Source organism: Panthera tigris, chromosome X, assembly GCF_018350195.1.
Source record: "Panthera tigris isolate Pti1 chromosome X, P.tigris_Pti1_mat1.1, whole genome shotgun sequence".
Lineage (NCBI taxonomy): Eukaryota > Metazoa > Chordata > Mammalia > Carnivora > Felidae > Panthera > Panthera tigris.
In genome coordinates this window covers 98,297,668-98,441,846 of record NC_056677.1, presented here as the reverse complement: position 1 = coordinate 98,441,846, position 144,179 = coordinate 98,297,668, and the positions used below count along the sequence as shown (strand labels likewise).

The 144,179-nt window shown below is 44.4% G+C and overlaps 3 protein-coding genes and 1 long non-coding RNA gene across 4 annotated transcripts; 2 read left to right on the top strand and 2 right to left on the bottom strand.

The window, feature by feature from the left end:
* Positions 1–26,048: 26,048 nt before the first annotated feature.
* Positions 26,049–62,608, top strand: LAMP2 (lysosomal associated membrane protein 2). The gene is given in 10 exon segments (XM_042975229.1): positions 26,049–26,064; positions 26,067–26,291; positions 38,600–38,718; positions 39,361–39,574; positions 43,942–44,100; positions 46,071–46,258; positions 47,294–47,416; positions 50,078–50,141; positions 50,635–50,799; positions 61,181–62,608. Coding segments are annotated over 10 exon segments (1,413 nt in total). The 3' UTR covers positions 61,321–62,608.
* Positions 62,609–74,757: 12,149 nt separating this feature from the next.
* On the bottom strand, positions 74,758–78,114 carry LOC122235527 (testis-expressed protein 13D-like). Its single transcript, XM_042975230.1, has 2 exons — positions 76,753–78,114; positions 74,758–75,860 (listed from the first exon to the last, which is right to left on the bottom strand). Exons 1-2 carry the CDS (start codon positions 77,747–77,749, stop codon positions 75,811–75,813), a joined length of 1,047 nt encoding a protein of 348 aa, XP_042831164.1. The 5' UTR covers positions 77,750–78,114; the 3' UTR covers positions 74,758–75,810.
* Positions 78,115–78,120: 6 nt separating this feature from the next.
* On the top strand, positions 78,121–112,461 carry LOC122235528. Its single transcript, XR_006213585.1, has 4 exons — positions 78,121–78,233; positions 101,659–101,743; positions 104,056–104,141; positions 111,598–112,461. It is a non-coding gene; the product is annotated as an uncharacterized LOC122235528 (long non-coding RNA).
* On the bottom strand, positions 102,074–121,139 carry ATP1B4 (ATPase Na+/K+ transporting family member beta 4). The gene is made up of 8 exons (XM_042975231.1): positions 121,077–121,139; positions 116,111–116,384; positions 111,325–111,453; positions 110,963–111,067; positions 106,906–107,102; positions 106,108–106,164; positions 103,386–103,481; positions 102,074–102,617 (listed from the first exon to the last, which is right to left on the bottom strand). The coding sequence occupies exons 1-8, from the start codon at positions 121,137–121,139 to the stop codon at positions 102,456–102,458; spliced, it is 1,083 nt and encodes a 360-aa protein (XP_042831165.1). The 3' UTR covers positions 102,074–102,455.
* Positions 121,140–144,179: the final 23,040 nt, after the last annotated feature.

Genomic DNA, 144,179 nt, shown 5'->3' with positions numbered 1-144,179 from the left:
AGAGCCTAAATGTCCATCAACTGATGAATGGATAAAGAAATTGTGGTTTATATACACAATGGAATACTACGTGGCAATGAGAAAAAATGAAATATGGCCTTTTGTAGCAACATGGATGGAACTGGAGAGTGTGATGCTAAGTGAAATAAGCCATACAGAGAAAGACAGATACCATATGGTTTCACTCTTATGTGGATCCTGAGAAACATAACAGAAACCCATGGGGGAGGGGAAGGAAAAAAAAAAAAAAAAAAAAAAAAGAGGTTAGAGTGGGAGAGAGCCAGAGCATAAGAGACTGTTAAAAACTGAGAACAAATTGAGGGTTGATGGGGGGTGGGAGGGAGGGCAGGGTGGGAAGGAGGGCAGGGTGGGTGATGGGTATTGAGGAGGGCACCTTTTGGGATGAGCACTGGGTGTTGTATGGAAACCAATTTGACAGTAAATTTCATATATTAAAAAATAAAAAAAATAAAAAAAAACAAAACCCAAGGGGTGTATTCTGAAAAAAAAAAAAAAAAACAGGGAGGGGGACAAAACAGAAGAGACTCTGAAATATAGAGAACAAACAGAGGGTTACTGGAGGGGGTGGGGGTGGGGGATGGGCTAAATGGGTAAGGGGCATTAAGGAATCTACTCCTGAATTCATTGTTGCACTACATGCTAACTAATTTGGACGTAAATTTTAAAAATTTAAAAATTAAATTAAAACATTTTTAATGTTTATTTATTTTGAGGGAGAGAGAGACAGAGTGTGAGCAGGGGAGGGGCAGAGAGAGAGGGAGACACAGAATCTGAAGAAGGCTCCAGGCTCCGACTGTCAGCACAGAGCTCGATGTGGTGCTCGAACTCGCCAGCTGCAAGATTGTGACCTGAGCCGAAGTCGGACACTTAACCGACTGAACCACCCAGACGCCCCTAAAAAATAAATGAAAAAAAAAAAGAAAAGAAAAGCATTATCAGTCAGTAAAATAAATAGTTGTAGATTTATTTTTTAAAAAGTTTGTTTTTGAGAGAGTGTGCTTGCACGCACATGAACGAGGAAGGAGCAGAGAGAAATGATGGCAGAGAATCCCCCAAGCAGGCTCTGCACTATCAGCACGGAGCCCAGCACGGGGCTTGGACTCAAGAACCATGAAATCATGACCTGAGCCGAAATCAAGAGTCGGACGTTAAACCAACTGAGCCACCCAGATGGCCCGATAGTTTTAGATTTATACCATGCATAAATTACATAATCACTGTTGCAAGAATTTTCAGATTGCTCTCTCTACATGCTATATGGCAGAACTGCTTAGCCTCTATTCCCTACACATATTTCACGTACATCTAACCTGTAATTTCCCACATCTCCCATTGACCCTGCTAACTGGTGAGCCAATAGCTTCTGCAACTCACACCTGGAAGTCACAGGCCAAGGAACAACTGACTCAGGCGGTTTGACAGTGTCAAATATTTTCTCCACCACCACCTGAGACCTGAGGTTGTTAGGTGTCCTAACTGCTGTTATCTGGCCACATTTTCTTTCATCGGTGAGCTCCCTGCCTGCTTTCCTGGACGGGGAGGTTAAGAAAGATGGTTAGGAAAGAGATGGTTGTCAATCAGATTTAATCATGTGAGCACCAAAGTAAGAACTCTGTAGAAACTGGAAGTTCAAAGTGGAAATCTATTAAACTCAAGCCAAATTATTTTAGCACAGCTCTTAATTATAATACCCATTTCAAAGATGAAAAATGTGAGACGGGGTGCCTGGGTGGCTCAGTCAGTTGAGCATCCAACTCTTGATTCTGGCTCGGGTCGTGATCCCAGGGTCGTGGGATCGATGGAGCCCCGCGTCAGGTTCCAAGCTGAGCATGGAGTCTGCTTAGGATTCTCTACTCTCTCCCTCTGACCCTCCCCCCGCTCCTCTTTCAAAAACTAAAGGTTAAAAAAAAATGTGAGACAAACCTCACAGCAGTCAGAATGGCTAGAATAAAAAAGACAAGAAATAGCAAGTGTTGGCGAGGATGTGGAGAAAAGGAAAAGGTCGTGCACTGTTGGTGGGAATGTAAACTGATGCAGCCACCATGGAAGACAGTTTGGAGGTTCTTTGGAAACTTAAAAATAGAAACGCCATCTGATCCAGTAACTCCACTTCTGGGTATTTACCTGGAGAAAATGAAAACACTAATTCAAAAAGATGTATGCACCCCCAAGATTTTGTTTCTGTTTTTTTAAGATTTTATTTTTAATTAATCTCTACACTCAACATGGGGCTCAAACCCACAGCCCCAAGATCAAAAGTCACATGCTCCACCAACTGAGCCAGCCAGGCGCCCCTACACCCCTATGTTGATTGCAGCGTTATTTACAATAGCCAAGATATGGAAGCAACCTAGGCGTCCATCAATAGATGCATGGATAAAGAAGATATAAGGTACACACACACACACACACACACACACACACACTGGACTATTAGCCATAAAAAGAATGAAATCTTGCTATTCTCGACAACATGGATGGACCTAGAGGGTATTATGCTAAGTGAAATAAATCAGACAAAGACAAATACCATATTATTTCTCTTATATGTGGAAACCGGCAAACAAAACAAATTAACAAACAAAAAACCAGAAACGGGCTCATATAAATAGAGAATAAACTGGAGGTTGCCAGAGGGGATGGGGGTAGGGGTGGATGAGAAAATAGGTAAAGGGGATTAAGAGGTACAAACGTCCAGTTATAAAACAAGTCACAAGGATGAAAAGTACAGCATAGGGAATATAATCAGTAATATTGTAGTAACTTTGTATGGTGACCAGGTAACTACATTTATCATGATGAGCATTTTGTAATGTATGAATTGTCAAATCACTATGCTGTATACCTGAAGCTAATATAATATTGTGTATCAACTATACTTCAATTTAAAATAAAAAATATTTAGGGGCACTTGGGTGACTCTGTCAGTTAAGCGTCTGACTCTTGATTTCAGCTCAGGTGGTGATCTCATGGTTTGTGAGTTCAAGCCCCGCATCGGGTGGCATTGGGCTCTGCACTGACAGGGCAGAGCCTGCTTGGGATTCTCTCTTCCTCTCTCTGCCTCTCCCCCACTTGCTTGCACATGCTCTCTCTCTCAAAATAAGTAAAAACTAAAAACAAATAATAATAAAAAATAAAATAAAATAATTTTAAAATGTTTATTTTTTTAGAGAGAGAGAGAGAGCACAGGCAGGGGAGGGGCAGAGAGAGAGGGACAAAGGATCCAAAGCGGGCTCTGCGCCGACAGCAGTGAGCCTGATGTGGGGCTCGAACTCACAAACCTTGATATCATGACCTGAGCTGAAGTCAGACGCTCAACCAACTGAGCCACCCAGGAGCCCCTTAAAATAAAAAAAAAAAAAAAAATTTAAAGTATAAGACAAATGCTAAATTGGATGAGAGGCAGGACAATGGGTATAAACTAAGACTGTCCCAGACAAACCAAGAATGCATGCTCATCCTGGGTACACGATTTTTCTCCAGATTATCATTTATTAAATTGGGTCCCCTTTAACAACTCCACATGGCCTTAATCAATGTCCTAGAGTAATAACATGATGATGACGATGATGATGTTGATGATGAGGAACTTTGATTCCATTGGAACTTTGATGACTCCATTGATTACACTATCCTTAAAATGTCCTTCTCTCCCATGGCTTTTGGGGAGTTTTATCTGAACTCTGATGTTCCTTTTCCTTTACCCAAGTTCTAAATGTTAAAGGGTGTTAGGGCTCAGTTGAGGGCTTGCCTCTCTTCCTAGGGGACCTTCATCTAGGTCCATGGCTTTAAAAACCAATTCTAGGGTCATCTGGGTGGCTCACCCGGTTAAGCATCTGACTTCGGCTCAGGTCATGATCTCACAGCTCGCGGGTTTGAGGCCCGCGTTGGGCTCTGTGCTGACAGCTCAGAGCCTGGACTCTGCTTCAAATTCTGTGTCTCCCTCTCTCTCTGCCCCTTCCCCACTCATGCTCTATCTCTCTCTCTTTCAAAAATAAATAAACATTTAAAAAATTGTTTTTAATTATAAAAAGTAAACAAACCAATTCTATGTTGATGGCTCCTGAATCTATATCTGCAGCTTGGGCTTTTCCTTTATACCCAGACTCATATCCCTGCTTTCCTATCCAACATATCTACCTGGTTGTTTTAGAGGAATTTCAAAATTAACATGTCTAAAAAAGGAACTGTTGCCTGGGTTTGAACCTTGGTTATGTAATATTGGCCCTTTTTATGTGCATTAATTTCCTTATCTCTAAAATGAGAATATTAAGCCTATGGGGACCTTGAGAGTTGTGTTAGTCAGTGTAAAGCTTAGAACAGTATTTGGCACATATTAAACATTCCACTCAATAACTGTTGGCTATTATTATCTCTATCCCCTGTTTTTTTTCATAAAGCAATAAAACTTGAAATTATTTTGTCTGTTTACTTGATTCTCACTTGTCTCCCCTACTAGAATGTAAACTTCTTGAGGAAAGAGACAATATTTATCTTATTCATCACTGTGTCCTCAGGACCCACCAGAGTTCCTGGCTCATAAGAGGTGTTTGATAAATATTTGTTGGAATGAATAAATGAACGAATGAATGAATGCAACAACGGCATTACCCAATGTCAAGGTCTTGAAGCAGAGTTCCCTGTCTCTCCTTTCTTTTTTTTTTTTTTAAGTTTATTTATTTATTTTGAGAGAGACAGAGGGAGAGTGAGCAAGAACGTGAGCAGGGGAGTGGCAGAGAGAGAGGGAGAGAGAATCCCAAGCAGGCTGTCAGCGCAGAGCCCCACGTGGGGCTTGATCTTATGAACCATGCGGTCATGACCTAAGCCAAGATCGAGAGTCAGATGCTTAACTGACTGAGCCGCCCAGGTGCCCCTCTCCTTTCTAATGTGTCTTATTTGGCAAATAATGGGGGAAATGTTGGGAGTAGTTGTGTTGTATGGGGTTGGCGGATGGTTTGTGTATAAATTACCTAATGTAAGTGACCACTAGCTACATAGACTTTTCTACTACCAGACTTCTTAACGTCTTTTGTGCCATGCACCTCTTTAAGAATTTGATGAAGCTTATGGACCCTGACATAGAATAGTCATTTTCTGGGGTTTGTTTTCTGTTTTTTGTTCTTTGGGGGGTGGAGCAAAGGGAGAGAGAGAGAGAGAGAGAGAGAGAGAGAGAGAGAGAGAGAGAATCTGAAGCAGGCTCCATGCTCAGCACAGGGCCAGACATGGAGCTCGATCTTACAACCCTAGAATCATGATCTGAGCTGAAATCAAGAGTCAAACACTCAACCAACTGAGTCACCCAGGCGCCCCTAGAATAGTGTTTTGGTTTTTTTTTAAGTTTATTTATTGTTTTGAGAGAGAGAGAGAGAGCACGAGCACATGTGCGCAAACAGGGGAGGGGCAGAGAGAGAGGGAGAGAGAATCCTCACTCAGACTCCACACTCAACATGGGGCCTGACTTGGGGATCAAACCCAGGAACTGTGAGATCATGACCTGAGCTGAAGTCAAGAGTCAGACGCCCAAGTGACTGAGCCACCGAGGCACACCCCAGAATAGTCTCTTAAATACCAATTATACCATAATACAATTGTTGAAATATTTAACAAGAAATATGTGGTGTAATAATATATGCACCTCTCTATTAACACATTAAATATCAAGATCTAGAGATGTAAAAAGCAACAGTGTTGAAGTACTGATGAACATAAGCCACGTGTCAAGATACCTACAATAATAGTAATGTGATATAAAACATATCCATGGTTTCTATTGGTGACCAAATATAGGTATTGCTAATTCTACTGTGGGTTGTTGCCTATATCCATGATTTAAGGAAATCCTGAATTTCAGTAAATGGCTGGTTCCGATAAAGATGCTATGTTTTTTCCCATCCCAGTTCACGGGCCCCTCTGAACTCTATCTACAGACCCTAGGCTTAGAGTCGGGGAGTTCAGGACACTGACTAGGAGGGAAACCACACCGTTTATTTCCGTAACTTAGGAACCCATTCAGATTGCCCTTTCTCTTTTTATGTTTATTTATTTTTAAGAGAGGGAGAAAGAGACAGAGCATGAGCAGGGGAGGGACAGAGAGAGAGGGAGACACAGAATCCAAAGCAGGATCCAGGCTCTGAGCTGTCAGCACAGCACAGCCATGAGATCATGACCTGAGCCGAAGTCGGACACTTGACCAACTGAGTCACCCAGGCACCCCGTAGATTGCCCATTCTTTACATCTTGGTATGTGTTACAACATTGTTGGTTTACCCCCAGTTTGGTAGAGACAGACAACACGCCATCCTGATTGCCATTCGAGGAGGCCCCTGCTGCCCAGCTGTGGAATGTATGCTCAGACACCAGCCTTCAGCCACTTCAGGGTCTGCCTCCACTTTGGGTCATGAGGTTGCGCTCTTTCTGGGGCAGCCCACACCCCGTGATCGAAAGAGAGGGAGGTATAAAGGCCCGGTCTTGTCGGCCTGTTGTGGGACACTCTGATGGGCAATACTTGTTCCAGACCTCCCTGTGAAGTTGACCAAGACTTCGTTAGGCTGGCATCCCTGCTCAGCTTTTCCCTCTGCCCAAAACTGCCTCCCACCCATTTCTTTCCCAGATATTGATCTCTAAACATCTTGCACCCAAAATTCCACCTCAGCATCTGCTTCTGGAAAACCCAATCTGTGATACCCCACTTCCTGCCCTTATAGCAACCACAACTAAAGTACACAAAGTTCAGGGCGACACTTCAGCGCAAACTGAAATGCTGGCAATGACCTCAGTGGCCAACCCGGGTTTCCCACACTAGGCGTCCCCAAGATGCAGTACTTTGGCATGCAGGTTATTCTGAGCTGAAAACAAGACGCAAAGACTCAAGAAGAAACTTTTTCTGGGGGGGGGGAGGGACAAACAGAGAGGGAGAGAAGGAATCCCAAGCAGGCTCTGCACAGAGCCTGATGCAGGGCTCGATTCCATGACTGTGAGATCATGACCCCAGCTGAAATCAAGAGATGCTCAACCAAGAGTTGGACGCTCAACCAACTGAGCCACCCGGGGGCCCCTCAAGAAGAAACTTCGACCTCCTTCCCTAACTGCCAAAAAGAGTTTGGATAGAGGACCTGCTCCAGGAAGACAGCGATCACCATAGACAACTACTTCATATGATATTAGGGATTAGGGTGACAGACAGAAAAGAATTTAGTCAAGTCTGTTTGTTAAGATTCCTCTCTGGGTCCCGTTGTTTCTAGATGACCCAGCGAACACTTGTTTACCAAACATTTACTTTTTCAGCTTCCTGTGAATTGTTCTCCTTCCCTTTGAGGTTCCAGAACCCTACCCCCTTCTCCTCAGTTGAGGATGACACACACCTCATTTTGCCTGTCTTTGGAATCTCACGTTTGTGTGGATTCCCCACACTTGCATAAATCTTATTTTCTCCTGTTAATCTGTCTCATGTTGACTTAACTCTCAGACCAGCCAGAAGAGCTCTGAGGGGTAGAGGAAAGTCCACCCCACAATGCCTATATCCTGCCCCAGGGCCACAGGAAGGGCCACAGGTGTTGAGCTGGGGGACATGAAGCAGGGAAAGCCTCAGAGAGTAGTCTGAATTTGAGGTGAACAGTTCAAAGGAGAGATGAGCAGGGAGAGAACTAATACCCACTAAGTTTACCTCTTATGTCTCAGGCTATCTGCTAGGAACTTTACTTGTATATTATTCAGTTAATGCTCTGCTCACAATGATATTATGGGGTTAGCGGTTCCACCGCCAACAATAACAAAATAAAAATAAGTCCATCGATGGAGTACAGTACTCACTATCTATTGGGCACTGTTCTGAGCCTTCACATTCATTGTTATCTCACTTATGCCTCAGACATCCTCGAGGCCTGGGAAGCTTTCAGATTCTGGAGACATTCACCAACCTCCACCCTCTAGTTAGTACCAGGGTTCCATGGATTTCACTTAGGATTAACTTTTTTTAAAAGTTTATTTATTTATTTTAAGAGAGAAAGAGAGAGACAAAGAACATAAGTGGGGGAGGGGGTGAGAGAGAGAAAGAGAGAGGGAATCCCAAGCAGGATCCACACTCAGCTTGGAGCCCAACGCGGGGCTTGACCTCACGAACCAAGGGATCATGATCCGAGGTGAAATCAAGAGTCTGACGCTTCACTGACTGAGCCACCCGGGCGCCCCAGGATTAACTTTTGTGTTAACCATCCTACTAGCAATTCCACATAGTTTACTACCATGCAGCCCCCCAGATTTGAGTTCCCGCTAGACCAGAGAGCCTGTAACCAAATGATCCCTCTAGAACGGCCCCCTCCGCTGACCCTGATTCACTCAAGACTCTGTGAGGAAGCTGACGCTCGGAGACAATAGGGAGCTTCCTTCTGCTCCCACAGCTGGATGACAAGAGTTTCGGTTCAGACCTTGGCCAGCCTGACTCCTTAGCCTGGTTCCTGACTCTGGTGCTGTGTTACCCCTTACCGGGCAGTGATGTATCTTTTCTGTTTTGAGGCCTGATGATTTTGTGTCTTCTTAGGTGTCACAGCCGTAGTAAATAAAGTACTAATGAAGTGTCCTCATTTAGGAAAATCTTTGCATTTAAAACCATGTGTCTATATTCACAGAAATTTAAGGCTTTAAAATAAGTAACAGTTAACTCACCAAGAAAAGGCAGGAATGATTTTTTTTCACTACTCAGTGACACAGATAAAAGAAATATACTTTGTATTTTATCAGTTCCTTAATTCTGATTACCATTTATTATTTAATTCTCTGAATTGTGCTCCTTTCTTAACATTTTAAAAATATTTACTTATTTTTGAGAGAGGGGGGCGGCAGGGGCAGGGAGAGAGGGGGGCAGAGGATCTGAAGCGGGCTCTGGGCTGACAGCAGAGAGCCCGATGGGGGGCTTGAATTCACAATCTGTGAGATCATGACTTGAGCCGAAGTTGGGAACCTAACGACTGACCCACACAGGTGCCCCTGAATGTGTTCTTTTTTAAAAGATTTGTTCAGGTATTATTGACATTCAATACACTATACATACTTCAAGTGTACAATGTGATGAGTTTTGCCATATGTATACGCATGACACGACTGGGGTGTCTCTTAGTTTGGAAGTTGACCATAGCCAACCCAGGAGAGCACTGGGCTTCGGTGCAGGTTCTTGCACTCACAAAGAATACTAGGTGAGTAATACACTGGGTAAAGACTTCAAAGCACCTACTGCCATTGAACTCAGAAGCACCAACTTTGGACATGAAGGCACTTTATTGTTCTTTCCACCAAGAGGCCATAATTAACTGGTAAGGACTGCATTCTACTCTTGGCGCCAAAGCCAAGAATAAAACAGCATCACGCGGCAAAAAACAAACTGCATTTAGAGGCTAGGCCTCCAGGGGGAGAAAGCTCCTGGAGAAATGCCTACAAAGCGGCAAAGCCTCCGGAGTCACTAGCTGAAAGTACAATAGTCGCTTTGCCGAGCAAGGTCTCCTTGACCGCTGGCAGCGAGCGCAGCCTCCCGCCGCTGCAGCCGGCCCTCCAAAGTTACCCAACGCAGGAGACACAAAAAGCCAATGTCTCGTCCAGATCGATGCGCTGCTGTAGCCGAAACGCTGACCCACAAGTGCAAGGGCGCGCCTGCCGGCCCAGATCCCCCTCCTTCCACCACCCGTCTCGCTCCGGCCGGCTCCCGGTGAGCCCAGTGGAGGAGCCTAAGGCTTGACTAAACCGACGCTCCCCGCGCCGGTAACAATACCAAGAGGGGGTGGGGAGGGGAGGGCTGGCTCACCACTACTGGTTAAGTTTCGTTTTTATTAAAAACTTCACGTGATTGCCCGACTCTTGACTCAGCGATTTCTCCAAACAGCCTTCTTTAATTTATTGGTTTGTCATCACCGCCTTCACCTTTTCTTTTACAGTCCTACCTACCGATTTTGAACATTGAAGCGGAATTCTTCCACTCGATACAAAGAGCGAATAAATTAGCTGTTAAATTCACTTAACCAATTCGTTTCGAGCCCGCAAAATGAGAAGATAGGGGTGGTGGATTAAATAATCACGTAAGTGATTCCTTCATTCCCCACGGAAGCCACTGCCACACGTTTCATTAAAAAAATCATCAGGGTCTTGTTTTTCACTCTTTTACCAGTTCTGGATTATTACAGATCCATTTTTAAGTAGATGGGAGAATTAGATAGACTTAACAAACAATTGTCCTGGGACTTTTTCTCCCTTCCCCATAGATACATACGAATAATGACAATTCTGAAAAATTTTGTGCAAATTAAATTTTTAGAATACAAACCCTGAATTTTGTTTTTAAAAGTCTATTTTAATCTTTATGACGAAAATAATTAGCACTCATTGTAGAAAATGTGGACAATCAGACAATTCAAAAGACAAAAAGGATATTATTTACAATCTCAACACTTGGGAACAATTCCTGTTAATAATTTGGTGTCTTTCTATCCTCTTTATTATGGAATTTTGAAAACCATTTTAATTGTTGGAAAGAAAAATTTTTCTCGACCATTCAAAGATCTTTTTTTGGTCTAAGAATTTTTTAAATTACAAAATTACAAAATTTAAATGGACAAAAGGCAGATTAACCCGAAAAACGTGAGACAGGTTAACAGGGGGATCCATAAGAATACGAGACCCCTAGGCAGTTAGGCAATTGAGGTTCCTATGCCTTCTAGAGATAAGAAGAAGAGTTTAGGGTTCTTTGATCTTCAAAGGGAAGAAAGACAATTCATAGGAAGATGAAAAAGTGTAAATGTTTGGTAAACAAATGTTCGCTGGGTCATACAGAAACAATGGGACATAGAGAGGAATTTTGACAAACAGATTTTGCTAACATCGTGTCTAACACCGCTACTTCTTATTATAATGTAGGTATCTAAGGTGACCTCTCCCTTCCTGGAGCAGGTCCCCTATCTAAATTCTTTTAGGCAGTGAGAGGGGAGGCAGAAAAGAAAAGCTTTGTGAGTCTTCTATTTCTTTTAAATGTTTATTTATTTTTGAGAGAGAGAGAGAGAGAGAGAGACAGAGACAATGCAAGTTTGAGCTGGGGAGCGCAGAGAGAGACAGAGAGAGAGAGAGAAACAGAGAATCTGAAGCAGGCTCCTCGCTATCAGCACAGAGCCTGATGCAGGGCTCGAACTCACAAACCATGTGATCATGACCTGAGCCGAAGTCAGATGCTTCACTGAGTCACCCAGGTGCACCTTGAGTCTTCCATTTCTTAAAAAGAATCAGCTTAAAATAATCCACATGCCAAAGAGACACATTTTGGGGTGGCAAATATTCCTCTCCTACATAATTATACATTTTCCATTCCAACTTTCCCCCCTCATTACAGTGTTAGCATCTTCCTATCATATTAAAAACATAACTTTTGGGGCGTCTCTGTGGCTCAGTCGGTTAAGCGTCTGACTTCAGCTCAGGTCATGATCTCAGGGTTCCTGAGTTTGAGCCCCGAGTCACGCTGTGTGGACAGCTTGGGGGCTGCTTCAGATTCTGTGTCTCCCTCTCTCTCTGCCCTCCCCCGCTCGTGCTCTGCCTCTCTCTCTCTCTCTCTCTCTCTCAAAAGTACATAAACATTAAAAGAAAGAACATAACTTTTCTGTTTTTAGCAGTCCACTGCATTAATGTAACATGCATCATCTAATCTTCCATTTGGGGACATTCAGGTTCAATATTTTCAGCTGAGCAAACTGTTTAAAATAACCTTTCTGTGGAGTGAAGCCTCTTTTGAAATGCAAATAGCCATTCTCAGACCCAATCTATTTTTAAACGTGTAGGAATGAAAAACTTTTCTCTTTTTTCCTTCTATGATCCTTAGGCCGGCCTAAGAATCACATTGACAGAAGACAGATTAACATTAACAGGAGAAAAACAAACAAAATTATGAGACTCCCAGGCAGTCAGGTACTAGAAGGTCTATGTCAACCTTGGCTGCAGGGAAAGGGGTAGCTAGCGGTCTGGGGCTTCAAAGGAGAGGAAGACAATTCACATGGAGATGAGAAGAACAAATATTTGCCAGCCATGGAGAGAAATCTTTCTGATAGAAAATGTTATCTCTGGTAATAGTTCTCTTCCCAATGCAGGCATCTTATCTAAATTCTTTTTGTTGGGGCGCCTGGGTGGCTTGGTGGGTTAAGCGTTGGACTTCGGCTCAGGTCACGATCTCACGGTCCGTGGGTTCGAGCCCCGCGTCGGGCTCTGCGCTGACGGCTCAGAGCCTGGAGCCTGTTTCGGATTCTGTGTCTCCCTCTCTCTGTCCCTCCCCCGTTCATGCTCTGTCTCTCTCTGTCTCAAAAATAAATAAACTTTAAAAAAAATAAATTCTTTTTCTTTAAAAATTTTTGATGTTTATTTATTTTTGAGGGGGGTGGGGAAGAATGAGCAGGAGAGGGGCAGAGAGGGAGGAAGACACAGAATCCGAAGCAGGCTCCAGGCTCTGTGCTGACAGTTCAGAGGCTGACAGCCTCTGATGCGGGGCTCGAACCCACGAGCCACTGGATCATGACCTGAGCTGAAGTCAGATGCTTAACCAACCGACTGAGCCACCCAGGTGCCCCTATCCTATCTAAATTCTTTCAAGCAGTCGAGGGGGCAGAAAAGAGCTTTCCCTGAGTTTGCTGGGTTTTAATTGCCTTTCAGCTCCAAACATCCCGCATGCCAAAATGACACAATTCTACCCCAAGTATTGTATTCTGCTGCCGGCCATAAGTTTCTTGAGTTCTCATTTATTGGGTTTACGTAAGGTAAAGCACACCTGGACTCTTTTTTTTTATTTGCTTATTTATTTTGAGAGAGACAGAGACAGTGTGTGGGGGGGAGGGGCAGAGAGAGAGGGAGAGAGAATCCCAAGCAGGCTCTGCACCATCAGTTTAGAGCCTGATATGGGGCTGGAACTCATGAAAATGTGAGATCATGACCTGAGCCAAGATCAAGAGTGAGACACTTAACTGACTGAGCCACCCAGGTGCCCCTGGACTTTTTGTTTTTTTAAGTTTGGGAGTGGTTTGAGGTTTTCCTATAAATGTATGTTTGCCAGCCCCCCAAAACTCTTATTCTAAATACCTTTTGTGTTTTTCCCAATGTGTTTCAATACATCCATAAGCACCTCGACCAGTGGAAGGAGTGATTTAGCTCCCTTCCCACCCAGTCCTTTCCACTGAGAAGAGGAGAGAAATGTGGAGAGAATGGGCAACCCCGGAAGCACAATTAGCGTGGAGGAGGGGAGAAGGGCCGAGCGCCAGGGGACCAGCTGGAAGTGAGAGAGCAGCCGTGTCCCCAGCTGTTTACAGCCCAGCCAGTCAAAGGGAAAGCAAACCACCCCAGGATCTGGCCTAGCACGAGGGCAGAGAAGAGAATAAATTCATTCACTCAACAATAGTTAGAGTATCTACTGTGTACCAGGAGCTGTTCTTGGTGCTTAGGCTGTGTAAGGCAACATAAAAGACATAAAAGCATTTTAATGGGGGGAAGATGGACCCTAAACAATAAATATTATAATAAATAGATTATAGTTTATATTCGGAGGAGACAAGTGCTGTGAAAAAAAATGGGCAGGCAAAGGGAGTTTGAAAGTGTGTGTGTGTGTGTGTGTGTGTGTGTGTGTGTGTGTCTATTAACTAGGGTAGTCAGAATAGGCTTCATTAAGAAAGTGGCAGGAGGGGCACCTGGGTGGCTCAGTTGGTTAAGCGTCCAACTCTTGATGTCGGCTCAGGTCATGACCTCACAGTTCATGAGATTGAGCCCCCATGTTGGGCTCTGTGCTGACGGCGTAGAGCCTACTTGGAATTCTCTCTCTCTCTCTCTCTCTCTCTCTGCCCCCCCTCAAAATAAATAAACTAAAAAAAAAGGGGGATGCCTAGGTGGCTCAGTCGGTTAAGTGTCCAACTTCAGCTTGGGTCATGATCTCGCGGTTCGTGAGTTTGAGCCCCACACCCGGCTCTGTGCTGACAGTGCAGAACCTGCTTCGGATCTTCTGACTCTCTGCCCCTGCCCTGCTCACTTTCTCTCTCTCAAAAACAAATAAATTAAAAAAAATTCTCTTTATTAAAAAAAAAAGAAAGTGGGAAGTAAGACTTGGAGGAAACGAGAGAGTTCATCATCTAGGTATCCGAAGAAAGAACATTCTGGAGAACATTCCAGAGAAAACAGCCAGCATAAAGCCCTGGAGTGAGACTGTACCTGAAGAATGGCAAGGCGGTTAACATGCACGGAAGGGAGCAAGTGAGTAAATGGCTAGATTACAAAGGAGGGTGTTAGCAGGTATGAAAACACCACCCACACTGCAGACGGAAGGTATGAGGGCCGGGGAAGCTGCTGAGTTGGAAAGAAGGGATCAGATGGAGGTTCTGGGCAGGCTTCCTTGAACTTGAGTGGTGGAAGGTGGGGGAGGGCGGCCAGGGTGGATAAAACGGAGCCACGGCCTCGAGTTGCCCTACAATCATTGTCAAGACTTTCAGGTTCTAGAGGGCTAGATGAGAGATCTGTCTCAAGCCCACCGAGAACTGGCCTGTGCTCTTATTCTGGGGCTTTTAAGCAGCAAAGGAAGCAAATAAACCACCGCAAACCCCAAAATAACAATTACATTTTCCGCCAGAATCTTATAAATGCCAACTTCAGGGGCAGAGTACTCAGGGACCCACCTCTCCTTCCCTAAAATCTGCTAGTCTTTCATACAAGGGTGGTTTTCTTAGTGTTCTATTGCTGCTTTGGCAGATCACCACAAACTTGGTGGCTTAAAATCGCAAATATTTATTATCTTATAGTTCCATAGGCCAGAAGTCCCCAAATCAAAGTGTCAGCAGGATTACGTTCGCTCTGGAGGCTCTAGGGGAGAATCTGTTTTCTTGCCTTTCCTACTTTGTATCGGCTGCCCACGTTCCTTATCTTGTAGTCCCTTTCCTTTTATGATGTCGTTGTGCTTTGTATTTTCGTTCATTGTAAATTCCCTCCTTGAACAACTACTGAGGCACAAGGAATTTCCAAAAGCTGTGGGATCCAAGTTGATAGAGCACTTAGAGGTCATCTTATCTCATTTTTCTTTCAGTTCTGAAACTCATTCTGCATTTTCTGGACAACTGCTCATTTAGCTTCTCTTTTAAACACTTGCAGTGACTCAAAACAAGTCATTATGAGTTAGTACTTATTAAGGTTGAAAAGTCTTCCTACTGAATCGAATCCTGGCTGGCTCCTTGTAACTTTAACTTTTTGTTTGTTTGTTTGTTTGTTTAGAAAGAGAGAGAGCATGCGAGGTGGGGGGGGGCAGGGAAGAAGCGGGGCGGCGGGGGGGGGGGGGGGAGAGAGAGAGAGAGAGAGAGAGAGAGATTCTCAAGCAGGCTCCTGCGCAGCATGGAGCTGGATGCAGGGCTTGAACTCACGAACTGTGAGATCGTGACCTGAGCCAAAATCAAGAATTGGACGCTTAAGCGACTGAGCCACCCAGGCGCCCCTGGCTATTTTCTAAAAATGCAGACCCCTGGGGTGCCTGGCTGGCTCATGTAGCATGCAAGTCTTGATCTCAAGTTTGTGAGCTCAGGTACCACGTTGGGTGTGGAGATTACTTAAAAAAATTTTTTTAAATAAGATAAAAATAAAAGTGCAGACCCCTGGGCCCAAGTCAGACTCAGATTCTCCAGTAGTGAGGCCCAGAAATTATCATTTGACATTAAACCACAGGTTATTCTTATGGACACTGGAGTTTAAGAACCCTGCTTTAGGACTTCAACACAGTGATCTACAGCAGTGGGCCTTAACTTTTAAAACCTCTCATGTCAAGACCACACCTCCTATTAACTCAGAATTTCTGGGGGTGGGACCCTAGTATCTGTGTGCCGAAGAAAGTTCCCCAGAGGATTCTCATGTGTAGCCATTACTGAGAAACACTGATTTATATGTTCTACAGTATAGATCTGAGGGTCAAATAATCTTTAACAGCTTGTCAAATCTCAAGAAAAGCCTTTGAGCTCATAAAATGTCACCTGATTACTTTGGACTTTGAGTTAGTTGTCCTAGAGTAAAAACGAACTTATTGTGAGGAGAGACACGAGGTGCCTCTTATTCAGCACTAAAAATCCCAACAGTAATTGCCATTATTATTATTCAGATAGGAGGGGTTGATGACTACGGAATGTGCAGCGCGGGGTTCGGCACTGCTGGGAAGGCTGGGGATAAATAAGTTAGTAGAAGGCATGTTCGTCAAGGACCTTAGTCTAGTTGGACAGTCAAAGTGAACGTGGGGGAATCTAGAGTGAAAAGTTCTATAAAACCTCATCATACTGAAATATCGAATGATAGAGCACACAGTAAACACTGGTTCAGAACCTTAAGAGGGAAGGATGTTGGTAAAGTCTACAGGTAGCGTCTGAGCTGCGTCTTGAAAACATTTCAAGATTGGAATTGATGGTGAAACAGATGGACGGTTTCCCAGACGAAGGATATGACTTCAGGTGACTTCAAGTCAAGCAATAAAGTTCCCCAACTAACAATGACTTAAGTTTATTATTTATTTTATTTTTTAGATTTCCTTTTTTTAATGTTTATTTTTAAGAGAGAGGGAGAGAGAGAAACAGAGTGTAAGTGGGAGAGGGGCAGAGAGAGAGAGGGAGACACAGAATCTGAAGCAGGATCCAGGCTCTAAGCTGTCAGCACAGAGCCTGACGCGGGGCTTGAACCCATGGACCACGAGATCACGACTTGAGCTGAAGTCAGATGCTTAATTGACTGAGCCACCCAGGTGCCCTGACTTAAGTTTACACGGACATTTGTTATCCCACTTAACAAGAAGTTGGGAGGTGGACAGTCCCAGAGAGGATTATGTAGCAACTCAACGATATTAAAAATATTTTTGTCAGGGTGGCTCAGTCGGTTACGCGTCTGACTTTAGCTCAGGTCATGATCTCATGGTTCATGAGTTCGAGCCCCATGTTGGGCTCTGTGCTGACAGCTCAGAGCCTGGAGCCTGCTTTTGAATTCTGTGTCTCCTTCTCTCTCTGCCCCTCCCCTGCTTGCGCTCTGTGTCTGTGTCTCAAAAAGTGAATAAGCATTTAAAAAATATATTTTTGCCTTTTCGCTCCGACATCCTCAGCACGATGAAGTCTTCCCTCATGGTTCCAATATGGCTGCCACAGCACCATACATTGCACCCTATCTCTCAAGCAATAGGTCGATGGAGGCCTTTCCCAAGTTCATCTCTTTTTCAGAGAAGAAAAATCTCTTTCAGCTGCTCCTTCAGGGTCCTCTTCATGTCTCATTAGCCAGAACTAAGTCACTTGGTCACCTTTATATCCGTTATTAGCACAGGCTTGCATGGCTGGCTTAAAGCAACTGTGATTCATCTCTTGGAGCTGAACACACTGTCACCTGTAACATAAGGTTCTGTCACTAAGGAAGTAGGAGGAATGACTCTTTGGTTAGGCAACAAGCTATGGCTGCTACAGATGTAATGAACATTTGCCATAAATGAATGAAAACTTATGATAACTCATTACAGCAATTCAAACTGACAGAGATGTGCAAGTTATGTCACCTTTCTGGGCTTCAGTTTCCTCCTGTGTAAAACAAAGGTAACAATGCCTGCTTTATACGGTTGTGAGAATTACATCAGATAGTGCATATGAAGGGCCTACCACAGACCCTGGCTTATAGGACATGCTTGCTGTTATTGCTTTTTGGGTGTCACCAGATTACAGATGATTCTAGAGGACTGCCACAGACATGCTCTTTGAGTGTTCTTGTTTGAACTTCTATTTTTAGAACAAAATCCACCAGAATCTTTCATCATCAGACAGGCCCATCTTGGAAACTCAGAAAGAACCTAGAATTTTAGACTATTACAGCTGAAAGTGAACATGGCGATTTCCTAGTCCAATGTTTCTGGTAATTTTTTTTAGCCACAGAGCCGCAAAAACTCATGCTCTAAAACAAAGAAAACTGGAGCCATTCTCTTCCCTACTCGCTGTGAGATACCTCCCCTGAACCCGAGGACTCCATGGAACACACTTGGAGAAACACTGGTGTAGTTCAAACACTTAGACAGTATAGTGTGATTAAGTGGCCAACGATATTAAGCGGCCTGAATAAGCCACAGAGTGAGAAGTGGACAAACTGGGATCGGAAACCAGCTTTCCTAGCTTTATGCTGAGGAGGGTGAGCGAATGTTTGATGTGAGCGGGGGCTTGATGTGGTATCATGGTGGAACTTCAGTAGGGCCCTGCGAAGCCCATCCCTTAGGTTTTGTCTGGAGGGCTGGTGTCTTCATCCCGCTTTACAGGCCTTCAGGCGGATGTGTCTACCTCTGGAAGCCACCCCGGCTCCCAGAAATCACTGTGTCTGGGGAGAAAAGATGGAGAAGTGTGGCTGGAAAGAAAGGGATGGAATCAAGTGATGTGCACTTATTTTTCTCGACTTCTGTCACATCCCTAATGAAGGGATTGGCTGGCTGGACGGTCTTCCTTCAAGCCCACTGTAAAGCCAGAAAGTGCTTACGTGAACAGTCTGCTGGAGAAGGGGATAAATAACATCTGGAAGAGCGAGGTTGTCGGGAAACTCGCACGCTTGAGTTCGGCAGAGTGCTCGGCTTTCCAGCCGATGAATTCGGTACCAGAACGGAACACAGCCCTCATTGTTTTCCCGGCCTTTCTCACTGGCATGGAACTTTTAATGAATGGGGCCTTTTCGATTACGGAGTTTGAGCTAACCAAGAGTAGAGCACTAGATAAGAAATACAGAGGTGAGAGTTCTAGTCCCGTTTCGGCTGCCTACTTGGGCAAGTAACTTGAGGTCTGTGGGCAAAATGAAAAGGTTGACGCAGACAAGGGCCCTTGCGATTTTAAAATGTCCATTATTCCATGGGGCGCCCGGGGGCTCAGTCGGTTAAGCGTCCAACTTCGGCTCAGGTCATGATCTCGCGATTCGTGAGTTCGAGCGCCGCGTTGAGCTCTGTGCTGACAGCTCGGACGGAGCCCGGAGCCTGCGTCGGATTCTGTGTCTCCTCCTCTCTCTGCCCCTCCCCCACTTGTGCTCTGTCTCTCAAAAACAAATAAATGTTAAAAAAAAGCAATAAAAAGTGTCCATTATTCCATATCTCACACCAGAGAGCTGGCCGGGGCCTTCTCAGTAAAAATCTGCAGAGCCAAGTTATTGTCATCACCAATACGGTCCCAGGGAGGGCGGGGGAGTAAGGATTTCTGAATCTTAACACTGTCCTCCAAACTCCTACTGCAAAGGAAGGGAAATGTGACATTATTTCCTAAGCGATACATCATTTCACAGTTTTGTGGGTCATAATGTCCTGGGATCACTCTCCTATATAATCTATCGTGTTGAAAGAGAATGTGGAGATCACAGGGGAGATATAAGTAAGGTAGGCTTGCAAGTGTGTGTATGTGTGTGTGTGTGAGAGAGAGAGAGAGAGAGAGAGAGAGAGAGAGAGAGTCTGAGACTTAGAAAGACAGAGACAAGGAGAAAGTGGTCAAAGTCAGAAGTTTGTCAATGGTCAGCTGGCCAGTCCAGTGGAAAGAAGGCATATAGCCAGCCACTTTCCCTCGTGTGACTCAGACGGAAAAAGCTTGGGAAATATTCTGCTGGGGAGACCATTCCTCCAGCTCGACACTGACGTCATGTAGTCTCCAAAAGCCAGGACCTATTCTTAGATCTGTCATTCATTCATTAATTCAAGAAAACATTTCCTAAGCACTTATGGCAAGAGATTGGTGAAAAAATGGCCGCGTTTTCCACCCTAAAGAAGCTCCCAGGCTACTATGGGGTCTCGGCCAGTGAACAGACGATAACAGCATGACAGATGCCATGATGATGGAAGTCCAGGATATTAGAGGAGCACGTTGATGAAACCCCCCCCATTTCAGCCTTGGCTGGTTAAAGAAGGTTTGTTAGGAGAAAGCCATGTTATTTGAAGGAGAAGCAGAATCCAGCCTCGTGTTGGAGGAGGTGGGAAGAGAAGGAATGTTGTAGGCAGAAATAGGACTACAGGTTATTTTAATTTTTCTCTTTGTGCTTAGCAGTGTTTTACAAATATTCTTCACTGGACATGGATTACATTTATATAGAAAGAATTTTAGAATTTGCAGGATAGCAACAGCCCTCCCTTAATCAGTGAGCACCAACGAGAACTTAGGTCTGTGACACACTGGCAGGGAGAGAGGGGGACACGACAATGACCACTCTAATCACAGTATTAGAAAGGTTTGTTGAGTCCTTTCTATATGTCAGCATTTTCCATGTTCCTCACTTAATCCTTACCATAATCCTACGTGATAGATACCATTGTTATCATCTCCATTTTATGGCTGGGGAAACTGAGGCCCAGAAGTCACACAATTAGTAAGTGGAAGAAGCAGGAATCAAATAGAGCCAGAGCCCTGGCTCTCGACTACTAGGCTAGACTGCCCCTCTTTAAGAGAGTAAAGCCAAGCAATACACACAGGAGACGAACTAGCGTTTTAAACTTCGCCCTCTTCTAAGAAGCAACTTCTTGCCATCATCTGACTATGTTTCTGTGTCCTCCACGTCAAGGTAAGGGGAACAGGGGCGAGTCTTCATTTGGGCGTGGGCACGGATATCAGATGCACGATGCGTGAAGTGATTTTCCGAAGATTGCATGATAATCTGATGGCTGAATGGGTTCCAAAAACCCACTTCAGTATCACAGCTGCTGGACCCCACGTTGCTCTGGCCACATCAGCAATGCTTATCTTGTGGTAAGTTTCCAATTTTCAAAACTGCGACTTCAGTCAAATGGTTTATTAAAACTCCCATATATTGATGTTGCTCTATGATGCAATTCCTATGTTAACCACAAGGTGATGCTGCAGACAGATGCAGGGATTTGTTTGGAAAGGAGAGGTTTAAGCATATTTGTATTTTGATAAATTATGATATAGCTACACAATGAAATATTAAGCAGCCATTTGAAATAATGAGGTAAAGCTATATGATTTCTAGGAAACATCTTTAAGATATGCCAATAACTGAGAAAAACCAGTCAGTAACAAAATGTAGAGCATGCGCATATTTTTCTAATTAAAAAAAAGAATATAAATACGTATGCAGGTACATGCATCATTTTTTCCTGAGAGTATTAAAAATAGTGCTAACAGTTATTACTTTGAGGAGTGGGATTGGGGTCTGAGGGAGGGGAAAGGATGCTTCTCCTTGATTTTATCCCTTTTTAAGTTATTTGATGTTTTAAATGATTTGCACTCATTAATTTAAAAATCATTATCACAAAAACAATCCAATTGCTGTAAAAATTTAAATACTGCAGAAGTTAATCAAAGTCCCTCTCCCGTCACCTCTTAATACCATTCCCCAGAGGACAGGTAACCACAGAAATGAGTTTGGGACCTCACTACTCAGGAAACTCAGGTTTCCAGAACAGCAGCATCAGGAACATCTGAGAAGCTGCTAGAAAAGCAGATTCTTGTGTCTCACCCCAGATCTGCTCAAACTCCATAGTGGGGCCCAGTAACTGGTGTTTTCAGAAGTCCTTTTGGACTTCTGGGGGGGGGGGTGTGTCGAGAAAAATCCTGTGAGAAAACTAATAACTCAAAACGGCATGTCTCCATTCACCCAGAGAGCTCTAGCTCAGAGGTTGACAGCCTCTTGAGGCCACTGTGACCTCTCTGCTGGAGTTGAGTGATGACATATTGCCACGGTTTGGAAGCATTATCCAGAAAGGGGGACCTGCTAGAGTGAGAAACTTAAGGGAGGAGGAGTAGGGAAAGGAAAGATGGTGCACAGAGGATGCAAATAAAACCACCACATGATGGCAAAGAGATGACACCAATACCTCAGGGCCACTCAATCATTTATTTCATAAGCTTTTTGTTCCCCAAAAAACGTATTTCTTTTTACATTGAGGTATCGTTGAGACACGATGTCACATTCATTTCAGGTGTACAACATAGTGATCGGACAAATCTATACGCAATGCTGTGCTCGCCACCGTCTGTCACCATACAACGCCATGACAATGCCATCGCCTGTATTTCCTATGTTTCATAAACATTTATCACTTTCCCATTCTATATCTCTGTATCATTATGTCCGTTTCCTTGCTCTGACCCACACATTTCATTGTCCGTCATTTACCAAATCTGATAGGGTCATTATTTCTCACACCATTCGGTGTGTTCACATTCAGGGATGTGTTTGCCAGTGATTCCCTGCTCCTTGGCCAAAAAGTCATGAACTCTCAAAGCTGCTCAAAAGAGGAGCGCCAGGGGTGACTCGGTCGGTTGGGCGTCCGACTTCGGCTCAGGTCATGATCTCACGGTTTGTGGGCTCGAGCCCCACTTCGGGCTCTGTGCTGACAGCTCGGAGCCTGGAGCCTGGAGCCTGGAGCCTGCTTCGGATTCTGTGTCTCCCTCTCTCTCTGCCCCTCCACCACTCGCACTCTGTCTCTCAAAAATAAATAAATGTTTAAAAAATTAAAAAAAAATCAAAGCTGCTCAAAAGAGTCATAAACAGGGGTGCCTGGCTGGCTCAGTCGGAGGAGCAAAACCCCTCTTGATTGGGGGTTGGGAGTTTGAGCCCCACGTTGGGGGTAGAGATAACTTAAATGAATGAATAAATAAAAATTTTAAAAGAGTCATAAACTCCCTCTGGGGCTAGAGGGTACGGAGGGGGTGTGCTGAGGAATTTTGCACAGTGGGGAGGGTTGAGGTACGGTAGGAGAGGACGTGTACGTAAGCGCACTCGGGATATAGCAGTTTCAACAATGAAGCCACCCCATCTGAAGCTCAGAAGAGAGGGGATCTCACAGGGTTCCCCAACACAGATGCTGGTCCCCATGCACCGATCTGCCTCCGCCACAGAAGAGCTTGGGGCCAGAGCCTTCAACTGGGGGGCAGGGGTCATGGGAGGCTGCCTGCAAACGGGAGTCGTTCTCAGTGTTTCACATGAGAAGACTGGGAATGTGGAAGCTCAGACCAGCCTAAGGCTCGGGAATGTTTATTGATTCTACCAAGATGCCCCCCATTTACTAACCACTTCAAACACATCGTTGTGTCTCATGAGGTACCTGTTCCATTTACTCACCACTTCAAAGACTTTGTTCTGTCTCCTGACGGACTGCACCCGGTTCCCAGTCGGGGAACGAGCGTTTGTTTTCTGGAAGGGGAAAAGGTTATAAGGGGTGGGAGTTAGCTTATAAGGCTGTTCGTATCTCGCTGTGTTCCGTTTTTGTAATTTGATGGCACCTGCAGAATGTTAAGGGCAACCATTTATTAAACTGGACATTTGACTAATCGTGACACTGTTTCCTTCTATTTTATTTTATTTTGCTTTATTTTATCTTATTCTATTTTATTGAAGTTTATTTATTTATTTTGAGAGGGAGAAAGAGAATGAGTGGGCTGGGGCAGGGAGAAAGGGGGGCCAAGGATCCAAGGCAGACTCTGTGCTGACAGCAGAGAGCCCGACGCAGGGCTTGAACTCACGAATGGTGAGATCACGATCTGAGCCAAAGTCAGACGCTTAACCGACTGGGCCACCCAGGCGTTCCCCCTCCTTCTATTTTAAATAAATGAGCATTTACTCTTATAGAGTCTTAGCTGGGGCCACCTTCGAGATGGTCTCTGGGCCATTAATATTTTCTTGGGGAGTCTTGAGAAAAATACAATGCCCACGCCACACTGCATACCCACCGAATCAGAATCTCAAGGGGTGGGACCAAGGTGCAAGGCTAGTTTTAAAGTCCTACAAGTTATTCCAACGCAGCCAGGACTGAGAAACTGCTCTAGTCTCACTATTTTGTTTTATGGATAAAAATACAGAAGTTAAAGAGATGAAGTGATTTGCCCAAGGTCAAGCTGCCAGTAAGTAGATCTCATCCCTAACTTTTCTGACTGCCCATTCACTGTTCCTTCCACTGTGCTCTCTCGTCTCTTCTAGAGCTTAGAGTTTTGCTGAACATTGCAGTTAGGTGATTTTTTTTCTTTCAAGATTTTACTAATTTAACTAATTTAAACTCAAGTTAGTGAACATATAGTGTAGTATTGGTTTCAGGAGTAGAATTTAGTGATTCATCCCTTACATTAATACACAGTGCTCATCACAAGTGCCCTCCTTAATGCCCATCACCCATTTAGCCTCTCCCCTCACCCACCTCCCCTGCAGCAACCCTCAGTTCATACTCTGTATTTGAGCCTCTTATGGTTCACCTCCCTCTCTGTTTTTATCTTATTTTTCTTTCCCTTTCCCTATGTTCATCTGTTGTGTTTTTCAAATTCCATATATGAGTGGAATCATATGGTATTCGTCTTTCTCTGACTGATTTATTTCACTTAGCATAATACACTCTAGTTCCACGCACGTCATTGCAAATGGCAAGATTTCATTCTTTTAGATGGCTGAGTAATACTCCATTGTGTTTGTGTGTGTGTGTGTGTGTGTGTGTGTGTGTATACACTTATATAGCACATCTTTATCCATTCATCAGTTGGTGGACATTTGGGCTCTTTCCATAATTTGGCCATTGTTGATGGTGCAGTTCGGTGATTTACAGTTGAGGGAGAAGGGACAGAGTCCATCAGTTAAAGATGGGTGGGGAAACGTCTAAGGACTCAACTCAATCAGGGGTTCTCCAGGACATGGCTCCTGTCTAGTCTTATTGGTGGTGGGACAGTCGAATGAACTTTCATTGCTAAAAGCAGTACCTAATACTATAGTATATGTTAGCTCCTCATAGAGCAAGTCAGTTGCTCCTGACTGAGTTTCACCCATGAAAGAATACATTCATGAATAAGTGTTCTCACGTTCAGGAATTAATCATGCTAAAGCAAATGATAGGGTATATCAGTGATTGTTCATATTTGAGCAGGGGTGGGTGTTAGGGTGAGGACTCACAGGTTCCATTTGGGAATTTGTAAAAGCTATAACATGCTCCCTCTCCCTGAAAAATCCACATACATAAATGTTGCATGTAATTTCTGGAGATTCACAGACCGTCCCCCCCCCCCGCCACCCCCCCGGCAAGTTCATCCATGGTCACCAGATTAAGATCTCCTGGACTAGAAGCTTTTGAAGCTCTATTTTTTTTTTTTTTTTAGTGTTTCTTAAAGTGTAGTTCAGGAACCACAGAAATCAGAATCACTTGGGGGTGCTTGTTTAAAAAAACGGATTCCAAGGACAGCCACAGAACTACTGTTTCAGAATCTCTTACGCATGAGGTATGGGAGTTTGTATGATAGTAAGCTCCCTAGATGATTCTTTGGGACACTAACATTTGAGAATTAGTGCTTTATCCCAACGTGAGATTTTTACAGTTTTTGAATGCTTTCATTTGTTTGCTATTTTAGGTTTCATCTATTCAACTGTCAAGATACCAAATAGTATGCTTAGTCTGAATTCATTAAAGAATAGTCACATGTGGATATGCATAGGAAAAATAGCTGGAAGGGTAGATCAATAACCATCTCTCTCTGGGTCTTTATTTTTCCCCTTTACCCTTCTATTTTATTTTTTTATTTCCTATTATCTTTCTTTCTGTATTCAAAAAAGGTTTTTTCTCTTTCTGAGTTTAACTCCTCCATTTGAAAAACAGGGTGTTATAACTAGGGCGAACTTCGAGGCCACGTCTTGCTCTGGCTGTCCGTGACACCATACTACCCTCAGCGCCCTTGTGCATTTAATAACACGAACTGCAGAGCTAACAACAGTGTTTGGAGTAATAACTGGGTACTATTTTTATATATATTATGTTGTGATGCCTAGCAACTGTTTCACTCCAGTAAAATTACTCTCTTCTTCCTCAAGGAGTTGGAACTGAAATAAACTCTACTATCTGTACCCCCCAAAAGTTAATTCTCTCTTTTAAGCCTTAGAAAAAGCCGTCCGCGCATATCTCTTAGGCGCATAAGAATGATTGTGAACCAAAAAGCCAGGGCGTGGTCGCCCCGCCCACCGGCTCCTACGTCACCACCCTTCTCGCGGCTTTCAAGCGTGGAGATTGGCTAAAGGCAAGAAAGAGCCCCGCCCCTAGTCTTATGACCCGCGCTGAAGCGCCTGTCCTGGCGTTTGCAGCACTTGTGGTCGGTGGTCCGCGCTCCTCTTGCCCGGGTTCCAGCAAGCTTTTCCCCTGGTGTTGCTGCTGTTGTTGCCACCGCCACCGCCACCGCCACCGCCACTGCCGCCGCGCCGCCGCCGCCGCCTCCTTTGCGGAATCATGGTGTGCTTCCGCTTCTCCCCGGTTCCGGGCTCGGGGCTCGTTCTGCTCTGCCTAGTCCTGGGTGAGTTGTCGGGCCCTCCTGCTTAGTCCCTCAGCCTGGGCCCGGGGCGCCCAGTTCAAAGGCCACAACCTGCAAGACTGGTCCGGGGGGGTGGGGGTGAGAACCTGAAAGGCTGACACTGGGCGGTGGCGCTTGGCCCAGGGAAGCGAGCCGTGACCTAGAGAAGGCCTGACCGAGGGATGGCGGGGAAGAAGGGCCCGTGAGAGTAAGAAGGGGCAAGTAAGGGGGGGTGGGCGCCGAGGGAGTAGGTGGGGAAGAGGGAGGAGTGGAGCACATCCGGGTAGAAGGAGTAACTTGGGGAAGATACTGAGGAGTGAGCGTAGGTACGTGCGATTCTGGGGTGGCAGAGACAATCAGGGGAGCCCTGGTTTCTTAGGATCTTAGGGGCGAGAGCAAAAATTGGGGAGGGAAGAGACTATTGCCTGCGTGGAGAAACTTGGGGGAAGGGGGGAGGGTAGGGGCAGATATGACAGTAGAGTCTGAGGGGGCAGTGAGAGGGCTGGGGGCGGTTTGTGGGCAGGAATTTGAGGCTGTGGAGGAAGGGTGATTAAAGAGACGAGGAATGATGCTGTATTTGAGTTTGGTAGCTCGAGTTTGGAGGGGTAGTGACCTCGGGTGGCCCGGGGCAATTTCCAGGCAAGAAAGCACGGAGGTAAGGTCTGGAAACGAAGGGGATGAGGGGGGACTTTGGTGGGGAGTGAAGATCTGACTTGGAACTGTTGAAGATGTCGATTTTCTACCAGTCGGCTATTTCCTCCCAGCCAGATCCTGATTTAAACAAACAAACCAAAAAAGAAAAACCTTAAAAATCCTTTAAAAAAATCTCCAGCTCTTTCAGCTGGGAGGGTCTCCTAGATGTGAGGTTTTGAAGTCTTCGTATACTGCCTCTTTGCCTTCAGAAGGTTGTGTTCGTAGCCACACAACGGGCCTTTCGCTTCATTTTCGGAGGAGGACCATAGGTAACTTGCTCAAGATTGGGGTGTTACCAAGTCCTAAGAATGGCTGGATGAATGTTGGCTGATTGAGTTCTACCACCCTCCCCCAGTGATTGCTGAGTCCCTGAGGGCTTTAATGCCTGAAAGGTGAACCTTGACCAGAAGGTCTCTTCCTGACCTGATTCATCCTGTGCTTGCTGCTATCCACCGACTCTTGCTGTTTGTGACCAAATAAATGAACAGAAGGAACAGACCCAGATGGGAGTGGGGAGGAAATAGACATAATAGGGGTCTGAGAAGGCACTGAGAGGTACACATTCTAACTCCCATTTCAGTGGAATAAAATCAGCACCTGAAAATAGTGGATTTTCAAACAGTGGACATTTGGCAACATCTGGAGACGTTTTTGGTTGTCAAACAGATGTTTTGGTTGTCAATCTGGGATTGCTTTTGGTATCTAGTGGGTAGAGGCTGGGATGCTGCTGAACATCCTGTAATGCACAGGACAGTGCCCCCAACAAAGACTCATCCACCTCAAAATGTCACTAGTGCCAAAGTTGACAAGTCTGGCTCCAGAGTGATAGTATTGGAAGGGTTCTTGATGATCTAGTCTAGTGATTCTCAAGGATCTTTTTGAGGAGGCGTATGTCAGATACAAACTTATTTCTAAAGTAATACTAGGAAGTTACTTGTCTTTTTCACTCAACACTCTTCACCAGTGTACAGTGGAGTTTTCCAGAGGCTACATAATGTGTGGTGACATCACTGCTCTGATGGCTCTGATGTTGTGTTGTATTCACTTCTCATTTTTGATTTCAAATATGGCCAACGCCAGTAGCCATAACTCATGTAAACCAAAGCTGTTTCAAGTTCTCAGTGGATAAGAGAGTAAGGGGTCCTGACACCAAATGGTTCAGACTCCCTGCCCCTAGTGCAGCTGTCCACACAGGGCAGGAGACGCCTCCATAGCCCTTGTGAAAGGGGGCCGTGGAGGCTTCGCTCAAACACAATTCAAAGCTGTCACGTTGGAGTGAAGCGCTTACTGAGGGGCCAGTGACCCTAAGAGAGGATTGTTTACAACGAAAACACCTTATCAGTGATGGAACACATCTGACCAAGGCATCTGTTAATCAGTAGTTCACTGCCAATTGAATCTGCACAAACACAATGCTGTTATTGTTTAGAGAAAGTGAAAAAAAATAATAGTTGTCTTACTTGTTGGCTTTTGTGTCATTAGATTTCTTTTTTACTGAAAGCTTTTTTGTCTTGTTTTTACAAAAGCAATGCTTGCTCAATGCAGAAAATAAACAGGCAAAAAGAAGCACATAAAAGAACCCATCAGCTCATCTGCTAGTTTGCCATTTATTGATTGGGACTAACTAGATTCATCTTCTTGGAAGATTTCCAAGATCGATTTCCTCCACCTCCAGGTTTAGAACAGGATTTGGAGAAGTAAACGTTCATAATGTACCTAGATTAGATTTTTAGAAGGTATCAGGATGAAATGGGAAGCATTTCTTGTATACAGCTGCTTTTTCTGACAGCTGTTGGTTCAGTGTGGGGCTCAGACTCCTTCATGTGGCTTTCGGTCTAAGAACTGAGCAGATCTTGAGTTGCTTCATGGGTTTGGCACATTGCCTTTTTTTTTTTTTTTTTTTTGAGCGAGAGAGAGTCAGTCAGTCAAGTGGGGGAAGGGCAGAGAGAGAGGGAGAGAGAATCCCAAGCCAGCCCCAGCTGTCAGCATCAGTGCAGAGCCCGGCGAGGGGCTCTGACTCGCTAGCTGACCAGTGAGACCGTGACCTGAGCCAAAACCAAGAGTCCGACACGCAGCTGCTGAGCCACTTGGGCGACCCCGTGTACATTACTTTTATATATCAGAGTGGATACCAAAAATTTTTCAAGCAGTCGATAAATACTCATAAAAGACCTGTTGTGAATCTTGTGCTGCTCCTGGGTTCGAACGGAGGGGAGGTTCTGTCCTGAGTTTATAGTCTCATTAGCTTGAGCACTCAAGCTGTGCCAGTTTCACTCTGTAACTATCCTGGCTCCAGAGGGTAACTCTTTAAAAAACAAAACAAAACAAAACAGCTGCTTTACAGCAAGCGTAGAAAAGAGTTTGAAGGGTTTATGCGTTGGTCCTTTTCACAGAGATTACATTGTGCTGTTTATTTGAGTGAATTCTAACTGACTAGGGAACTTTCTGAAGAAAACCTATATGATTTTTCTGAAGAAAAGCTGTGTAGATGCATTATAAAGAGAGTAGTAGGTGAAACTCATTTCCGAGCATCATTGTCTTAAGGGTCTTTTCTTTGAGACCTCAGAGATTTCAGAATTCTTCTGTGGTTATTGATTTTTGTAACTAGTTTGACTCCTGGTTTTGATAGGGTTGATGCTTCTCAGGGTGGGAAAAACCTCCTATAAATATCCTGACTGTGAACTTAAGGGGTAGGAGCCCCTCCCTCCCTCAAGTGTTTATCCATTGCCTGGTGAGCAGAGACCTGAGTGTTATGGTTGGGGGGGGGCAGCCAGGTGACCATCTGAAGGAATAGGAGTAAATCTTGTCGTTCCCAAACTCTCAGGTTTTTAGACTAGCCTGTTTTCCACTTTGTTTATTTATTTTTGATGTTTGTTTATTTTTGAGAGAGAGAGAGCACAGGAGAGGGAGAGGGCCAGAAAAACGGAGACAGAGGATCCTGAGCTGTGAGATCATGACCTGAGAGCCAAAATCGAGTCAGATGCTCAACCGATTGAGCCACCCAGGTGCACCCCCCATTCTTTTTTTTTTTTTTCCTTAATACCACTGCCAGTCAAGTCTCCCCTATGGCACTGGTCTCCGAGAGTGAAGACTCTTATGGACTGTCATTTCCCATTGCCTACTTAGCACAGCACTTGGTACGTAGTTAACCCTCAGTGAATTTTTGTTGAGGGTATTCATTGGTGGGTACTGGGGATGATTGTAAATTAGGCCAGCTTGGTCTCCTTTTTCTTCTGCGAATCTTAAATTATGTTTTGCCAAAACAAATTTTTTTTGTGTCTTTGGACTTAGAACTTCAAGATCAGTGCTAAACAATACAGATAGTTTAAACCAATTTACTGAACTATAATTCCATATAATAATGCTAGTATCTTACTTGTACCCCTTCAGATATACCTACATAGTAGTGAGAGTTAGCATAGAGAAGTAGGAAAGTCCTTGGTGAGAATGAGAATAAGGTTTTCACAAACAACCAGTCTCTTCCCTTTTGCAGGTGATCTAAAAGAGAGAAAGTAAGCATGGGATCTTTCTGTAACCCTACCACATTTTGTTAACCTGATTACTTTGATTTCAAGGTTCTGCTAAAATTATTTTAGCTGTAACAAAGATACTTGAAAGGACAGGCTTACTGTTTGGCCGTTAGTCATTGGTTATCACATCCGATAGGATTCTGGATATTCAAATATTTGAGTGCAGCTTTCTTCCCCTATATCCTTGGATGGAATTTGTGATCGATGATTATTTCACAGCACTGTAGCTGACCTAAGTGATCCTTCCTGCAGGAAGACTGCTCTTCCTCCTGTAGTGACAAAAGCATTCCGATCATAATTCCATATTACAGTGATCAGAGATTGCCTCAGATCCAAAAGCACACTTTATAAGTACTTGTTGGTATGTTGCTGTGCATTGCAAAAGAATTCTGGAGGTCTGCCAAACACCACTCACTCAGCCATAAGCACTTTCCATTAGTTGAATAGTGTTGAACCTTAGTTCCTTACCCACTCTCTGATCTTAAAAAAAATTATTTTGTAGCTTAAAATCATTTCATTACTTTTCTTTTCAAAAGAGATGTACCAGAAATCAAGAGTATCAGCAACTGAATGGGTGATTGTACTTATATTAGGAAGCATAAATGAGGACTTGTAAATGAGGAACAGTTAATCTGATTTATCAAACCTGGGGACAGAGGAGAAAGAGTACGTAGATACTGTATGCCTATGTCCCTTTTTTTTTTTTTTTTTTTAAGACCCTTTGCCCAACATCATTGTGAACGGATCAGTTTGACTTCAGGAGTTCATAACTTAACATGATGAAAAAAACCTATAATTAAAATTTGGGAAGGATTCCTTTAGGTGCTTGCTACGTTTACTACAAGGGAAGCTTGTAAGCTGGAATATCCAGCTTGCTTGGCAAAGTTCTCTTAGCTCTGAAGGGCTCGCATGCTTTCGAAGAACCTGTTCAAGAAATACACACTCCAATTCTTAGCGAGGATAACTTGCCCAGAGTCTCATAGCTAATAAATTGGACTGACTGATTTGAATTCTAGCTTTTCAGTGCCAAAGATGGGGCTCTTAATCGCCTCATTATATCGCCTCTTAGATTATTGTTTTTTATTGGTTATGTTGTGCGACTAGTATTATGTTCCCACCCCGCCCCGATTTTGTTTACGAATATATATATTTTTCAACTATGCTTTGGGTTAGATAGACTTGTAAAAACCTAGCCACTTTCTGCAGCATCTCATGCTCGGAAAAATAAGTTGAGTTCTATAAGAGCCTATAAATGAACTTTTTGGAAATAAGATTGAGAAGATATTTAAATTTGAGAAAGTTGATTTTGAGGCATGCCTTTTTCTTTGGAGAATAAACTCTTAGCTCTGTAATTACACACTCTAGGATATATTCAGCTGTGTGGGTTTTTTTTAAACATTATTTAACTAATTTAATTATTTTTTTATTTGAGTATAGTTGACACAGCCTTGGGCTTTTTAATTTTTTTTTTTTAACGTTTATTTATTTTTGAGACAGAGAGAGACAGAGCATGAACAGGGGAGGAGCAGAGAGAGAGGGAGACACAGAATCTGAAACAGGCTCCAGGCTCTGAGCTGTCAGCACAGAGCCCGACGCGGGGCTCGAACTCACGGACCATGAGATCATGACCTGAGCCGAAGTCGGACGCTTAACCGACGAGCCACCCAGGTGCCCCAGCCTTGGGCTTTTTAAATTCTTTTAACATTTATTTATTTTTGAGAGACAGAGGGAGCACAAACAGAAGAGGGGCAGAGAGAGAGGGAGACACAGAATCTGAAGCAGGCTCCAGGCTCTGAGCTGTCATCACAGAGCCCGAAGTGGGGGTTGAACTCACGAACCGTGAGATCATGACCTGAGCCGAAGTTGGATGCTTAACTGACCAAGACACCCAGGCACCCACCCTTGGGTTTTTTTTTAATGCCATAAAGACTTTTAAACAAAAACGATTTAGCTATGCTAAAAGAAAATACAGCAATAAGGATGGAAATGGCTTTTTGGAGACTTTTTAGCAAAGTGTAAATGTTTCAACTATCAACTTGCCTTGTGGGAAATACATTATTCCTAGCTTGAAATTCATGTCAGAATTTATTGAGGCGAAAACTGACTTGGGGGTTGAGGAAGAATCCAGAAGACTGATAGGTTAGGTTCATGATTTGGCAAAACTAGAAGATTTGCCTTTTTGTAATTAGATTAAGCTATATTTCAGGTCCTTGTTGCAGGATATTTTTGCATTGATATAATCAGTCAATATTTATTGAGAAAGTAATATATATTCAGCACTATTAGGAATGAGAGGAGATAGAGGAAAAGTAATAGACATGGTCTCTCCGACCATGGCACCCGTGATGGATGACATTCATATAGAAGGCCCACTCCTAGGGGCTGTGGCATAGATTGGATCATCTGTTGGTAAGGGAGCATATTGGAATTCAAATGAGTGGCAGAGACATTATCAAAAGGGAAACTTGAATCCAGATATATCATTCATTCACAGACTTGGGTCCTTTTTTTATTAGTTAACAAATTACCTGCTGTATACAGTAACTTACTGTGACACATCAGTTGGTTGTTGTGAAGTTACAGTTGAAGACTGCTGTTTTGGAGCTTGTGACAACAGAGGGATTAGGATTTACAGGCATAAAATAAGTGAATAATTCAGAATAGTACAAAAATATACTGAAAGGTGGGGGTATGCACTATGACTGCTCTTCAAGGCTTCTATAGTTCAGGAGATCTTTGTGGAGAAAATGGCTGCTGAAAAATGGATAGCTTATCATTCCAGGTTCTTAGTTGTAAGCAACAGAAATAAAATCTGATAGGGGCACCTGGGTGGCTCAGTTGGTTGGGTGTCCAACTTTGGCTTAGGTTATGATCTCATGGTTTGTGAGTTTGAGCCCCACATCGGGCTTTCTGCTGTCAGTGCAGAGCCTGCTTTGGATCCTCTGTCTCCCTCTCTCTCTGCCCCTCCCCCGCTCATGCGCGCACACGCGCTCTCTCGCAAAAATAAATAAACATTAAAAAATAAAAGAAATAAAATCTGGTAGTTTTTAAGCAGAAAAGGAATTTATTAAACAGTTATCAGGACATATGCATAGCCTTTGATCCCCCGTTTCATTCTTAGATACGTACCCAACAGGCACACATACACACATGTTCACCGACGTGTCCATTTGCATTAGGACCAAACTGGAAACTATCCAGATGCCCATTAGCAATAGCGTAGATAAGTAGTGGAGTATCTACCCGATAATAGAAAGCTATATGTACAGAGTGAGAACGTACACACTGCAGTTACACACACCAACCTGGGCGAATCCCACTAACTTAATATGCAGTGAAAGAAGCCAGACACAAAGGAACATAGCGAGTGCTTCCATTTACATCAAGTTGAAAACCAGGCAAAACTAACCTGTACTGTTAGAAGTCGGGATAGTGGTTGCCCTTGGGAGGGAAAAAGTACCTGGAAGGGGCTTCGGGAGCACTTGGAATGTTCTGTTTCTTAACCCAAGTGGATTCAGCTTGTGGAAATTCTTTGAGCTGTGTGCTTAAGGTTCCATGTACCTTTCCCTTTCATATGTGATAGTGTGTGTCCCTCTGTATGTTAGGCATCAATAACATTTTTCTTTATAAAAACATGCATATCGAGTGGCTCGGAATTACCAGGGCTCCTGGCTGTGGATGTCAAGGCCTGGCCCGGTTTCCCCGTCATGTCGCTGAACTGCACGAGCGCCGCCAGGCGTTGGACTGCAGTTCGCGCACTACTGTCACCACCGCCAGCTCTGCAGGCCTTGTTGCCTGGGACCTTGATCCTGCTGTAGCAACTGCCACCTGAGGGTGACACTTCCATTCCTGGCTCCATTCCACCGCCCTCCTATCTAAAATCTGGGGCAGATGCCTGTGTTAGGTGGAGCCTCGTCCATCCTTGCTGAAAGGGAGGCTGGGAAAGCAAGCATCTGACATTTTCAGCTTTCACAGTAGGTGGTGACATCTGCCAGAAATTATTAGAAAAAGGCAGGGTCTGAAGGTGTTGCACATTTGGAGGCAGCCCGAAAGAGAGGCGGTCCTTCCTCAAGTGAACACTTAGATCTATCGGTAGAAGAAAAGTAAATCTCAAAAGTTAGGGACAGTAGAGGCCTAGGGGTAGAGGTTGAATAGAGCATGGCATTTGGGTCCAGTGGAACAAGTTTAACCAGATTAAAGGGTGTGTTCTGGGAAAATGGTTTGAGAGAAGTTGAAGGAATACGGTGGGATGAGATCAAGGATTACTTTGAAAGTCAGCTGGAGGAATTTAAATTTAATATGGGACTTTTGGAGCTAATAAAAGTATTTGAACCAATGTCCTGACAGGAAGAGGTATTGAAGGACCATTAATCAGGGAGCATTTCTAGGGACAGCTAGGAGGCGTCTGTAGTAATTTAGGGGTGGGGTGGTGGATAGGGAATAGAAGTAAATGGCAGGGGCGCCTGGGTGGCTCAGTCGGTTGAGCGGCCGACTTCGGCTCAGGTCATGATCTCACAGCTCGTGAGTTCGAGCCCCCATCGGGCTCTGTGCTGACAGCTCAGAGCCTGGAGCCGGTGTTGGATTCTGGGTCTCCCTCTCTCTCTGCCGCAACCCACTCGCATTCTGTCTCTGTCTTTCTCAAAAATAAATTTAAAAAAAAATTAAAAAAAAAAGAAATAAAAGGCAAAGTTTGGATTTGAGAGGATTTGAAGGGGAAAAAAACATCAGTAGAACTTCACGAAGAGAATGAAGTAGAAGCTAATTCCCAAAAATTTTTAAAAATATTTTTTTATGTTTATTTATTTTTGAGAGAGCTAGAGAAAGAGAGAGAGCATGAGCACAAGTAGGGGAGGGGCAGAGAAAGAGAGAGACACAGAATCCAAAGCAGGCTCCAGGCCCTGAGCCGTCAGCACGGAGCTCCATGAAGGGCTTGAACTCACCAACTGTGAGATCATGACCTGAGCCAAAGTCGGACCCTTAATGACTGAGCCACCCAGGTGCCCCTAATTCCCAAGGGGGAATCCTCAAGGTCCTGCCTTTCCTTTACAGCCAAAGAAGGGGAGCAGTTTAGAGGAAGGAGAAGAGTGAATTTTCGTTTTGGAATTGTTGAGTTTGAGGTGATAGATATGGAGTAAAAGTGGTCCCCGTGCAGTTGGAGATGTAGGGGAAGCCAGGAAGCTCTGTGAAAGGGATAGCTGTCACAGGAAGAAAGGCACTAGAACAGAAAGTGCTGGAGCCCTCAGGGCACTTCTCAGTTCTTATTTTTAGGTTGACAGCTAGACTATCTTGAATTTAATGTAGTGGTAAATTTGAACCACAACCTGTACCTTCTGCTTCATGAGGTATGAGGTCTCCCACATGGGTACACACTGGTGCTATTACTATTTTATGCCATTTTCTTTCTGTTCCTTTAATATCTCTGAAAAGTAAAAGATTAACTCACGTGAGGCTTTTCTTGGTTATGTCTAACAGTTTTGAATGCTTTGAATACAAGGAGGATCTGTTAAAGCTCGGGACTTTAAACAAGACCAAGAGATGGGAATGTAAGCTGATGCAGCCACTCTGGAAAACAGTATGGAGGTTCCTCAAAAAACTAAAAGTAGAACTACCCTACCTACCCTACCCTACGACCCAGCAATCGCACTACTAGGCATTTATCCAAGGGATACAGGTGTGCTGTTTTGAAGGGACACATGCACCCCCATGTTTATAGCAGCGCTATCGACAATAGCCAAAGTATAGAAAGAGCCCAAATGCCCATCGATGGATGAATGGATAAAGAAGATGTGGTATATATATATACACACACAATAGAGTATTACTCGGCAATCAAAAAGAATGAAATCTTGCCATTTGCAACTACGTAGATGGAACTGGAGGGTATTATGTTAAGTGAAATTAGTCAGAAAAAGACAAATATATGACTTCATTCATACGAGGACTTTAAGATACAAAACAGATAAACATAAGGGAAGGGAAACAAAAATAATATAAAAACAGGGAGGGGGACAAAACAGAAAAGACTCTTAAATATGGAGAACAAACTGAGGGTTGCTGGAGGGGGTGTGGGGGGGGGATGGGCTAAATGGGTAAGGGGCACTAAGGAATCTACTCCTGAAATCATTGTTGCACTATATGCTAACTAATTTGGATGTAAATTAAAAAAAAATTAAAAATAATAAAAAAGAGAATAAGCTTGTCTATAAATACAAAAATAAATTTTTGGAATTTTGAAAGAAAAAAAAAAGACCAAGAAAGACAGCATATAAAACGCAGGCTTCCAGTTGATCAGAAAAATTAGAAGCCAGGGGCGCCTGGGTGGCTCCGTCGGTTAAATGTCCGAATCTTGGTTTTGGCTCAGGTCATGATCGCACGGTTCGTGAGTTGGAGCCCAGCGTCGGGCTGTGCGCTCACAGCATGAAGCCTGCTTGGGATGTCTCTCTCCATCTCTCTGTGCCCCTCCCCGGCTTGCCCTCTCTTCTCTCGCTCTCTCAAAAAATAAATAAACTAAAAAATAAACCAAAAAAGAAAGAAAGAAAAGGCATGAGAAAACAAAAAGGAAAATTAGAAGCCAGAGCCCTCAGTTCCACTACCAGATAGCCTTGGATCAGGGACGACAGCTCCGTTCCATATTGCACTTAGAAAAGAATGGCTACAGAACCTGCTCAGGCCTCGGGAGGTCTGTTCAAGCCTTAACCAATACATTTAAGCACTCAGTAACCACACGCTTCAGCATAATATTCAGGCTTGCAGGACAGCCTGGCTTCCGGAGCATCATGACCACAGGCTTTTGTGTACAACTTGAAAGCTGTTGCTGAGGCACGCCTTCTCGCTAGTCCTCTTAGGACTTGATTCTCTGTAGTCCATAGCATGTCCCTGCTTGTAGATGACGCCGGATTGCCCAGCTATCATTAAAGGCTGTCTTAGCAGGAAACTGCTTTTCCCTTGGGTAATGTGGGAGACAGTGAAGAAAGCTGGTTGCCTGTCATTTATGCTGCTGGTGTGTTTGCTGGCACATAGTATTTTTAGTTCTTGGGCTCTTCAGTTTAATAGGGAATGTCCCTGTGTTGAACCTAGTGTAGATGAGAGCCAAGTTAGCTCAAAAGCCCCATGGCTTTTCTGTCCTGGTAAGGTTTCTCTGCCTAAAGAGGTAGCAGGTTGAGAACACAGGAAGTGACTTTGAATCCATGTCAAAAGATTCATCAGCCTTTCTGATTAGTTGGATTTTAAAATGGAGCCAAGTGATGAATGTTACATTTAGAAAAAAAAATCACGTTTTGCTTATGGATCTAACAACCTTTGAAGGTCTGTTCTTTTGGTCACATGGTACACATGCTTACAAAGAGCCATCCCACATCTTCACATCAGAATAAAATAGTTCATGGGGCGCCTGGGTGGCTCAGTTGGTTAAGCATCTGACTTCGGCTCAGGTCATGATCTCACAGTTTGTGGGTTCAAGCCCTGCGTCGGGCTCTGTGCTGACAGCTCAGAGCCTGGAGCCTCCTTCTGATTCTGTGTCTCCCTCTCTCTCTGCCCCTCCCCACTCACACTCTCTCTGCCTCTGTCTCTCAAAAATGAATGAACATTTAAAAAAATTAAAAGAATAAAACAGTTCAACAAGACGTCCATGCGTCATAGGCCACATAGCTTGTGACCGGGTTGAAGGCAACAAGACCATAGAACATCCGATCTGTCATTATTTTTGCAGAGAAAGTTCCATCAGCTGGTTTGAGAGAGACCGTTTAACGCCCCCTTCTGAGCTCCCCCTTAACCTCCTTTACCTTAAAAACAAAAGTCTAATGGGCAAACTATAATTGCCTAAAACAAAACTAGCCAGGCACAGGCGAGTGTGGCTATGACTACTAGGCGGCATCCTAGGTCAAGTAACCATTCCTTCTGGAAGGGGTAATGCTAACTTTTTGAATAGGAGTCCACTAAAAATACAAAGAAAAACCATCACCAAGATACCAAAGGACTTTGTTTCATCTTAGAGCTGGTTGAACTTCAGTGGTGGATAGGGGTCGTTTTTATTTTAGATATGTTTTTGTGGTACAGTTTCACCATCTTATTTCTTTTTAATAAATCTAGGAGCTGTCTCATCTTACGCATTAGAACTTAATTTGACAGATTCAGGAAAAGCCACTTGCCTTTATGCAAAATGGCAGATGAATTTCACAATACGCTATGAGACTACAAGCAAAAGTTACGTAAGTATTTTTCTTTTTTCCTTGAGGTTTCTAGTAGAAACTCAGTTCCATTCTTTATCCTTTACATACACTTCTATGGATGAGATTTCATATGTTAACTGACTTAACGCTTCAGTTCTGTGGGTTTTTTTAAAAACCTAGATACCTGAAGGTATTCTGTGTAGTGTTAGAAGGAATATTTTACTTCCTTGGTTCTTTGGAGTTTTCCTTGCAGTTGGTTAAGGGCACGTGATCCAAAGACTGTGTGGTGTTCATGCCTCACCACATCGGTGCTGCTTTAACATGTACTGACATCAAAGCATTCCCATTTCTAATAGTTTGCTGTTATAATCTCCTTTGGGAGGGGTACCCTCTCAATCTTTTTGTCTTATTTTCTTTTGGTTAAGGTCCTGCCTGCTTATAACCTGATTTAAAAAAAAAAAAATCAAGAAGAGAAGTTCAGGCCATTTTTCCTTTTCCTTTTGTCCAGAGGACTGGTCTGTAGATGAAGAATCTGAGACTGGTTTCCACAACAGGCCAGCCAAAGGGCAGCCTGGCCATGGGGGGTTGTGTAACGTAGACTGAATTGGCACATTCGACGTAAATGCCTGATGGTCATTTCCGCCTATGTGTTCCTTACCCCCAAACTTCTTTTTCTTTTAGAAAACTGTAACCGTTTCAGACCTCAGCACTGCAACATATAATGGAAGCACTTGCGGGGAAGACCAGAATGGTCCCAAAATAGCCGTGCAATTTGGATCCGGTTTTTCCTGGGTTGTGAATTTTACAAAGGAGGGGTCTACTTACTCGATTGACGGTATCTCATTTTCCTACAACATTAGTGACAACACAACATTTCCTGATGCCAAAGATAAAGGTAAACTTAAGAATTAGATTTGTGTTCTGTTCTCTTACTCTTTATTAATAATACAAATGTAAATGACTTAAAAGTCATCTGTATGCATGACTGTCTTCCTAACTAGAATGGAAAGTTTACGTCTTTGTTTCCGCCCCACATACAGCAGTGTTCAACACATTGATGATATTTGCTGTCATTGTTTGCGTACTCTGTTTTTTTTAACTTTTTAAAAAATGTTTCTTTATTTATGAGGGCCAGAGCACAAGCGGGGGAGGGGCAGAGAGAGAGCCTGAGACACAGAATCCAAAGCAGGCTCCAGGCTCCGAGCTGTCAGCACAGAGCCCGATGCAGAACTCGAACCCATGAACCATGAGATCATGACCTGAACCGAAGTCGGCCGCTTAACCGACTGAGCCACCCAAGTGTCCCTGAGTGCTTTACTTTGTACTAGGTAGTACCCTAAGTGTGTGACTAGCTGCGTCTCAATCCACAGCAGCAAGCCTGGGAAGTAGATACTGTCTCAACTTTACAGGTAAAGGGAATGAGGCTTAATGAGATTAAATAACTTTCCCAGAGGTTACACAGCTAGTAAGTGGATGAGCTGGTGTTTGAACCAAAGTCTGTTAAGCTACAGAGTTCATGCACTTGACTATTATCATTTATTTCATTCAGTAGTGGGTAGTTCATCAAATCTGAATGAATGAGAAAATCCTTTAGCTGATAACTATTTTAAATATGTACAAGTTCAGTAACCTGAGATCAGCAGAAATGCTTCATCTTTAGATCTTTTTACCACTTAGATAAGATTTTGACTGAAAGCTAAGTGATTAAGTAAAGGCAAAGTGAAGTCAATTCTGTTGTTATTTTGAGACAATTTCAGGTCAAAACGAATTTGGGAAAGCATTAGTAATAAGGCATTCTTGTAACTCTTAGAATCGAAATGTGTACTAGATTTTTTTTTGTACTAAACATTTTGAAGGCATGGATAGTGGAGGTTTCAGTTTTGTTAGGGATAGAATTCTCTCCTTTCTTTCCCTTCTACTGAGATTTGGGTTAACGTGGTAGCCGAGCATTCTTCACAGATAGGATTTCATTCTGACCCCCAAAACACAGGCAGATGACCTTCAGTTGTGAGGCTTGGGGGGTGAATGATTTACTGGGATTTATGGACATCAAAAGGCCATATTTTCAAGACCCAGAAGTGAATGAGCTCATGTAAAACTTGGGAGGTAACACGGACTGAGACCTGGAAATCAGTCCTAGTTTTCTCTTTCCTAATCTTAGTTTGAGAGGGTAACTAGAGCGAGTCTGTTACTGGTTATCTTACATATTTAGCCTCGTGCCTGACATTGTCTTTTAGAACTAGTATAAGACTTGCCCCTCACCTTCAAGGAGCTTTAAAACTAGTTGGGGACACAAGGCAAAATTATTTTTCCAAGTTATATGGAAAAAAGTAGAAAGCATTGAGATAGTGTGATTTGTTGTTGTTTGTGATTTTGTTGAGGGGGTGGCAACAGGAAGAAAGCTGTAGACCCTCTCTCTCAAAGTACAGAGTAAACTTTGCAGATGGTATATACTTCCCGAGCCCGTCTGTGAGTGCCCATGGTTAAGAGTGCCTGATCTGGGGCTTAGTCGATTAAACGTCCAACTGCGACTCGGATCATGATCTGGTGGTTCATGAGATCAGTGCAATCTCAGTGCCCGATTCTCTCTCTTTTGGGATCCTCTCTCTCTCTGCCCCTCCCCTGCTTGTGCTCTCTCTCCCAAAATAAATAAATAAACTTAAAAAAAAAAAGTGCCCTCACAAGTGGTCTCATTAGGAGCAGAGAGAAAGGAGAGGTCAGTGTGCGTTGGAGGGGTGAGAAAGCTTGGTATAAAGAAGGACCCGAGCTGAAAACTCAGCTAATGGTTGAATTTGGGTAAGTGGAGAATTTGGGCAGAGGGTTTCCAGCAGGGGGAAGCGTAGCATGTGGAGCAGTGTTTGGAGAGCTGCCTGACTAAAATAGAGGCTGTGTGTGTAGCAGAGGGGAAATCAGGCTGGCTGGGTGCAGTGGGTCTAAATTATAGGGGGCCTCGGAAGCCAAGGAAAGACATTCAGCTTGATGGGGTAGGCATCGGGGAACTGCTTTAGGTTTTGAAGCAGGAGGATGCCATAACCAAAGCAGACACGGTAGTTTATAATTTTCTGCAGGATTAATTTGGAAGTGAGGAGACTGCAGGCAGAGATGCCAGCTTAAGAGGCTGTTCTGGTCACCGAGGGATGACGTAATGCGTGCCTAGACCAAGGGGGCGGCAGGAAAAGGACAGATCTGACAGATCTGAATGGAAAAACTAGGGACTCTAAACACCTAACTCACCTCCTTTTTATTTTATTTTATTTTTTAATTTTTTTTTCAACGTTTTTTATTTTTATTTTTGGGACAGAGAGAGACAGAGCATGAACCGGGGAGGGGCGGAGAGAGAGGGAGACACAGAATCGGAAACAGGCTCCAGGCTCCGAGCCATCAGCCCAGAGCCTGACGCGGGGCTCGAACTCACGGACCGTGAGATCGTGACCTGGCTGAAGTCGGACGCTTAACCGACTGCGCCACCCAGGCGCCCACCTCCTTTTTATTTTAAACATGGGGAGGATGCAGTTTTTTATTACTAACATCTCTATACTAAGATATTTGAAACTATTCGGAATTTAAAATGGTTTCCTTCAATGGACTGTTGGGTTTTGTTTTAGTGTTTTATTTTTAGGTGTCTGATAATTGAAGTAAGTTTGAAGCTGCTGTTTTCTTTAAAAATTTTTTTTCATGATTAAAATCCAGAAAATTGCAGAGAATAATAGACCTCCGTGTACCCATTACCCAGAATTTATTAAATTGCCTTTTTTTTCTTATTTGCCTCATCTTTTTTACTTATTTGAAGAAATAAAACCTTACAAATACATTTGAGGTTTCCTTTGTACTCACTGCGACCCCAGAGCCATTTTCCTCTCTGCCTCCCAAGAGGCAGCCACTCTTATGAATGTTGAGTTGTAGTCTTGCTATGCATGTGTTCATATTTGACGAATACACACACATTCATAAATAATACATAGTTTAAAGAATTCGTAGTCTAACTGCAGGATGTCTACAGATTGTTTTTAAGGTCTGTCTATGTAAGATAGGTCAAGTGTCCATTCATTTATGTTGACAGTGAGAAATGATTTTGGGGGGAAAAAAATGTTCTAGTCGTTGGTTAAAAAATGTTTTTCCCTGTAGCCATTAGGGGGCGCCAAGACAGCATTATTTGTCTGCCTTGCTACATGATGGAGAGCATGGAAGGCAGCCTGTGTTAGGGACCTTAAATACCTTCCTTCCTTGCCGCTTCTCCACAAGAAATGAAGCCATTTGGGTGGATGACTGTGATCATAGTCTTTTAAAGTTTCAAAACTCTTCGGAATGGACATAGCTTATTCCTTTCACATTCTGAAGATTTCCTGAAATGGAATAGTCTTTAAATGCTATCCAGGAAGAGGTTTCAAAAGCTCATTTTAGTTACTGCAACTTCCTCTGGGATAGTAGCACAAAAATAAGGATTTACTGTAAAATCCTTGATTAATCCATCTTTTTTCCTTCCTTGAGCACTAAGCCCTGTTTTTTTTTAAGTTTATTTATCTATTTTGAGAGAGACAGAGACAACACGAGTGGGGGAGGGGCAGAGAGAGGAGGAGAGAGGGAGGATCCCAAGCAGGCTCCGCACCGCCAGCACAGAGCCCGGATACAGGGCTCAAACCCACGAAACCGTGAGATCATGACCTGAGCCGAAACCAAGAGTTGGATGCTTAATGGACTGAGCCACCTAGGTGCCCCAAGCCCTGTTGCTTCTACCTTAGATATGTTTTCAGTTTGGCCTCTTTGCTGTTTCTTCTGCCACTCACCATCCTAATTCAGGCAACCCCTTCCCCTTTTCCCTTAACCGGGTCAGCAGCTTTCTAAGCACTTTCCCTCTTAAATGACTTTTCTTAAAAGTTTTTTCCCCTGCCCAGCCCCCACGATTTTGCCACCTTCCTGAAAATAAAGGATATGTGTGTTATTTATTTCCAGCTTTAAAAACTGGAGCTAACCTTCCACTGCTAACAAAACAAAGCCTAACCTGTCCTCAGCTCATTTGGTTTGCTTCAGTGTGTGGCCACCTGCAGCTCGTCTTTCCTTCTTAACCCCCATCGCGTCTTTCCTCTTACTCCCTATGTTTCAGCCACAGTGACTTTGTCATTTCCTCAACGCGCCATGTGCTTTGTCACTTGAGGATGGCATTAAGACAGGCAGACGGAAGGAGAAGAAAGTCTACACGTGTATTTATGCTATTGCTTTTCTCCTACCTTCTTGGAAATGGCTGGTGTTAATCTTGTTTTACAGGGATTTTGACCGTTTATGACCCTGTGCGATTCAGAATTCCATTGAACAACATCTTCAGATGCAATAGTTTATCGACTTTAGAAAAGGATGATGTTGTCCAGTACTATTGGGATGTTCACGTACAAGCTTTTGTCCAGAATGGGACAGTGAGCACAAAAGGTGAGTACTTAAAGTATAGATACTTGGGTCCTAATTTAAGGTTGGAGTATACCAGCTGGCTTTAACTGAACTTGTTATCTGAAAGCATTTTTTTATTTTTTTAATTTTTTAAACATTTATTCATTTTTGAGAGACAGAGTGCGAAGGGGGGAGGGGCAGAGAGAGAGGGAGACACAGAATCGGAAGCAGGCTCCAGGCTCTGAGCTGTCAGCACAGAGCCCGATGCGGGGCTTGAACTCACGGACTGTGAGATCATGTCCTGAGCCAAGGTCGGACGCTTAACTGACTGAGCCACCCAGGCACCCCATGAAAGCATTTCTGTCCTGAGATTTGTTCATGGTTTACGGTGGACTGTAAAGTTTTTGTAAAGAGTGACAATTCGTACTCTTGTGGAACTTGCGATTTTTTAAAGTTTACTTATTTATTTTGAGGTGGGAGGAGAGAGAGAATCCCAAGCAAGTTCCACACTGTCAGCATGGAGCCCAATGTGGGACTCGAACTCACGAACCGTGAGATCATAACCGAGCTGAAACCAAGAGCCAGATGCTTAACCAACTGAGCTACCCAGGCACCCCGGAACTTGGAATTTTAAGTTGATGACGTACCTGTTATAGGATGGTTTTTGAAAAATGTTTCACCTATAATGTTTTCAGCTGATCAAACCTAATCTTTGTTTGAACAAATCCTCAAATAGCTTGATCATCAGCTCTTTAGCTTTTGATGATCTAAGACCACAGCTTAGGTTGTGATCTTAGATGATCACAGGATGATCTTAGGATGATCTTAGACCAACCAGAGGTTGGGTCCTACTCAGTTAATAATAGCAATGGTACTTGTCTCCTGGCTACCATGGGGCTGCAGTTGAACATTACTTACGAGAAGGTTAGTTGTCTATTTTTCTTGGTACGTTCTTCTCGTATTTCCTTTCAAATACGGTATATCCTACGTCTGGCCCAAGAGTCCTATTACTAGACTGATTCTGTTTTAATATATGTACTGCCGAAGCGAGCACCAGACCGATTCTGGTTTTCGTTTTAAACTTTATTTGTTTTGAGACAGAGAGGGGGTGAGAGTGCGAAGAGGGGAGGGGCAGAGAGAGAGAGGGAGAGAGAGAGAATCCTAAGCAGGCTCCGCGTTGTCACAGCTTGTGTTCGAAGCTTGAATTTTATAAACTGCTTTTGTAACTTATATATGACTTTATGGAAATGTCGTAATTTCTCATTCACAAGCTCTGGAAAACTACCAACACTGCCTAAGGGGAGTTTAAAATGTGTCTGATTTGCTGTAGGGGTGCTACCAAAAAATGGGTTTACCATTTGAACCCTTTAATGATCTCTAAACTTTTTTTCTGGTAAACACTCTCCTTCCTTATAGTGGCTGTGTGCGGGGAAGAAGAGGGTGGGCCTAGGTAGGAGTGGAATGTTTTCAAACTTAAATCTCTTCATGTGTCTGGGTGGGTCAGTCGGTTAAGCGTCCGACTCTTGGTTTTGGCTCAGGTCATGGTCTCACGGTTTCGTGAGTTTGAGCCCCGAGTCGGGCTCTGGGCTGGCATCAGGGAGCCTGCTTGGGATTTTCTCTCTCTCCCTCTCTTTCTCTGCCCCTCCCCTGCTCGAGCTGTCTCTGTCTCTCTCAACATAAATAAGTAAAACGATTTTAAAAAAGCTTAAATCTCTCATCTTCACATCAGAGGCAGGTGAAGTTCTTTGGGAATAAAGGGACTTAAGGGTCTACAAATGGGAGTGTGTGGCCACGTTTAAGTAGATACGGCGTTTGTATGTGTCTGGTGTGTCATAACCCTTAGAGACGGTGTGCATCTGAAGCAGTAGTTGGGGAACCTCTGTAGTATCAAGGTGGCCCCTGCCCCTAATGTAACCTTTAGACTTCTGTTGTGAGAGATATTTTGTTCTTTCCTGGCCTTATGAATTGAGGAAAAGTCCCCTTTAGTTTATTTTGTCCTTTGTTTCTTTTAGAATTTCTGTGTGAAAAAGATCGAACTTCAACCACTGTGGCGCCCATCACTCCCACCACCACACCGGCTCCTACCACAACGCCCATTCCAAAGGAAAAACCAGAGGTTGGGTCCTACTCGGTTAATAATAGCAATGGTACTTGTCTCCTGGCTACCATGGGGCTGCAGCTGAACATTACTTACAAGAAGGTTAGTTGTCTATTTTTCTTGGTACGTTCTTCTCGTATTCCCTTTCAAATACGGTATGTCCTACGTCTGGCCCAAGAGTCCTGTTACTAGACTGATTCTGTCTTAATATACGTACTGCCGAAGCGAGCACTAGACCGATTCTGGTTTTCGTTTTAAACTTTATTTATTTGTTTTGAGACAGAGAGGGGGTGAGAGTGCGAAGAGGGGAGGGGCAGAGAGAGAGAGGGAGAGAGAGAGAATCCTAAGCAGGCTCCGCGTTGTCAGCACAGAGCCCATTGTAGGGCTCGATCTCACAAACTGTGAGATCATGACCTGAGCTGAAATCAAGAGTCTTACTGAGCCACCCGGGCGCCCCTAGACCGATTCTGTTTTAAACAGAGATTTGATGTTGGCTTGTTGAGGTTTGATTAGTTTGGAGTTACACAAAGAGTTAATGTCACTGTCAAGGCCTTGTCTTGGCCAGCAGGAAACCTAGCTGTATCCAGGACTCCTTGGGGTTTGGATTGTATTTACCATCAGCAGATCGGAGTACAAATAGTTGATCTTTATTTCAGTCCGTTTAAAATATGAATCCTTCGCATTTGTATCTGAAGCGCAGTGTAGGTTGATGATGCCAGGAACGGCGCAGCTGTGTCTCCAGCTCTTTGATGACTCAGGTCGGAGAGATGCACTCCTCTAGCTGCAGTGCTCCGCCGAGGCTACAGAGGGCGTGCCGGCGCCCAAGCCCGTTCCCGGAGTCTGGCGACTTAAACAAGCTAGACAGATGGCCCTTGTGCTCCATAAAAATGTGTCTTGTCATTTGGCTCATTGCTGAGGAAGCTTCCCTCTTGTTTTTCTCTCTTTTTTTTCCTTAAAGTTGTCTGAGTCCTAGCTTGAGAGCCCGTGCCAACTTTGTTTGAAAGTAAGACACCATGAACCTAGGTATCCAGACAAAAGGAATTTCTGTTCTCCACCGACGTGGCGGATTAGAGTATAAGGTTTTGCCGTGGACTCGTATGGTTAATGTGTACTTTTCTCCCTCTCCTTCCACGACAGGTTGCTTCGATTATTAACATCAACCCCAACACAACCGACTTCACCGGTAACTGCCATCCTCAGAGCGCTCTGCTTAGGCTGAACAGCAGCAACATCAAATTTCTTGACTTTGTCTTTGCCGTGGTGAGTAACAGACTTTTCTAAGATTAGGTTCGTTTTGGGGCGCCTGGGTGGCTCAGTCGGTTAAGCGTCCGACTTCGGCTCAGGTCACGATCTCGCGGTCCGCGAGTTCGAGCCCCGCGTCGGGCTCTGGGCTGATGGCTCAGAGCCTGGAGCCTGCTTCCGATTCTGTGTCTCCCTCTCTCTCTGCCCCTCCCCCGTTCATGTCTGTCTCTCTCTGTCTCAAAAATAAATAAACGTTAAAAAAAAAAATTAAAAAAAAAAAAAAGATTAGGTTCGTTTTCTTAGGAACACATCTGAAAGTCTAAACAGCTGTGTGTTTGGTGGGGGGTTGGCTATTTAGCTGTGTTTTCCATTTCAGCACTACTTAATTATAAAGTGTAGTCCATTGATCAGCTTTCATCCCTGAGAGTCACCTCAGTGGTCCGTGGGCAGGACTCTTGTATTAATGTTCACCAAAAGTGACCGTTCTGCCGTCACACAGACTTTAGGATAGAAGCGAGAATTAACCCACCTCCCCCCCGGAAACTCTGTAATCCATCTCATATAGATATACTTAATCATAAAGTATGTGTGAATTTATATGTCATGTATTTTATAAAAGATAAAAAGTAGTTTCCATAATATTTTTCTCTATTACTGGTTAGAAAATTCGTGTTTGCTATAATATCTTAGTGCTTTTTGGAGGCTCTACTGTTTGTCACAGTACCAGCATTGATAATAGTTAACATTTATTGAGTACTTGCCATGTGCAAGGCTCTGGCTTAAGTACTTAACACACATAAATTCATTAAATCAAGATAGTTTATAATGGCAGTGTTCGGGATTTTGTTCATGCTCAAATCCAGGGCTGAGCCCTGGGAACCTTCTGCGGAGCCTGCTTAAAATTCTCTCCCTCCCTCTCTCTCTTCCCTTCCCCCCACCAAATAACTAAACTTAAAGTGGGATGAGTGATAGACCAGAAGAAAATACAAAGCCTGTGGGAGTATAGAGGAGGCAGTGGTTCATTTTGGGTGGAGGAGAGTCAAGGTTTCATGGAAGAGATGACATTTGAGCTGGACCTTCAAGGACGGGTTAGATTTATACATATGGAGCTAAGGGGAGTAAGTGGAAAAGTACAGGTACTTTCTGGGTAAAGGAACACAGTCAAGACCAGCTAGGAGAATGAGGCATGTGGCATGTTTAACGAAAGATGGGTATGGAAAAGTAGTTGGGACAAACTGTGAGGAGCCTTGAATGCCAAGCTGAGATGTAGCCTAAGTCAAGGAGAGAGATAGCCTCTTTTATGCTTCCTCCTGACATTTCTCTGCGTCTCTCCCTTCCATTTTCCTTCCCCATCTGTCACCTTCCTTCCTGGCCCTGATTCCAGCTTGCATGACCTCTTACCTGGATTGTTGAAACAGCCTCCTAACTAGTCCTTCCTCTTCCTCTCCTCCCTCAGTGTTCTTCTGCATCAGTGTAACCTTCCTGCAGCACAGCTCTTCCCCAGAAACCTGCAGTGGTTCTGTTTTACCAACAAGATAACCTCAAAATTCCACGGCCGTGTATTTCCAGTGTCTCCCCCGGCACCCCCCGCCCGCACCATGCAACGTAACTTGCATGTCCGGCTTTGTTTCCTTCTCTCCCTTCTCATGAATCCCACGCTCCCCTCACCCTGTGCCCTGTGCACTTTCAGTGAGGTAGGAGAGCATAGTAGTAATCAGTACATAGGCTCTGCAGCCAGGCTTCCTGGGTTCAAACCCCACCTCACTGACTACCAACCATATAGCCTTGGGGAAAATCACTTTAACATCTCCCTACTTCGATCACCCCATCCCAGACCGGGGCATTATAATTATTCGATGTGAAGTTTTAAGAACATTGCTTGGTACTGAGTACGTTTCAAATGCTAGCGTACTTGTGACGATGCTTATTTTCTGGTTACCTTAGCTCATGCTGTTGCCTTCTCGAATACCCTTTCCTGCTTGTTTCCTGATTGAGTCCTACTTAGTTCAAATGGCCTATCCCTAAGCTTGTATCACTTTGCTTCTTTCCTACTTGGATGTCATCTGTCTCCTTTTAATTTTTATAACTTGTCACTGTCTTTTTTTTTTTTTTTTTGCAATATGGTTATTTCTTTATGTATTTATCTTATCTTTCCTGGCAGATTGCAAACATGGTGGGGGTGGGATCTGAGTCTGGTTCACGTGGCCGGCTCCCTGGAGCACTTAGATAATGTTGCCTTGTACATGCTAAGCACTAAAATAATTAGAATGACTGGCTGATCAGATGAGTGCTTCACAAAGATAATAGCAGTGAAGGAAAGATCCCAGCTGGAGAGGCTGAAAAGGCGGGGAGGGAGCCCAGTTAAGAAGAGACTGTCGAGATCCAGGCTAGAGGAGGCGAGGGCTCAGCAAGTGACACGAGGAATAAAATGAGGGGCTGAACTGTTGAGTGTCGAAGAGCCATGTGACTACACCTTTGGTTCAAAAATGGGAACAAAATGCAGAGGAAAAAAGATTCTGTCACGTTTTACTTCGTTGCAGTTTATTCTCTTGGCCCGGGGTCTAATCTGTGGCTTTATTTTCTGGATAATAGTATTAGATTGCTTTTTGTCTGTAGATATTAACTGTACCTGTAGACAGTTGCGATGTGTTGATTAACTCGAAGCTCTTTTCCTAACAGAAAAATGAAAACCGATTCTATCTGAAGGAAGTGAATATCAGCATGTATTTAGTAAATGGCTCTGGTAAGCAAAGCATTGGCCTCGGGGAGAAGAGTGGGCTGGGTTTCACTGAAGAAATAGAAACCATAGCTGTCTTGTTACCAAATAGTACCTTATTTAATGCAACAGAAGACTGTGTGGAAATTGTACCTCGACCACACATGAAAATCAGTAACTTAAGTCTCCCTTATTTTCGAAGTGTGGTGGCTAATAGTCAAGGATGTGACTGATTTTTTTGACCATAGAAACCTCTATAGAAAGATAGGAAACCTAGTGGCCATAAGAATGGCTTTTTGTGGGTAGACCCTGTACCCCAAGCTTCCATACTTCCCTGGAAAATTCTGAGGACTGTCCCATTTCTTAGGTCGACAGGATGAGATGTTACTAACAGGGGCGCCCGGCTGGCTCAGACGGTAGAGCATACGACTCTTGATTTCAGGGTCGTGAGTTCGTGCCACACATTGGGCATAGAGCCTACTTTAAAAAGAAGTTACTAACATGTCTGTTTTCCTTAAAGTTTTCAGCATCGCAAATAACAATCTGAGCTACTGGGATGCGCCCCTGGGAAGTTCTTATATGTGCAACAAAGAGCAGACTGTTTCAGTGTCTGGAGCATTTCAGATAAATACCTTTGATCTAAGGGTTCAGCCTTTCAACGTGATGGAAGGAAAGTATTCTACAGGTAAGAGTTGAGCAAGTTCTGTTGATAATTTATGTTCTCATGTTGACTGATAGGTGGCTTTTCCTTTGGCTCATGGGCATCGAAGCATTGAAATACAGAAATATGAATTCACCTCTTGTGACTCTGTTGGAGAGTTCGCATAGCCTTGAGCAAGTTGTGTGAACTGTATTTGGCTCATCGGTTTGCTCAAACTAGATTTTTTTGCGTGGATCTGAGAACCGTTTGCACCCAAGTTCTTAAGGCTAAAAACTGATGGAAGCTTTCAATGAGCTTAAGTGAGCTTAAGGTATAGACACTCCTAGGTTTTAGTTTGTGAGAAGGATGGCAGCTTTGAGCATCTTGGATCTGTTTTTGGGGGGCCATCTTCTCATCGGAAATGTTTTCATACGCGAATAAAAGCAGTTGGGTCTTATTTTGTTAAGACAAAAGATTATGATTAGTAAAGCCTCAAATACCACGAGCAGTGTTTTGGTCAGCCAGAATGATTTGGAGAGTTTTTAAAAGCATGTGCCAGTGTGAATGAGGTTTTTTTGGAAGATCTACTCAGGGCTAATGGTGGTATTTATCAGATTTTTTAATGAAACCTTTGTGGAGGGCTCAGTTCAGTGTGTTGATATGAATATGAAAGATGCATTTGGCATTACAAGATTAACATTTGCACACAGGGGAAAAAAAGTACATAAAATTCCTTAATTGACTTGTCCTTTTAGACTGATTACCTAAAATTGGGGGTTTGTGGATCACAGCTCTGCTGAGCAGAGCCATTCAAACTGTCTGCATCCTTTTTAACAATTAATTCTCTGGTTTAGAAGGAAATGTGGAAGCTGTGTTTAAAAGCAAATGTGCCATGTGCCCCTGAACCGCTTTTGCAGTGGTGCTGAATCCCCCTGCCTGACCTGGTTAGGCTAGGGTAAGTGGGGGGCCTTTATCCCACCATTCTCGTGACCGGAGAGGTCAGTCACACTTAGAAATTGTTTTGAAGCCTTCCTTTTCCCTCGTCAGTTTTGCTTATGTACTACGATTATTTTGATCCTTTCATAGTTTTATTTTTGAGTCTTTATCTAGCTTCCCTACATTGTTACCCTAATTTTAGGCCCAGATTTGTGTTTAGAATTGAAAATCATTTTCAGTGTGATAGTAGCTCGGGTCTGCTTAGCTAGTCAGCTGTAATAGAGATAGAGATGGGCTGCGTTCCTTCTCGGATCTGAAACTTTGGTTTTTTTGTATGTAGAGTTAAAAATGGTACCCAAAGGAATATACAGCATTTAATCCTGGTAATGGATGTGTAATATACTCATGGAGCTAGGTTCTTGACCATGGGTACCCATAAATATGATATACTTGACTGTAGAGGAGGAGGAAATAGACTTGCAGTAAGGTAAAAGAGTGTTGATTGGATTCTACTGGATGGGACTACTCTCCAGAAATAGACAAGCTAGCCCGTGTGGGCTGCCAGCCCTGGGCAGGTTGATAAATGCAGTAAACACACACAAATTAGTAAGAGGTCCCAGTTTCTTGACTTCTGTAGCCATTAAAATCATACACTCTAGGTCAGGGATCTGCAAAGTGTATTTGTAAGGCACAGACAGTAAGTGTTTTTAAGTTTGGAGGCCATATGGGCTCTGTCACAACTATTCAGTTCTGTTGTAGCATGAAAACAGCCACAGGCAATAAACAAATGAGTGTGGCTGGGTTCCAATAGAACTTTATTTATGGATACTGAAATCTGAATTTCATATAATTCTCATGTGTCACAAAATTTCTTCTTCCTCTTTTTTTTTTTAAGTCATTTAAAAATGTCGAAAAGCCATATTTAGCTCTTGGGTCAGATTTGGCCTCCAGGCTATAGTTTGCTCTCTGCTCTAAAGGATTCCAGAGCCAGCACGGTTCTAATCCCATGATTAAACTTTTCTGATCTGTGCTCAATTTCCCAAAAGACTCTACCACTAAGAGGCTAATCTGGCCATGTAGAAATGAGCTGGATTAACTCTCTTCATTTCTGGTAAAGTAACATTCCTCTATTTTGGAAAGGACTTGAAATATGAAACACGTACATGTATGTATGTGCTTACTCAGAGATATAAAGGAGTACAGTATATATGTATTCATATACGTGAATACCTATATTCATACACACACGAAAGAAAAGACCAGTAAGTTTTAGGATTTTAATTCTAGAGCAATCCATAATTTTCTGTAGCTTTATCATTACAATATACTTGTCTTAGTTACTTAACGTTGATTTCGTAAGAGCGTTTCTGACTTTTGAATCAACATCTTTTACTTTTGGACATTCATTTTTGATTATACTCATTATTTGTCACACACTTTTTCTCACCTACAGCCCAGGAGTGTTCGCTGGATGATGACACCATTCTAATACCAATTATAGTTGGTGCTGGTCTTTCAGGCTTGATTATCGTTATAGTGATTGCTTACCTAATTGGCAGAAGAAAAAGCTATGCCGGATATCAGACTCTGTAATACTGATCCATATGTGATCTCTGTTACAAAATAACAAAGCAAGTACAAGTTCCAACATGCAATACTGTTCAGTTTGAGGTATATTTTAGTTGCAGTTCTGATCTTAGAATGGGTGGTGTGGGGGATTTCGAACTTAAATAAATAGAACCCCCCCCTCAAAACTATAAACTACACATTAATCACATGATTTTGGGTCTTTCCCCCCACCCAGCCAAGGAATTTAAAACTTATTTCCACGGCAAAAAAGCATGTGTGAAATCACCTGGGTTATTGGTTCTACTCTATTGTCTTGAATTAGTATTTCTGCATATTTGCTGTAGGTATTCTGGTGAGCAATCTACAGTTCAGGAAACAGATTTCAAAAAGAGATTTTTTTTTTCCTACATGGATTCAAAATTGACACAGTGCATCCTACAGTGGATTTGTACTTGCTCCTTTTGCATTTTTTTGTGATTTTGTTTGCAGGTTAACTTAGCTACCTTGGCATTGCTGCATATTTGACCTATGAGAGATATGCCAATAGATTTGAACAGGGTCTGGTATTATGTTCTTAGCGTTGAATGCTTTTCTAATGCCTTTTGAATACATTTGTATTTAATGTGGCTGTAATGACAAAAGATACAAAAGCTGTATAAATTTTGGAATAGGTGTTAATCTTGTTTAATCCTTTTTTTTTTTTTAAAGAAAAAAGTGGATTTCTTTCAATCTTTTAATGGCAAGACACAAGACTATTCCAACTGGGCATTTCAATCCATTTTCTAGGTGCTTTAGAGATAATTGCTAGGCAGTGCCAGTTTGGGGCGTTAGACCTTTGTACCTGTAAATTGGCCTCTACACGCAGTGCAGAAATCAATGTGGTTTCTCTTTAGCCTTGCAGTATGCTTCTCGGTGGTAGTATGCTCTTTCTTTTCTTGTGTTTTTTTTCTCTTCTCCTTTCCTTTCCTTCTCTTTTTCTTAAAGAAGAAATGCCAGGATGTCCTAGAACCCAGACAAAGAAGTGCACTTACACTTAGAAAGTAACTCGCACCTAACCTAAAAGTCTTGGTCTTCTCTTAGTCCATTAAAAAGTTCTGCCTTCTTCCAGCTTGCATCGATTGCTACAGCATTTACTAATTTGACTTTCACATTTAAATGGTTCTGTGCTAATCAAAACTTAACGTTATTATTGTTCATTATGGTGGAATCATTACTAATTCATGTACTTTGTGTTCAGTTTTGTGCCCTGGAGAGATGCACCAATTGTCCACTTATCATGCACTGCCTAATGTTTATATGAGAAAGCAAAACATTTCAGCTTGATAGTTAACACATCAGGTAGTTTTCACTGCTCTAGGAGACCTTTTTTTTGGTATTGGAATGGCTGAGCAAATATTTAAAAGTTTTTAGTATGCAGCCATATATGGGAGGGAGGTTCCTGTGATTTTGGAGTGGGAGATTATGTGCCCCCACATTCACTAGAAAATGGGATACGTGGGTTCCAAACTATGACTGATGTTAAATTACTTTGGTAGTCTGGCTATATACACCACACACACACACACACACACACACACACACACACAGGCAATTGCATGTTAGCATGTGTATGTCTATAGGTATCTTTCGAGTTATGCTGGAGTGGCAAATACTTTCTCCCACTTAGATTTGCTCTCTGCTTAGAGTAGCCTGAAACTCTTACTGGCTCAGAATCAGATTCTTGGCCAGCCCCTCCCTTAAAGCTACATTGAGCTGCATTGCCAGCTTAAGGCACTTTTTAAAGACTAAATATAAATCTGATTTTTAAAAGTTATTTTTTACTTTTAAATAGTGTTCTAGTGTAGGATTGTTAACCTTATATGAATAGATAATGCTTGTAAGAAAATGGGCGTTAGATATTTCTCATGAGTCAAAATAAAGCAGCTTTTTATTTGAAAATAAAAACCGGAAGCACAAGTGGGTGGCGCTTGCTTAATGCTGTTGATGTTTCTAAAAGTTTTTACATTTAGATTATATACCTAATTCATATTAAAATACCTCTAATTAGCACTGTTTTGTAGAAAATCTGACTTCATTGAATATTTTTGTATTTTACATGGGCCAGTTTATATCCTCTTACTTACACTATTACTTCCTATAGCCACATGTTCTTTGTACCTTTTGTAGTTTTGTTCTTTGTACTGGGTTTACACCTTGCTGGTCTCACATGCTATTTGGTTCTAGGTGTTTCTCGTGTTTTAGCATTTGTATAAAGAAACTGGTCCATGTAAATACTTTTCATGTTTTTTTCTCATATGTTTAAACCACTAGTTGATGTATGGTGTTTAGATATTTGCCTGTCCAATTTGCTCAACATACTGCTTCTAAAACAAACAATAAAGATTCTTTTATTTCTTAAGGAAATTTGCTCACATTTTTTCCCATTGGTTAAAGTAAAACTTTTGTATACTTTATGATGACGATTTCTTCCAAAAGGGAAAACTTTAGAAAAGCTTAGAAGTGGAACTAAGTTATTTCCAAAATATTCTGTGTATTACCATCTGGAAGAGTGGTTCCGTGCATTGGTCTGTACTGATGCTGGGCTGGCTACAGATTAAGAATCACCTGGGAAGCTTGTTAGAAAAATTCACATGCCAGCCTCAATTCCTAGAAGATTTCACTTAGCATATCTGGGTGTGCGTGTGTGTGCACGTGTGTGTGCGCGTGTATGTGTGTGTAAGCGCTCCAGTAAGATCTGGCATGTAGCCAATTAGAGAACCAGTGATCTGGAATATTTATTTCATAGGAAGACCTTTAGAGTATCTCCCTGTTCACTTTTCTTTTTTCCTTTATTTATTTTTATTAAAAAGATTTTTAATGTTCATTTTCGGGAGAGACAGAGAGGGGCAGAGAGAGAGGGAGACCCAGAATCCGAAGCAGGCTTCAGGCTCTGAGCAGTCAGCACAGAGCCCGATGTGGGGCTCAAACTCATGAACTGTGAAATCATGACCTGAGCCGAAGTCGGATGCTTAACCGGCTGAGCCACCCAGGTGCCCCTCTTTGTTCACTTTTCTCAACTCTCTAAGTTGAGGCTGATATTTAATATCTATAGATAGTAGCTGTACGTTGCAGCCATACAAACCCAGCTCTTGATCTGAACCAAAATAAGATTGGGTGCAATCACTCTCTCAGATCACCCTAAAATACTTGAATCGTCCAATTTTCACCTAGCTTCCCAGTCACCTAGTACACACAAAAACTTGGCAACCTGGCGTTGCCAACCTAACTTTCCTCTGGATTGCCCACTTCAGCCATGTGACTGCCAGTTAATTGTCACAACTTCCAGCTACTAGCTGCCATGTGACTTTGGCCAAGCTGCTTAACTTCTGGGGTCTCCATTTCTTCATCTGGGGGCTGAGGGCTTTAAAATCCTGTTACTCTTGATTTCTTTGAGTGATAGTTTCCATTTCAGTGAAAATTTTGAGTATTTTTAGAACAAATCTGAAAAGAAGCTACTAGATATAATCAAGAGCATACTTTATATACAGCGTAAAATATACCATCTGAAGCTTCTTGCACTTTTCGGGAGGAATTCTTGTAAGACTCAGATATTTTTTAAGATTTTAGCATTTCATCTTTGTTTCTTTAAGTAGATAATGTTAAATTATCTTGGGCTCCTCTTGCTCCCACCCATCTCTTTTATTCTGGTAACTAGCTTTCTGCATCAATAATTACCATATCTTGTTTTTGAAAACTAGCATAGACATGTTTGGGTAATACTGAGTAGCTTCAAGTATCTTCAGGTTCATGTGATACACTTCAAACAGTTTGTAGAACTAAAAGGTATATAATTAGGTGTCACATAAGACTATGATTCTTAGGGCACCTGGGTGGCTCTGTCAGTTAGGCCTCTGACTTCGGCTCAGGTCATGATGTCACGGTTCCTTTGGTGAGTTCAAGCCCTGCATCGGGCTCTCTGCGGATAGTGTGGGGGCCCCTTCAGATCCACTATCCCCCTCTTTCCCTGCGCCTTCCCTGCTTGTGCACCTGTGCACTCTCTCTCAAAAATAAACATTAAAAATTTCTTTAAAAAAATATGATTCTTAATGCTGATTCTTCCAAAGAGAAATTTTGAGGCAGTTGGTTTTTAAGATGAGTTTGTTTTATATTTTGTCACAAATGTATATCTCCGCTTTCCGACTGAAAACTGTTCACTGAAAATAGTTTTTGAAAAATTTCTGAGCTAACAGAAAATTGAGGATTAATAGAATTTTTAATCTATATGAAACTTTTCATTGAAATTTCAGCGGCCGTGAAACCTTTTTATCTTTAAAAATCTTCAGTGCTTCAGTAATTAATTATTGAACTCTTCCACAAATACACTCTTTGTTTCTCCAGAAATATTTTCAGTATGGGTCTCAAGTCTACATTTTGCAAATATATCAGGTCAAAATGACCTGAGAGATTTTCTTTCCTTCAGGATGTGATCCTGTTGAAATTACTGTTTTCCAAAATTTCTTTCCATCACCTAAAGAATTTTTAAAGGCTGAATTCGTAAAATCAATAGTTATTATAAATTAATACTTCACATACTAATTGAGAGCATTTTAAGTAAGTGACAGCATCGAGAAAGGTCTTTGTATTAGTGGAATTGCCTTTTTGATCTACTCTGGGAATATTTGTCTTACATGAAAGCCTTATTGGCAGTATTTATGAAAGTCGTTTCAGTACTAGGTCAAATACCCAATTTGGGAAAGAGAGGACTATGAATCCGTTGCCAGAATAAGAAATTAATCTGCTAATGAATTTTTTAAAAACCCAGTTATATTACATCCAAGGCATAATACTTTATGGTTCATGTCACCTCATAGTTTATATGCTGGGTGGTAATTTGGGAAATTGAAGGGGAGGAGTCAGCTCACCGGGTGCTCCTGCCCATATACTCACAAGTCACATCTGGCAATCTCCGCTATCTGGATCTCTAACAGAACCAAGAAGCAAGTAAAAAAGATCATTGAGCTGGCAGCCAAAGCCGATATCATAAAGTCCATAAACTCCAGGATTGCATCCTGTTCCCAGTTATTGCCCCAGAGGCTAGCAAAAGCCTGGCCCATTTCTTAAATGTAGGCACAATCAGAATTGCCTTGTAGCCTGTCCGTTCTTATTTCGACACAGTTCTAACGAGCTTAAGTATCTGATTTCTCAAACCCTGGTAGATTGCAAGCTAGGGCAGTAAGAGGCAAGGAAATGGAAAGTAGAAGTGATGGTTCAACATCCCAGCTGCCTTTCTCTGCAGGTGTACCTCCATCTGTACCATTGCTTCCTCCTCTCCACTCTCGGTCGCTTTTCTTTTCCTGCTCGGTGCTTCCAGGATCCCATTTCACCTGCCTCCTAGGCGACTTTGTACCATTGTCTTCAGTCAATTGTTTGTTTTGTTGTTGTTTGTTTGTTTTAACTTTTTTTTAAAAAATTTTTTAATGTTTATTTATTTTTGAGAGAGAGACAGAGCATGAAAGGGGGAGGGGCAGAGAGAGAAGGAGGCACAGAATCGGAAGCAGGCTCCAGGCTCTGAGCCGTCAGCACAGAGCCTGACGCGGGGCTCGAACTCACAGGCCGCGAGATCGTGACCTGAGCTGAAGTCGGACGCTTAACCGACTGAGCCACCCAGGCGCCCCTGTTTTAACTTTTTTTAATGTTTATTTATTCTTGAGGGAGAATGAGAGAGACAGAGTGTGAGTGGGGGAGGGGCAGAGAGCGAGGGAGACACGGAATCCGAAGCAGGCTCCAGGCTCCGAGCTGTCGGCACAGAGCCCGACGCGGGGCTCAAACCCACGAACCGTGAGATCATGACCTGAGCTGAAGTTGGACGCTTAACCCACTGGACCACCTAGGCGCCCCGTCTTCAGTCAATTGTTAATGGCTCTTTCCCTTGGTCTACAGACTGTATTTAAGTCTCTTCCACCCTAAAGCTAGCCTTTGTTCTTCTAACTACCTACTTCCTTGTCCTCTCTTCTAAACTTGTCAGAACGACTACTGAACGGTTCCCCATCCCAAGTCGTTGATCTCCCAACCGATCACTTTCCTTTTGCTCCTAAACCTATAGCAATTGGACTCACAGCCAACACCTTCCATATTGCTAGAGATCCAGTAGGTTCTCTAATATTTTTCACTATTCTTCCATGCTGATTGAAGCTGTTTCCTTCCTTGGCTTCTGTGGCACCACTTTCTACATGCCTTTTCTATTTCTTTTCCTTGCTCCTTTATTCCTCAAATATTAGTGTTCCCAAGGGTTTTGTCTCTGGTCCTTTTTAAATTCTGTTTGCCCTTGCTGAGACATAAATGTGTCCCTGGTTTTTATTGTCACTTAGGTTCATCAACCACTCGGTTGGGACACAGGCAGGCCAAAACTGACCATCTCCCTCTTCCACATATTTCTCTCCACCCTGCCCACACTCACAAAAATAAAATAGATAAATTAAAAAAACCCAGCCCACACACATAAAAATAACTACAAACAAATCTGAATGCACAGATTCTCCCTCCTGTATTCCCTATCATGATGAACGGCACCAGTATCTACATAATCACTCAAGTGTGGAATTGAAAGCCATTTTATTACCTCCTACCACACCCCCAATATCTGTGTGGTCAATTCTGCCTTCTCATTGGATCGCTAGTCTGTCCCCTTCTGTATCTGTGCTTCGTTAACCCGGTTCGGGACCATATTATTGGTCTTCTGGCCTCTAGCAATAGAGACGCCTCCTCACTTCCAGTCCTGCAGCTGCCGTAACTTCCAAAACAATATCCTGGTTAAAATCTTACTACACTGTTTTTTTCCCCCATCAGTATGAGGCCGGGCTACCTAGAGCATAGAATGCCTTTGTGAGCTGGTCCTGGAGTCCTTTTTCTGCTGCTTTTCCAGCCAAGAGTACCTCTTGATCCATCCTAGCTATGCCAACCTGCTTGCATTTCCCCCGAAATGCCATGTTTTCTTGCCCTCCATATTTTGGTATGTGCTGTTTCTTATACTTGGAATGCCCTTCCCGCATTATCTGCATGGTTAATTTCTACTCATAAATTTTTTTTGGAGAGGGAGGAGAGGGGCAGAGGGAGAAGCAGGGGGAGAATCCCCAGTAGGCTCTGTGCTCTCAGCACAGAGCCCAACACGGGGCTCGATCTCACGAAGCACAAGATCATGACCTGAGCTAAGAGTCTGACACTCAGCTGACTGAGCCACGCAGGCGCCCCGGTTCCTGCTCATTCCTCAGTCACCAGTGTCACCCCTTTCAAAGTATGCCTTGTGTAACAAGGCCGAGTTGAGTGTGCCTCTGAAACACTTCCATGGCCCTTTGTGGGCTGCCACCCCATCACAGCACATTTTGAGATCCTAACCCCTGCTTTTCTTGTCTGACTCACACCAGAGGCAGGCAGCTATGCTATCAGGGTCAGCTTCTCCTTTCTGCTCAATGACCTCAGGTTGCTACGTGTTGAGTTCATATGTCTGCTTTGTATGGCTGTTCAGTTGGCTCCTTGCATTAATGCTTCACAATCTGCAGTGTTCTGGGCACTCTGCTGCTTCTACATTATAACAGTTGGCCTCTGAAAGCTCACAGCCTGGTCATCAAGGAAAGATTCATTCTGTGTATCATTATCTTCCGTTTAAGAAACCTGGAAAGTGTATGTGATCAGTTTATGTACCTTTCATCCAAAATGACTGCATTTGCAGGGGGGCGGGGGAGGTCCTTAACAGTGTACGATTTGGTTATTTGGAAAATCGCTTTGGTGGAACATCTCATTTGCCGATAAGGAGTGCCAGTGACTTGTTCCCTTGGCGTCAGAGACAAATACGCGTGTCAGGAAGTGCTGTCATTTTAACCTAACATTTGCAGATTTGAAATTTTGTCACTGTTTCTGTTCTCAATTGTCCTTTCTCCATGTCTAGCTCAAGACTGCAGTGCAGATGACGACAACTTCCTTGTGCCCATAGCGGTGGGAGCAGCATTGGCAGGAGTACTTATTCTAGTGTTGCTGGCTTACTTTATTGGTCTCAAGCGCCATCACGCTGGATATGAGCAATTCTAGAACCTGTAGTTTGATTGATTATATAAAAATACATGCACATAAGTTTTTTTGCCTTTCAATTTTGAAACACGTTGCTCTCTTAAGACTGATGTGTTGAAACTTTTGAAATCAGTCCCAGCATTTAGAGATAAGTCTTTATGAATAAAAACTATTCTCTTTTATCAGCTTAAAATTAAATACTGTATTTACTGGTCCTGAAGACAAGCTGGTTAAAAACATTGGTGTGTGTTGTGTTAAGGTCTACCCTTTTAGAGGCCTTGGCCAAATTTTGATCCTAACCTCAGATGCCTTAAACTTATTAACCTGGCCATTATAAGAATAAAATATGTAGCTGTCTCTTAATGGAATTAATAAATCCTGTTTCACTACCAGTGTTCTGTTTTAATATTAGAACTATCCTGATTTAAACTCATCACAGTACTTTTGCATATAGCTCATTCAATAAATATCGCTGTGACATAAATGCCCATCAAATATGCTCAAACTTGGTTTTTAGTCGAATGTCCTCAGGACCATCAACATTTTTTAGGTTATGTGACTTGCTGTTTTCTTTGAGTTTGATTTAAGGATGAAGCCAGGATCTCAGGCTTGTGACTTTTCCCTGAGTGAAAAACAGACCCAAGAGACCACAACAGAACTTTAAACTGGCTTCAGAATTAAAGTTAAAAAAAAAAACTGCTTCTTTTTCTGCAACATAGACTGAAAAGATTCAAGCGTATTTAACCACTTGCCTTGTTTTTCCTTGTGTTTTTCTTTTCTTTGGATGCCTGATTAGCATTGAAAGATAGAAATATTCTATGAACTAATTAGGACAGATTGTGTTGTGTTTCTCTACCTCATCTTGTTGATCTCTAGAGCATTAAAATCTATTTAGTGTTGTCATCAGACTGGTACTTATAAAATGTAAGCTAACAGCAATCTCAGAAGGGAGGCACTGAAGCATAGCAACTAGGCTCTTGCTTCTTCGAGAAGGCCCCCGTGGGGCAGAGCATAGATAGGGGGGTAGAGAGAAGCTGTTGCCATTAAAATGAGCTAGATAATCAGCCCCTATTGAAGCATACTGCTCATTATAAGTACAGCGTGCATATTGAATGTATAGACAAATGAGAAGGAAGTTTAACCAATGGACGGGAGAAGACATTCACACTGAAGTGATTATTTTATTAATTCATTCTGTGTATATATTGGCTTGTTCAGAATTTCTGTAACTCGCTGATGACAGTATCTTCGTACCCAGCCATCTGTGTCTGAAGGCTTTCAGTGAAATATAGTAAATCCTTCCAATAAAAGCTATGGTCATTACTGAAATTCATGTACTCAGTACCTTTAGCAACTGGTTTCTGTTTTGTTTTGTGTGTTTTTTTTTTTTAATTAATGACAAAAACACAAGAGGAATAAAAGGTAAAATTAGAGGAAAAAGTGCAAGGTATTACTCAACCATATATCACACCAAATATGTCATGTTAATCGCATTAGGTTTATACTGGAAAGGACCCTAAAGACTATTTACTCTAACCCTATAATTTTATTTTATTTTATTTCTTAAATTTTTTAATGTTTGTTTATTTTTGAGAGAGAGAGAGAGAGAGAGAGAGAGCGAGCATGAGTGGGGGAGGGGCAGAGAGTGAGGGAGACACAGAATCTGAAGCAGGCCCCAGGCTCTGAGCTGTCAGCACAGAGCCTGACACGGGGCTTGAACCACAAACCACAAGAGCATGACCTGAGCTGAAGTCCCAGGCTCCCCTCTAACCCTATAATTTTAAAGTTTTGTGGGTTTTTTTTTTTTTGAGAGCAAGAGAGAGCATGAGCAGGGGAGGGGCAGGGGCAGAGTGAGGGAGAGAGAGAATCCCAAGCAGGCTCCATGCTGTAGTGCAGAGCCCGATTTGGGGCTTGAACCATGAGATCATGACCTGAGCGGAAACCAGGAGTTGGACGCTAACCAACTGAGCCACCCAGGCGCCCCACCCTATAATTTTACAGAAAAGAGGGTGACTTCATTGAGGTTAAACCATTATTATTAGCATTTTGATCAAAATTGTCCCAAGGAAATCTAGTCACTCAATAGTAAAACTAGTTTAAACATAAAATTGTGACATTAGAATGGGGCACTTTGAGCTTCTCTACTAACTACTTTCAATAAATAACACATGATACCAACTTTAAGTACTTTTTGAAGGCACTGAATATTGGCTTTTCCAATAAAAATATAGTGAACACTCTTATTTTGATCCCTACTTGCTGCTTCAAAACCTAAACCTTGGATGGGATCATAAACATGGGAGGAAAAGAGAAGGGAATGAATACTTGTTGACCATCTGATGTGTGTCAGATGCTTTAGAAATCCAATTGTATTTAATCCTCAAATACCTTAAAATACAGGTATTAGTATCCCCCTTTTACTAAAATACAGGTATTATTATCCCCCTTTTACAGATGAGGAAAAGTGAAGCCCAGTTTAAATAACTTGACCAAGATCCTTTAAATCCTTATTGAAGTAGTCGAGATTCGAACTCGGCTCTGTCTGAATCCACAGCTCAAAACCTACACCACACATTGCCTTCCTGGTGGTCCTGGAATGGACTGCCATGTCTCGGGTTCTACTGTTCTTCCAGGCCACTGTTCACTACCTGATACCTGTGTGAAAGAAACATTATGCTGCATTTTCTTGATCCAAAGTCCTTTTTAACTTAAATTGTATTACTCCTACAGAATTCTTACTTATATTTTGATGATAGTTGTGGCAAGGGAGAAAGGGAGTGGGAAAACACACAGGCGGTGTGTTAAGTGCAGATGACAGCTCTTTTCCTGGTGCCATTAGACAAACAGAAAAATTTCCCGTGTTAGGCAAGTACAGTTCTTTTCTTGTTCATCCCTTAACTTCTGCTTTCTGTACTGAGGAATTAGATGTGATTTGAGATGAAGTGAAAATGAGAGATATCGGAAGATCAGTTCCTTAGAGATATTTGGGTGAATATCAAGAAGATAAGGACGTGGGGGTAATGCTATTAAAGACTAATCTACATTCACTTTCGAAATGCTTGTTTCTTGTTGGCTCATTTCTGCTTAATTGCATTCCTTACTAATTTCCTTGCTCTCTGTCTGTTCTTTTCTAACAGCTGAAGAATGTTCTGCTGACTCTGACCTCAACTTTCTTATTCCTGTTGCAGTGGGTGTGGCCTTGGGCTTCCTTATAATTGTTGTCTTTATCTCTTATATGATTGGAAGAAGGAAAAGTCGTACTGGTTATCAGTCTGTGTAATCAATTAAATCTAGTGCTTTTTTTGCCATCAGAAGTTACATTTCCCTTGGCGAGGTGCCAGGAAATGCTGTGCAATTGATTGTTGAAGATATGCAGACTAACTTCAGTGAATTGCTAGCTAACTTGGGCATGAGTAGCACTTATTTAAGAAAAAATGTATTAGGACCATTCTTTTTTCTATTTTTTTCTTCCTTTGTTAAAATGTAATTGGAAGAAAAATTGTGGGTTAGAGTATGTTTTTTAGTAAATAACGATTTTAAGCCTCTGGATTCAATTATGAAAGCATTTCTACGGAAGAATAATTTTGTATGTTGCGGTTACTGGTATTTTGCTTACTTTGTTTGACGTTATTTGCAAAATCAAGGCTGTTCGAGAATTTAACTTGCTTCAGGAAATAAATTCAAGAACATAATGAATTCATTTTCATTGGTGGCAAGCATAAAATTTGGTTCATTAAGACTTCTTTTCCTCACCTCCTAATCATGATTATTTAAATCTGTTTAGTATTTTTCTGTTAAAAAAGAAAGTAAGAAATGGCTTCAGAATATTGTGCTTAATAGCAAAAGTCTGGCTGTTTTCATCACTGTTAGTGGCTACCGTATTTTAATAAGGATGTCTTTTTTTTTTTTTTTTTTTTTTTTTTGCCTTCTGCAGTTTGGACTAGATTGATTATCTCAGACTTGACATTTATGCTGAAGGATGAATGAAAATCTTCAGCTTTAAAAAAAAGTGTTGATATAGGATGGCTTATGGTTTTTTAGGGTTATGATTTAGAATTTTTTTTCCCTTGAGCCTTTACTTGTTCAGAAAGTTAATTCATCCTCAAAAAAAAACCAACCCAAAACTTACATACTTCGTGTGCCTCCTGCAGTCTTCCATTCCCTATACGAATACGTTCCAATGGACATTTTTTAATGTATTGATTTCTCTGTTCACGCAGCAGCAAGTGCTAACTCTAGAGGCTAGTGGGCCCTGAAGTGACATCGGTAAGAGGAATGCCTAGCCAAAGCTGGACTGGGATTATACTGTAAATTTGTTGATCTTGATATAAATTTGTTGATATTGATATAGACTTGTATCCCTGTAGGGACCTCTACTGACTCTGGCTTCTGGAGTAAGGTACTGGGAACCATTCATCCCAGGGCCTGCTTGATGGGCTAGGCTGGTGAATTGCCCTTTGATTTGGAAGCACAGTGTTGTATTCCTCCAGGGCCCAAATGGCTGCTTTGCATACCTGTTATTAGCCTAAGGCAGATGTTTATTTTATCAAGCGGTTTTATCTCTAACTAAAACCCAAAGTCTCCAAAGATCTGCCTTCACTTCAGAAATGTTCCATGGATTAAGAAAATGAAGCCTAAACCTTGAATAAAGTTAGTTTGTTATTAAATTTTGTTTAAAAGGAAGAAGCTTCATCCACATCTTTCTTTATTATCTTATCTATATGTTCGTCTAGAAAGCATATGTTCCAATGTGGCATAGAGTCAGCTTGCTCGATCACCTCTCCCTTAGAACTGTCTAGCTCTGACTTGCAGATTCCAGCTCTCCTCTATTTGCTAAGGGTAGAAAGAAAGTTTTCTCTTAAAATGTTCTCCCGCAAAAACAATTGCTCATTTGTCATTTGGTCAAAATGATGGCAGCATAAAGAACAGTGGCTTCGTTTCAATAAATATTTTTGAGATGATTGTCTAGAAAGCCCGATTATTTAAATCAGCTTGTGACCTTGCTAATAAGTATGTGAACTGGAAATTGAGAGACATTCAAAATTTTGGCTTCATTTAAAAGTTTTCTACCTTCTGAGTAGATAATCAGCAAACGTGTTTAATTCTTGTTTGAGAATGAAGATTAAAATACAAAATATTAATGGAGGGTTCAAACAAAAGCTGCTTCAATTCCAGTCAAAGACAGGAAGCCCCCAATCTATGAACTGAGTATTAGCTTTGCTCACTGGGGTCATTTTTATGTCAGTACAACAGCGGATCAGACAGTAGGACTTTGAACTAGGGTATAAAGGATTGTTTTTCACCTAAGCTTCTTTGGAAGAACTGATGCTTGCTGCTGCCTAAAGTTTTGATTATATCAATTTAGTGAACTAATCAGTACCTGCAAAATAAAGCATTCTTGTGGTAGTCCTGTTTAATCTGATATGTGTGATTCTTAGACCAGTGGATTAAAAGACAATAAAGATTATGCAATCCGTATCACTATGGATAACTTCATTTTGATTCCATGTGCTCAGCCTTAAGAGCTTGGATTGATTTGTATAATCCGAGTTCCTCAAATTTTAGTCTCTTGAATTGTCAGTAGGAATCGTATGATTTCATAGGTCCTGCAGATTAACCAAGTGCCATCGGGAAGAAGGCACCAGGAACCTTTAGTACAGACGCTTCAAAGATGGGGGCCTGTGTGGTCATGAAAATTCCAAGGAAACACTGAAAATAAAACATGGAAATCTAACAAATATAAAAGTTTCCAAATAAACATCCTTTCAGCCTATGTCTGCTTTTCCTTGATGCGCTGTACTCATTGTTGAAGTTCATGGCATTCTGAGCAGGGTAGACCTCGGGGATACGGCAGGGGCAGAGGAGGAGCTATCCAGTTTCTGAAAATTCCTTTACATTCCTTAACCTGGTCTACTCAAACGGTAGATCATTGGATTAAATGACAACACACCCCTTTTTTACAGAGGGTGCGTTTTGGATGGCAGACGGAATTGAACACTGGCTCTATAGCTCCTGAGTAATAGGGCTTCATTTTCTGATTATGAGATGTTTAGTGACTGTTAAGTAAAGAAAAAAAAAAAACTTATGTGCATTTGTGGGTCTGGAGACGTCATGCAACACAGTGCATTTTTAGCAGGAAAACTCAGGCATGGGTTCATTGAGTTGTTGCAGAGCCGCGCACTTTGACACACATTATTTCATTCTCAGAGCAACCCGCTGAGGTTGTGCAGTAACGCTCCCGGTTTGCAGATGACCTGACTAGGTTGGTTACTTAAGGGAAGTCACACAGGAAGTAAGTGACAACACCGACATTTGAGCTCAGCTCTGTCTGCCTTCAAGACCGCGCCCTTAACCCCTAGGCATTCTGGTTTCTAAGAAACCATAGATTTAAAAAAACAAAAAACCAAAAACCGTGTGCCTTACATTAAATGCTTCCAGCAATCTGACTTCTGTACTCTTCTGTCCTGTGTGTGGTCGTTCTGTAGATGTTCTTCAGTATTCTTAAAATAACTTGAGTTTTGTCCAGCCCCCTTTGAGGGGCGGACAGATGCTGTGGCAGCGCGCCTTCTGAAAGATCAGAGCAAGGCCAGTTCGTGCTGTGCCTAATCAGTAACACTCAGCCCTGAATGTCGCTTTTTTCAGAGGAGCCCCATCTAGTTATTCTGATCACGTATCATTATCATTCTGCCCTCAAACTGTTCTGCACCGTGAATCATTTTGACTGTGCATTAGTGTGTTTAAGAGACTAAATGGAACTGTCTCTCCCCTCACTTTGCCTAAATTAATACCATCCCCCCCCCCCCCCGGCAGCCGTCCCCAGGCTTTAAGTGCGGTGTAGCCGTGACACCCAGCGGCCCTCGCTAGGTGGTTCTGAGCCCCGGTGTGCGGTTCCTACTCTCAGATCTGGAGCCTGTTTTGAAAAGATTTCAAGAAATGTGTAGCCGCGTACTTAAATCAGTGCCCCCCTTCTTAGCTCGTCCATTGCCCCTCTGTACCCACCCCACTTCAGCCAGATGGCCCGCCCGCTATTCCTCAAAGCCCCTAAGGGTGCTTGAGGCCCCCGCACCTGCTCTGCCTTAACCTGAAAAGATCTCCCCTTAGCTTTCCTCAGGTATCACCCTGTCATCCCACTCAGCTCTCCTTTCGAATGCCCCACGGTCCGTGAAGCGCTCCCTGACCACCCTATTTAAAATGGCGCTCCCCACCCCACCCCCACTTTCCACTCCCCTTGCTCTGGTCCCCTTACTTCTCATCACCCATCTCACCACCTGACACCCTGCACATCGTACTTGCTAATCTGTTTCATGGATGTCTCCCGCTGGAAGGTAAACTTCACGAGTGCGGGAATTTTTGCTGTGGTTTACTATTCTGCCCCAGTCCCTAGAATGGTGCCTGACACATGGTTCACACTGAATAAATATTTCCTGAACATATGAGTGGTCGTCTTGCGTAAGCGCTAAACATTTATTAAGCACTTAATACTTGCTTTCATCACATCTACGATGCCATCAGTTGTAAGGTAAATGCTGCCAGTTAAACTGGTTGTGAGAACCCCATGGGTTTCAGATATAAAAGTGAACAAACGTGGGGTGCCTGGGTGGCTCAGTAGGTTAAGTGTCTGACATTTGATCTCGGCTCAGGTCGTGATCCCAGGGTCACGGGATCAAGCCTCACGTCAGGCTCTGCATTGAGTGTGGAGCCTGCTTGGGATTCCCTCTGCCTCTCCCCCGCCCCTCTCAAAATAAAGAAATAAACATTAAAAAAAAAGAACAAATGTGCATCTGAAAATTGATGTGTGACAGGCACTGTGGAGAGTGCTACACCATCTACCTGTAGTCCATTGAGCGCATCTGGGATTCAGACGCAGAGCTTTTCGGTACTCTGCTGTGACAGCCTCCCTGTAGTATGACAGGGTTCTTGTGTCGTTTTCAATTCCGGAAACAGAAGCCTATGTCTGGTTGCCATACGTTTCACTTTTAAAGCAGACAGCGTTTAGCATTCAGTTTCCTTTCTTTTAAATGCTTTATGGTATAGCATGGCAGGTGTGCGAGAACAGAACCCGAGTCCTGGCTCTTACCACACAGTGGCGGTACGACCTTGGGCAAGTTACCTAACCTCTAAGCCAAGGTTTGTCCATCTGTAAAATGGAGATGGTACTATTAGCCATCTAGTAGGGTTTTAAGGAAAACTAGATAACACGATGCCACCAAATACATTAGTAAGGCAATAAACATGGGTTTTTAATTTTTTTAAATTTTATTTATTTTTTAATTTTTTACTGTTTATTTTTGAGAGAGAGACACAGACCACGAGCAGGGGAGAGGCAGAGAGAGCGGGAGACACAGAATCTGAAGTAGATGCTAGGCTCTGAGCTGTCAGCACAGAACCTGATGCAGGCCTCGAACTCATGAACCGTGAGATCATGACCTGAGCCAAAGTCGGACACTCAACCGACTGAGCCACCCAGGCGCCCCAAACGTGGACTTTTTAAATGATATAGATGGAGATCTTCTTTCTAAAGATGATAGAGGTCAAACAAAATATTTAGTTGGTAGATGTTGAATTTTTAGACAAGATCACAGACACAGGAAGTAGATTAGGACTGAGATAAAAACTCTGGGAACAGAAATTCACTCAAACTGGGTTTAAAAACAGAAGAATGAACTATGAAGTTATAGGGTAAGTCTCCCAGAATTCAAATGAAGGAAGTACACCTGGGATTCAAAGGAACAGAGAGTTAAATTACAAACCTTCACCTGAGAGAATATACAGGTGATGACTCCCTGGGAAATTTAGAAAAAGATCGATGAGTGATAACTTGCATTGCATTTTTTTTTTTGAGAGAGAGAGAGAGAGAGAGCATGAGCAGGGGAGAGGAATATGGGGGGGAGAGAGAGAGAGAGAGAGAGAGAGAGAGAGAGAGAGAGAGAGAGAATCTCAAGTAGGCTCCACACTCAATGCAGAACCCAACACAGGGCTTGATCCCACAACCCTGAGATCTTAACTAAGAATAGACCAACAGTTTTAACAGACAACAACTTGTGTGTGTGTTTGTGTGTGATGTTCTTTTCAGATCAGAGGGGAAAAAGTAGAACATTGTAGCTGAGGTACAAGGTTAATTACATTTAGACATCTCCCTCACAATAAGTACCAAAATAAATTCAAGACTGATTAAAGGCTTATATTTTGGGGGGAACCTGGGTGGCTCAGTCACATTACGTGTCCGATTCTGGATCTCAGCTCGGGTCACGATCTCACGGTTTGTGAGTTTGAACCCCACGTCGGGCTCTGCACTGAGATCTTGGGGCCTGCTTGGGATTCTCTGCCCCTCCCCACTCATGTGGGCACTCTTTCTCAAAATAAGTAAGCTAAAAAGAAAGACATTTTTGAAAACTTTAAAAGATATAGAATCAAATATAGATGGCTGTAGATCTTACCTCAAAATAAAGAAGGCCTTCCTAAGAAAAAGAAGAAATACCAGTGGAAAAGATCTCAACATCTAAAAATTTAATACTTCTGATCATCAAAACGTCACCAGGCACAAATTTAAAGACAACCCAGAAACAAGGAAAAATACTTGCAATCTTAAGTATAACAAAAGGTTAGGTTACTATCAAATACAGGGTAAGATGAATATTCCACGAGTGAACTTGAATAAGGACATGAATAGCTAAATCATGATAGAAGAGTATAAATGAATAAGTAACTTGAAATACTGTTCCATCTTCCTAGTAAGCAAAGAAAGAAATTAAAACAAGTATTTTTCTAACTCGTTAGGATATTTTTGGTGATGACATTCACTTTTAGCCATGGTACAGAATATTGTGCATACTAATACAATGTTGAGTGTGAAAATAAAAATTTTAAAACAATCTAAATGCCCAGTAAGATAGAACTAGTTAAGTAAATGGAAATATTCACGTGACCGAATGTTACACGGTCATTTACAGTCACATTCTTGGGGCGCCTGAGTGGCTCAGTTGGTAAAGCATCTGACTCCGGCTCAGGTCATGATCTCCTCATTCGTGGGTTCGAGCCCTGCGTCGGGCTCTGTGCTGACCGCCGGGAGCCTGGAGCCTGCTTCGGATTCTGTGTCTCCCTCTCTCTCTGCCCCTCCCCAGCTTACACTCTCTCTCTCTTAAAAATAAACATTAAAAAAATTTAATAATATCACATTCTCAAGGGGCGCCTGGGTGGCTCAGTCGGTTAAGCATCCGACTCTTGGTTTGGGCTCACATCGTGATCTCCTGGTTCGTGGGTTCGAGCCCCACATTGGGCTCTGTGCTGACAGCGAGGAGCCTGCTTGGGATTCTCTCTCCCTGTTTCTCTGCCCCTCCTCCATGTGCTGTCTCTTGCTCTCTCAAAATAAATAAAACTTAAAATGTATTTAAAGTCACATTCTCAATATGAATATGAGACTGCTCATGTCTTACTGTGAAGGGAAAAACAAGTGTTGGAAAGAACTACGTACCATTATTCTGTTTCAGTAAATAAATTCATATATATCATGTCTGTGAGGGCTTCTCGCCCTCCTCCCACCTCCGCACCCCACCCCCCGCCCCCGTGCTGGGCACAGAGTCCACCACAAGAGGGGTCCAGATTGGAACCAGCACTTGTGCAGCCGAGGAGGCTACCAAAAAGTACGTAACGTGTCCCATTTGGTGTGTGTGCATATACATCCATGTACATGTGTCTGTATGTATATCAAACAAATACATTAAAATGTAAACAGCAGTCAGCCCCAGGTTTGGGGATTGTGGGTGGTTTCAGCTGCTTTTTATATTTCTGTTTTGGTCAATCCAAGAGAGCGAGTGTGGAATCTCCTCGGTTCTCTCTGGCCATTCTGCTCAGAGAGGTGAGCCGGCTCCGTGAGGGGACGAAGCCTCTACTCCTACCGGATATCAGGACTCTCCCCTCACGGGGAGCACATTTAGTTCAAAGAAACATGCGTTGCTTTCCCACTGTTCCTTAGTGCGGTCACCCGGCCTCTCCCGTGCTTCCCGCGCGGCCCTGCCATCCCCGGAGCGAAGCAGAGGTGCGTTTCTCGTGGCCCGCCGCCGCCTCCTGTGACCCCTGAGCGGCCATGTCCCCGTCTCTCCACTGTCCCCCACGCTGCCTGCAGAGGCCCCGCAGGAAGGGTGCCACGCGAGCCGTTCCCTCCGCAGCCGAGATGAGTGGCAGTGGGAGCGGGGACGGCCCCGGGCTGTGCAGGTGGGGCTGCGAGCCGCAAGTGCCCCGCAACGCTCGTCTTCTGTATCTCTGTCCCTGCACGTCTCACCAGGCTGACGCCCGTGGGAGCCATGGCCACAATCCTCTTCTTCCAGCACCTTCTTTCCTATCACCAACACTCCCTAGCCGCCGAGGCTGACTCGTGCCTTCTCCCGCCCCTTCCCCCTCCAGCAGACTGCCTCTGTGACTTAGGGTCCTTTCACTACGGCCAATTCTACCAGTCAAGGTATTGACAGACCCTGTCAACGGCTATTAGTTGGGAAGGGCAGAAGTTTGAGGCTCGGTAACATGGTAGAAAGGGCATGGAGTTTGGTGCCAGGCAGATCAGGACCTAGGCTTCACCAACTCCCACCTGAATGGTTTGGGGTAAGTTATTGACTTGCCATATCTGTAAAATGGGACTAAAATATCCTCCTCGAAGAACAATTAATAGAGGAATCTACTATACCTATACTTCACAGAGCAGTGACTGTCACCAGTGGGATAATGGCCATAAAGTGTCACATAGTCGGCACTCAGTGGTGTCAGTGGGCACTCGCTGGGTATCCTTTACACCTGTTACCCCATCATCACAGAGCAAAACAATAAGGATAGAAGAAGGGAGCCAACACTTTTTGGGGGGTCTGAGAAATTCAGTAGTTTGTTCAAGGTCACACAGCTAGTAAATGGCAGAATAGGTATATGAACCCAGGTCTCTCTGGCCCCAAAGCCCAGGCTCTTCCCTTAAATAGCTTCACTGCTTTTACGTGCATGTGCCCGGCCCAGAATCAAGGGATAACTGAGAGCCAACCTCAATGATTCTGGCCAAAGATTTCTGGAGGTTTTTATAAAAAAAAAAAAAAAGCCCTGCAACAGTGGGTAAATCACACAGAGCGTTGGAGGAGCTATTCCCAGGGAGGAGTCTGCTTTCGCACAGATCTGAAGACATTCCGATGGACAGCGGAGTGAGTTGTGAAGCCCTAAATGAACCAACCGTAATGAAATCTAGGGTGATTTGTTCACATTACGCTATGGATTACAAACAAAGTTTCTTGAACTTCAGCAGGCACCAGAAACCCCTGCTAGGCCCTACTCCCTGAACTTCTGGAGTCAGGTCTGGGGTGGTGCTCAAGAATTTGCATTTGTAACAAGTTCCCAGGTGATCCTGATGCTGCTGGTCCAGAAACCACCCACTGAGGACCACGAGATAAAAATGTGCTGTTGGGGCACCCAGGTGGCTCAGTCAGGTAAGCATCTGACTCGATTTCGGCTCATGATCTCCCGGTTCGTGAGTTTGAGCCCCAAGTCGGGCTCTGTGCTGACAGCATGGAGCCTGCTTGGGATTCTCTCTCTCTTCCTCTCTCTGCCCCTCTCCTGCTCGTGTGCACTCTCTTTCTAATAAAAAGGAAAAGAAAAGAAAAAGAGAGAAAAGAACAAAGAAAAGAAAAAAGAAAAAGAATATACTGTAACATTCCCAAGTCCCACCTGTGTCCCATCCTCCCCAAATCCCAGGGAGCTAGGAGCACACACGAGTATCACAAAACCAGCCCGTAACCCAGAAAACCTAGCTCTGGGTTGATGTCCTTGATGGTTCTCTTCCTCCCTAGGGCTCCCTTCTAGTAAGCAAGGCCTGCCGGTTATCAGGACTGAGGGGAGAGAAAAAGCTGGTGGGGTAGGATCAGTTCTCTGCCCCTTCCCTGTCCCTATACCAAGCAGGCAGCCAGGCTCCACTCCGTTTGCCTCTGGGAACATTTCTGCCAGAACCTGGCTGTTTTCCGGAATCTGAGCACCTCGATGGGATTATGCATAGGCGGGAGGGGACAGTGCCTTGCGGGACAGAAACGCAGAAGGGAAATTTCTGCTCGTTGGACGTCTAGGAGACGGGGCCTCGGGGAAATGGCTTCTTGGTGCACACGGGGAGCCTGGACACAGGCATTCGGGCTCCCGGCCTAGACAGAAGCCCCCTCTCCACCTCACCTCTAGTGCCCCACGGGCCCAGGAGCAGCAGAGAGGCCCGCCTTCAGGGGACTGTGAGAGGACGCGGACAGTGAGAGGCGCAGGGACGATCACAGTGGACTGAAGGCCTCAGGGACGTTCCTCCTCCTCCCATTCTTGGGTGACCGGCCGGAAGAGGAGAGGCCCCCTAATAGTCTGTGGGATCGAACTTTCCCTCACTTCGGTGGGACCGTGGGAAGATGCAGGTTTCAACTGCCTGCCCCGAGGAGACACAGCACCCAGGAGACAAGGCAGGCCGGTGCACGCTCTTTATTGTTACGATCAGAAACCTCTGACAAGAGTTTGAGCTTGGTGGGCCGGGATTTCCGGGGGGAACTCAAGAACACCTTTTGTTCAGACTGGAGACCGTCGAACTTCCCACCCCCGGGGCTCCCCCCACCTCAGGGGAGCGGACAGCCAATGGAAGAGAAGGGGCCCGGGGGCGTTCCCAAAAATGTTGGTGCAGTTCTTTTTTAATCCAGTTAGCCTTCCCGAGAGAAGCACCGTCCATGGCACGACGTCTGCCCTCGGAATCCATTTTGTTCTTCATCCACTCTTGACTGGAAAGGGGCTTGGGATAGGGAGGCCCGAGGCTGAGGGCTCAAGTATGCAGCCCTTTCGGACAACCCGGAAAATAACGGTGCTTCTCAAGGGAGGGAATCAGCTGGACTGTCAGAAAAGTCCCGCCTTTACTTTTGTGAGGCTAATTTCGCCATCTTCGCCACCGCCTATCCATCTCCGTTGGGATTGATGCACTGGGCGGCACAGTCATTCCAGCCCTGCCACGGAAGTGTCTCTGATGACGCCTCCAGAATCATCGAAATGGATCTTGATGTTATTTCCACCGGGTCCGCCCCAAAGCCGTACTACGTGTGGGGCAAAGACCCCCCGCCCCCCGCCGGTGTATACGGGCTCTCAGATTAGGCTCTTCTGTCATCTAACCAAAGTCGTTCCGTTGGTTTATAGTGCGTGCACCAGACACCTAACATATAATTGTACTTACTAACAGGTACTGACCAATTAAGAACTGTTTGTTCAATGAATTAATGAATGAAATTCAACAAACTCACTATAACCTATAAAATTTAATACTATCCTCCCACTGACCCTTTGAAATCTGCTGCCGCACCCTTTTTTGCAACAGAAGCCTCCAATGCTAACAAAATCTGTCTGCTTTCCCTTGTTCCAAGATGTGTGCCAGAATGTCGCCTTTTCCCTGATTTCTTCACACTCTACTAGCTCCAGGCAGTGGAGGTCTCACTGAGGTGAGGCCTGCTGGGAGCCAGCGGGTATTTCAGGAGGGTTCATTCACACGCTGGGAGCTGGGGTTTCTTCGACTTCACGGAAGGTTCCTGGAGCTTAGAGACACAAAGAACAGGCCCTCAGCGGTGAATGTTGTAAAAACAAATCAAGAAACAAATACGAACCCTGCTGCAGTTCACGGCGTAACAACAGCATTCTCCAGGAAAAGCGTCCCGGGTGTGTGTTCTAAACGTGTGATTGTTCTTAGCCGCCGGCCTGCTATTGTGGGAGAGAGGAGGTTAATGAGAACACATAAAAGAGAAAAAGAGTGTTTCCTCCCGACAGCCTCTCCAGGGTGTCAACCAGTCGGTAAGAGCCATCCAGGGTCCGCCACCTGTGAACTTAAATGCAGCCGGAGGAATTTTCCTTTAAATGATTAATTAACATATTCAATAGAATCTGGGTGTTGTATGGACGCGATGAATCACGGGACTCTACCCCCAAAACCAAGAGCACACTGTACACACTGTATGTTAGCCAATTTGACAATAGATTATATTTAAAAAGAAAACACACATTACACACACACACACACGTGTAATATGAAACTGGGGAAAGAGATCCACCTGTGGAAATAGCTAGATTAAGGAATTAAAAATGGTTATTGCTTGATGGTAGGATAAAGAACAATTTGGGGCGTTTTTGATTTTTCTATGATATAAATAAAAGAGGCAGTTTTTGATCAGAGGGGGCTTCCAGAAATTGATTTCTCTTTGGAATATGTCTCCATTCTTTCCTACTTGCCTAAATTCGGTGAGGAGCTTGTTTGGGGTCAAGGCTTCTCACGTGGCTTAGTATACAGACTTCCTTGCATTCTTCCCCCCCCCCCCCCCCCGAAGCCAAGCATCCCGAAAGCTTAATCGCGCCCTACGCTATGGGCAGTCCCAATCCCTCCTCCCCAGGTCTCAGGCGGGTTCTCCTTTCACTGGGTTTCAAAGGCTTTCTTACCATCTTCTTGCTCGGGCATCAGGCCCTGCGGTGGTTGCTTCATCGCGTCTCCGTGGCTCCAGGTGTCCCCTGAGGGGTTTACCAAGTGGGACCTCACGGGACCTTCCTCCTGGACGTGGCTCCTCTGGTCCCACGGCAGGGACGTCTCCTCCTGGGACCCCAACGCAGGCCACATGCCCGGGGGGCAGACGCCCCCAGGAGAACTCTGGGGTGGGAACGCCGCTCCTGACGCTGCTTCTGCCACGACTCTGGGTGGGGGAGGTGGGGGATGGGGGAACGCCACCGGGAACGGCATGGGGAACGGCATCGGCACAGGGGGTTGAACAACCTGGGCCCAGGGATACGGCGGTCTGGGCACGTGAAGCACGCCGGGCATCGTGGTCGCCGTCATCGAGGCCGTCCGGGCCTCGCTCTGCATCTCCGCATCCCGCTCACGCTGCAGCCGAGCTGCGGCCAGCACGTCGCTCCGCTCCTCCAAGGTCAGGGGCCACACCTCGCTCGCGGTCGCGAGCTGCTGTGTTTGAGGCCAGACCTGCGGGGGCCGCGTCTGGGTGTGGAGCAGCTGCCCGCGCAGGGCCTCGCGCTCGTCCAGCGCCTGCTGCAGGTGGTGCTGCGCGCCGCGCAGCTGCGAGAGCGCCTGCTCGCGCTCCTCGCGCAGCCGCTGCAGCTGGGAGGCCAGGGCCCAGGTGGTGGTCTCGCGCTCCTCCAGCTGCTCCTGCAGCCGCTGGATCCGGCGCCCCTGCTGCTCCTGCTGCCTCGCGGCCGCACGCACGCTCAAGGCCAGCGCGCTCCAGGAGTAGGCCCTCTTGACGGCGCGCGGCACCTGCGGGTCGGCCACGACGGACAGCAGCTCGTCTTCGATCTCGTTCCAGGGCCTCGAGCAGAAGGTCACGTAGAAGTCTGGACCGCCGCCATTACTGAGCACCTCTTCGTTGATGAACCCCACCACCTCGTTGTGGCGAAAGCCGCTCTTGGGGTCGCCGAAATCCACTGCCATGGCCGCTGCGGCCTAGTCAGCCGACCGGGCCGCCTCCGCCGCTGGAAGTTGGCCTCCGCTGCCGTTGGGCTCCGGATCCGCCCCTCACCGCCTGCCCCGTCGGTCCTGCTTCAGTCCTCGCCCAGTCCTGGCCTCCCCTTCGGCCTTCCTCTCTCCCCCACCCGTTCTCCTGACACGGCGTGAGGCCGACGCGCCACCCTGGCCTTTGTCAGGGCGACGGAGTAGCACGTCACAGACCTGGGCTCTGAGTCATGGGCCGCAAGGCCTATTGGGACCCGTCTCTCGGGAGAGAGAGCCCCCTGTCTGGCAGGCCGGTTGGCGGCCGCACTGGGCTCTGCCCGCTTTGCTTGGCACAACGCCTCCTACAGGACGGGCTGGGCGGGCGGCCGTGCAGGAAACTGCCGAGAGCACGGAGGCGACTCTTGCTCCCAAGGGCTTCTGAAGGACAACACCCGGATGCGCTGAGTGAATTTCTAACCTGGGGGTCGGGGGTGTGCGTGCATGGGCGGGGGGGCTCCTGTTTGGTTCAGCTCCCCCTCCCGTGGCTCTCGGGTGCTGTATCAAACTTTCCGTGGTCTCAGGGGGTCTGCCCTCTACCCTCCTCCTCCTAAGCGGATGACCTCGGAGTTCCTCTCGTGGAGAAAATCGAGTGACCGAGCCGTGGAGTCCCTCAGCTTTCCTTGCCAGACCCTATCTTCAAGCTCTAGACCCTAGTCCTTCCTATTTTATTTCCTCAGCGACTTCGATGCATCTTATAACCGTCGTATTTCTTGCATCCCCGCCCGCACCCCCCATTCTGTGAGACTGGACATTTTTCTCCCGTACAGTAAACCTGTTCGAGGTTCCTCTGTGCTTAGAATAATTTCCTCCCTCTGCGCCCTATCCTGGCCTTTCTCTCCTCCCATTGGACAGTGGTCTAGCTCTGTCCGCTTCATTGTGCTGCCTTCCCCATTCAACCTGCTGCACGTTGGTTTTCATCTCCCGAAACTTTAGCGACAGTTCTCCGTGAAAGCAGAGGGGTCCGTATCTCAGCACCAAAGCAAGTGGGTACTGTGCAAGTTCGTTTTCACGTGATTTCTCAGTAGCGTTTAATTCAGCGACCATTCCTTCCTTGATAGGCACTCCATCCTGTCTTGGTTTCCGTGATACCAAATTCCCCTGATGGTCCTATCTCTCTGGCTGATCTTTCATTGAACTGCCTGTTCTTCAGCCCACAGACCCCACGTTGGTGTTTTCCCAGTTTTGTCTTCAGACCTCTCCTCTTTTCATTCTGTGTGCTCTCCTTGGGTGAGCTCATTCACTCCCGTCATTTTAAACACTACTTGCAAATCACAACTCTGTATTTCCAACCTAGACTTTTGTCCTAATGATCAGAGCCATGGTTATGATCAGATAGTTATTAAGCACACAGTAAGTTCATTTGACAAAAAGTGGTGCAAAATATTGAAAAGTTCCCAGCCCTCGTGCTACTTATACCTTCTCATTGGTGGAATAATAAATAAAAAAGTAAGTAAATAAGCAAAGCAGCTATAAGTTGTGGCATGTGTTATCAAGTTAATATGTAAGTTGACGTGAGAGATAGAGACTACACAGGGGTTTGAGATTGTCTCCTGTAAATAAGAGTTTAGGGAAGGTCTCTATGAGAAGGGGACATTTGAACTGAGGCCCAGAATTCCAGTGGCAAAAGTCTTGCTGTAGAAAATTTTCAAATCTTCAAGGAGTAGAAAAGATCCCAGGGTGGCAAGAGCCTGGTAAGTTAGGGAGGCAGTGGAATAAGATGATGTTGGAAACATAAATAAAAGTGTCATCTTGCAATGGCCTTGGAAGCAATATTAAGAAGATTGAATTTTAGGAGCGCCTGGGTGGCGCAGTCGGGTTAAGCGTCCGACTTCGACTTCGGCTCAGGTCATGATCTCATGGTTTGTGGATTTGAGCCTCACGTCGGGCTCTGTGCTGACGGCTCAGAGCCTGGAGCCTGCTTTGGATTCTGTGTCTCCCTCTCTGTGCCCCTCCCCTGCTCATGCTCTGTGCCTCTCTCTCAAAAATAAATAAAAATTTTTAAAAAAGAATCATGGATTTCATTTTTTTTTTAGTCTTTAATCTAGATCATAGAACAGTACCTTCGACTATTTTTCTTAAAGATACTGATATTTTTGAAGAGTCCAGGTCAGCTGTTCTTTCTGTAATCTGGATTTGTCTGATTATTTTTTGGTGATTAGATTCATATTCAATACCTTTTCTTTTTAAAAAAATTACAAAAAAATTGTTGATGTTTCATTTATTTTTTGAGAGACAGAAAGACAGAGAATGAGCAGGGGAGGAGCAGAGAGACAGGGAAACACAGAATCCAAAACAGGCTCCAGGCTCTGAGCTGTCAGCACGGAGCCTGACGCAGGGCTCGAACTCATGAACTGCAAGATCATGCCCTGAGCCGAAGTTGAACGCCTAACCGACTGAGCCGCCCAGGCACCCCTAAAATGTTTTTTTAATGTCTATTTATTTTTGAGAGAGATAGAAACAGAGACTCGTGTGGTTTGAAACTCCTGAAACCAAAGGAGGAAGGACTCAGGGTTTCTTTCCTTTTCTTCTTTTCTTTTCTTTTTTTTTTTTTTTTTTTTTTTTTCTTTCTTTTTTCTTTTTTCTTTATTTCTTTTCTTTTTTCTTTTCTTTTCTTCCTTTCTTCCTTTCTCCTTTTTTAAAATTATTAATGTTTTTTATGGTCTTTTTATTTTTTTTTATTTTTTATTTTTTTTAAATTTTTTTAATGTTTATTTATTTTTGAGACAGAGACAGAGCATGAACGGGGGAGGGGCAGAGAGAGGGAGACACAGAATCGGAAGCAGGCTCCAGGCTCTGAGCTGTCGGCACAGAGCCCAATGCCGGGCTCGAACTCACGGACCGCGAGATCGTGACCTGAGCTGAAGTCGGCCGCTTAACCGACTGAGCCACCCAGGCGCCCCTTTTATGGTCTTTTTAAATTTTATTTATTTATTTATTTATTTATTTATTTTATTTAATTTTTTATTTTTTAAAATTTACATCCAAATTAGTTAGCATATAGTGCAACAATGATTTCAGGAGTAGATTCCTTAGTGCCCCTTACCCATTTAGCCCATCCCCCCCGACACCCCCTCCAGTAACCCTCAGTTTGTTCTCCGTATTTATGAGTCTCTTCTGTTTTCTCCCCCTCCCTGTTTTTATATTATTTTTGTTTCCATGTCCTTATGTTCATCTGTTTTGTCTCTTCAAGTCTTCATATGAGTGAAGTCATATGATTTTTGTTTCTCTGACTAATTTCACTTCACATAATACCCTCCAGTTCCATCTACGTAGTTGCAAATGGCAAGATTTCATTCTTTTTGATGGCCGAGTAATACTCCATCGTACATATATAACACACCTTCTTCATCTGTTCATCCATCGATGGACATTTGGGCTCTTTCCATGCTTTGGCTATTGTCGATGGTGCTGCTATAAACATTGGGGTGCATGTGCCCCTTCGAAACAGCACACCCGTATCCCGTGGATAAATGCCTAGTAGTGCGATTGCTGGGTCATAGGGTAGGTCTATTTTTAGTTTTTTGAGGAACCTCCATACTGTTTTCAAGAGTGGCTGTACCAGCTTGCATTCCCATATTTTATTAATGTTTTTAATGTTTTAATGTTTTTAATGTTTATTAATGCTTTTTAATGTTTATTTTTCAGAGAGAGAGACAGAGTGTGAGTGGGGAAGGGGTAGAGAGAGAGGGAGACAGAGAATCCGAAGTAGGCTCCAGGCTCTGAGCTGTCAGCACAGAACGTGACATGGGGCTCGAACCCCCAAACCGCGAGATCATGACCTGACTGAACCATCTAGGCACCCTTCTCTCTTCTCTTTAATGTTTATTTATTTATTTTGAGAGAGAACGGACACAAACAGGGGAGGGGCAGAGAGGGGGAGAGAGAGAATCCCAAGCAGGCTCAGCCCTGATAGTGCAGATCCCAGTGCGGGGCTCAAACTCATGAACCACGAGATCATGACCTGAGGTGAAACCAAGAGTTGGACTTTTAACCAACTGAGCCTTCAGGCGCCCCAGGACTCAGGCTTTCTAATTAGCTTGCCCAGATGTGGGACACAGGGAGAGAGTGAGGGTTGAGTCTTAAAAGCTGTCAGCAGTCAGACATCAAAAAATGGAGTCAGACTCTTCATTATAATTCATTCATTATAATTCATTATAATAACACTGGATATTTGGGTGATGACAAAAATGTACCATGCTTCATTTAATTGAATTTGGATTTGTTTAAATAAGCCATTATGTCACTCTATGAGGCCTGAAGTCTGTACCCTGTAAGGAAAGGGAAAGTTTCACTGAATATCTTGCTCAAGAGCCCAGTATTTTGTTTTCTGAGAAACAAAAATGTGTTCCTTGGTCACTATCAGTAATGTTTGGCGCTCCGAAGGGGATAAAGACTGTCTTGGTAGGGCCTGGGGTACCTGGGTGGCTCAATTAAGTGTCTGACTCTTGGTTTCGGCTCAGGTCATGATCTCAAGGTTTGTGGGTTCAAGCCCCACGTCGGGCTCTGTTCTGACAGTGCCGAACCTGCTTGGGATTTTCTCTCTCTCCCTCTCTTTTTGCTCCTCCCCCGGTCATGCTGTTTCTGTCTCTCTGTCTTTCTCAAAATAAATAAATAAACATCAAAAAAGAGAATGTCTTGGTAAGGGCTTGTATTGTGGTTTCAGGATATACGTACAGCCATGCTGGACCTTGATTGTACGTGGGGTATCTATGAGGCAAGGGTTCTTTACCCGAAAGGGTGAAAGCTCAGACGAGCAATTATTGTTGATGCATTGGCTGGACCAGAGAGCCAGACCACTGGCAACAGTCTACAAGTCTGTAAAATGGTGCGGCTGGGGCTGATTCTTGGCCAGGGAAAATCGTTTTGAGATGCACGTTTGAAGTTTGGCCAATTGTGTTGACCCTTGCGTCTTATCCTTTACCAGGAATGTCCTGGTTAAGGGACGAAAACGGTAGTTCTCCAGCGAACTTATGTCACATGTGATGGTGACATTACCATCTGTAAAATGTACAAACTCCCATTACTGTTCGCTCCGTTGATCCCAGGGGGCTCCCCAGGCAGCCAAGGGATCTGGTAGAGGGGTGGCTTCTTCCAACACCATGCCACCTGTCAAAGAACTGAGGACAGAGGAGGCCACGTGGCCTGCTGGTGGGATATGCCAGAGGGCCTAGGTTGGGCTCTGTGTTGCAAAGGAGGCCTTTGTGGTCCCGGCCAGCTTATGGGTACCGTTTCCATGACCCAGTGCATAGTGGGCGGCTGGGGATGAAGGATCATGGGCTCGGGGCCTGTGGGACCTCTGTTTCCAGGAAAGCCCAGTATGTGGCCAGCAATCGCTGTTCCTCTAGCATACAGCACAGGGCTGAGGAGGACAGGTTTCTGCACCAGAAGCCCTGAAGTAACTTATGGCCACTATGGGTGGTCCAGAGACTCCAGGAGTCATGAGAGAAGGTTGCGAAAGTTTCAACCACGGAAGGAGTCTGGTGGAAGGGCATTAATGAGAGTGGCTGTTATATTGCAATTTTGACAGAGTCTAGGGCCTCTTGTTGGAAGGGACTCCATTCAAGGTGGGCTGATTTTGAAATAACTGCATAAATGGGATTAAGGAAAATTTGTAAATGAGGAACGTGTTGCCTGCAGAACCCAAAAGGCCTAAGAGATGTTGGGCTTGTTGTAATACTGTGGGAGTTGAGAGGGTCAATAGCTGTTTCTTGACAGTGTTGGGTATGGAGGGACCCTTGGTTTCCCAAATAATTTTCAGGAATTTAGAGATGGCAGAGCCTTGCACTATGTGTGAGGCAATGGCCCATCCCCCTTTCCGAGCTCCCTTGTGAGTATTTGTATGTCCCAAATAAGTGTGTCGAATGAACATCCTCAGGTGAGGACATCATGAATATAATGCTACACGTGCGCCCCTGGAAAAAACTGGATGCACTTAAGATAATGTCTGCAAAGACTGTGCGTGTTGGCAAGGCTACTGTGGTACTCCATAGAGAGCCAGGTAAAGGTATATCGTGTCCGTTAGGAGGTGAAGGCAAAGTGCAGGGGGAGAGACTAGAATAGACGCTAAACAAAACAATTTAGCCAGATCCATTGTGGAAAAATATTTGCCAGTTTCTGACTGGATAGAGTCAGTGATTTCAATAAATTTGAATATGAGGCCCTAATGAGTGGGATCACAGCTCTGAGGCTGCAAAAATCTTTTTTGCAAAAATCATTCTTTCCAAGTTTAAGAACAGGTCAAGTTGGACTGTTAAATGGAGGAGCAGTGGTTAACAATCACTCTTTCTCTAAATAGGTTGTATATAAAGGCTTTCAATCCTGGAAGGCCCTATTTAAATTGACATTGGGCCTTATTAGCTTTTTTAACAGGCATGTAGAAGGGAGAAGGTGCATGTGATTTCATTTTTAAACTTTTTTAATGTTTATTTATTTTTGAGAGAGAGTGAGAGAAAGAGAGAGACAGAGAGAACACGAGTGTGGGAGGTGCAGAGAGAGAGGGAGATACAGAACTCGAAACAGGCTCCAGGCTCTGAACTGTCAGTGCAGAGCCTGACGCGGGGCTTGAACTCAGGAGCCGTTAGATCATGATCTGAGCTGAAGTCAGACACTTAACCGACTGAACCACCCAGGCACCCCGTGATTTCATTTTTTAAATGTTTATTTATTTATTTATTTATTTATTTTGAGGGCAAGAGCGAGAGAAAGAGAGAGAGAGCATGAGCAGGGGAGGGGAAGAGAGAGAGAGAGAGAGAGAGAGAGAGAGAGAGAGAGAGAATCCCAAGCAGCCTCCATGCTCAATGCAGAGCCCAACTCGGGGCTTAATCTCACAACTGTGAGATCACAACCTGAGCCCATATCAAGAGTTGGACACTTAACAGACTGAGACACCCATGCAACCCCCCACTTTTTAAAAAATGGGTCTCACTTTTAAAAGCCAATTTGTAAGTGCCAAATATTTAATTTTAATTTATTTCCCATTAGGTCTGAGCATCTGGGTCCTTACTATTGGATATTTTAGGACAATGGGTGCTAGCATCACAGGGAATTTAGGCAAGGCTATTGTCCTAATAGTTAAAATGAGGCATAACTGTCCTCTAGTTCATGTTACAGTAACTCCCCTAAGATTATAGGGGTTGTGCTGTTCAGATTTAGAAGGATACTTAGGTGTTACTACAATTTGCCCCCAAGTATTGATTAAGTTGCCAGTTGCAACTTAAAATGCAACTTAAAAAATGCATTTCAGCAGATATTAAAGTTAATCCAGAAGCTGTGTTGTAGAGGTGCAAAATCAAATCAGCACACTTCTATATTTTTTGTTTTATAAATTCTTTTAGTACTTTTTAGATCCTCATTTGGGTCAAATTGTGGACCTGTTTCATTATTTTGTTTCTTTCCCTATATCCAGATCAGATTCCTCCCCCCTCCCTTCTTTCCTTCCTTCTTTTCTTCCTTCCTTCCTGGTTTTCTTCTTTCTTTCTTTCTTTCTTTCTTTCTTTCTTTCGCTATTGGATATATATTGGAGAAGTTCTCTCTACCCGGCCTGCTTTTTTTTTTTTTAAGTTTATTTATTTTGAGATGAGAGAGAGCATGAGCAGAGGAGGGGCAGAGAGAGAGAGGGAGAGAGAGAGAGAGAGAGAGTGAGAGAGAACCCCAAGCAAGCTCCGCACTGTCACTGTGGAGCCTGACTTGGGGCTCAAACTCACGAACCGTGAGATGATGACCTGAACCGAAATCAAGAGTTGGATGCTTAACCGACTCAGCCACCCAGGCGCCCCACCCCCCCGCACCCTGCCTGTTTTTATAAATTTCTTTCTCCAGAAAACCTCAGATAAATATCATTAGTGTTAGAGCCTCTCCCATGGTAGTGGTTGCTTTATACAGCTTAAGGACCTCAGTCTTGAGTTTGAATTTACCCTTTCATTATGCACAGGGGTGCTAGAGGGGATTTTCCTTATAACCCTGGGGATCAAGATCTTTATTGTGCCACAGGAAGCAGCAGCAATGACAACAGCAACAGCAATAAAACATTTTGTAGGGTCCTAGTGAGCCCTCTGCCTTTAGAAATGTGGATTCGATAACTAAAATATTTAAATAATAACTGCTTTTCTAGTAGTGACCGATCTTCCTCCACATGAGCAATCACTCAAGGGGCCTGTATATTACACAGGGTGTACTCTTTCCCATGAGTGCTCTATAGAATGGTAGCCAAATGCCTGACCGAGACACACAAACAAATGGTCCCAGGGTAAAACCTTTCTTTCTCCTGAGCCTAGCATTCGTCACAGCGTATGTTGGAATCAAGACAGGTGATTCATTCTAAGATGAGAACTGTGCAATTTGAAAAATATACTGGATGGGATTAACAACAAATTAGACATTGCGGAAGGAAAAAAATAGGAAACTTGAATATGTAGCAATGGAAACTATTCCAGATGATACACTCAGAAGAAAAGGCATCCAAAGAAATGAATAAAGCAAATCCTGTCACATGCTACAACATGGATGAACCTTGAGGACATGACGCTAAATGAAATAAGCCAGCCACAAAAAGACGAATACAGTATGATTCCACTTATATGAAGTATCTAAATTCACAGAAACAAAAAGTAGAATGCTTGTTGCCAGGGATTGGGGGAGGGGGAAAAAGAAGAGTTGCTTTAATGAGTATGAAGTTTCAGATTTGGAAGATGAAAAAGTTCTGGAGAGCTGTTTCACAGCAATGTAGATATACTGAACATTACTGAACTATACACTTAAAAATAGTCAAGATGTTAAATTTTGCTATGTGTATTTTTACCACAATAAAAAACTATTCTAAAGACATAATCAGAAATGTGCAAAGAGGGGTGCTTGGTTGGCTCAGTTGGTGGAACGTGTGGCTCTTGATTTCAGGGTTGTGGGTTTGAGCCCCACATTGGGTGTAGAGATTACTTAAAAATAAAATCTTTAAAAAAACAAGAAATATGCATAGAAATGTTTTGCCCCAGGATGTTTATTGCTATATAATTTGTTATATCAACAAAAAAATTGGTAATAACCTTAATGAACAGTTTGGAATTGGTTAAATGCATGTTGATGCATCCATACTCTGAATAGTACATAATGCATTTCAGTTATTAAAAGTCACGTTGCCAAAAAGAGGTAACATTTTTAGTGTAGTGTTTGCAATATATGTAGAAGAGAAACATATGATGATAGCACAAAGATTAAAATGGAAGTATATTGTTGTAACTTCCTACACTATATGAAAAGTTGTATAATGTGACTTCAAGGTAGACAGTGAAATGTTAAAAATACCTACTATGAACCCTAAAGCAAAGTCTAAAAAAAACCCAAACAAATAAACCAAGCAATATAGCTAATAAATCAATAAAGGGGATAATGTGGAATCATTTTTAAAACCCAATTAATTCAGGGGTGCCTGGCTGGCTCAGTTGGTAGAGCGTGCAACTCTTGATCTTGGGGTTGTGAGTTCAAGTCCCAAACTGGGTGCAGAGATTACTCAAAAATAAAATCTGAAAAAGACCCAATTAATTCAATTAGAGCAGAAAAAGAAGAAAGGGGAACAATAAGCAAGCAAGACCAACAGAAAACAAATAGCAAGATGGAGATTTAAATGCAATCATATCAATAATCACGTTATTTATAAATGGTCTGAACAACTCAAGTAAATGATAGAGATGGTCAAGAAAAAATGCATGACCCTTGGGGCACCTGCGTGGCTCAGTCAGTTAGGCATCCAGCTCTTGGTTTTGGCTCAGGTCATGATCTCCCAGTTCATGAGTTTGAGCCCCACATCAGGCTCTGCACTGACAGTGTGGAGCCTGCTTGGGATTCTCTCTCTCTCCTTCTCTCTCTATTCCTCCCCTGTGTGTGCTATCTTTCTCTCTCAAAATAAATAAACTTTAAAAAAAAGAAAAAAATCCAAAACCCACCTAGGTGTGGTCTGCAATAAATCACCTTAAATATGAAGACACAAATAGGCTAGAGTGTAAAAATTGAAAAAAAAATACATCATGCTAACAGTAATCGAAATAAAGCTGAAATAGTAGCTTTAATTTCAAACAGAGTAGGTAGCAGAGCAGCAAACACAAAGAAGACTTGAAAAGTATGATTAATCAACTGACTTAATTGATATTTATAGAATGCTTTTCCCCACAAACATCAGAATACACATTTCAAGTGATCATTTGTCAAGAGAGACAATATTCTGAGTTATAAAAGAAGTCAATATATTTAAAATCGTTCAGATAACATCAAGTATGTTGTCTCACCACAATGGAATTACATTAGAAATCAATAATAGAAAGATATATGTAAATCCCTGAATATTTGGAAACTAGGTAATACTACTTCTAAATATTTCATGAGTTGGGGCACCTGGGTGGCTCAGTCGATTGAGTGTCCGACTTCAGCTCAGGTCATGAATTCGAGCCCCGCGTCGGGCTCTGTGCTGACAGCTCGGATCCTGGATCCCGCTTCTTCGGATTCTGTGTCTCCCTCTCTCTCTGCCCCTTCCCCACTCATGCTCTGTCTCTCTCTTTTTCTCTCGAAAATAAACATAAAAAATTTAAATTTTTCATGAATTAAGGAAGATCAAACAGGAAATTAGAAAGTGTTTTGAAGAGAATTAAAATAAAAGCACAACGTATCAGAATTACTGAGGGGTAGCTAAGGCATAAGCTTACTTAGAGGGAAACTTAATATTTTTAAATTTTATTTGAGAGAAAGAGAGAGAGAGGGAGAGAGAGAGGGAGAGAGGGAGACTGGGGGAGGGGCAGAGGGAGAGAGAGACAGAATCCCAAGCAGACTCCACGCTCAGCACCAAGCCCAACGAGGGGCTCCATCACACGACCCTGGGATCAAGAGTTGGACACTTAACTGACTGAGCCACCCAGGTGCCCCCAGGGAAGTTTAAACATGTTTAAATATGTTATGTTTAAATCTAAATATACTTAGAAATTTACAGAACTAAATGCTTACATTAGAAAAGAAGAAAAGTCCAATTCAATGACTTGAGTTTCCAATTAAGGAACCAAAAATATAAGAGTAAATTAAATGCAAAATAATTTTAAAAATCAGAACAGAAATCAACGAGGTAGAAAACAGTGAAATAGAGGAAAATCAATGAAATCTAAAGCTGGTCTTTAAGGAAATCTGATAAACTTCCAGACAGACTCACTAGGGAAAAAAAGGTGAAAAAGACACAAGTTACCAGTGTAAGGAACGAGAGACAGATTCATCACTACAGATTCATACAGACATTAAAGGGATTATAAGGGAACAACTTTATGTCACAAAAAACGACAATGCAGAGTATATTTTAACGTATCAAGAATATGTTGTTTCCTCTAAGTCTGGATCTGAATATCATCATTGGTGTTCCAGTTTGGGTTCTGCAGAAACAAATGCTGAAATGGAGTTAGGGTGTCAGACGCTTGTTAGGGATCAACACCCACGAAAGGCAGATGAAGTAGGATTGGGCCATTGGAGAAGCTGAAATGTGATATAGGCCAAACAAAGACTTTGGTGATCCAGCAAAGAGCTTTGGAATGAATACTGCCAGTCAGAGTGCTCCCATGTCAAACTCACAGTTACTAGATGTGGGCTGTCGCAGGAAGGGTGTAACTTGAGCAAAGAGAGACTCTGCAGCTGAGGCACACCCTGAAGACACTGACAGCTATATGTGGTCTGCTGACTGCCCTTTCCAGAGCTGAGCAGCAAGTTTTTCCTTGAAGATGCATCTAGGTCGTATATGTCTTTGTCTACCACAATGTACCATTTGTGCCACTGGGATACATTTCTTTTTTTTAATGTTTTATTTAGTTTTGAGAGCAAGAGAGAGAGTGGGGGAAAGGCAGAGAGAGAGGGGCCAGAGGATCGAAAGTGGGCTCTGCGCTGACAGCAGTGAGCTTGATGTGGGGCTTGAACTCACGAACCGTGAGATCATGACCTGAACCAAAGTCACACTCAACTGACTGAGCCACCCAGGTGCCCCAGATACATTTCTTTCTGTATTTTGGTGGGGGGGTGCAGATTCTACCGGACTCTATAAGGTGTTTCCTCCTGAGGGGAAACTTAGAAGAGGGAGGTTAGTGTTACAAACTACAGTCAACCCTACAGACATTGGTCTTGGGTTCACAATTGGCGGTCATCATCACCTTCCTCTAATATCCATTTTAAATTCCTTTCACCCCCAATTACCACCTCTGTTGTCTCAGTGGCTCACCTACAGGTATGACCCAGGCCTTTGTCTTTGAGTGGCTTCAATCTTCTCACCACATCTTTCTCAGTCCAAGATGGCCACACCTGTCCATTTATCGTCCTAACTGGGAAAGGCAGTACCTAGAAATATTCAAGTGGATCACCTGGGTTCCACACACACACCTGTAGGGAAATGGCTCAACCATGGCACCCTGGAAACCTTGCATATATCTATGTAGGCCACATAGGCAAGGCTCAATTGGTTTGACCTAAGTCTTGGCAGAGCACCAAAGAACGTGGCAAGATAGAAATCTTGTGAGGAGCTGTCACAAGGCTATTTTGCATGAACTTCCCTATCTTGAAGGAGGATGCCATGAATCAGGCTCTTGTCTACTCTCTGGTTTCAGTGAGACATGGGCTATCTACCTCGGCCTCCTTAGCATATAGATACAGGCTCTAACACCTCTTAGCTGTGGTCTAGAATTGGTTCCTCCACAACAGTGATCTAGCAGTCTGTTATCTGACCCCTGAGGTTCAAGTGTCATCCTACGTGATTAGGGATGTGGGGAGCTGACACTGTGCTGATCTTGCTTATTCTATCTATGTGAATAACAAACTATGTGTATCCATTTGGACTTTTCTCCTTACTGGACAGATCTCTAACAGAATAGCAGTCTAACCTAGCAGATGCTTCTCCTTAGAGACTACTTTATCCTCCAACAGTTGCTCCCTGTTCCCATTGTACAATAGTAGCCTTATCTCCAGGGGCACCTGGGTGGCTCAGTCAGTTAAGTGTCTGACTCTTGATTTCGGCTCAGATCATGAACTCATGTTTTTGTGAGTTTGAGCCCATGTTGGGCTCTGTGCTGACTCTGCAGAGCCTGCTTGGGCTTCTCTCTCTCTCTCTCTCTCTCTCTCTCTCTCTCTCTCTTTCTCTGCCCTCCCCAGCTTGTGCTCTCTCTGTCTCTCTCACAATAAATAAATAAACTGAAGAATTAAAAAAAATAGTATCCCTGTCTCCTAATGGTCTGGGTCAATTGACCAAGTTAAAATGGTGACTCCTCTTCTTGCCTGCTGGATCCTGGACATGAGGAGGTCAAAATGCCCAGGTGGCAGCCACCAATTGTAGTTCAATATGAATCTTCTTTTTCCCCCATTGGATGGAGCAGTGATTCTCAACTTGGGGCACTTCAGCCTCCCAGGGAACATTTGGAAATATCTGGAGACATTTTTGTTCATCACAACTGGGAAGAGTGTGCTACTGGCATCTAGCCAGGGATGCTGTTAAATATCCTACAATGTACAGGACAGCCCCTGTGAATGAAGAATTACCTAGCCCCCAACGTCATTAGTGGCACGGTTGAGAAATGCTGGGCTAGATCTAGTAGGCTCCCTACAGGGCTAACACCTCTAACTTTAGAAAGTTCAGAATTGCAGGGATGGCAAACACAAAGTCCCCCAAGTGTGTCTTTGGAAGTGATGATAAGTGTGGATATTCTTGCTTCCACTCTTTGGTTCCTAAACTCATGTATTCTTCTAGTTGAGGACACACACCGTGTAAAAAAGTTTGATTCATTGGATTTAACGTATTCTGGAGAATAGGATTCTGTCCTCACAAACATTGCCTTTGAGTTGGCGCTTCAGCTGTTGTTCTTCAGCAGGCAATTCCATTACTTTGTCAGGATATCAGCTTTCTAGGGGGTGTCATATGGTATGGAACCAGTAGATCCCATCGTCATCAGCCCATTCTTGTATCTCCTTTGCTATAAAATGCATCCCCTCGTTTAATGCAATCTGATGTACTATCACATGCCAATTGATCAAATACTCTGTAATATCTCACATAGCAGCATTGGCTGGGACCTTGTGATTAAGAAAAGCAAACCCATACCAGGAATATGCATCCATTGCTGTGAAAATGAACTATTAGTACATCCAAGAGTGAAGTGGCTCATTGTAGTCAACTTGTCACCAAATGGTCAGTTGGACATGTAAAGTGATGATGCTATACCAGATGCTCCCTGTTGCCCTAATTGGCTGGCAGGTTAAAGGTTCAGAGGTAGCAATAGCCAGACCAGTCTTGGTGAGTATGAATCCGTGCCATTGGGCCCATATTTAGTCTCCACCTCTGCCACGAAAGTCACCTTGTTCGTGTGCTCAATATGCTGGCACTGAAGTGACTGGCTGATGTCAACTGACCAAGTCATTTTGTTTACTTGGCTTATTAGTACCTCTTCCGTGGCAGACACTGTTTGGTGAGCATTAACAAGTGATACAAAAATCTTCACGCTTTGTCGACATTGCCACATGCTCATCAATAGCCCAAACTCTTTTGCCTGCAATCTTCCGATCATTTTCCTCCCGCTTCCCAACCAGTGGGCCGGGCCGTGTACCGCTGCCCACAGATCTTTAAGCATCTAATATTTTTGAAAAAGTCGTTATAAATGTATTTCACGTCCTCAATAAACTACAGAAAGGCTGGACATAATAAGTGGAGACATGGGAGATATAAAAAGGACCCAAATCAAACTTGTAGAAATGAAAACTACAATATCTGAGATGAACTAAGCACTATATTGGATTAATGGTAGATTACCAGTTGTAGAGAAAAGTGTTGGTGTACTTGAAGATATAACAATAGAAAATAGTCACAACGAAATAATTTAGAAAAAAAAAACTGAAAAAAAGAGCAGTGTATCAGTGAGTTGTGAGAAAATTTCAGGCAAATATATATATATATATATATATATATAGAGAGAGAGAGAGAGAGAGAGAGAGAGAGAGTTATGTATGTATTTGGAGTCTCAGAAAGAGAGGATGAAGTGAGGGTGGTAGCTGGAAGAATATTTGGAGAAGAGAAAATGGCCGAGTTATTTCTAAATTTTAGGGAAACAATAGGCCCACAGCTCCCAGAAGATCAGTGAACTCTCAGCACAAGGAGCATGGAAACTACGCGAGGCACAGGATGTCAAATTGCTTAGAAATAGTGTTAAGAGAAAATCCTACAAACAGTAAGGGGAAAAAAGATATGATATGTGCAAAGGTTAACATGTGGAGAAACAAGCCAGGAGACAGTGAAGCAACATCTCTAAAGAAGTGAAAGAAAACACTCTTAATCAAGAATTCTGTACTCATCAACATATTTTTCAAAAACAAAGGCAAAAATAAGGGCTTTCAGGCATACAAAAGCCAAAAGAAACCATCTGCGCTACCAAACATGTTAAAGGACGTTCTTCAAGCAGAAAGAAAATGATGCTATTTGGAAACCTGGGTCTGCAGGACCAAGGAGTAAAGACCCCTGGAAATGGCAACCCCATGATTAAATATACACGATTTTTTTTCTTATTATTTAAATGTCTTTAAAAATCTGTTTACATAAAAATAGTAAAAATGTGTGGTGGGGCTTATGACATATGAATAAGTAAAATGTCTGATAACAATGGCCAGAATGTCTGAATGAGAAAAATGGTAGAATATAACTTAAAGGTAGATTGTGTTGTGAAAGATGTAAACTCTAAACCAGTGGCTCTCAATCAGGGGTGATTTTGAACCCTGGAAGATTCAACAATGTCTGGAGACATGTTTGGTTTCCCAAACTGGTATTTATTGGATAGAGGCCAAGGATGCTATAAAATACACAGGACAGCCCCCAAAACAAGTAGCTGGCCTCAAAGGTCAACAATGCTGAGGTTGAGAAAAACCTGCTATAAATCCTAAAGCAACCATTGAAATAGAACTCTTCTTGTAGAAATTAACAAACAGATCCAAAAATTTACATAGAAATTAAAAGGATGCATAAAATCCAAAAAAAATGCCCTTGAAAAGAACAGGGGCACCTGGGTGGCTCACTTGGTTAAGCATCCGACTCTGAATTTCAGCTCAGGTCATGATCTCACAGTTTGTGGGTTCGAGCCCTGCAACTGGCTCCAAGCTGATAGCGTGGATCCTGCTTGAGATTCTCTCTCTCTCTCTCTCTCTCTCTCTCTCTCTCTCTCTCTCTGTTTCTGTCCCTCCCCTGTTCATGCTCTCTCTTCCAAAAGTAAGCTTTCTTATTTTTTTAATGTTTATTCATTTTTGAAAAAGAGAGAGAGCACATACACACACGTGTGTGTGGGAGGAGCAGAAAGGATCTGAAGCGGGCTCTGTGCTGACAGCAGTGAGCCCTGTGTGGGGCTCGAACCCACGAACCCACGAACCACGACACCATGACCTGAGCTGAAGCTGGATGCTCAGCCAACTGAGCCACCCAGGCACCCAAATAAATAAACTTAAAAAAAAGAAGAACAACAACAACAAAGTTGGAAGATTCACACTTTCCAATTACAACTTGCTACAAAGCTATAGTAATTAAAAGAGTGCGGTAACTCAAAATGGTTATAGATCTAAGTGGACCAGCAAACACTCTAAAACAGAAGAAAACATAGGAATAAACTTTATGACCTTGAGTTAGGAAAGAGTTTCTTAGATATGAGACCAAAAGCACAAACAACAAAGGAAAGACTCTATAAATTGGACCTCGCCCAAATTAAAAGTCTTTTTACTTCAAAGGATTCTATTAAGAAATTGAAAAGACAATCCATAAAATGGGAGAAAAGTTATGTAAATCTTATACTTGATATGGGTCTAATATCCACAATACATAAATAGCTCTAACAAAAATAGTAAAAAGACAGCCCAACTGAAAATGAGCACAGACTCTGAAAATAGATTTTCTCCAAAGAAAATATACAGTCAATGAGCATGTGAAAAAAATGGTCAACATTACCAGTTATCGGGGAAACGCAAAATGCAAATCAAAACCAAAACGAAATACAACTGTACACCCAGTGGGATGACTATAATTTAAAAAATGGACAGTAACAAGTGTAGGCAAGGATATGGAGAAATTGGACTCTGATACATTGCTGCTGGGCCTGTAAAATGGTGCAGCTGCTTTGGAAAACAGTTTTGGCAGTTCCTGTAAAAGTTAAAGAAGAAGTTGCCGTAAGACCCAGAGATTTCTCTCCCTCCCTCTGTCTATAGATACATAGATGAATAGACAGATGGATGGATGGATGGATGGAGAGAGAGAGGGAGAGAGAGAGAGAGAGATTCTCATCCCCATTAGCAGTCACTCTCTATCCCACCTCCCTCTAGCCCCTCCCTGCGAACCACTGATCTGCTTTGTGTCTTTATGGGCTTGCCTATTCTGGACATGTCTTATAAATGGGATCATATACATGACCTTTTGTTTCTGGCTCCTTTAAGTTAGCATAATGTTTTAAGGTTTATCTATGCTATAGCACGGATCAGTATTTCATACCCTTTACAGCTGAGTAAGATTCCATGATATGGATATGCCCCACTCGGTTTATTCATCCATCAGTTGAGAGACATTGGGTTATTTCCACTTTTTGGTTATTATGAATAATGCTGCTGTGGACATTTGCACACATGCTTTTGGGTGGACATATGTTTTTAATTATCTTCGGTGTGTATCTAGGAGAGGAATTTCTGGGTCAAATGGGAAGCTCTGTATTTAGCCTTTTGAAGAACCGCCAAACTGGTTTTGCCAAAGTGGCTCCACCATTTTACATTCTCTCCAGCAGTTGATGAGGGTTCTGATTTCTCCACATCCTCAGCAACACTTGCTATTGTCCTTTTTTTATTAGCCATTATAATGGATGTGAAATGGTATCTTATTGTGGTTTTGATTTATTTGCATTTCCCTGGTGACTAATGACATTTAACACATTTTCATATATTTGTTAGTCATTTGTATATCTCTTTTGGAGAAATATCTCTTTAGACTGCACAATTTTGTATTTAAAAAACCACTGTTTAATCCAAGGCCCAAAGATTTATGTCTATATTTCTTCTAAGAATTTTACAATTTTAGCTCCTACATTTAGATCTCTGATCCATTTGGCGTTAACTTTGAAAAAACTTTTAATGTGTATTTATTTTTGAGAGACAGAGAGACAGACAGAGCATGAGTGGGGGAGGGGCTGAGAGAGAGGGAGACACAGAGGGAATATGAGGCAGGCTCCAGGCTCCGAGCTGCCAGCACAGAGCCTGAGGGAGGGCTCAAACCCACAAGCCGTGAGATCATGACCTGAGCTGAAGTCAGATGCTTAACTGATTGAGCCACCCAGGCTCCCTAGTACCACACTGTTTTAATTACTCTAGCTTTGCAGTAAGTTTTGAAATTGAGATGTATGAGTCTTCCAGATTTGTTCTTTTTCAGAACTATTTTGGCTTTTCCTGGGTCCCTTACATTTCCACATGAAACTTTGGATTACCATATCAATTTCTGGGAAAAAAAGGAAGTTGGATTTTTGAAAGGATTGTATTGAATATGTAGATCAATTTGGAAAGTATTGCCATTTTAGCAATATTAATCTTCTAATTCATGAACATAGGTGTCTTTCCATTGTCTTAGCTCTTTTATTTCAACGATGCTATGTAGTTTTCAGTGCACAAGTCTTGGGTTTCTTTTGTTAATCTTTTCCTAAGTGTTTCATTTTTTGTGCAATTGTAAATGGCATTGTTTTGTTAATTTCTTTTTTTTAGTTGTTCACTGCTAGTGTATAGAGGGACAACTGATTTTTGTATACTGATCTTTTGTCTTGCAATTTTGGTGAATTGTTCATTAGCTGTAATAGTCTTTTCATAGATTCCTTAGGATTTTCTATCTACAAGATGACATCATCAGCTGGAGGATTAGAGAGGAGGGAAAGGATGTCACCTTATCCTGACTCTCATTTCTGAGCATGTTTGTCCTTAATGGAAGACAAATCCTTTTCTCATTCAAGTTCACTATGTTATGAAGGTTGTATCATTCTGTTCTGGAAAAAAAATGTCTTATGCAAGCCAGACATTCAATGCAGAGTTGAATTACAGAATGTTTTTTTGGTAAAGATGAAGCAGAATAAATCCAAGTGGCTTCTTTCTCTTTTCAAACTCCCTTTCTTTTTAAAAAAATTTTTTTTATCGTTTATTTATTTTTGAGACAGAGAGAGACAGAGCATGAACGGGGGAGGGGCAGAGAGAGAGGGAGACACAGAATCGGCAGCAGGCTCCAGGCTCTGAGCCATCAGCCCAGAGCCCGACGCGGGGCTCGAACTCACGGACCGCGAGATCGTGACCTGAGTTGAAGTCGGACGCTTAACCGACTGAGCCACCCAGGCGCCCCAAACTCCCTTTCTTTTAAGTGAAGGATGCCGACAAAATGCTAGGGTGGAGTAACAGGACTATTCTTTGGAGAACTTAATGTTAAAATTTTGAGAAGATTTTAGTTGAAAAGCTCAGACACAACCATAAACAGGTGTAGGATTATCCCCCTGCACACACACACAAGATCACCTTGGCCTAGCTTAGTCCCTCAACAAGGTCACCACTCCTTTCAAGGCAGTCAGTTGTACAGGACTCAGTCTTTCTGGGTTGTGGGAGCCACCTCCTACCCCTGCCCCTTAAGGTCTGGGGAAGATAATAGTTCACTTATACCAGCCCGGGCTATTGTGCTATTCTCTGGTGTTTCCCTGTGTCTACACATTTATAAGTAATGTCTTTGTAAATAACCCCCCTTCCAATTATTCCATTTTGTCAAGTGTGCTATTTTATTTATTTACATATTTTTATTTTTTAAGTTTATTTGGAGAGAGAGAAAGAGAGAGAGAGAGAGAGAGAGAGATAGTACAAGCAGGGGAGGAGGGGAGGGAGAGAGAGAGAATCCTAAGCAGGCTCTGCACTGTCAGCGCAGAGCCCGACATAGGGCTCGAACTCATGAACTGTGAGATCATGACCCGAGCCAGAATCAAGAGTCAGATGCTTAACCAACTGAGCCACTCAGATGCCCCTATTTATTTATTTTTTAATGTTTCTTTATTTTTTGAGAGAGAGGGAGAGAGAGCATGAGCAAGGGAGGGGCAGAGAGAGAGGGAGACAGAGGATCTGAAGCAGGTTCCCTGCTGACAGCAGAGAGCCTAATGTGGGGCTGGAACCTTGAGATCATGACCTGAGCCGAATTCAGACGCTTAACCAACAGAGCCACCCAGGCACCCCAAGTATGCTATTTATCGTTGGAACCTTGATTGATGTTATGTCCACACAGGAGCCTGCACAGAAGTACATCTTGGAGACTAAGCTGCCAGATTGAGAGCCTATCATATCCTTCTTAAACCTTTTAGATCCTCCTATCAGCTTGTCTTCCCTCTAGCCTGCAACTAAAGAACTTTGCGAAGGAGGCAGGGCTATTCAGGCTTCCAATTCCTTCCTTGCTCTTTGCCTCCATCTATCCTATCCTTCCTCCCCACCACCACACGCATCCAAACCTCTATTCTCTGCCTCGATAAAAATCACAGTGTAAATCACACTTCTGTAGGATTTGGCTAAATTGCTTTATCATGTTTGAATACTTTAAGAAGAAATCAGTAAGGAAAATAACTCTAACAAAGAACCTAGGTAGGAGAAATGTATCAGGGTCGCAGACATCACCGCAATCAAACCATATAAACCTAGTAGACCTTGGGCCATAGCAGCTTCCAAAGAAAGAAGGGATTCCTATAGCAGCTGAGTCTCTGAGTCAAACAAGGGAGTGGAAATATTTCTGTCTTTAGTTGCAATTACCATTAGAGATTTGCTCTGGGAGACCATTTGTGGCCAGTTGTGCCCTAAAGTCACTTAGCCGGGCTTTCATCAAGCAATTGCAGCTTTTCTTTGGATTTTGGTTCCTTCTCCCCACCTCAAGGTTTTTCCTAGTGTTCCTTTCCTACACAAATAGAACAATTTATACCAGGACTCGATGAAGAGAGGAAGTTTGCTCTGACAAAGTAGTCTTCTGAGAAACCAGAGCATGGAGACTACGAAAGGAAAAATGCTCAGAAATGAAACAGCTTTCAGTTTCATCCTCCTGTGGTTAAACTCCAAGAGAAAAAAAAAAAAAAGTCGGGGGAAGAAGAAGAAAAAAAAAGTTTTTAAAAAAAATTTTTTTTAACGTTTATTTTTTATTTTTGAGACAGAGAGAGACAGAGCATGAACGGGGGAGGGTCAGAGAGAGGGAGACACAGAATCTGAAACAGACTCCAGGCTCCGAGCTGTCAGCACAGAGCCCGACGCGGGGCTCGAACTCACAGACCATGAGATCATGACCTGAGCCGAAGTCGGCCGCTCAACCGACTGAGCCACCCAGGCGCCCCCCCCCCCCAAAAAAAAGTTTTAAACGAATAGGCTGTTACCTGTCAAGTTTTGCACCCACATGGCTGCCCGGTATTCCTGTGGGGAAATCAGTGGTACAGTCTGGAAAGAGGAAACCATACACTTCTTTTTTATTTCAATTTATTGTTGTCAACAACTCCTCAATACAATAGTAGTGTTTTCTACATGAAGATTCCCAGCAAATAGATGCCTGAGAAAAGTTACTTTAGGGTAATGATTTTGGAGGGGTGAGAAATCATAAATCTAGCATGGACAAAACCATGAAGGCATTTGAAGTAGTAATTCTCATTGACAACTAAGTAAGACCAAGTGCATTGCGGCCAATGGGACACAAATCAAATCTTGGCACGTTTGCTGTGTGGGGGATGATTTAAATGAACCCACCTCAAGTTGGTTGAACTGTTAGAATTCTACTTTCATCAATATATATATATATATATATATATATATACATATATATATATAATTATATCCAGTTCTGTGTAATAAAGCTATTTTTTTCATGTCCCAGCTAACAACCCAAACCATCCCAGTACTATTCAATACTGCTTTGAAACTGTGGATCCAATGGATTCCATTGAATGAAAACTACTGTATGACAAAAAATTCATAATTCCTTGTCTGTGGAATAGTCAACGGATGTAATGGGATAATGTATTATGTATAAAATATAGCACCAGTAGTTGAATTCCTGTGAAATGTTAACTATTCGAACTCAAATTTGACATATGCTTCAAAATGTTCGGGATCACCCATTGATTTTTAAAAAGGACGGTGCTTCCTGGTAAGCAGCAGCTCAGAGTAGAAAGAGCACTGGACCTGGAGTCAGATGCGAGGCAGGTTGATTTCTCTAAACACTCTAATATCCTTTTCCAGACCTAATGTTCTATGACCTTTTGCTACTGAATCTTGAGAGTTTGGTTTTTCGGAGGTATTTTTTAAGTGGTTTTCAAGTTATAGTCTTCAAGTCTTTTGTTTCTTTCTTTTTTAAAAGATTCGCTCTGAAACTCGAATCTGGTAAGGAAAGGGGTTGGGGGAAGACAGTTTCGTTGTTTTGTTTTGTTTTGTTTTGTATTTTCCACAGATCTGCCATCGAATATCTTTTGTCGCTTGTTAGTAGAGGTCAGCTCCCCTCTACTGAGTTGGCAAGTGGGAAGGGAATTCTGAAACGCCCTAGTAGCGTCTCCTGACACAAGCGGAGAGAAAAACAGTATCTGAGAGACTAGATCGCTGTGGTGTGTTTACAGAACTGGCTCAGATTCCTGAGATTAAATAGCTTAGAATTTCTTAAGAGAGTTCACTTAGGCACATGTTGCTTTTGTTCTCAGATTTCCTTCTCCCCCACCCCGCTTGTGATTACGGCTTGTGATCAGTGTCCGACCAATAGGAATCGTGAGCTTTAAATGTCCAAAATGGACCACATCTTGCTCTCCAATCTCGCTTCTCTCTTGTGTTCCCAGTCTTGATCAACAACATCACCATCACGCCGTTCCAGCCACGCTCAAAACCGTGGAGTCATTCTCGACTCTTCCTTCTCCCTCACGGCCCATTCCCCAGGCTTGCCCTCTCCGACCCACCCTTCCTATCGTGGCTGCCAAAGTGCTCTTTCTGAAGTGCGAATATGATCACAGAGCTTCCCTGCTTAAAAGACTTTAATGACTCCTTTTCACTTACTGGATTAAACCCCAGCCCTCTTTCAGTGCCGGTATCTCTCTCTAGTCTAATCCCCTGCCACTCCTGGTCATTCCTCTGAGCCCCTTACACTCCAGCCACACGAACTGCCCCCAGTTACCCAAACACACCGTGGTCTTTCGTGATCGTGACTTTGCAGGTGACATTCCCTCTGCTACTTTCTCAGCTCAAGTTAGTTACTTTTCCTCATGTTCCCATAGCATTTCCACATACTGGTTTTATAACTCGTCACACGAGTTCCTAGTCACTTCTCTGTATGTCTTCACTACCAGACTGCCAGTTCCCTGTTTTGGGAGAGCATAAACAGTATAGAGGACATTCAGACTCCGGATGCTTCTAGATGGCATTTCAGCTTACTTTGGACCCTGAGACCCTATGCCATTCTCAAATGCTCGCTTTTTCTCCTTGTCCCAGCCCTCCCCCTGGTGGAGGTGTTAAGACGCAGTGGAATGATCCCATGGCCAAAGCATAAGACAAAGCAGCCTGGCCGATCCACAACCTGGGTCAGCATCGGCCTCATGTCGTTTTCTAGCCAAATGGAACGCTAGCAACGGGCCTTGGATTTAGGGTGACCCGGCAGGAGCTCTCTGTCTCGCCACGTATCAGTTGGCAGACCATGATTTGAATCCCCAGGGCTGTAGCCGGGGTCAACACGCCCATCCCCGATGGTCTCAAAGAACATTATAGTACTGTCAAGCAGACAGCCCAAGAATAATTCGCTGGCGGAGATCTTCCTTGTTTTTTTCCTTTCCCTGAAGCCGAGGCAGACCTGCATGCAAGAATGTTGGCCTTTGGATGATGACACCACAGAGCAAGGAATCAAATACCGGTCACATCCACATGGTAGGTATTCTCCCCAGTCGCTATGGACCCCGCCTCCCAAAAAAGTCATAGGAAAGGTCTTCGTTTCTATTTCAGAACGATATCCAGTTAGCACTGCTTTCTGTCCCAGTTGAAGATAACCTAGTCTTCAAATCAGTATTTGTTTTAGTTGCCCATTTGAGACAGCCAGTCCCTCAAGCACCCTTGGGTATAGAGTTCTCTAGGCCCGGTAGCCCTAGGTGTATTCTGGGTTGGTCTGATCGGCGATTCCCAGGGAAGGAACTTGCCAGGCAGGTTAAGACAAAAACAAACAAAAAAAAAAAGGTTAGTTATCAGCCTGGTTGGGAGGAATCTCACCTCTCAAAACAACAGAACCTTACAAAACACGATGAATTTCAAACCATCATAGAAAGTCTCCTTCATGGCCCTTGTGAATTTTATCAGACACTATGTTTACACTACGGTGAGAGGCTTGTAGCAGCAAGAACGGTTTTCGTTTAAGTGGGGGCGGGGGGAGGAAATTAATAGAATCTATTTGTCATCAGGAGAGACTACCTTTAAAAAATCAATGCCACAATGTCATTTTACACATATGTCAAAGGCAAGGAAAAATCATCTGCTGTCTTAAGTGTCCGTCTGGCTGTGTCCTGATTGAAGAAAAAGAATTCAGGAACTACCAGGGGTCCATGAAATAGAACAGAAACAGAACTAGCGGAAGTGGCCCCTGAAGTTCTTAGGTTTCTATGTTCAGAGTAAAGATTACCCTCCCCACAAAACGATCATTGATGACATCATTTATGATGCCCTTGCCCTTCAGTTGGCACTGCACGGGCACCGCCTGGTTCTTCACCACGTCTGTAAAGTGCATGGCCACCAGTGGGGAGGTGTAGTTAACCTGTAGGCGGAAGAACAATGAATCCTCAGTGTGAGGAGGGGACAGGGCGGGGGTGGGTCACAGGATGGAAGGGATCAGATAGTCAGTGAGGGATGGGATAACCCCTCGCAAAGGGAACCGAGCAAACCCCATGATACCAAGTCACAGATGGCTAAAGCCAGTGACATGCCCGCTCTGCCCTGGGACAGTGGGGGAAATCACACATTTCTCTTGTAAGTCCCTCTCAGATGTCTGACTGTCCTCTGGGGAAAACGAATTCTGCCTCTGCGTGATATGATTTCCTGGATATCAGACCATGAGTCAAAGCAGAACTAGTATCTTTCAAACCTCGACGCCAGAGATGAAGCCTCACTGTATGACCCACAACGACTGCCCTGGGGCTTCCACTGGGCGGAACAGGCAAGTGTGATTATTTGGGCACAGCTGAGTGCAACGACAGTGATTTGTCTGCTCCCGGCTCTGTCACTAATTAGCTGTGTGTGTTGGGCAAGTCACTGTCCCTCTCTGAACCCTAATTTCTCCATCTGTAAACTGAAGGAGTCAGACCAGACCCTATCTGAGATTCCTTCAGATATGGAAAGCAGCGGTTGTACTGGGAATTGGTAGAGGGGGCTGCTGGTCTTGGCCGGCAGCTACTCACCCCGCTGACTCCTAATTCCTAATTCCTAATTAGGCTGCCTCCTAATTCCCGTAGATACCAAACAGCCCTTCCTTCCTGTGTCTCTGAGCCCTTTCTGACAGCAAAGACTGAAAAGGATACAGGCTTACGTGAGTCAGTTTGCCGTAGTAAGGGTAGTAGCGAAGGTCAAAAGAAGCCGACTCTGGGTAGTAATTGATGGATCGGATGTCATTTTCATCACCTCTCTGTAAGTAAAAGCAGGTATATGTCGGATGCCGGGCCTCTCGGTGAGTTGGAGCCTGAGCTCAAGGGGCCTGCGCCCCAGGTGAAATCACTGTGTGACCCACAACCAACTGTCCCAGGAAGACCCACGAAAGCAGAATGGGGCATAGTTTACCCCAGACCTATCCCCCAGAGCGTTTCCAGAAAGAGATTGTGCCTTGGTTTCCAGTTCCAAGATTACTGAATGGAAGGTCTGGACTGGGGAGTCCCAAGGTGCTCCGTATGGTTCTGCACTGGCTCCTAGAGGAGCCAGACGGAGGACTCCAAAGGGTTTGCCCTGGCTGCTCCAGCACAAGAGCCTACACACCAGGCCCTCTCCAAAGAACTCATACTGGGCCTGGCACCCGGTCTTGGACCTTGAGGCAGGTGTAAGTCAGACCATGTCTAGATAATCCCACTGCACGACGACTCGTACACCGTGGGCTCGGTTCGTGGCATGTCACACCAGGTGCACAGGCACCTGACTCCTAGGGACACAGCCTAGAGTCTGGCCCACCTAAACTCATGTCTCTGACCATATTCTCTGCTTAAGCACAGCAGGTGACGTCAGGACGATAAGCAAGAGGGGACCCATAACTGGAAATGATTAAATAAACAACTCTACCATCATCATAGCATATCAGGTAGGGAACTGACCTGTCTGACTATGCATTAGGCTTGTCCTAAATAGCAGAGGGCTGGGGGCTGATGAGGGACAGACACTGCATCACCAGCAGCAAATCACTCACGGGGGGCCTGTGATTACTTCTGTCAATATAGTGTAATCGTTCATACGATACGCCTTAATTCATTCTAGCAATTACCTTATCCTGCTTGATTTCCACAAGTGGGTGTGGATTTCGACCAATATTGATTACTATACAGTGTGTAAAGACTTAATATTGCTTGTTGTCTTTTGAAAGGACAGTTCTCAGCAAGAGTCTGTGTAAGCTGAAAAATGAATGGCTTCCACTAGGGAACCGTAAACAGGATTCTATCCACTTAATACGCTAGTTTAGGACTGAGTTGGTCTTTATGATTTAGTTACACATTCCTCTAAAAAGCAATGAAATTCATTTTTTTGTGTGAATACTCTGTGGAATCGGTCCCACTAGTTTGTAGTCACACCTCACGTGTGTGTGTTTACACATACCCATGTACGTGTGCACACAATGAATGTCCTTCCTACCTTGTTCACCCGGCAAACCCCTGCCTGACCTTTCAAAACTCATCATTGGGGCGCCTGGGTGGCTCGGTCGGTTACGCGTCCGACTCTTGATTTTGGCTCAGGTCATGATCTCGCGGTTCGTGAGTTCAAGCCCCACATCGAGCTCCGGGCTGCCAGCGCGGAGCCTGCTCGGGGTTCTCTCTCTTCCTTTCTCTCTGCCCCTACCCTGCTTGCGCTTTCTCAAAATAAATAAATAAATAAATAAACTTAAAAAAAAAACAAAAAACCAAAAACCTCATCTTCAGTGTCACCATCTCCCACGTGGAACGAACCTTTCCCTCTTCAATGTCCCCGCTCCACCTTTCATAGCAGCTGTAATACGCAATTGCCCTGACTTCGGAGACAGAGTCATATTTATCTTGGCACCCCCAGCACCTAGCAAAGTACCTGGTATATAATAAGTGATCGATACACGCTTGCTGAATACATGCCGCCTTTTGCTGCTTTCTGATCTGTCACCGTCCAGCCTGGAGCTTTGAGCTGTATCTCTAGTACTGAGAATGGGATCACCCAGCTTCACACACCAGGTCTTGCAACTGTCCAGGGCTGGGGGGTGCAGTCGATGTTACGAAACCAGAGGGAGCTACTGCTTCCGGTCTGGGAAGCAAACCCAAGATCTAGGGCTTTTTCCTACAAAGGAGCTAATTGGCGCAGATGAGATAGGAGTTAATGGTCTCCCGAAGGACAGTTAATTAGCATATTAATGGAGTTCTGTTTCTACTTCCCTTGTAGCCATTTGTTATTGCAACACCCAGTGCCACTGGTCATTGCTGCAAAAAGTGAAATTCTGTTTTAAAAGCAGGGACTAATGACTCTAATGAAAGCTGTTTGTTTAGTTCAAAGAAACAACTAATTAGAGGTAAAAGCAAAAGCGTAAACAGAATCCCAATTAATGACGTGGCACACTGTCGTTCCCTGCTGTGGGCCTTAGCTGAGGCTCTTCTTCGGCTTTCACAGGTATATATCAGCACAGGCACACACGCACCCACATGACCTGAACGCTTTCTGGCAGTGCGGAGGCCTGAAGGTACTAAAGGGAGGTGTAGTTATGAAAAGATTAACCCTTTCCCTAACCCATAGCCAATCATCCATGGGGAAGCCCTTGGAAGGGATGAGCCATCTTTTTGCATAAAATAGATGTGCTAACAGTACCTATTCAAAAAGGCATTTTAGGGGCACCTGGGTGGCTCAGATGGTTAAGCATCTGACTTTGGTTCAGGTCATGATCTCCCAGTTTGTGAGATCGAGCCCCGCATTGGGCTCTGCACTGACAGTGCAGAGCCTGCTTGGGATTCTGTGTCTCCCTCTCTCTCTGCCCCTGTCCTGTGCGCTCTCTCTCCCAAAATGAATAAATAAACTTAAAAAAAAAAAAGGCACTTTACCTGAACTTTGCAGGAAACCTTCACAGGATCTCCAAGTTCAGGACGGAAGCCTACAATCTATGAAAAGAAAAGCCAGCGTTGTTTATATATATACATATATATATACATACATACACACACACACACACACACACATATATATATATATATATATATATATATATATATAAAATCAAAAAAAAGAAAACAGATTTGACAATAAAAAATGGGACTTTTCTTAACCGCCCTTAAGCCATCCCTTCCTTAGGCATAAAGCTCATCTATGTTGCCCTCTCAGGAATGTTACAGAGGGCAAAGAATGCAAAATATCTTCAGAACTGTGCAGCTTGGCTTTCCCCTAGTGGTGTTTGTGATTGATGTTCATACGATGGTAACTGCAGCAAGATAATCCTGAAGATGTAAAGAACTTTCTGGTTTTAAGAGGGATGTGCCTGGGTAAGGCTCTACCCCACCTAAGGCATGGCAGGAGAGGAGGAAAATGCATTTTTTATGCTATAAGAATTGTCCCCCCACGTCATGTCAGTCCCCTGTTCCAAACAGCCTAGGACCTCATTACTGATAGAGGGCATCAAAGGGCAGGCTGGGGGTGGGGAGATGAGTGGAAATAGGAAGTGTTCAGGGAGAAAAAGCTATTATTGCTTGATAGGTTGATCTGGTTGTTTGTATTAATGATGCTGTCAGTAAAAATGGCCGAACTTGCAGTGTATGAAGACAGAGCCCAAGAGAAATGGAGTGGCCAGAGCCCTCCTACCCAGCTCATCCAACTTATCATCGCCGGAGTATCAAGGGCCAATATACCCGGTTCATCTTTAGAAGGATGCAGGGCTGTCCAGTAGAGTAGCCAAAAGTAGGGTCCTCCAAGCCCGAGCAGTTCTTCAGGAAGGAGCGCTTAAACTGGCAGGCCTTCTTGTCTTCATCCTCGTCGCCATCTTGGATGAAGTACTGCCCCGGGGGACAATCCACATTCATTTCCTCTTGAAGACTGTCATTGTAACCTAAAGCATGTGGGTGGGTGGCAAAGGGTCACGTTAGACGGGTGCTACAGGGGAAGGCCATGCTTTCAGTAGTCCTCCTCCCTAGTTTCCTTTCTCCAGCTTGCTGGTGAGCCTCTGAAAGGCCAGTCAGTCTGGCCCAGGCTCTGTGACCGGGCCTCCGTTCCCCGGGGACTTTCATCAGTAACATCTTTCCGGGAAACCTTTGGGGCTAGTCCCCATCTGATGGGGCTAGCCCATCATCTGATTGCTTCTCATTGCCTCGGAACTTTGGAATGTCTACCTCTGGGTCATGTGTTGGTCACCTTATAACTTCTCTCTATTCTCCATTATTTCTTTTCAGCTATAGCAAATTGTAAGCGTGGGGGGCGGCCTCTTCCACTTCTGGAAGAGGAATAGGTACACGGTGGACAGATCTTGGAAGAGGGACTGAATCATGTCATGGCATGGCTTATATAAAGGAGTGAAACTCTTGGACTAAATCTCTTTAAGTTCATTCTGGGAAACATCTCCCTTTGAGGTCCATGAGAGCCACCTGATGCAAGAGAATGAGACGTGCGTGTTGTGGGACAGGAGGAAGGGAGAGGAAGAAGAAGAGAGGGAGGAAGAAGAGGAGATAAAACCAGCTTCTCATCCCTTACCGAGGGAAGTTAGCACTGCAAAACAGAAGCTTAGGTTGAAAAACAGAAACCAGGGGTGCCTGGGTGGCTCAGTTGGTTAAGCACCAGACTCTTTCTTTTTAAAAAATTTTTAATGTTCATTTATTTTTGAGAGAGAGACAGAGCACAAACAGGGGAGGGGCAGAGAGAGAGGGAGGCACAGAATCGGAAGCAGGCTCCAGGCTCCGAGCTGTCAGCACAGAGCCCCATGTAGGGCTTGAACTCAAGAACTGTGAGATCATGACCTGAGCCAAAGTTGGACACTTAACCGATTGAGCCACCCAGGCATCCCAGCATGGGACTCTTGATCTCGGTTCATGAGTTAGAGCCCCTGTGGTGCTCTACACTGACAGAGGGGCCTCCTTGGGATTCTGTCTCTCTCTCTCTCTGCCCCTAGCATATGCGCGCGCGCTCTAACTTTCAAAAAAGAAAAAAAGAAAGACAGAAACTAACAACCATAGCGCCTCCACTGAGAGGGTAAGATCTTGTCTACTGAGGCACTCAGTAGACCCGAGGCACTCAGAGTTCACGTCCCTTTACATTGGATGGAACGTAACATGTGCACAAGGCATGCACATCAGGGAGAGAGCTAAAAGGGGCTGTCTGTGAGCTCACTCTTTGGCCCACCAGATGCCATGGAACTGAGCTTTGGAAATTACTGCATCATTTCCAGTTTTGTTTTAAATGATGGAATCTAGTTAGTCCTGCTAGATCCAGCCTCTGTGCACTCATGTTCCCAGTATCTTAGTTTTTTTTTTTTTTTTTTTTTTTTTTTTACTTTTGAGAGGGGGAGAAAGTACGAGCAGAGGAAGGGGCAGAGAGAGAGGGAGAGGGAGAATCCCAAGTCGGCTTCACACTACTACTGTGGAGTACTGTGGAGCCTGACGTGGGGCTCGAACCCACAAACTGTGAGATCATGATCTGAGCTGAATTCAGATGCCTAACCGACTGAGCCACCAAGGTTCCCCTCCAGTAGCTTCATTTTTCAGAGGAAATTGTGCACCTGTGATCTACCAGTGGTAAAACTCCAAATGTCCTGCTGGGTTTTCATCTAGACAGGTTGTGACTTGGGTTTAATATTGTTCAGGAGCAACTGGGAATTTAAAATCTATTCCAATTATGGTTAAGCCTTTATTTTGCCTTTGACAAAGCTACATTCAATTCAAGGTTTTGTTTTAATCTTTTTTTTAGAACAAGAACTATGTGCAAATAATAAGTTTCTAAATAGAAGCTCTAATCACATGCTCATTGTTTCTCTTGAGATAGTTCCATTAAAAATAATGTGACATGGGCATGACCCTTATTGCAAAATCCCAGTCCTCCTGGGAATGAAATTGATACTCTGGGATGTCTATTTCAGAGATGTGTCCCTTTTAAGTAGGGCATGTTATCTACACTTAGGAACTAAAAACCCAGTGCTTTCCCTACTGTTCTCCACCTCTGTCATCAGGTCAGAATCGGTATTTCTCCATCTACTAGCTTCTCGGAGGGATTTCCTCAGCAGAGATTCTGGCAACACGCCTGTAATATCTCACAAGTATTTTGAAAGAAAAGAAGATATTGCGCCGGCTAAGATGCCCAAAACATTTTTTTTTTAGCTCAAAAAGGAACTACATGGACTCAGAGAGGACCCAGCCCCCCTCATTTTACAAGTGAGGGATCTGAAACTCAGACTTACCCAAAATGGCACTGAGCATGACTGATAGATACAAAACTGAGTTTCTAACTCCTGGTCATATGGCAGCAGCAAAGAATTATGAAAAACAGTATTTCTCGATCTTTAAAGTTCATACAGATCACCTGTGGATCTTGTTTAAGTGCAGATCCTGACCCAACCGGTCTGGGGCAGGGCCCCAGAGCCGGCTTTGTAGCAACCCCCCAGGCGATGCCGATGCTGCGGGTCTTGGATCGCACTTTGAGTAGCAAGGGGGTCAAAACCACGGATGTGGGTTTAAACACTGGTTCAGCTGCCAGGAGACTTTTTATCATGTTACTTCCTCTTTCTTTCTTTTTTTAAATTTGTTTAATGTTTATTTATTTTTGAGAGAGAGAGAGCAAGAGACAGAGAGTGGGGGAGGGGCAGAGAGAGAGAGGGAGACACAGAATCCAAAGAAGGCTCCAGACTCTGAGCTGTCAGTACAGAGCCCGATGCAAGGCTCGAACTCACAGACCGGACCTCGAGATCATGATCTGAGCCGAAGTCGGACGCTTAACCAACCGAGCTACTCGGGCGCCCTGTTACTTCCCCTTTCTGAGCTTCAGTTGCCCCATTCATAAACTGGAGACAGTAGATTCTGCTATGCAGAATTAAGGTTAAATGACAAAATTTATGCATTTACATAACACTTCCCACCACGTAAGAGATTGTTTTTCTCCTAATTCAGTGCACATTCTACCACTCCCTATCTGTACCCCCTTTGGCCAGGAAGGGACAACCAGACCGATCCAACTGGCTTTTTGCCACAAATAATTGGTGCAGCAAGGTAAACCCACTGGGGCTCCTTTTTGATAGCTGGTCAATTAGAGCCTGTGTGCTCTGTGTTGAACCCTCAACAAATTGCTACCTCAGTTTTCACTCTTTGGAAGGGCTTCTCAAGAAGCCACTCATTTGTCCCTGAAAGTGTATCTGATGACGCTATAGAGATAGGCATCTTGAAAACACTTGCAATCAAAATGCTGGAGTGACTGTCACCCAGAGAGATTCTTCTTCTAACTCCCTGTTGGGATGCTATTAAATGAAGACCCTTGCTCTCTTCCTTGAAGATGGCCCATCTCCAAGCAATGAATTCCCTTCCCTTGAGAAAGTATAGGGGGGCAGGAATCTTCCCGTTCTGGAAAACACCCTTCTTTTCTCAACACTACCCCCACCTCGAATTATCTTTCATAATTACTGAGCCCAGGACTCATCTGGATGAGCCCAGGACATAAGTAGGTGCCCTAGAATGTTCAAGAAAAGAAAACAAGTTCTCTGCCCCAGTGAACTTAGCAGAATGCTGGAGAGTTGGCTTATATGCTTTCAAGGCAACATACATCCCAAACTAGAGCAGTTTTGATTGTATGTACAGTTGCCGAGGGAGGTGCAAGGTAAAGAAAGACCGGGATGGGCTGGGGTTAATAAGAGTGGGGTTTCTGGTGCATTGCGAATTTTGAATCCCCACCCCCATCATCCTTCCAAAGAGATTTCCCCCCTTCAGAGGAACTTACCCTGGAGAAAGCCATTTAGGCTAATGACATAATGCTGCCAGGTGTCAGGTTCGGAAACGTTGAAGTTGAAGTTAAGGCTATGGGCGAAGGGTCTGATCATCACTCCTGGCAATGAAAACAGGTCTTAGATATATTAACCCATTCTTGGGATAATTTTTTTTTTGTATTGATTCCCATGAAACGTTCACCCCCCCAGGCAATCAAAATAAAAAGGACTGTAATTTGCCAAATACCATTTTACTTTTAATAATTGAATCCCTAAGTCATTACCGGGAAGAGCCAAAGTTAATTGAGGCTGAACATGCCGCGGAGGCAGGTTTCCGTCCAGCAAGTTCTGACAGCACAGGGCGTTTGGCACTCACCAGGAGGCTTCACCCTCTCGGTGAAGGTCGGCATGTAAGGACTGATGGTCAGAAATAGCGTGTACATGCAGAGGGTAATCACAGCAGCCAGGGAGGCATAGAAGAAGAAGTAAATGACTAAGATCAGGCCTGCAGAACAATCAGAGAGGAGAGTGATCAGTGCTTGCCAACAGACCCCGCCTCCTCACTCGAACTCCTGAGCCAGAACCAACCCAAACACGTTGGCATTTTATTTTTGTTTTTTGGTTGTTTTTGTCTCTTCAAATTCCCCAGATTCAGTATGTCCTTGGCTTATTCAGATGTCACCAATTTGGAGTTCGTGAGAATTGTGTCGGAGATCTGATCGCAGTGTACCTTTCCGGCATCTCCGATGGAAGGGCTTGCTGAGCAGATGATGACCGATGGCAAGATCACAGGGGAGCGGAGTTGAATGTACCGCGGAGGGCAAATTGCTTGGGAGCCCTCTGGGCAACGGTTGATGTCCTAAGTACAAATCATTCTTCACTATTCATTAAAGCAGGTGCCCTGAAGAGTCCTAGCAGCTTGGTTCCAGTGATTATATGTATTTGCAAGTGATGAAAACTGCATTTCTTTTTACATAGCCTATAATTCAAACTTTTGATTAATTTCCACTGGACTTGTCTCTAATCAAGGCAAAGTGAGGCTTCACCCTACTTATTTCAAATCTTACTCATCTTTAGCAAATATTTAAGTGGCTCGACTTTTCAAAAGGAACAAGGACGGGGAGGGAAGGAGGAAGAAGCCGTACTTACTTACTGACTCTTGCTACCTGGACGCTCTATACCTGTGCGCCTGGCCAAGTGACAGAACCTCTCCGTACCGCCGACTCCTCACAGGTAAAATGGGAATAAGTTTAGCACTTAACCTCATATACTGATCTACATGCCTAACAATCCCGGCAATTCTGCTTTTCCTTACATCCTATCCTGACCTGACCATTTCCTAGCTGTTTCATCTTGGACATGCCGTTCACCCTCCCGGGTCTCAATTTCCTCATCTGTAAAACGAGGACAGTAACAGTACCTACTTCTTAGCCTTGAAAGATGCATGTAAATAGCAGCGCGCAGAGCCTGGCAGATACCCAGTGCTCTTTATTTTTTTTAATGTTTATTTATTTTTGAGAGAGAGACGGACCGTGAGCGGTGGGGGGAGGGGCAGAGAGAGAGGGGGACACAGAATCCGAAGCAGGCTCCCGGCTCTGCGCTGTCAACACAGAGCCCGATGTGGGGGCTCGAACCCACGAATGTGAGATCATGACCCGAGCCGAAGTTGGACGCTTAAGTGACTGAGCCACCCAGGCGCCCCTATCCAGTACTCTTTAAATGGCAGCCCTCACCATTGTCATTATTAATATTATTTTTGCCGTCGGACCAGAAGCACGGTTGTGTGAGCCCCTCCTCTGTGGGTGGCATCGGGATTAGGTTTGCCCCCGTTAGAGGCAGCCCTGAGCGAGGTGAACGAGCATGAGATTGCAGCTGAGAAACTCTTTTCAAGTCTCCTTGGGGCTCTCTCTCGGGCAACGGTATCTGGCTCCGCTCACAGCAGTGACACGATGTCGGAACTACAGATTTGAACTGAATCGTGAACTAGAAACTGGAACAAACCACGTAACTTTGCTGTACCCAAAACTGAATCCGAATAATAATTTTTAAATTGAACCATGAACCAGATAAAATTAACCAAAAAAAAAAAAAAAAAAAAAAAAGAGGGGGGAGTGGAGAGGAAACGAGAAGAAAGATCCTTAGTAACCCAACTGGAAATGGAAGCTTGATGTTTTATAAGATGAACTGAAGCAGAACGGGAACAGGAGCGCATCGATTCAGCTGGAGTCCCTGGAGAGGACACGGTAGCACCTGTGTGATCCTGGGCTACTGCCCCTTGGCTGCCCTAATGGGATGTGCCCTGTGTCTTCGCCTCCGTTCCTCAACCCCCATCCCCATCCTGGGGATGGGCCGATGGCTGGAGCCATCCTGGGGGACTAGAAGACTCAGTTTCATGAACGAAAGGAAAGCAATAGAATACAGGTACGTTCCCTTGGAGGTATGGCTTCCATTTTGTCTAGAATGTGTGGCTAGGAAGCTGTAGGTAGGAGAATGGCACTAGCAGTGAGTCCCCTGAGCCTCACCCAGGATGGGTGCCCTGAAGTCTGCCATAGGTTAAGCTAACACAGCTTCCCACCCACCCCCGTCCCCACCAAGGAAAACCAAGCACCATACCCATCAGAGCCTATTGGTCGCTCCAACTTTTTCTGCTCTGGACATCCAAGTTTTACTTGGACCACTCCTCTAGGTAATCCAGGGTTCTCTCCTGAATGCTTTCCCCAAGCCTGTACAGACCTGGATATCTTGGATATAGTAGGCACCCGTGATCCAGATTCTTTACTCCCCCCACCAAAACATCCCATCAGGTCCTGAGACCCTACCCATCAGGGCTTTGCTCATCACTGCCGTTCACGAAGACAGTGTGGTGTTCCGGCAAGAGAATTACACCCCCGTGTTCATCTGACCTGGGTTTGAATCCCAATGCTGCCACTTATTGACTGCGGGGCTTTAGATAAGTTACTTACCCTCTCTAAGCCTCAGTTTCTGCATCTGTAAAATGGGGATAATAATATTACTACCTCATATGGTTCTTGTCAGTATCCAATAAAATAACATATAGTTCCTAAAAATAGAGGCTACCCAGCTACCAAAGAAAAAGCCCAGAATGTAATCATAGGCTGGGTGAATATGTTGGTCATGTTGATGTCCAGGCTGGGATAGGGTTAGTAAATGCCCAAGTGGACACCTAGTTTTCAAGCAAGAGGACAGCAAAGCATACGCTTGGTGGTCTATGCATTAACATCGCCATTTGCCCATGGCCCAGGCATAGCCCAACAGCAGAAGCCTGAGTTCCCGGGCTCTCCTCAGACCTCCTGTCCAGAGGCCTGGATATGGCCTGCCATGCAGAGTCCCCAGCGCCATTATCTTCCCTGAGCACTCGAACCTTTCTCCCTCATCGCTCTTTCTTGGCCTACGGGTTATTCTCCACAGGAGCAGTTTGGATCAGCTTCTCTGGTGAGGTTCCAATGGCTGGCTGTTTAGGGGTCAAAGCATGGCTCTCTCTCCCAGAATCACACTTGCATTTCACAGCCCGTGTCTCTAGTCTTCTTTAGGCAAGGGAGAAACAGCTGTGCCCCCTTTGGAGCGAGCGTCCAGCATTTGCCTACAGCTTCCAGAATGTCGGAATGTACCTTGAATGGCACATTTGTTCCAGCTGAGAGTTTGAGGGATGGGCAGGGGTGGGGCTGGGAACTGAGGAGGGGTGGAGGGAGGTGGGTGTTGCTCACGGCGCCACACCTGCTATTCCTAATTCCAGGAAGGAGGGCTAGCCGGTTCACCTTGACTCTCTCCCCTAGGAGGGGAGAGAATTCTCAGCCAGAGGGGCCTTTAGAAGGCGTGACCATCAACTTTAGCAACCTAGACCCTGGGCGCTAGGGGACTCTTATTTCATCCACAGAGTCCTCTATTTTGCCCTTCTCCTGTGGGTTAACTGAGTTCCAAACCAGCGGCCGCTCTTTTTCTGGGCCATGCAGAGACTGTGGCAAGTGTGAATTTTATCCCAGGCTAAACCTCCTGAGGAGAAGGCTCTTGCATTCGTAGACCAAGAGGTGAGCAAGGCCCTGGGAAAGGAGTCTGGGGAAGCTGTGAGGTACAAGCGGTGGCGGCGTGTGGCACAAAGACGAAAAGCTAAGAAATGCAATTCCGCCGTTGATGAAGCGTGACGGGGGCTCAGCCTTAATCGCTGGAAACGCTCCCTTTAAACCCGATTTCTCTGTGCACACGCTGTGGGAGCACGAGGCACCCACAGGCTGGCGCCCAGGGCAGGCCCCCCGGCTTTCCTTCTCTGACGTCACTGAGCGAAGTGATGAGATCCTGTAAACCCTTGCTCAAGTCGGCAGGGACTTGGGGCTTGTATCCTAGAAATGGTCCCCTGTGCCGTACGGTTGTACAATGTGGGGCTCAGGGGCGGCAGGCCGGTGCAGTCGAAAATCTGTGTCTGGCTTTTGACTGGCCTCAAACCCTTTAGTGCTAAGAGCCTCATGTTGACCAGACGCCTTACCAACACCGTCAGCAGTCCGTTAACACCTATTTTGTATGTTACCTGTGTTATATACCGTCTTCTTCCAATAAGGTAAGCTAGAGGAAAGAAACTCTTAACGTTTACAGCGCTAGCCTGTACTTCTCGGAAAACACAGAAACAAAACCAAAAGCAACCCTGTGTGGACCCGTGCAGGTCAGACCTGTGCTGTTCAACAGTCAACTGCACTTTCAACTTTCCATTTTTAACATCTCATCGGAGCCTCAGGCCGACCGGGTGAGAGAGACAAGGTAGGGATCATTTCCTTCATTTGGCAGGTGAGGAAACGGAGGCTCAGAGAGGGTAAATGATGAGCCCAAGGCCACACAGATAGAGAGTGACAGGGCTGGGACTTCCTTAAAAAAAAAAAAATCTGTGCCTTTTCAACTCATCCTGTCTCTGCATCGCGAATGAGGTTGAGCCCAGCGGATTTCAGCTCCACAAGCCAGTGTGTTTACCTACTCGGTCGGAGTTTCTTCCCATGGCATCTGCCCACATCCAGGCATGTCCCTAGGCACTGAGCCCTTTACACGAAATCTAAGAGAAGTTTGCAGACAAGCCCATCCAACGTATGGTAAAGGAGTCCTGGACACCAAGCCAAAAGCAAAGGACACCCGACTGGGGCATGGGGACAACTGGGACTTACTCCAACTCTGACCTGTTCGGGCCAGAGACATCCTTTTCTCCGGATCCCACAGGTATTCGCTTACGGTCTGCAATTTCTGCCACCAGGCATTGCCTGTTGGCGGACCCTGACCCTCTTCCTCCTCCTTTTCCTCTTCTATCTCCTCCTCTTCCTCCTCCTGTCCTTCTTCCTCCTCCTCCTCCTCCAAATCGGGTACCACCATCACCCGAGCCTCTTCTTCCGCTTCTTCCTCTTCATCTGCCAAGTAGTTCTGGTTTACTTCATCCTGATCGTCCTGGAATGGTGACAAAACACAATCCCCTTTTTGACAAAAAAACTTCCAGCGGCACATCCCGCCAGCCAAAAAGAAATGGAAAACAGGGCGCCTGGGTGGCTCAGTCAGTTAAGTGTCTGACTCTGGATATCCGCTCAGGTCATGATCTCACGGTTCGTGAGTTTGAGCCCTGCGCTGGGTTCTGCCCTGGCAGTGCGGAGCCTGCTTGGGATTCTCGCTCTCCTCTTTCTCTCTCTGCCCCTCCTCTGCTCACCCTGTCTCTTAAAATAAATAAATAAGCTTAAAAAATGTTTAAAAATGTTTCAAAAATGGAAAAAAAATAAATGGAAAGTGACTCAAGATTTGGAGATGCTTCGAATTTCCACTTCCCCATTCACGTACCCGTTGTTACAAGAGGCACGTTTTCTTTCTCTGTTCATTGGGAGGAAATATTCCTTCTCTGACCCACTTTTGACCCAATATTCTTTCCGCAGAGGTGTAAGTTTTATTCTTGCCTTCGTGCCTTTTGGCTCTTCCCCTAGGACTGCTTATGTCACTACTCTGTCCTGGGGCCTCGGCCTCCCGCTTCACTTTGTCTGGCTTCTCAGGGTAGAGCTGAGTTCGACACTGGAGGGTGGAGTTATTTTATTTACTTTTTTTTTTAAGATTTTTATTTTTAAGTGATCTCTGCACCCGACGTGGGGCTCGAACTCACAACCCCAAGCTCAAGAGTCGCGTGCTCCCCCTGAGTCAGCCGGGCGCCCCGAGGATGGAGTCAGTTTAGGCACTTGAGTCCATGATGGCAAATTCTGAGTCTAAGCCAGCTCCACCGTCGGTCCTGCACCCTTGCGGGTGCTCAACCTTACCAGCCCAAGCTGTGCGAAAAGTAGCCTGGGACAGACAGCAGGAGGAGAGGCCAGCTGCTGTGCCCGTCCTCAAAACTTAGACTCCCTTCCCAGCAGAAGAACATAGGGGTTTATTGGTCACTTCTCTGTCCCCTGAGCTGGAACCTCTTCCTGCCTTAAGCTGGTTGAACAGACCACCTGAGGGCCGGAACTTCAACAGATAGTTCCTTAGTCCCCACCCCCCACCCCCACGCCGCACCCCACAACCCTCGGCAAAAATCTAGGCACGTAGTGAGCGCTCAGCACATATTTGTTGATTGACTGTAGCCATGGAGATCTGAAACCGTAATCTTCTCTGAGTGGTTCTAAGAAAATTAAACAAAAAAAGAGAAACCCAGACATCACCAACGGTATTTCAAATGCCTCCCAGCCATAGGCGGGAGAGGCGGATCTTTCTTTGCTCTTTGTGGCTCTGCGAAGGCTCACTGCGGCCGCAGAAAATGAGGCCACCCTCCCTTCTCTCTTGCTGTCCAAATCTGAAGAGTGGCCGGGCCTGTGCACCTGTTGGGGTTGGATGCGTCAAATGATAGAGGCCAGGGGCTCCGTGCCTCCCCCTCCCTGCCTGATTCCTCAAAGGCCATTTAGAGGACACTCAGCTAAAAATGCTGCCATTAGTTGGGGGGGGGGGCGGGGGCGATACTTGGAAAATCGGGTTGTTCAGAATCAGTAAAAGTGACACAGAATGACAAGGCTCGGTACTCAGTCTGCCCGGCGCTGTCTAGCTCCTGATTACAAGCACTCTTGAATTGCTCTCTAATTTGTATAAATGGACAGCTTCATATCACACACCGTATCAGAATTGACAGGGACCTTGAAGATCCCCTTGTCCATCGGAGGCCCAGAGAGGGGACTGGATGTAGGTAAAGGCACACAGCAAGTGTGTGATAGAGTTGACAATCTCAGAACCTCGGTCTTGCTACCCTGGACGATGACGTTTCTCCTCTGTCGCACCGAAGACAAGTGCCTAGAGGTGGTTAACAGATTTCTGGAGCACAACGTGTTAGGTTCTGTGTTCCCAAGAGATTGCAGGTGCTTATAATCGAGGATTTCCGACTCTAACGTGGACTCTGTGTTGAATGGATGAATTAAATGTTCGTAAATCTCTTTCACTTGTGCGTGAACACAGGTACACAGCTAGCTTCTCAAACTACATTCTGAGCACCCAGGGGGCAGAGTCAGTATTTCTTTTTTTTTTTTTTTAATTTTTAATTTTTTCAATGTTTACTTATTTTTGAGGGGGGGAGGGGCAGAGGGAGAGGCAGACACAGAATCCGAAGCAGGCTCCAGGCTCTGAGCGCTCAGCACAGAGCCCGACGCGGGCCTCGAACTCACCGACCCCGAGATCATGACCTGAGCCGAAGTCGGACGCTTAACCGTCTGAGCCACCCAGGGGCCCCCGGAGTCAGTATTTTGTAACTCCTGGACGGCCCTCCACAATGCGGAGCCCACAGCTAGGTGACCAGCAGGTACTGAACAAGTGCCGGGGATAACCGCCTGACTTCAAACTTCTGAGGCTGGACCCCGGGGGAATTTGCTCCCACAGAGCCTGTCGCCCTAACCTCAGCAGGACTGGGCGCTGTGGTGGGTGGTCATCAGGGCCCCCGAAGAATCTCCTGCGTCTGGGAACCTCGGGGAATTTGAAGTGTAACAGTGCATCGCGGAGGGATTTGTATCGCCTTTATATTGCCTGCACAACTTCCTTTTTCTCGCCACGTCGCCTGTGTGCCCGCCCTCCACCTCCGCTCCGCAGAGGAGGCAGCTGGCCTTGGCCTCAGCCTGATCTTATTTGTAGATATGAGCTTTCGTGATAATCCCATTAAAGATGGCTTGTCATTAAAGCTTTACCCTCCCGGGAAGAATTAACCTTCTCAGAGCTAATTTCCCCCACGGCTCTCACAGTGCCCGGGCTTCGGGAACCTCGACTATCTTTTTTTTCCTCCCCTCTGCTTCCAGGTGCAGGAGAACGTCATATGGTGCAAGAGAGACCCTCTTGTGCAACTGTTTAACCGGATCCTGCGGGGAATCCTTCGGTGATGGGAGGGTCTGTTTTTGCCGGTCTCCTAAAGTGGCGCTGCCCTCATGTGATGGTGTGTGCGAATGTGTTGGAAGATAGTAGTGGGTGTGTGCTGTGGCCATCCTGTTGCCCTAAAAGGGAAGATCTGAAGGGCAGAGGGTGGCTCCATTTTGAGCACTCTAAATATATAAACATATAAACACATAAACAAACAGTATGACCCAAAGGATAAATTTGTGCCCTGCATTGAGTAACACCCCGTAAACGTTTGAATGGTTGGTTAATTTTAAAAGGGAAATTAGCATCCGGTTATTCACGGCGTCAAAGGGTTTGTTTTCAAATTTGATCGAGTACTCCCCATAAAGAGCGAGATTCCCCCGACGCATTTGAAAGTTGGGACGAGCACCGGGCGTCGTATGGAAACCGATTTGACGATACATTTTGTGTTTAAAAAAAAATAAAATTCGAATCCTACTAAAAAAAAAAAAGATTGAAAAAATCAAGTCTTTCTTACAAAGAGCAAGATCTTCTGGTGCACTTGACAAAGAATTGAAATTATACACAACATTTTAGCAACATTACACAGAAAAGAAGCCAGGGAAGGAATAGTTATATGTGCCCTGCGGATCGTGACCACTCTGAAAGCTGGGAGGGACTTTGGAAATGTGAAAAGAAGGCTTCTACACCGTATGGCTGAAAAGCTGAGGGAAGCCCTCTGTAGGGTGATATGGGGTTAGAAGGATTCGTGTTTTCCTCTGCTGGCTGTTGACAGTCTTTACTTAAATCCCTGGTTATACAAGTGGCCATTTCCAAAGAAAAATGGATTAAGCTTTGTTTCCTCCTGGGGCTCGGATCACAGCCCTCTCTAGGGGAGATTTCAGACTACACTCCCCCCACCCCCCAAAAAGTACTGCATGGGGCATATATAATGATTTAGAGCAAAGTAAATTCAAAGAAACTCTGGGTTCAAAGAACTCTGTAATGCACCCTGGAGATAAATGGCAACTAGAGGGAGGTGTGTGTGCACATGTGTGCGTGTGCCTGTGCATGGGCGTGTGTGTGTGTGTGTGTGTTGGGCAGGGTGGGGTGGCACGTAGGGTGGCGGCGGGTGGCAGAGGATCAGGGGGCTAGGGAGTTGCACACTGCACGTATAACAGAGAGAGCACAAGATTAGAAGTGGGGAAACTTGCATTCTCACTGTGGCTCTCCTGCTAACTTGTGAGTCACTCGTGCGCTCTGAGCCCCGGCAGCCTCCTTTCTACACCGAGGGCTTCTGGAGAGATGATGTCTGAGATTACTCCCAGCTTCTAGCAACGATTCTGTGATTTTAGCGCTAGTTTGGAATTTCTGCTCTAGGAAAAGAGCAGCCGGGTTCCTGAGAAGCTCCCACCCAAAGGGACCAAGACAGCTGGGTCTGTGGTTTCCTCTTTCCCCTTCCCTCTCCCCTGGCTGAATTTCCTGCTATGGGAATGAAATCTCTACTCTCAGACTCCAAAAGGTCTGTTTAAATTCTAGACTCCCCCCTTCCCCCAATGTTAGAAGGCCGCTTCTTCTCTGGCATCTTTCCCCTCCCTTATCTTTGTTCCCCAGGAAGAGGGGCTTCCTCCTTCAATGCAGCAATGTAGGGTTCAGTGGGGTGCCAGGAGTCGCTGCTCGATCTTGAAACTATAGGCTTCCATAAACCTCACTGTTCCTGCCCATGCCGAGGAGAAGCAGCCATAAGCCAAGATCTATGCACACCACAACAACCCCACTAACAAGGGACAGCAAAATAGTCTGCTCCCCGGGACTCACAAGTCTGTAGCGATAACCGTAAGGAGAGGCCGGAGCCCTTCTGGACCGGAGCTGCCTTCTCATGGCTGGTCAGTGGGCAAAGACGCGGCAGAGGCAGGCAAGGGGGTGAGAGTTCCCGAGCTTCTGCTGGTACAGGAGACACTGGTTGCTGGGGACACTTGTCGCCTAGTAAAAGTGCACCCTCCTGGCACGAGCCCTTCCCCAAAATAATCTAACATGCCCCTTTCTCATTGGTTGGCCCATTCCCTGAATCAAAGGAAAGCCCTTCTGGAAAAGCAAGCTCATCATCACAGGGAGGGGGGGATATTCTGGGTCACGAGGATGAGTGACTCCCCATCCCCCTCACCTCATGCCTCTACCCGCCCTCTGCTCTCCTCCAGCGCCCAAGATACTACGGGCCCAATGGAAAGCTTAAGTCTTGCTCTTCTCAATTGAGAGCCGAGTATCAGTGTGTGCAGGGGGTGGGGCGTGGGTGGGAGTTGGGGGTGAGGGGACATGGCCAAGAATAACTTTCTTTTTTCATAAGCCTGATCTCATGCAAAAGGATCCAGGAGAGATTCTCTTTGCTCTGCCCACCCCCCCAACACACACCGAGCCACCTACAATATTCCTTATTTGTGTCGACCCATGAGCCCCTTGAAATGTGTGTTATGTATTCTGATTTTAGGGGCCAGGCTCCTGCTTTGCCCCTCCCCTCCGCAAAGAGGGTCTTGGACATAAAGAAGCTTTTCTGTAGCCCACACGTCAGAATAGCTTGAACAGTCACTGCCCCTCACGCACACACCCCTTGGAATCCTGGCCACATTTCTGTAGTGGTTGAGATCTATATTTATCCCTTAGCATCAGGGCAGGGAACAAGCCAGAACTTTGCAGTGTCAGTTTCCCAGACATATATAACTCCTGAAGCCAATGTGAGATCCAACAAAAGGAAAATTAGTAGAAAGAGCCAAAAACATTGTATAGCAGTTTTGGTCTGTTCGGTCCACCCCACTGGAGCCTGGGTGGCTAAAAGGCCTGCGAGGAGTCTGTGATCCTTCATAAATCACACCCCCATTACACCCAGGTGGCTGAGAATGTTGGAGATAATGAGATTCTGGGCATATGCATAACCAAGAAAACTAGCACAATAGCTTAGAGAGATTGACTTATTCGTAATTCCAAGCCCAGGCTATTCTAATGAAGACAGCTTTAATAGTGGTTAATTAAAAAAATTTTTAATGTTTATTTATTTTTGAGAGAGAGAGAGAGAGAGAGAGAGAGAGAGAGAGAATGAGCAAGGGAGGGGCAGAGGGAGAGGGAGGCACAGAATCCGAAGCAGGCTCCAGGCTCTGAGCTGTCAGCAGAGAGCCCAATGTGGGGCTTTAACTCACAAACTGTGAGATCAGGAGCTGAGCTGAAGTTGGATACTTAACTGACCAAGCCGCCCAGGTGCCCCAATAGTGGTTAATTTAAAATAAAGATTCCATTTACCAGAATGTCACTAATTAGGACTCTTCCTTGACAGAGTCCCCAACCCCGACCATACACTTATTTGAAGAGAAAGAGGCCACTGATGAAAAAAGGGAAGCTCACACCTCTAGGGTTTTAATAAAAGCAAAATATATTCCAAGGGATAGATAATCTGGTCTCTTACACTTTCTCCAGTCGAGTATTTTGTGTGATTCCTTTTTTAAAAAAAATTTTAATGTTTACTTATTTGAGAAAGAGAGAGAGAGAGAGCGTGCTCATGCAAGTGGGGGAGGGGAAAGAGAGAGAGGGAGACACAGAATCTCAAGCAGGCTCCAGCCTCTGAACTGTCAGCACAGAGCCCAACCCGGGGCTCGAACTCATGAACTGTGAGATCATGACCTGAGCCGAAGTCAGATGCTTAACCAACTGAGTCACCCAGGTGCCCCTGATTCCTAGTGTTAAATATGGGAATCCTGAAATCCTTTGCAAGCCTCAAAAACCAGAAGATAGGTTAACTGGACAAGATTTCAAAAAACAAGAGTGGGAGGCAGCATTATTCACAGTAGGCAAGATATGGAAGCAACCAAAGTGTCTATCAGTGGATGAATAAGGAAATTGTGATACACACACACACATGCACACACACACACACACACACACACACACACAGAGGAATATTATTTAGCTATGACAAAGAAGGAAATCCTGCCATTAGCAACAACACGGATGGACCTTGAAGGCATTATGCCAAGTGAAATAAGTCAGCGAAAGACAAATACCGTGTGCTCTCATTTAAGTGGGATCTAAAAAAACCGAACTCGGGGCGCCTGGATGGCTCAGTCAGTCAAGTGCCCGACTTCAGCTCGGGTCATGATCTCGAGGTTCGTGGGTTTGAGCCCCGCATCAGGCTCTGTGCTGACAGCTCAGAGCCCGGAGGCTGCTTCAGATTCTGTGTCTCCCTCTCTCTCTGCCCCTCCCCTGCTCACACACTTTCTCACACACAAAAATAAATAAACATTAAAAAATGAATAAAATTTAAAAAACCTGAATTCATAGAAACGCAGTGGAGTAGTGGTTGCCAGGGGCTGGGGTAGGGGGATTGGGGAGATGTTGGTCAAAGGGTACAAACTTGCAGTTATAGGGTGGATAAGTTCTGGGGATCTAATGCATAGCGTGGTGACTATAGTTAATAACACTGTATCATATGCTTGAAAGTTAAGAGAGTCGATCTTAAGTGTTCTTGCCATAGAAAAGAAATGGCAATCATGTGATGTGATGAAGGGTTTCTTGGCTAACACTCTGGTGATAATCATTTTCAAATATAGAAGTGGATTCACCTTGTTCGCCTTAAACTTATACTATGTTATATGCCAGTATATCTCAATAAAGCTGGGGGAAAACCCCAAGAGTGGGAAGACAAAAGGAGATTTGGAGTAATGTGACCTCAGGCAACAAAATATTCCATTCTCCAGAATCTCTCACGCCCTAGCATTCTGGGTAACTTGGGGTTTGGTATATACTTTATATATTTGCGACATATTTTGACTATAGCTCAGGCTGCCTTCTGGAATGCCAGCTGTTGGGTGGGGTAAAATAACAAAATCCCATAGGGTCTCAAAGACAGAAATCGGTGTGAGTTCACACCCAGGAGACTCTAGCTACAGGAGAAACCATTCCTGCTGATTTTGGGGAGGAAAAAAGCAATCTGCTAAACGGTACAGCAGACTGGAGCCAGAAGTGGCTAATGGGGCTGCAAAAGAACGGTGACTACAGATGCAAGAGAGGAGGGAGAAAGGAGAGGCTTTGACAGGAGATTCAACGGCAAATGACTCAAGTCTCTCAGACCGAATGCCCTGTCCTTGGGTGCGGGTGTTAGCACCTGCTTCTCTAAGCCTCCTTTCCTGCTTGCCTGCTCCAGTAAAACCACGTGGTTGCTGGGTTGCCGATGGGGAACAGAAGCCCATAGACTGGGTCCTCGTGTCCTCAAAGGAAGGAAGAGATGGTGGCATTCTTCAGAGAGGTTTTGCCTCTACCATGAGATGGGCTAGTTTATGACATCTGTTCCTGTGGGTCACTTCCCACAATTGTATGTGTGGTGGTGGTGGGGGGAGGGTGGAGTGTGTCCCCGAGCCATCAAAGAGCGGTTGTGTGCTTTCCTTACCTATGGATTGGCTAAATCTTCAGGGATCCTCTGGGAGATCATGTGCAGTGGAGCTTAAGGGTTGTTTGCCACTGGGGTCACCCAGGCAGTGCTGGGCACACTCTAGAAGCCCAGACCCATCCAGCAGTAGTGACCTGTGGACTCCGAAGTCACGGGTGAGGAAGCTCCAGGCCAGCCTAGGGCCTGAAGCTGCCCGTGAATACTGCCAGCACAAGGTGTCGTCTTCAAAGTGCGTGGAGGACGGGGAACTTATTTGGGGCTGCAGAGATCAGGGAAGGCTTCCCAGAGTGGGCGGGGCTTGGGTTGGACCTTGAAGGGCAGTCCTTCAAGCTGGGACAGCTATTGCCCGACTCTGATGATGCCAGGATGGTCCCTGGTGCCCGAAATTCCCCCTCCCGAACAGCTAGCCTCTGAGTAGTGGCCAGCAAGTGTAGCCAGCAGGCTCACTGGCTAAGGCCAGAGGGTTTCCTTGACCTGAATGGTCCAGATAATGGCCCGAGATCCCTACTTTGCTGGGTTCCAGGAAGAACCCTTAGCGCATCACATTCCTGAGCAGAGTTTCCATCTGTCGAGTACAGTCCTACAGTGAGAGATGTTTTCATTTCGAGGGACTGAAGGCCATGGGTTTGTGACTGTATAAGCCTCGACCCCTAGGGGGAAGACACGAAGGCTTGGGAAATTGTGAGGTCCTTGTGGGGATTCCAGCCTATTTCCAGTGGCTAAAAGGCACTAATTGAGTATAAGGCAGGCAAGAGACGTTGGTTCAAACAAACAACTAATTGGAATTAAGAGAAGAAGTGTGCAGAGGCCCCTAATGAATGGATATGCTAATTGGTCTTCTTTGCTAGCCCCGTGGGCTTTGGCTGTGACATAGACTAGCCTCTCAGATGCCTGGTCTGTAATAGCTGCTGAACGCTGGGGCCCTTGTTGCCATGGTAACATTGATGTCTAGAGTCTAGCTGAGCCCCGGATCTCTTAATTTACTACTCAGGCGGCTACAATTCTTTGCGTTTTATTATTCTTCGTGCCCCGGGTGCCAGAGTGGCAGTGAATCATGCTTATTCATCCTCTGCACCGCCCACGGTGTCTTTGAATAAGTCAGGGTGTCTCTTACTGTGTGTGATGAGCAGATTATTAAGTTAGAGCCTATTTCTGCCTTAGCTAGACTGGTGCCGCTCAGAAACCCAATGCACCTCGCTAACTGCTCGCCTACCTGCTCCATCAAATGGCTTTTGGCAAGCAGAGTGATGGCATTGCGGTGGGCCCGCAGAGGCCCGGCTTCCCTGGAGCCCTGTGCGTGCTGGGCGGGCTGGGAGGAGCAGAGCGATGTAGGTCGGGCAGCACCAGCCAGGGAATGGGCCTCAGAGACACATGCCACCAAAGGGAGCCGTCGGAGGGGAAGAGTCATTGCAGACAGGGTTCTGGCTAGGGGGAAGGGCCTGGGTGCAAAAGGAGGTCCCTTGTTTTGAGGGGCCCCAGAGGAAGGAAGTCGCCCCCAACGGCTAGCAGGTAACGGGAGAATGGATTTCACCTTATTTTCTAAAAGACCTTTGTTGAAAAGCTGGTCACAGAGGCCGGCTGCCTCTGGAAGCTAGTGAGCAACCTGTCCCTGGAGTGGCCCAAACTTTGGTATCCCGGCCAGGGGGTGATGAGTAGGATGGAGGGCTTTGCTGGAGGGCCTCTCAGGACTCTTCCAACTTTGAAATCCTCTGGGTCTATATATGACGCCGCTTAATTTATCAGGACATACCCTGAACTTGGATGATACTTTATATGTACATGGGCTTGCTTCAACAGTGCAGAAGCTAAAATTGGGATGATACTCTATATGTGTTTGTCTGTGTCTATCTCCAGCCGCGGCTGAAACTTTGCAACAGGTGCAGAGATATTTGTCTGACACCTCGGTCGCTAGGAAATGGGCAGCCTGAAACTAAAGATAAATCGGGCAATAACCCCCCAAATTACAAGTGGCTGCAAGTAGGGGACAGTCTTGCTTTTCCGCGGGGCGGTTTGTGGGGTCGCTTTCCTTTCACTGCAGTGGTGGCGCGGGCGTTCTCCCGGAGAATTGATAGACTAGGGTAAACTGTGGGCCGCACGAACTCGGAGCACCTTTACAAGGCTTGTTTTCAGTTTATTGGGGATGGGGTGTGGAGGGGGGGGGGCGCCGAGAGGTTTTCTTGAGCTAACTAGAATCTGAGAGGTAGCATTTTTCCCCGAGACAGGCTGGACAGAGAGCTGTAAACCTAAAGACAGTCCATCACGTGTGCCAAGCACAGAAGGGGCTGTGAGGCAACATTGGTCTTTTCCACCAAACCCTGCAAACCTGTTTATTATCGAGCAGCAGCATTTCCCGCCCCCCCCCCAACAAAGGACAGTGATATTAATCCAACCTGAACCCACTCTGGATTCAGCAAGCACCAGTCAGAAATCACAGTGGCTCTCAGCTGCCTCTTAAATCAAAATCAAATTCATAAGCAAGAGCTTAAGGTCTCTCCATCAACAGCCCCGCTCGGTTACTCACTTGCCGTAAGACCACAGGAGTGCCTATTGATTTCTGTGTTGCACCGTCTCTCCGCCTTGAAAGAGAATAAGTCCAGCGCCCCTGCTTCCTTAGTCTTGGGAATGCTGAGGGCCTAGAAGGCTTCAGAAGACGATGGTGACGGAGTTCTGAAGTCAGGTGAATTGAGGGCTCTTTAGGGAGGACAGCATAATACCTAAAAGCATGGGCTCTACAACTGAAACTGCATTTGAATCCAGTACCCACTCTATTTAATAGCTGTGGAAACTTGGGGAAGTTACCTCACCTCTCTGAACCTCAATTTTCCCATCTATACAGCCAGTGGATCAGTATAAGGATCAGATGATATCATTTATACAAGTGCTTTGCTTATTTCACTTAAAAAGGATTGTTACTGTTGATAGTAATACAAACCAATGAGCCAAACAAACAAAAATACCTTGTCTTTTTTTTAATGTTTATTTATTTACTTTGAGAGAGACAGAGAGAGACAGACAGAATGTGGGGGAGGGGCAGAGGGCGAGGAAGAGAGAATGCCAAGCAGGCTTTGTGCTATCAGCGTGCAGCCCAAAGCGGGGCTCGAACCCATGAACCATGAGATCATAATCTGAGGGAAATCAAGACTCCGATGCTTAACTGACTGAGCTATGAGGGGGCCCCTCATGGGTGAAGGCCCCAATGGGCCCACGTGGGCCCCAATGGTGAAGACATTCTAAGCCCAGGGTGAGTCCGTGTTTGGGAAGTGGATAAGGCCTTTGAGGACCTTCTTTCACATCACGACATGGAAAACAGTGTTTCAAACTTCAGGGAACTCAAGAATCAACATAAGAGCTTGTTCAATATGCACATTCCTAATTACTCCACAGATCACTTGTTAATTTCAAAGAAAAAAAAGTACCTTTACAATAAAGAGTTCTGGAAGACACACGTTATATAAGTGATCAAATTTAGCATCGCCAGTAATAGGGCAATGGCATGTGATGCAACGTGAAGTAGGCAATATTACTTCTGTAGTATTCTTGCCAAAGGTGTTGAATATGGGGGCGCTGGCGGGGACCTCAGTCGGTTGAGCGTCTGGCTCTTGATTTCGGCTCAGGTCCTGATCTCATGGTTCATGGGATCGAGCCCTACATCAGGCTCTGAGCTGATGGCTCAGGGCCTGCTTGGGATTCTCCCTTTCCCTCTCCCTGTCCCTTTCCTCCTCGTACACACACACTCTCTCAAAATAAATAAACTTTTTATTTATTTATTTTTTAAAAAGAGGGGTGCCTGGCTGGCTCAGCCCATTAAGTGTCCGACTTTGGCTCAGGTCATGATCTAGCAGTTCTTGAGTTCGAGCCCTGCGTCCGGCTCAGAGCCCAGAGCCTCCTTCGGATTCCGTGTCTCCCTCTCTCTCTGCCCCTCCCCTGCTCGTGCTCTGTCTCTGTCTCTCTCAAAAATAAATACACATTAAAAAAATTTAAAAAAAAGGAAAAGGTGTTGAATATGGATCTAATCATGAAGAAACAATCAGACAAATCCAGATTACAAATAGGACAGCTGACCTGGATTCTTCAAAAATATCAGTATCTTTAAGAAAAATAGCCAAGGTACTATTCTAGGATCTAGATTAAAGACTAAAACAAAACCAAAACCAAAACCAAATTAAGTGAAATCCGTGATTCTTTTTTTTTTTAATTTTAATTTTTTTTTTGAGAGACAGAGCACAAGCAGGGGAGGGCCAGAGAGAGAGAGGGAGACACAGAATCCAAAGCAGGCTCCAGGCTCCGAGCTGTCAGCACAGAGCCCAACGTGGGGCTCGAACCCACGAACCGTGAGATCACAACCTGAGCCGAAGTCGGACGCTCAACTGACTGAGCCACCAGGCACCTCCATGATTCTTTTTTTTAAATATATTTTTAAGCCCTAAGATGAATCTGGTGCAGAGGTCTGAGGACCATGACTTGGGACACGCTGACGTGAGCAGCTGCCTAGTTCACTTACATAGAGAACTGGCTCTGTCTGTCTCCCGGTCAGCTGAATCTGTCATAGGTGAATTGTCACCAAGGCTGACGTAAACCTTCGGAAGAAAGCCCTCTGTACTAGACCCGTGAGTCATGGCGCCTGCCATGTCCAATACTCTGCTCACTGCTTCCTGCTCAGGAAGGCAAATCCAGCTAGTTGTGGCACAAAACTGTACCAGGAATGGGCCCCACAATTTGGTGACAGATAACACAGCCAGGGACAAAGGGCTCTGCTCAATAGGATTATAGTAATAAGCTAAGGCGATCGGACCAGCACCCTGTGGAACTGTTTCTATAGAGTCTGGAGGGAATTTTCCAGAGTGCTGAGGGGAGAACAGAGCAGACTTATAGTGTGAAGCAGGGACATCATACAAGAGAAAGGACACAAGATGCTGATACTGGAGCAGCTTTGGAATCTAGTGTTTCCCAGGCTATGTGTATCCTCACATAATGTTCCTTTTCTTGAGGCATCCTAAGTGGATTGATAACCCTAAGATAAAGGGGTTACATTAATGCACCTTCTGTGAGGTTCCCTGTTTTAGAGAATGCCTAATGCCCACACTAAGAAAAGAAAGTGTCCTTAGGGCATGTTGCGGCTCACCTGAGGAGCGGGCAGGACAGAAATAAGCCGATTGTTCCCTCGTTTCCTGTCTCTTGTCTCTTTAAGTAAACACACAAGTCGAGAAAAGACACCCCGAGCCCACTTTCTCGAGACCCTTTCTAGGTTATACATGCCTGTGTCTCAAAGGCCTCCCTTTCCGATCCCCGGTCCTCCTTGCTCGGTTCAGGATGGTGGAAACCCCAACTTGTGTAGTCCTTTTATGCACCGGTTTCTTCCCACCACCTCTGGCTGCGATGCAAGCAGAGCTCAGCTTGGTAAATCTATGCCCAGAAGTCAAGAAGTGAAACAATCGTCCTCTGTTTGGACAAGGGCAACAGCTGCTGGGGGGGGGTGGGGGGAGGGGAGGAAGGGCCAGCCGAAGGCCGTGGGGAGCTCATTTCCACTGCCAGAAACCCTGCCAGTGGGCCATTCGGCAAGAGGGACCAGCCACCTGGCTGGACTCCAGGAGGGAAAGACTAACCATCTCAGGCCACGAGACCCCTACCTATTGCAGATTTTGGACGCAGGGAAAAAGAAAAAGTCATGGTCCAGTCGGACGCGGGCGATTCTCGGTCCCTGGCTCTTTGCAGTACACCAGTGCCTTGTGCCAGTCTTCCACCCTGCCTTTGTGGGAGGAAGCGCCACTCGGCTTGGCACGGACTTTGCCCCGCCCTGCGTCTCCTGAGGTTCGGTCTTCCGGGCAGGATGACCGGATGCTGTCAAAAGGAAGGGATTCATCCCAATGCTCCTGCTCGTCCTCCTCTCGAAACCAGAGCACTCTCCTCTGAGCTCCCTAAGTATCTGCGGCAGGGAAAAGACTGCTGGCCCCAGACCGGCTATAAATGCACAGTCTGCTGTTGGAATAGACACTTAAGACCCCGGTTTTCTCAAAGGGCTGTTAGGAGGAGAGCGGGCAATCGCTCTGGGGGAAGCGCTAGGCAAATCATCAGGCCTTCTGGTAGAGCCGTCCTCCGGGGACGTGCCGAGTGGGAGTGGCCTCACTCCTCCACAGCCTCCCGTTTCTCCTCTTCACCGCCCCATGCTGGCAGCTGTTGCTTCAGTGAACAGAGAAAATGATTGCCTAACATCCCGACGTTGCGGAAGATAAAAAGAGATTGTAAATGACGCCAGCAAAAGACCTGTATTAAACAAAAGGGCTACTTGAGATCCCTGAGATTAGAAGTCTTTACTGACACCACTTTATACAATATATCTGGGGGTTAGAAAGAGACAGGAATGAGCCTGGGTGGCTCAGTCGGTTGAGCATCTGACTCTTGATCTCCGGTCAGGTCACGAGTTCATGGTTCCTGGGATCCAGTCCCTCATCGGGCTCTGTGCTGTCGGCACAGAGCCCGCTTGGGATTCTCTCTCTCTCTCTCTCTCTCTCTCTCTCTCTCAAAATAAATAAATAAACATTAAAAAAAGAAATATACAAGAATGTGATATTGGGATCTCACCACTGTATGGTATCCCCCAAAGAGCTAAAACTAGCTGGTTATTTATGAAGTATCTAAGGTACTCCAGCTTTTATGTCCTCTGGGAATTCCTGCCCGTCAATACGAATCTGCCTGACAAAAGCCTGACTCCGAGGTCAGTGATGAGGGACTTTATTTGTCACAGCAATAGTAGTAGCCAGAGTATAAAGATTTTCTTGGGTCAATTCCCTTTGTGTCCAGATTTCACAGGAGCTCCTCACAAAGGGCCAGGGGACACCCAACACCTGTTGTGACTTGTGCTGCAGGAGAGCAACACTGAGCTGCCTGAACCTGAGTCTTTCACGGTGGGTGGTAAGTGTGCCTTTCCTTTGCTCCAGAGGGAGACCCCGGGTCTTCCAAAGCCGTTCACGCCACAAATCCTCTTGAAAAGCTACTCCAGAACAGTGTCAGTCAGCTCAGAACTGCACAGGAGCATGAGAGATCCGTGGGAAACGATGGCCTCAACACTAGTTAGTGATCATGAACAAGCTCCAACCTCTCTGAGTCTCATCTTGTTTTCATCAGTAACACGTACAGTAAGACCTCGGATTGCGAGTAACTTGCTCTGCGAGTGTTCCGCAAGACGAGCAAACATTTCTAATAAATTTTAACTTGATAAATGAGTGATGTCTTGCAATATGAGTAGCACAAGATGCCAAATATCATATGATCACAACTGAGCCAATGGTTCTTCTCTCTCTCTCTCTCTCTCTCACTGCAGGATTATGGGTGATCTCCTCTCATGCTCGGATGCTTGGTCTCAAGCCACGGTGTTTGGCAGAAATCAGTGATTTTTCAGAACGCTGGAAGGTGCCCATAACTGGCACTAGTGTATTTTTTTGTACCTTCAAAGCAACTCTGGACAGTCCTTTGCTTCTCCATACAAGAGGAAGCATCGGAATGCTTTGCTTCATTCTAGGTCAGGCTGCCGGCAGATATAGCCCTTTCCTCTGCTGCCTTATTGCCAGTTACATTAAATACAGCATAGGACCAGAGTATTAACACTGTACTGTAGTCAACATCCGTGCGAGCGTCTACAATGGCCCCCATGCGGAACAAGATTCCATTGAGCCAATAGATAGCAGTGATTCCGTTAGTGATAGTGAAAGTCGTCCTACACAATAACCCTCTTCTCTCTGGTCTCCCTCACACCAGCCACGAAAGTTCTCAAAGTGCAGGTTAATTTATTTTTCTTTATATTTTGCATTTTCTTTATTATTCTGTATTACATTATAGTATTGTAATCATTTTTATATGAATATTTTTAGGATATGGAACGAATCATCTGAGTTTCCATTATTTCTTATGGGGAAATTTGCTTTGATATAAGTGCTTTGGATGACGGGCATGTTTCCGGAATGAATCATGCTCGCAAACCAAGGTTTTGCTGTATATTGAATAGTACCTCCGCCCTGGCGTGGTGAAGGGTAAATGAGTTCAGACGTGTTAAAGCACCAGACGCCTAGAAGATGCTCAACAAATGTTAGTTTCGTTGCCCTCGCCCTCACTTCCCTTCCTCACTACCACTAGCCTGTCCTGCTGCTTGCCACGGTCACTTCTGTCCCCACAGCCATCCCACGGCTGCCAGTGAAGACCTCAGTTGATTGCTCACCCCTTTTGCTAGTCTCCAGCCACATCCTGTCAGGATTTAGGTCTCAGTTAATTCATTAATTTTTCATTCATTTACAAACATTTATAGGACACTTACCATGTGTCAGATACGATGCTAGGGGCCAGGGATCTGGCAGAGAACGAACAAGGCATGGCCACCACTGTCATACAGCTTGCCCTTTAGTTGGGGAGATGGACATGAAACAAACAGATACAAAATTATTGGTCACCAGGAGAAGATAATATACGGAAGAGAGGATTTTCCCCATTTCCCTCATTCGACCTGCACTGCCTCACAGAAAGACGCTGTCCTCATAGGATCGTATCTCTTACCACTTTTCCTTGATGGAATCACACTTCACTCCTGGGCCCTAACTAGGTGAAAGGTCGACCTAAACTTGTGAACCGGCTAGGATGTAGAACGCCGTCCAAAGAGCGGAGTCCTATTACATTCCAAGACAGGCCGAGACACTGGTGATAGAAAGGAGGGTCAGGGAAATAAGGCTTCTAGAATCTGCTGAGAACTTGAAAGAACAGATCCCAGTTGACATCAGCAGAGCCGTTCTTTAAGACAAAACACAGCTGCCAAAAGAGCGTTTGTAAGCTAATCTGTTAGCCTTCACTCTTAAGGAACCCACGGAGTGCCCTCATTTTTCATGATTAATTAGCTACAAAACCTTCCTCCCTTTCTTCAAAGGTCAGTCTCACCTCTGGTGTGTAAAGAAATGATCACGGTCTCCAAACCAGTGAGGTATTTCACGGGTTTGCCACCGCCCGTTCTCATCCTAGCTGAATGTTTTTTCTCTCCAATAAGGATGTAAGAACCTTGAAGGCAGAGCCCGCACCTTACTTATAACTCACCGCCACTCCTTCCCCTCCCAGCAAAGCCTGCATCTACTCAGGGACACAAACAATCTGTTCTCAAAAAGAAATACATGAATAAATACATAGCTAAAAGAAGAAGAAGAAGAAGAAGAAGAAGAAGAAGAAGAAGAAGAAGAAGAAATGACACTGTGGAATGGTGTGTTTACAAAGCAGATTCATGGTTGTTTTATTTATAAAAATTCTCAGACTTCTCTGGTCAGTCACTCTTACGGCATCAACAAAAATATTTTTCCCCAAGTATTTTGTGAGCCCAAACAGATTGGCCTGCCTAGTTTCACAGATCAGAAAGTCAGGCGCTTATCCAAACCAATCCCCTGCTGGTACCGTACTGCTAGGAATAGAAGCGAGGGAACTTCATCCCTAACTCTCCTTTTAATCATTAGCTCGGCCTCTTTCTTAGTCTAATCCCCTTGATCACGAGTCCGAGACCTTTCCAATGGTATGTCAAGTCTTCTGTCAATGTCCCTCCCCGGGGCAGGGAGCAAATGGCGATCAGCTTCAGGGGAAGGCACGAGGGAAGAGGTCATTACCTCTCAGCTATTGCAACAGGTCAAGGGAACAGAATAACCCTTTGGAGAGAGTGAGATTTGGAAGGAACTTTCAAACATGGCAGCAGGGAGACTCTCACAAGAAGGGAAGAGGAAGAAGCTATGACGACTGCAAACATGAGTCCAGGCACTGTATCTGGCTGTTCACTTCTCAGGACTGGATCTAGGAGGCCTTGGGAAGTCAACAACTCCTAACTTTATTCTAGAGGGGAAGGATGACGTAATGGAAAAGCATAGAATTTGGACTTTGGGGGCACCGGGGTGGCTCAGTCGGTTAAGTGTCTGACTTCGGTTCAGGTCATGACCTCGCAGTTTGTGGGTTCGAGCCCCACAGCAGGCTCTGCACTGACAACTCAGAGCCTGGAGCCTGCTTCAGATTCTGTGTCTCCCTCTCTGCCCCTCCACCACTTGTGTTCTCTCTCTCTCAAAAATAAATAAACAGAAATAGATAAATACATAAAATTTAAAAAAGAATTTGGGCATTGACAGTACAGTGTACTTAACTAAGTCTAAAATGAATAAAAACAGTGAGACACTTAGAGCACTAGAACTACAGTCACTCCTTTCTAGATACTTCTCCATTTCTAAAAGTTGTGAAATATTCTTACAGATTTTTAAATAGATTATTTTTTAGGTTCACAGCAAAATTGAATGGAAAATACAGAAAGTTCCCATACATCCCCTGCCCACTCCCCCACTCTCAACATCCCACACCACAGCGGTATGTTTGTCACAATCGGTGGACCTACACTGACATATCATTATCACCCAAAGTCTATGGTTGAGTTTACACTAGGGTTCACTTTTGGTGCCGGACATTCTATGCATTTTGACAAGTGTATAATGCTGTGTATCCACCATTAGGGTATCATGCAAAATAATCTCACTGCCCTAAAAATCCTCTGTCTCCCTCTATCCCCACCCCATCCCTAACACTTGGCAACCACTGACCTTTTCACTGTAGCCAGTTTCACATTTTCCAGAATGTTACATAGTTGGAATCATACAGTATATAACCTTTTCAGATTGGCATCTCTAAGTACATTCATTCATTTGAGGGTCCTCTCGTGGCATGAGAGCTCATTTCTTTTTAGTACTGATGACAAACAAATTTGATGCATAGAATATTATTGTGTAGCCTAATGAAAAATGTTAAAAAGCTAACACCATAGGGAAACCACTGTGGTAGGGTCCCCTCTCTATATGGAAAGAAAAAAAAAAAACCTCAAGGCAACCTGGTTTTATGCGTACGTGACAACATCCCTCATGACCTTGTAACATGAGACCACTTAATCAGACTGCATGTTTGTATGTTACCATAAATGGGAGACAGGGAAGTAAAAAATATATTTTAAAAAACTACGCCAAGTGGCGTTCGGGGCTCAGTTCTTCGGGTACAACCCAACTGAGCGGTGCCGGCACGAATAAAGTTGCTTCCTGGAAAGAAAAGCCTCGGGGTCACGACTCTCTGTGCAAGAACCCTGCTACACTACTGCGGAGGTCAAGAAATAGAAGATTGACAGCACTCAAGAAATAACCTTCTCCCCATGTGAACTTCTAAAAGACACTAGCTGGAATCTTCAAAATATCAATAACAAGAAAAGAAAAGTTGGGAGGCACCTGGGTAGCTCAGTTGGTTAGGCGTCCGACTCTTGGTTTCGGCTCAGGTCATGATCTCATGGTTTTGTGAGTTCGAGCCCCGAGTCGGGCTCTGCGCTGGCAGCATGGAGCCTGCTTGGGATTCTCTCTCTCTCTGCCCCTCCCCCACTTGCACTGTCTCTGTCTCTCTCAAAATAAATAAAAAAAAAGAAAAGTTGAAAGGTTTGTTTGAAAATTTTTTAATGTTTATTATTTTTGAGAGAGAGAGAGCAGGGGAGGGGCAGAGAGAGAGAGGGAGACACAGAATCCAAAGCAGGCTCCAGACTCTGAGCTCTCAGCCCAGAGTCCGACACGGGGCTTGAACTCACAAACTGTAAGATCATGACCTGAGCCGAAGTCGGATGCTTAACCGACTGAGTCGCCCAGGTGCCCCGAAAGGTTTGTTTTAAATTAAAGAACTCTGGGGCGCCTGGGTGGCTCAGTGGTTAAGCGTTCAACTTCAGCTCAGGTCGTGATCTTGCAGTCCGTGGTTTCGGAGCCCTTATGGGGCTCTGTGCTGACAGCTCAGAGCCTGGAGCCTGCTTCGGATTCTGTGTCTCCTTTTCTCTCTCTGCCCCTCCTCCGCTCACACTTGGTCTCTGTCTCTCAAAAATAAACATTAAAAAATTTAAAAATAATAGTAAATTCAAGAAGTCTAAAGGGACAAAGCAACAAAACGCAACATGTGAACCTTGTTTTGTTATTGTCTCTCCTCACCCCCCAAAAAAGATTAATGAAAGACATTCTTAGAGAAATTTGAATATGGCATGTTTATTAGGCGATACTATAGAATTATGTTAATTTATTCAAGAATGATAATAGTATTGTCATTATGTAGGAGAATGTCCTCAATTTGGGGAGACGCATGCTGAAGTATTTAGGGATAAAGCTTCCTGATGTCTGCAACTTATTTTGAGATGGCGCAGCAAAAAATATATATAGGCGTTCCATTTCCAGCATGACAATGTGAGGAGCTCTGTGGACCGGCTCTCTGATGAAACTGGGGAAAATTATGGAAAATATACATGCAGTCATTAAATCTCTCTAGAAATGATCCCAAGGACATACAACAAATTAAGAAGCTTCTATTCAAGAAAGTCTACTAAAATTTGGTGAGAACATGGAGTATCTATAGGATTTGAGCCACGACCCATTCCCTCCATCTCCCTTTCTTTTTTTTTAAGTTTATTTATTTATTTTGAGAGAGACAGAGCACACGGTGGGGGAGGGGCAGAGAGAGAGGGAGAGAGAAAATCCCAAGCAGGCTCAGCGCTGGCGGCGCAGAGTCCGACGTGGGGCTCGAACTCACAAAAGGGTGAGATCATGACCTGAGCGCAAACCAAGAGTTAGAACCTTAACTGACTGAGCCACCCAGGCGAACTTCCATCTCCCTTTGTTAGCTCCGTGAGGACAGAACTCCACCCCAGATTGGTGCAGCTGAGGACATAGGGCTCCCCCTTCTCCTAGTTCCCCGTTGGAGGGCTGTTTTCTCCGGAGGGGCAAGAGGTGAGTGTTTCTCATCTGGCCCTTAGCTACCTGTTGCTGAGGCTAGGATCCGATGAGTGTGGAAAGGTACAGGCTTCCTTCTTCCACCTACCCCCCCCCCCCAACGTGTGGGGTGGAGGCCTCTATCTTGGGCATGGTACCGCTGAGAAATATGGAGATCCCACTCACCCCTGCGCTGGCTTGTGAGGTGGTGCTTCTGTGCTGGGAAAAGCAAGCCTAGAAAACTTGAGGCTATCGCTCCCCGTTCCACCGAACACTAAGCTTCTAGAATCGAGGTGCCACTCAGAGAAAAGTGCACCATTATCTCCACCCCCAGCTCCAAAGCCGTGGATCAGAGATTTTGCTCGGGGGAGAGAAGCAGGCCATAAACAGAGGGCTCTGAATGTCTTCCCAAAGGAACTGACTTCATTTGCAACAGTGTAGAGAAGTTCTAGTTTGAAGGAGCTCTCAAAGATAGTGGAGGTTGTTGGAGCGCCTAGATGGCTCAGGTTGAGACCAGAACAGGAAATGAAAGAAATACGAAACAAGGAACATATAAAGAACTCTTAAAAGTCAATAATACAAAGACAAATAACACAATTAAAAATTGGGCAAGGGGTTTGAATAAATATTTCTCCAAAGAACAAATACAAATAGCCAATAAACACATTAAAAAAGATGCTTGACATCATGATTGATCAAAGAAATACAAATCGAAACCACAATGAGATGTCACTCATAAAAATGAGGATGACTATACTGAAAACTCAGAGGGGCTCCTGTCGGTTGAGTGTCCAACTTCAGCTCAGGTCACCATCTCGCAGTTTGTGAGCTTGAGCACCACAAGGGGCTCGCTGCTGTCAGCACAGAGCCCGCTTCGGATCCTCTGTCCCCTTCTCTCTCTGCCCCTCCCCTGCTTGCACGTTCTCTCTTTCAAAAATAAAATAAAGCAAAACATTTTAAAAAATTAAAAATAAAAAATAAAAGGGTGCCTGGGTGGTTCAGTCAGTTAAGCATCTGTGAAGTCGTGAACTCCCGGCTCGTGAGTTCAAGCCCCGAGCTGGGCTCTGTGCTGACAGCTCAGAGCCTGGAGCCTGCTTCTGATTCTGTGTCCCTCTCTCTCTCTGCCCCTCCCCTGCTCACATTCTGCCTGTCTCTCTCTCAAAAATAAACAAACATTTAAAAAAATTTTAAATAAAAGTTAAAAAGTCAGATAGTAACAACTGTCAAAGAATTGGTAAAACTGGAACACATGTACATTGCTGGTGGGAATGTAAGAAGGTGCAGCCACTTCAGAAAACAGTCTGACAAAAAAATGGAAAGAGATTCCGTGCTCCTGGAGAGGAAGAACAAATATTGTTAAAATGTCAATACTACACAAAGCTATCTACATATTCAATGCAATCCCTATCAAAATAACACCAGCATTCTTCACAGAGCCAGAACAAACAATCCTAAAATTTGAAAAGACCCCAAATAGCCAAAGCAATCGTGAAAAAGAAAACCAAAGCTGGAGGCATCACAATCCTGGGCTTCAAGCTGTATTACAAAGTTGTAATCGTCAAGACAGTATGGTACTGGCACAAGAACAGACACTCAGATCAATGGAACAGAATAGAGAACCCAGAAATGGACCCACAAATGTATGGCCAACTAATCCTTGACAAAGCAGAAAAGAATATCCAACGAAATAAAGACAATCTCTTTAGCAAGTGGTGCTGGGAAAACTGGACAGCAACATGCAGAAGAATGAACCTGGACCACTCTCTTACACAATACACAAAAATAAACTCAAAATGGATGAAAGACCTAAATGCAAGACAGGAAGCCATCAAAATCCTCAAGGAGAAAGCAGGCAAAAACCTCTTTGACTTTGACTGCAGCAACTTCTTACTCAACACGTCTCCAGAGGCAAGAGAAACAAAAGCAAAAATGAACTATTGGGACCTCCTCAAAATAAAAAGCTTCTGCACAGCGAAGGAAACAATCAGCAAAACTAAAATGTAACCAATGGAATGAGAGAAGATATTTTCAAATAACATATCAGATAAAGGGTTAGTATCCAAAATCTATAAAGAACCTGTCAAACTCAACACCCAAAAAAACAAATAATCCAGTGAAGAAATGGGCGAAAGACATGAATAGACACTTCCAGATAAAGGGTCAGTATCCAAAATCTATAAAGAACTTATCAAACTCAACTCTCAAAAAAAACCCCAAATAATCCAATGAAGAAATGGACAAAAGACATGAATAGACACTTCTCCAAAGAAGATATCCAGATGGCCGACCGACACATGAAAAAATATGCAACATCACTCATCATCAGGGAAGTACAGATCAAAACCACGATGAGATACCACCTCATACCTGTCAGAATGGGTAACATTCACAATTCAGGCAACAGCAGATGTTGGCGAGGATGCGGAGAGAGAGGATCTCTTTTGCAGTGCTGGTGGGAATGCAAACTGGTGCAGCCACTCTGGAAAACAGTATGGAGCTAAAGCTAAAAATAGAACTACCCTACGACCCAGCAATTGCACTACTAGGTATTTATCCACGGGATACAGGCAGCTGTTTCAAAGGGGCACATGCACCCCAATGTTTCCAGCAGCACTACCAACAATAGCCAAAGTATGGAAAGAGCCCAAAATGTCCATCAACGAATGAATGGATAAAGAAGATGTGGTATATATACACAATAGAGTATTACTCGGCAATCAAAAAAGAATGAAATCTTGCCATTTGCAACTACATGGATGGAACTAGAGGGTATTATGCTAAGCGAAATTAGTCAGAGAAAGACAAATATCATGACTTCACTCATATGAGGACTTTAAGAGACAAAACAGATGAACATAAGGGAAGGGAAGCCAAAATAATATAAAAACAGGGAGGGGGACAAAACATAAGAGACTTTTAAATATGGAGAACAAACAGAGGGTTACTGGGGGGGGGGGGTTGTGGGAGGGGGGATGGGCTAAATGGGTCAGGGGCACTAAGGAATCTACTCCTGAAATCATTGTTGCACTATATGCTAACTAACTTGGATGTAAATTAAAAAATAAATTTTTTTAAAAAAGAAAACAGTTTGTCAGTTCCTCAAATGGCTAAACATAGAGTTACCACATGAACCAGCCATTCAACTCCTAGGGATACAACCCGGGAGAAATGAACACACATGTCGACACATAAACTTGTACACCACTGTTTATGGTAGCGGTATTCATAATAGATAAAAGGTGGAAAAAACCCGAATGTCTATCAACTGATGAATAGATACACAAAATGTGATCTATCTATATAATGGAATATCATTCAGTCACAAATAGGAATGCTGTACTGTTACAGACTGAATTGTGTCCCCCCAAAAATGTGTATGTTGAAAACCCTGACCTCCAATGGGACTGTATTTGGACACAGAGCCTTTAAGGAGATAATAAAGATTAAATAAGGTCAGAATGGTGGTGCCTTAGTCTGATAGGACTGGCAGCCTTATAAGAAGAGGAAGAGATACCAGAGAAACCTCTCTCTCTCTCTCTCTCTGCAGGCACGCAGAGCAAAGGCCATGTGAAGACCCAGCAAAAATGCAGCCATCTGCAAGCTGAGGAGAGAGGCCTCACCAGAAACCAAACCTGCTGGCACCTTGATCTTGGACCTCCAGTTTCCAGAACTGTTTGAGCCACCCAGTGCGTGGCATTTTGTTATGGCAGCCGAAACAGACTAATGCAAGGTCCGACACATGCTACAACATATATGAAACTTGAAAACATTATTCTAAGTGAAAGAAGCTAATTGCAAAAACAACCACGTATATGATTCCATGTATATGAAATGTCCAGAATAGGCAAATCTACAGAGACAGAAAGTATATTCGTGCTTGCTTAGGGCTGGGAGGATGGAGGGATGGGGAGTTAATAGCTGAAAGTATGGAATTTATTTCTGAGGTGATGAAAATGTTCGAAAATTGAATACGGTGATGGCTGCCTGTATCTGTGACGATACTAAAAACCATCAGTTGTAGACTAAAAATGGGTAAACTGTATGGGCTGTTAATTGTGTATCAATAAAGTTGTTAAAATATATATATGTAGGGGTGCCTGGGTGGCTCGGTCGGTTGAGTGTCCGACTCCTGATTTCGGCTTTGGTCGTGATTCCAGGGTTGTGGGTTTGAGCCCCACATTGGGCTCTGTGCTGAGCGTGGAGCCTGCTTGAGATTCTCTCTCTCTCTCTCTCTCTCTCTCTCTCTCTCTCTTTCTCTTTTGCCCTCTGCCCCTCTACCCACTCATGATCTCTCTCCCTCTCTCTCTTTAAAAATTAAAAAAAAAATAGGGGTGCCTGGGTGGCTTAGTCGGTTAAGCTTCCAACTTCAGCTCAGGTCATGATCTCACGGTCCGTGAGTTTGAGCCCCGCGTTGGGCTCTGTGCTCAGTTTAGAGCCTGGAGCCTGCTTCAGATTCTGTGTCGCCCTCTCTCTCTCTGCCCCTCCCCCACTCACACTCTGTCTCCCTCTGTGTCTCAAAAAATGAATAAACGTTAAAAAAATTTAAAAATTAAAAAAATATATATGCATGTATGCATACACAGAAGGATATAAAACAAATACCAAAATGTTACCAATTATTACATCTAACTGGAGGGTGCGTGAGTATTAATTGTGTTATTTTTTTTCAATTTTTCCTATGTCTGTGAAAATATCCATAATAAAAAATTGGAAAAAGTAGAAAAAGTCCTCCCATGTGTGCCTTCCTCATTGCTCCCACCTTTCCTCTTCCAAGAAATAACCAACATCCTAGCTTTTGGGTTAATCATGCCCTTACTTTGCTTTATATTTCTACCACCTATATATGATTCCTTAAACAATGTTTTTCAACTTTACTTGTTTTTCAACTATATATACATGGGGTCATACGGTATGTAATATACCACATGTAATATACGGCATGTATGTAATATAATTGACCCTTCAACAACACAGGGGTTGGGACGCTGACTCCCTGTGCAGTCAAAAAATCCACCTGTCTCTGGGCTGATGGCTCGGAGCCTGGAGCCTGTTTCCGATTCTGTGTCTCCCTCTCTCTCTGCCCCTCCCCCGTTCATGCTCTGTCTCTCTGTGTCCCAAAAAAAAAAAAAAAAAAAATCCACCTGTAACTTTTGACTCCTCCAAAACTTAACTACTAATAGCCTACTGTTGGTTGGAAGCCTTATCAATAACCAGAACAGTCGATGAACACATATTTTGTATGTCATGTGAATGATATACTGTCTTCTCATAATTAAGGTAGAGAAAAGAAAATGTTATTAAGAAAGTCATAAGGAAGAGAAAATACACTCACAGTCCTGTACTGTATTTATTGAAAAAATCTGCATAGAAGTGGACCCGTGCAGCTGAAACTCATGTTGTTCAGGGGTCGACTGTATTTGTTCTTGTCTTGTTTGTATCATTCTTATGTTTGTAAGGTTCATTCATGTTGTTGAATGGAACTGTAGTTCGTTAATTTTCATTGCTGAATAGTATTCCATTGTATGGCTATATTACAATTTTTCATCTTTTCTACTGCCTGCTGACCAACATTTTGGGTGACTCAAGTGTAAGGTCTATTAATGCTGCCAAAAAACTCTCGTACGTGCCTTTTGAGGAACACACGTACACATTTCTGTTGGGTGTATAACTAGAAGTGAAATTGCTGGGTCACAAAATGTATTCGCTTCAAATCTCCAAGACAGTGGCAAGCTTCTTCAAAGTGTTTCAATCAAATTATATGGCTCAGTCGGTTAAGTGGCTGAATCTTGGTTTCAGCTCAGTTCATGAACTCACGGTTCGTTGTGTTTGAGCCCCATGTCGGCCTCTGCACTGCTTGGGATTCTCTCTCTCCCTCTTTCTCTCTTGCCCTCCCCTGCTTGCGTGCTCTCTCTCTGTCTTGCTCAAAAAGTAAATAAATAAACTTAAAAAAAAACATATTTAAAATGTAGCCATTCTAGTGAATGTGTGGTAATATCACATACTGGTTTTAATATGCATTTCCCTGAAAAAGTTGAGGACATTTTTATATGTTTATTGGTCATTTGGATTTCCACCTCTGCAGAATAACTGTCTGTGACTTTTGGCCCATTTTTCTCATTTTCTTATTGTTTTCCAGCAATTCTGTAAACGTTCTAGGTCCTCGAACTTTATTTGCTACATATATATTGCAAATACCTTCTGCTACCCTGCGGTTCAGTTTTTAATTCTCTTAATGGTGTCTTTTGATGAACTGTTTAATTTTATCGTGATCAAGGTTATCAATCTTTTCCCTCTATGGCTAGCAGTTGTATGTACTGTGTAAGAAGTTCTTCACTATCCCAAAGTTGTCAACATAATCACGTACATTTTATTTTATTTTATTTTTTGAGAGAGAGAGAGGGCGCAAGTGAGTGAGGGGCAGAGAGGGAATCTCAGGAGGGGCAGAGAGAGAGAGAGAGAGAGAGAGAGAGAGAGGTAGAGAGAGAGAGAGAAAAAGAAGCAGTGTTCACCCGAAGCAGGGCTCGAGCTCGCCCGATTTGGGACTCGATCTCACGAGCCCTGAGATCATGACCTGAGCTGGAGTCAGATGCTTAACACCTGAGCCACCCAGGTGCCCCATCATGTACATTTTAAAAGCATAATTGTGCCCTTTAAATTTAGGTGTATAATCTACTTGTAACTAATTTGAGCGTATTAATTGAAGGGCCCAATTTATTTCAGTGTTTC

Bases quoted from the DNA above. Each gene is read 5' to 3' on its own strand.
- LOC122235527 (XM_042975230.1), bottom strand. From the start codon at position 77,749: ATGGCAGTGGATTTCGGCGACCCCAAGAGCGGCTTTCGCCACAACGAG. The intron at 75,861-76,752 runs GTAAGAAAGCCT...TGTGTCTCTAAG, and splicing joins GATGCCCGAGCAAGAAGATG to CTCCAGGAACCTTCCGTGAA.
- ATP1B4 (XM_042975231.1), bottom strand. From the start codon at position 121,139: ATGAGAAGGCAGCTCCGGTCCAGAAGGGCTCCGGCCTCTCCTTACGGT. The intron at 111,068-111,324 runs GTGAGTGCCAAA...TTTCATTGCCAG, and splicing joins CGAGAGGGTGAAGCCTCCTG to GAGTGATGATCAGACCCTTC. The intron at 103,482-106,107 runs GTAAAGTGCCTT...TTTTACTTACAG, and splicing joins AGGTTTCCTGCAAAGTTCAG to AGAGGTGATGAAAATGACAT.